We start from the raw sequence: 121,896 nt of genomic DNA, 5'->3' as shown, positions 1-121,896 counted from the left end.
ATTCTTATGGTGATTTCATGTTGCATGGGTGAGGCGGTCGGGTAGCCTAGTGGTTAAAGCGTTAGCTCATCACGCCGAATATTGCTACAAGCGGCGTAAAACCTCACTCACTCACTCACTCACTCACTCACTCACTCACTCACTCACTCACTCACTCACTCACTCACTCACTCACTCACTCACTCACTCACTCACTCACTCACTCACTCACTCACTCACTCACTCACTCACTCACTCACTCACTCACTCACTCACTCACTCACTCACTCACTCACTCACTCACTCACTCACTCACTCACTCACTCACTCACTCACTCACTCACTCACTCACTCACTCACTCACTCACTCACTCACTCACTCACTCACTCACTCACTCACTCACTCACTCACTCACTCACTCACTCACTCACTCACTCACTCACTCACTCACTCACTCACTCACTCACTCACTCACTCACTCACTCACTCACTCACTCACTCACTCACTCACTCACTCACTCACTCACTCACTCACTCACTCACTCACTCACTCACTCACTCACTCACTCACTCACTCACTCACTCACTCACAAAGGGATTTGATTATTATTGAACGATACCAGATCATTCATATACCGGAACCTTCAGTTAAACCTCTTAGCCAAATTAAGTGTTTTGACCTTGCTCGACCGAGCAGACATTTCCATTCACCACAATTGCAGCCCATGATGGGTGCTTTTTTCCTGTCCTACACTCAAAGCTTACGCAGATACTAGCAATGACGAAGTTGAGCATTACGCATATTTTTCTCTCAGTAAACTTCAGATGACATTTGCTTTTGATAAATTTACCTGAACCTCTGAAGATTGATATGTAACTGTATCTTTGGTTACCACGTTTTGTAACAAAAGCCTCAAGGAATGAAATTTTCCTCAAGTTCGTCTTGGTCTGCAAAGTTGAAAAATGTTTTGACAGAATTGATCTAGGCTCTTTTCTACGGTTTTATAATGTCAAGCAAATCCTTTGAGTTTTTAAGAATCCACATGATATTAATTCCACTTGTCTCAAATACTTTGAGTGAATATAAAGAAAGCCCTTCCTTGATTGTATTCAGGACCATTCATGATTTGCTGGACCATGCAATATATTTCTCTTTGTACGGATTTTATGGATTTCTTGGAATCCAGTACATAAGAAGAACGGACATTCTTCAGATGTGCATGTGTTTGTGACGGGTGCCACCGATTCATGCTCTTGACTTACAAAATAGTAATGAAACAAGAGATTTATCCATAATACCTTTTCAACACGATGCAGCAGGAAATAGATATGAGCAGCTGACATTTGATCTTCTTTGCTCTCGCTTTGAAGTATTTGGGCAATAACCACGGACAAAACGGTCATGAATGTCTGAGGGGTAGAACCTAAATAGAAGTCTGAACCAATAGTGAAGAAGCCTTTGGAGCTAGGGGAGTTGGGTGTTTGTCGAATGTTATTCCCATGTATTTGACAGCTACATGCACACCAGGAACAGCAGGTGGAACAGCAGATGGAACACTAGTATGTTTGGGACTTCGTGTAGTACGTATCGCACGTGGAGCCATACTGGGTGGAGGGGAGACAACACTGTTGCCTGAATCACAAGATCACCAATTTCTAGTTTTACAATGAATCACAGGATCACCAATTTCAAGTTTTATTATGAATTCAACATCACCGTTTTGGAGCCAAAGAATTAAGATATTGGACATAATTTATTTAGGGTCAACTGTCAAAATTAGCACCACAAATTTAATGGTCACATCAGAAATGATAGTTTCAGTGTGAGTTATGTCTTGATGTTTTCGGGGTCTTTTTATACCATGTTGATGTAACGTTCTGCAAAATATGCATCAGTGGACCTTTCTTCAAAGACAACTGCATTTGAATTATTGCCATTCTCGTCACTATCGCTATCCATATTGAAGCGATTTCCATTTAACAACGAGCTCGCCAAAACAGTCAGCCAAAACTAAAACCAACCACGTCGGGCGAGAGAAGCCCGTGCTACAACGAAAATTTAACACCGTAACAGGATAAGCCACCAGTAAGATCCTGACTGTAATATAAACCTATTATTGATATACTAATCCTATTTCAACAAGAAACGTGGAAATGTAACGATATCTGACCCCATACAACAAAAACGGAGAGAGATACTGACAACACGTGCTCGTCTGACCTCGCCGACAATCTGAAACGATCTTCCTTCTTCGGGAATGACGTTCTATGTGGAGTGATGTCCCTTGGATTAACATGTCTGGCTTGACAACATGATCTGCTGTCTGAGGTCAACTAAAGACTTGTAAAGTAGAAGGGCCTTAATGTAGTAGGACAGAATGAAAGGGTATGGGTAAAAATACAACTTCAGCGCAAAGTCAAGTCATCTGGTTGTGAATGCCACCGAATCCCACTGTGAATGTCTTTGAATCCCTCTGTAAATGTCATTGATTCTCCCAGTCTGTGAATGTCACTGAATCTCTCTGTATGTGAATGTCATTAAATGTCTCTGTCTGTGAGTGTCACTAAATCTATCTGCCTGTAAATGTCAGCGAATCCCTCTGTAAATGCCACTGAATCCCTCTGTCTGTTAATGTCACTGAATCCCTTTGTAAATATCAGGGAATCCCTCTGTCTGTGAATGTTCCTGAATCCCTATGTCTGTAAATGTCACTGAATATCCCCCTGTAAATGTCAGGGAATCCCTCTGTCTGTGAATGTTCCTGAATCAATATGTCTGTAAATGTCACTGAATCCCTCTGTAAATGTCATGGAATCCCTCTGTCTGTACCTGCCAATACATCCATGTACCCGTGAAATCATTGAATCTCTGTCTGTTAATGTCACTGAATCCCTCTGAATCCATCTCTGTGTACATGGCATTGACTCCTTATATCTGTAAATTCATTGAATCTCTGTCTGTAGACGTCACTGAATCCCACTGTCTGTGAATGTTACTGAATCAATATGTCTGTAAATGACGCTGAATCCCTCTGTAAATGTAATTGAATCCCTATACCTGTAAATTCATTGAATCTCTATCTGTGAATTTGACGGAATCCCTCTCTCTGTACATGCCAGTGAATCCCTCTATCAGACTATTCATTGAATCTGTTTGTGAGAGGGCAACCGATGTTGACAAATGTCTCTTGCGATTGGCATTAGGGGAATATCCATCGACTTTATACAACATACAAACAGTGTGACTGTTGACAGTTGAAATGCTATGATTATGGCAAGATCCGTCCACTTCAACTGTTGGCGTCGATTCGGCTTCATTGCATTAATGCTTCAGAATGGCAGCGATGGGATATCGTTGCATTTACGACATATTAATCAAGTTTCAAATTTCAAAGGTAAAGAGCAAAATATGAAAAACGCAATACCAACTTCTTACAACATTAAGGATTTATTTCAATATTGAAATTGAAAGTAGAACCAATAATATGAGCTTCCACGTGATAAAATACATTAATGGTATCATTCATCCAAAGCCATCCACTTGTCGTGATAGTTATCCAATTTCTACTTTCCAGTTTATAAACTGTCTGATAGGGCTGCATAAAAATGAATTGGTCATGTATCTGAGACATATATAAAGTATATTGTGTTGAACCTCAAGTATGGTTGAGCGGTAGATGGACACTGATTTATATCTCTACGTGACATGTGTTTCTCTAAATAGGACAAACCGATACAAACACCATGCTTGGTCAACTGGAAATCAGGAGAAACTAGATGATCTTATTTATATCCATCAATCTGTCTTGCTCCCTTCAAAACCGTTTCCCTGAAAAGAAATAACATACATTTATAACATGGCTCCTTTGTCTTTCACGATGCTCCAACTAACTGAAATGTTAGTTAAACACCACTTGGCAATGACGGAACTTCTTTTCTTTCCTATCATTACTCTATGCATGCATTTATGATTTGGTAGCTTTTCGTTCAACGAAAAGAACAGATGGACACGAAATTACTATTATCTTGATGACGGCTATGCTTGATCATAATAGACCCAGCAACATGGGTAAGTAATGTTTCGGTGATTGATAAATGTGCTCGAGTAGGTACAAAATGAATAGTATAAGTTCCTGGGTCATGCATTTCAGACCCCGAGTCGGCAAAGAGGGGTGCACGTGCGAAAGGGTTCCTGAATATCATTCAAAATAACTTTAACAAAAAAATGTTTTTTAAGCGTTTTAGGTGCTGAATTTGCGCACATGGTTTTAATAGGTTAGAGCACTTGGACCATGGACCATAATGACAAATCTGACTCTAACTAACCCTTTTAAGGATTAGACACCAGGGCCCACTTGCACAAAGCGATCTTAGCGCTAAGATGACCGTAACTCCCATACTTTAGCATAGGCTTACAGTAGTCTCAGCGCTAAGATCGCTTTGTGCAAGTGGGCCCTGGTTAAAACACGAGGACCTGGGCCCACTTGCACAAAGCGATCTTAGCGCTAAGATGGCCGTAACTCCCATACTTTAGCATAGGCTTACAACAGTCTTAGCGCTAAGATCGCTTTGTGCAAGTGGGCCCAGGTCCTCGTGCTTTAACTAATACATATTGCAAGACATCATAGGAGCATAAGCAGGTTGATGTGAGTTTAACTGCAAAGTTAAACTGAAGTGTTATTTGTCCTGTAAAGGGTCCAACCATCCTCTCCTTAGGAACTTAAGGTCAACCTTATCCGCACAATTTGGATGAAGACGACTGAATCTAGTAGACACAGCAAATACCTAGTTGGTAGCACGTGTATACCCAGATCTGTTTCTGCAGTAATACTGACAAAACTAATTAGAAGTTGATGTGCTAATGCTGAACACATGACAGTCCACCGGATCTCTCCAATGACGAATACTGTTCAACCACGTACAGATGAGTTACAACCGAGAAGAAATTCTTCGAACACATATTTAAGCGTCAGTACGGCTAAAGGTTAAACCATCCACAGATATCTTGTAACCGCGTTTAGCTAGAATCGTTGGAAGGCCCGCTACTAATATATTAATGTTTACCAACTGAAACCCAGTATCAGGCATCGGGGCTCATCTCCCATCTCGCTGTGCAGCACGTTTCCAGCGGCATCACAACAACCTGTCATAAAGCCTGACTCCTGGGCCCACTTGCACAAAGCGATCTTAGCGCTACAACTATTGTAAGCCCATGCAAGCATGGGAGTTACGATCATCTTAGCGCTAAGATCGCTTTGTGCAAGTGGGCCCTGATCTAGCAGCATCTGAAGACAAACAGTTGTGTGGACCTATTCTGAACAGGGTTCTCATGGGGTATAAGTTGGTACCATTCAGCTTACCAGATCTCTTCCTCGCACATATAATGACCCTCAGGTACAGCCATTCCATTGAATCGTGAGTGGAGACTGAGAGAGTAGGCGCCCATGTTCTCAAAGTAGAACCAGTCCCCGATCTGGAGCTCGGGGAGAGGCCCTTCCTTCAGGACACAGTCACTGCCGTCACATGTCGGACCCCACAGGCTGGAGGTGAAGGTCACGTCACTAGCGGGTACCTGACATAACCATATACATATTAGAGTCAAATTCACACTGAGCGAGTGATTGGTTTTAACGCAGTTTTGAGAACTTTAAACAGGATTTAAGTTATTACATAGCGTGTCGGAATTGACAGCTCGAATTGACCGTTTTTTGGAGGTTTATCAGTTTGGAGAAATCCATGATCACAGGTACATCTGGGATTCGAACCCACGATCACCGGATTCACTGGTTACGGGTTTCTGTCACAAAAGGTCCTATGGCATTTAATTCTGCCCATTGAAACTATGGTCATCCTCAAATTAGAAAAGCATTTTACAAAAATGACGGAAAAGAAAATTCGCTTCCACGGTAATAGCCCCTTCACATTGCACAGGTCAGTTAGTGTCGAAATAGATTCATTTTTCTCTGAGGCCAAAATGGTTATACCAATGATCAAATTATTTTCTGAGCAGATATTTGTTAAAGTCATTATAAAATAGAAAGCTTCTGAATAATCGCAATAATCGTTGCATGTAATATTTGGGTACACTGCCTCACATTAATTGTGAAATTATTTAAACAGACAAAACGTGCGATCTCGGGCATAGACTACAGAATGAATTCCTTAGAAAATACAATTGAATATATTTATCTTAGATAAAACTTTCTCATCGTTTACATTTATCCAAATGACATATTATTGGTATTACTTTATAATTTATAGTTATGCAGTGGGAATAATTATTAATCTGGTTTTATTGGTTTTGTACATAAAGTGTTCACCTTGACTAATGTAGGTATCATGCAAGTGTCTTCTGAGAGAACGAAGCTTAACGATCCATATACACCGTCATTTATATAATACATATATCTTGGGGTGACGTCACGGGGCTTCTCCGGGTCCAAAGTCTTCACTGAGAATACAATAAATATAAACCAGTCGTGTACACATGTCAATTCCATTGTTGTGTTTTTGCAATTACTTTTTGGCATCAATTAAGGGATATTTTTGAATAATCACCGAACAAATTATTAATTTCATTAAATTGAAATATACTGATGATCAAAAGAAAGTACACCGAGAATTTGTTTTTGAGATATAGATAGTTTACAGAACGTAACAAATAGAACTTCGTTGCTGTATTTGGGTGATGCTGTATGAGTAAAATGACGTTGAGAAGACAACTTGCAATGCACGTTAAGTCAGTAAGTGAGTTTGGTTTAACGCTGATTTTAACATTATTCCAGTTATATCATGGCGTGTCAGCTTTATGTGGGAGTAAAGCCCGAAGATATGCAGGCTTTAGACGTTTACCATTTTGGTGAAACCCATGAGCACGCGTATGGTGCTGACAAACCAAAAAACATAACCTCTGCAAACCGGGATTCGAAATCAGAGTCTGGTTTGTGTGTCGAAGGGACGCAACTCGCACAGCGAATTGAGGCGCCTTAGACGACCGTGCCATCCCTGCTCCCAATGCACGTGAAGCATGATATTCGTGTACACAAGGGTATAAAAACGGTGGCATGGCAACCGAACGTTATCAGTCAACAGTAAAATACCCGAGAACATAGCAAGGCCAACGGCTGAACAACGAGAGAAAGCCTAGTGGTTAAAGCGTTCGCTCGTCACGCCGAAGACCCGGGTTCGATTCTCGGCATGAATATTGCTGGAATATTCCTAAATGCGGCGTAAAACCACACTCTATCACTCGTTCACCACGTAATCTCACAACAACGAGAAAGCGTATTTGTGCATGCGCTGTGCTGCAGATCTCACTCGAGGGAAGTCTGGGCCAGCAAGGTCCCAAAACACCTGCTTGTCATAAGAGCTGAGGTTCGGGTCATAACAATGTGGAACCTTATTTCCAGGAGTCATGTTCATGGTGTGAGCCTCCGATTTGCTTGTAAGAATCGGTGTTTTACAGGCCACTGTGGTATAATTTTAACAGTCACTCACGCTCATTTAGATCTCTTTCCCCAACGACGGCCGTGCACTTCCTCTTTGCAATCACACTTGTCACTAAGGTGAAAGGCGATGCTGCAAAGAACCGCCCCGGTTCTGCCATGACCTTGACATTGGAGCTCACGGGAAAGAACTCGTCTAGAGATCTATTCAAGGCGGTGGCAACCTGGAAATAAAATAGCTATCAGTGAACTCATTTACCATGTGCGTTCGTTCGTTCGTGCGTGCGTGCGTGCGTGCGTGGGTGCGTGGGTGCGTGCGTGCGTGCGTGCGTGCGTGCGTGCATACCAGTTATTTTTTGTGATTGGGACGTGGCAACTGTGGCAGCCCCCTATCACATGTCCACCCAAGTTCTATTTCCTACTTGGGTAGGATGCGCACCCTCCTTTCCCAAACTCCTGAATCCACCTAATTTATTACGCCATCTGGACCAGGACAGACAAGATGTTGTACCTTTTCAAAAGATACTGGTGCTCCTCTGTGTCCGTAGATACCTCCGCCAACGTCAAGAGTATGTAGAGTGAATCCCATCTTCGCTGCAATCCCAAACACACTGCTGGCTCTCTGTAGTGACGTGGCGAACACTTCCGGGTCCTTTATTCCGCTGCCCACGTGGAAACTGGTGGCGAGGATGACACATAGGAAAGCAGAGACAATGTCATGTATTAACCAGCGCGGATACCGAATACTGGCAACGTATTCGTCACCACTCGCCTCTTTCCGTATCCTGCAAGAAGACTCGTCCCCCTATCGATGAATGTTATGTTCGAAAATACGACAAACCAATCAGAATGCGCGCATGATTTCAAGTTCTTCGTCAAAGAATCTCTCAGAAATAATTTTTGATTTTACATATGTCTTGCATCTAAAAATATACCCAAGGCACAGTTTAATGTGTTCAATCATACTGTACAATTCCGCACGTCCAGATGTGCTTTAAATTGCATCTGAAATATATATAATATATGGGGAAATATATGTGAACCATTACGCGACGAGTTGACAATTAGTTTTGGTATGCCCGTTTGCGCTAAGACGGAACCCGGTCGCAAAAATGGCCACGAGAGGGGAGAAGTCGCTATTCGGCTTGTCCGGAAAAACACGATTTTTTTTTGATTTTTTTTTTTTAAATCTTTTTTATTATTATTCCATTTCATGTATATTGTTACAAGTGTAGGTATTAACATGTATATATATGACAGTATTAACACAAGTTATAGTTTTCATAGGTGAGGACAGGCAGGTTGTGTAGGATATGTCGTCTTCTCAAACTGAGAGGGAGATTATAAATATTTGTTTACAAGAAATAGATGATTACTAATTAACAGGTAGTATGTTTCAACTGCTTTGTTAGATTATGAGATGTAAGTTTTGCCATTTCTGAGCATATTGGTTAAATTGATTATTTTTTTAGCGATAAAACTTTCCAAACAAATTATGTCTTTTAGTAGTGAAAGAAATTGCTCGAAAGATAAATCTTGTTGTTTAATGTTTGATATGTAGATGAATCTTTTTGCTAATATAATAATATGATTTTTTACATGGTTTTGAGTGGAAATACCAAAAAAGATATTAAGTTTCGAAAGGATAAAATTTGTTTGCAGGTTGTTATTTAGGAAGTTTTCAACTTTAAGCCAAAATTGTTGAACAGATTGGCAATCGAAAATACATGAGACATATCTTCAGAAGCAGTTTTACAGAAAGTACAAATATCTTCATCGACAAGTTTCATCTTGAATAATTCTTTCTTAGCGTAAATTATTCTGTTTATAAATCGATATTGAAAATCTAAAAGTTTACAATCGCGCGTGCATTTTCTATAACATAGAAGTATATCTTTCCAATCCAAACCTTGAGGAAAAAAACATATTCAAGTGTTCTAATGATTTCGGTACAGTATCCTTCCTAATTAGTTCATCATAAAAAGTCCTTGATTTTTTAACGTTATTAAAGAAGTGTTTACATATATTGTTCAGCTGAACTACATTAACATCAAGGGTTTTGTCTCTGATTTGAAATCTCCAACTCTTTGGAATATTGTTCAGTAATTTTTGAAAGTCTAGAAAAGTTGGAATAACACGAGTTGGTCACGAATACAGGCAACGATGTCTAGCAAGATGTGGATCAGTTTAATAATGATGTTATGTTTGGAGCAGAAACATCGAACAAGGTTCTTCATAAAGGTCGTAGATGACAACACGAGTGGCTGTCATATACTATGTTACAACGCGAGAGAACTCGTTTTAAAACGAGTTGTAAAATAGTTGGTGCATGTCAGGCACGAGTGCAGTAATCTTGGTGTTATACGCAAACTAAAATCTGGAAATTGATCTCAGGAATGTTTGATACAACTTCTCTCAAATGGGTTTCTCACCCACAGGTAAGAAAAAATTGTACGCTAAAGGAGGTTAATGACTCGTTTTTCACACGAGAGCCCATCAGAAGAAAGTAGTGGTGGAGTGATTTGGTAGGAAAAGTAAGTTTCCAATCATAGCCCAGAAATAACAATATTCGTTTATTAGAAAAAGCTCACTTCTCATGATGTTTATCTTTTTCTCCGATATGACACCTCACCACGCAAAAATGTTATAGCCTCACCAATCAGCGCTTAGGCTTCGAAATTCTCTGTACGAATGAGTGTCACAATCAGACCAGCATAAACGAAGTTAAGCGGCCAGTTCCGAATATAAATAATACAGGCCGCTCCATCATGTTCATGAGACTTTATACACCCGGTCGTTTCTAAAACGGCATGGCATGTACACACAGAGTACCATCGGAGGCATATTGATGTTATGTGTATGTTTTCTTTTGTTAAAATTGAAATTTCCGAATCGAAGTGGTAATAAAACGAAGCCCAATTGGTATAGAAAGCTGGCAAATAATTAACTCAATAACAGACTCATGCTTAGTTTGAGTGGTCCAAGATCGCTTAAGATACGCCTGACGCGACCTTCTATGGATGGATACCAAAAGACGTTAAAAGATGGTACTTGTTGTTCCCCTGTCTGGCGCCTGGATAAAACCCCGGACCTTCCGCTCTCCGGGCGGACACTCTACCACTAGATCACGGACGCGGTCCCGATTGTATAGCCCACTGAGATACCATGCCGCAGTTTAACATGAATACCCCACTCAAACACAGCATACCGACCAGTCCTTGTTTCAAGCCCTTAATGCCGAGCGCCAGACAGGGAAACAACAAGTACCATCTTTTAACGTCTTTTAAAACAAGGACTGGTCAGTGAGCTAGCACTATAAATCGGCATCAGTCCGGACTAGTACAAGCGCGAGCGCGCGCACACACACACACGTCGCAATATAAGTGCAATAATCTTGGACGCGACGTTAAACCCCATTTCACCTCACCTTTTATGGAGGGGTTGTCCTATCTTCACACAAGTAGGAGATAAAGATATGTGTTTAATGAGAGTGGACAGGGGGGAACCAAGCGACTGACCTTACTCCTACAACGTCAAGATCAAGGTTTTTAGCTGTCCGCAGTAGGTCGCTGACGTCACCAGGGTGGCAGCCAAACTTGGCTGAGAGGTCGTACATAACTTTATTGCCAGCTGGGGGGACAATCCGCATTAGGAGTCTGGAAACATATGGAGACATATAATATTTAGATCACAGGGGTTTGTAATTTTTCTGTCCTGTATCCAAAGTATAATAAACATGAAAAGGGATGACATTCTTGCCGATGTAAGAGATGTTGTGACATTGCACTAAAGCTGATGTATACATGTACGTATATCCTTGAATTGCAGGCAGTGATCGTCAGCAGGCAGTATATATATACCAATGCTTATATGGAGTAAATATAAATGGTCAATGCAAGAGAATAACCAGCCTAGATAATCTGCCGAAACAGATTCCGCTTGGCGTGGGTGAGTACGTACGGCTTCACGACGCTTTTAGCAATATTCCAGCAATATCACGACGGGGGACACCAGAAATGAGTTCACACATTGTACCCATGTCGGGAATCGAACCCGGGTCTTGAGCGTGACGAGAGAATGCTTTTACCACTAGGCTAACCACCGCCCCTCCACTTGGCGTAAAGGGCAAATAGCTTTGGAAGTTATATGAATGGACCACTGGTCAGTGATGACGAAAAGGGTATGCATGTCCTGCTCTACCGGTAGCACCCGCCATTCAAACAATTTGCATAATAAGAAAGTATTTATTGCCTAAAACAACACAGCAGTACTCCTGCCTTGCGACGTCAGCCTGTAAACAAACCAGACAATCAAGTGATCGATGAACCAGAATATCCAGTGACACGAGAGTAATATTACTGATTTGGTTGAAAATAATAAAAACGGTGTGCCAATTTTGAACTACGTCTGCTGTACAAGTGCAGAGATTTTGCTGCTTATAAGTAAAGAAAAATGTCAAGAAATATATTCCTTTTGCAACATAATGGGGCGCAGTTTTAAAGTCTCGGCCCAAACATTTCTTTTCTAGCTGACTCAGCACAGATAAACGCTACTGAGCTTATGGTGAAACCCGGGGACTTCAGTCCACCAGCAGAAACATTGACCCAGTTCAAGTGAATATAAAATGTCAATGCCAGAGAATAACCAGTCTAGATTTTCTAAGAAACGCTTAGAGCGAGACGAGAGGACCTCATGGCATAAGCATGACATCATCGTCATGTGACAGTTCTGCGACTGATGTCTGAGCACATGAATCAGACATTTTAAGGAACAGTCATAGCAAAGTTTTTTTGCTGTTTAACTAATTGCCAAGAAATACTTTCAACAATATCGTGACTCCAAACCTAAGAGATCAGCATGGCCGTCTTGTCAACTTAAAACAAATCAACTCACAACAGGAGACACAAATAGTACTCTTCAGTACCAATATCAGGTATCCCCGGTGGCTGTGAGCTTTCAATAGTATATATACATCTGTTATAATCTCATTAAGATCAGATCAAAGATCTGAGGACATTCCTTTACGGGTCACGTCAGAACGACCTTTCATCCAACTTATCAAAGCGTCGCTTACCAGATCATGAAAGTGACAGTCGGAATGTGGTTTCTAATCATGCATCCTCGAAATACTTAACACAGGGTATTCGAACGACAGTGGGCTTTATGTCTGTATTCATACAATCTAGACCATCTATTAGCCATTCCAGGCTGTTCTTTTTATTAGTTTAAAAAATTATAATCGAGGATACGTCAAAATATGTTTCGAAGCGTGGTCGCCAGTTTGAAACTAGTGTCGTAAAGCTCGAGAAAACTGCCTTCTGATTGTCTTATGTCGATTTCATTGGCCGGTCAAAGTTCGCGAAAGGTCGTTCTGACGTTACCCGTAATGGGATGTCCTCAGATCTTTGTTTAGCGGTAGCGAAATGTAAGATCTGTTTTAATGAGATTGACATCTGTTATAAATTTACAAATACCTTAGATCCAAGGGAAGACCGGGTAGCACAATGGCTAAGCGTTTGTTTTATTGTCACAGTGATTGTGATTTGTTATTCAGCACGGTCAAAAATACCTTATGGTATAGCACAAAATCACATACCACTTGGAGATAACTCCCCTTTCGGGAAATTTAAATAATGTAATCATCAACTTACGCCATTAGTCTCGGACGAACGTATCCAAGATTTACTTTAAACCCTTAAACCATAAAAAATATCATATAGAATTTACAATTACTATGACGAATCACCACTTTATACCCTGTCACTGGTTATAACGTAGCTCACTTTCACTCTTTCATATTTATCCGGACCGCCTCCGTGGTCTAATGGTAGAGCGTCCGCCCGGACGTTAAACCCCATTTCACCTCATATTTATCCACTAACACATGCAATGTTATCAACAGTTCCTGTACGGGAGTGCATCAGCATCGTTCAGAAGCAGTTAACGGTTACACAGAAGCTGTATGTTGGGGATGTAACGGTTATATAGAAGCTGCATGTTGGGGATGTAATATTTATATAGAAGCTGTATGTTGGGGATGTAATATTTATATAGAAGCTGCATGTTGGGGATGTAATATTTATATAGGAGCTGCATGTTGGGGATGTAATATTTATATAGAAGCGGTATGTTAGGGATGTAATATTTATATAGAAGCTGTATGTTGGGGATGTAATATTTATATAGAAGCTGTATGTTGGGGATGTAATATTTATATAGGAGCTGCATGTTGGGGATGTAATATTTATATAGAAGTTGTATGTTGGGGATGCAATATTTATATAGAAGGTGTATGTTGAGGATGTAATATTTATATAGAAGCTGCATGTTGGGGATGTAATATTTATATAGAAGCGGTATGTGAGGGATGTAATGGTTATATAGAAGCCGCATGTAATGGTTATATAAAAGCGGGATGTAATGGTAATATAGAAGCGCGATGTAATATTTATATAGAAGCGGTATGTTAGGCGTGTAATAGTTATATAGAAGCGGGATGTAATGTTTATATAGAAGCGTTATGTTAGGGATGTAAAGGTTATATAGAAGCAGTATGATGGGGATGTAATGGTTATATAGAAGCGGTATGTTAGGGATGTAATGGTTATATAGAAGTTGTATGTTAGGGATGTAACTGTCATATAGAAGCTCTATGTTGAGGATGTAATATTTATATAGAAGCTGCATGTTGGGGATGTAATGATTATATAGAAGGTGTATGTTGGGGATGTAATATTGATATAGAAGCTCTATGTTGAGGATGTAATATTTATATAGAAGCGGTATGTTAGGGATGTAATGGTTATATTAAAGCGGGATGTAATGGTTATATAGAAGCGGGATGTAATCGTTATATAGCAGCGGTATGTGAGGGATGTAATGGTTATATAGAAGCGGAATGTAATGGTTATATAGAAGCGGTATGTAAGGGATGTAATTGTTATATAGAAGCGGAATGTAATGGTTATATAGAAGCGGTATGTTAGGGATGTAATTGTTATATAGAAGCGGGATGTAATCGTTATATAGTAGCGGTATGTGAGGGATGTAATGGTTATATAGAAGCGGAATGAAATGGTTATATAGAAGCGGTACCTTAGGGATTTAATTGTTATATAGAAGCGAGATGTAATCGTTATATAGTAGCGGTATGTGAGGGATGTAATTGTTATATAGAAGCGGAATGTAATTGTTATATAGAAGCGGAATGTAATTGTTATATAGAAGCAGGATGTAATCGTTATATAGAAGCGCTATGTGAGGGATGTAATGGTTATATAGAAGCGGAATCTAATGGTTATATAGAAGCGGGATGTAATGGTTATATAGAAGCGGGATGTAATGGTTATATAGAAGCGGGATGTTAGGGGTGTATTTTTTTATATAGAATCGGGATGTAATCGTTATATAGTAGCGGTATGTTAGGGATGTAATGGTTATATAGAAGCGGGATGTAATGATTATATTGAAGCGGGATGTAATATTTATACAGAAGCGGTAAGTTAGGGATGTAATGGTTATACAGAGGCGGAATGTAGCGGTTATATAAAAGCGGGATGTAATGATTATATTGAAGCGGGATGTAATATATACAGAAGCGGTAAGTTAGGGATGTAATGGTTATATAGAAGCGGGATGTAATGGTTATATAGAAGCGGTATGTTAGGCCTGTAACGGTTGTATAGAGGCGGAATGTAATCGTTATATAAAAGCAGTATGTGAGGGATGTGACGGTTATATAAAAGGTGTATGTTAGGGATGTGACGGTTATATAGAAGCGGTATGTTAGGGATGTGACGGTTATATAGAAGCGGTATGTTAGGGATGTGACGGTTATATAGAAGCGGTATGTTAGGGATGTGATGGTTATATAGAAGCGTTATGTTAGGGATGTAATGGTTTTATTGAAGCTGTATGTTAGGGATGTAATGTTTATATAGAAGCTGTATGTTGGGGATGTGATTGTTATATAGTAGCGGTATGTTAGGGATGTGACGGTTATATAGAAGCGTTATGTTAGGGATGTAATGGTTTTATTGAAGCTGTATGTTAGGGATGTAATGTTTATATAGAAGCGGGATGTAATCGTTATATAGAAGCGGTATGTAATGGTTATATAGGAGCGGTATGTTGGAGATGTAATGGTTATATGGAAGTGGTATGTTAGGAATGTAAAGGTTACTCGCCATTTTTATATGCAAATTACATGAGCATGTATTCATGACATGGGGTAAGAACCCAAATGAAGCCACATCTAAGATCTGTGTTTCCCGGAAACTCTTTCATTCACCCAGTGAACCGCCAGTGTGTCATCCCTCTGGCAACCTGCCTAATCACGACAAGCGGCGTTAGGCAACAAACAAAACTTCTCTTTTATGAAAATCGTGTGAGGGGCGGTACAGCAGAACATGCTGATCCATTTCATGAACGCCTGAAGTCATCACTGGTCTTCCATATAGTTTTCCACTGATCCAAAAAGCTTTCATCACTAATTTACCTTTTATATGTTTCGAGACTGTTTATTCTGACGTTTGACCTTTTGAAGGCAAAGATTCATACCAAATCTATGCTGACTGCTTCTTGTGTAGCATAGTGATAAAAGCGTTCGCTCGTCACGCAAGGGTTCGATTCCGCACATCGGTACAATGTGTGAAGCTCATTTCTGGTGTCCCCCGACGTGATACTGCTGGTCAATTGATAAAAGTGGCTTAAAACAATACTCATTCACTTACAAGGCAAGGCTTTTTTCACCCACAGCAATTGGCCTCCTCACAAACTCAAGCGCCGTATTGTGTATGTGACTCTAGTTCGTCTCATCAATTGTCTCCCTTAGTGGCAATCAACCACTAATTCAAGCTGTTTACACCTAGCACCGAGTTATTGACATATATTTGACGACAGTGTTTTAGATGTGTTTATTTGTTTTCAGGGATAAGATTTTCACAGAAAATGGACGACATTTCAGTGGAAACCATTCCTAAGTTAATGTGAACAGCACCAAGATCTACCATTGTATTCCAGATGACAGTATTTCCTATGTAAGACACAGGTATAGTCTGGTTTATAAATGGGAAGGACATGTACTTTGGAGTTGACCAGTGTTATCCGTGCAGTTATGGGAAGCATGACCATGAGTTGCTTCCCTTGTGTCAGATTTCTTCAGAATGAAAAGGGACTTCTCTTACAGCTTACTTCAAGATACCGCGGGTTTGATAATCAGACTTTACACATTTAATGCTCTATCATGACGTGCTATATCCCTGTCGGGGCGGTCGGGTAGCCTAGTGGTTAAAGCGTTCGCTCGTCACGCTGAAGACCCGGGTTCGATTCCCGACATGGGTACAATGTGTGAAGCCCATTTCTGGTGTCCCCCGCCGTGATGTTGCTGGAATATTGCTAAAAGCGGCGTAAAACCATACTCACTCACTCACTCACTATATCCCTGTCAGTACTTAGCAAGTTTGTTGTCTAATGCCGCACCCAGCAATATTCCAGCCACATGACGGCGGTCTGTAAATAATCGAGTCTGGACCAGACAATCCAGTTATTGACATCATGAGCATCGATCCACGCAATTGGGATACGATGACATGTATCAACCAAGTCAGCGAGCCTGACCACCCGATCCCGTTAGTCGACTTTTACAACAAGCATAGTCGCCTTGTACGGCAAGCATTGGTTGCTGAAGACCTATTCTACCCCGGTTTCACAGGAACAACATTAGTGTCAGTTCACCTCCACCTAAAAAACATTAGTGGGTTCGAATCCCAGATCCGCCCCTTGATTATGTTTCCAGATTTGTCAGCACCATACGCGTACTTGTAGGTTTCACCAAAGAGGTACACGTCTATGACCTGCATCACTCGTACTTCAAGCTGAAATCCCTGAACCAAGCCGCGTTGTACATAGCCACTCACTCGGAAAACACATTTATCTTCTTGTGATATAAGGGATAGTTTCCGGACGGGTTTTTTCAGACTCGCTCAGAATACACATGTCAGACATATTTCAAGATCAAGAGTTTTTGTGCAAGTGATCTGCCCTGGAGATTTACCCCTGGGAGATCGATTTAAAAAATTCGATCTAATATTTACTTATAGGACTTTTAGCACTTTAAGAGACGTTCCTCAGCCAGGGTACATAGTCGCTGATTAATACCAATGCTTTTAAGAATATCTTTTCAAAGTCCTGCACGCCAGCAAGAGATATTTTAGGTCCGTTTCCTAAGCTTCATGGAAAGTACGTTTAAAACATAAAATTGTTAAAATTTCTTTTCTAGCTAAAATACGTGAAGCTCATTTCTGATGTTCACCGCGATGATAAAACCGGCGTTAAACAATGCCCCCAGCACCCAGTCCAGGACATAAGCGAGTACTGAACTGCTGCCGTGCCGCGTGTTTTAAGTATTTGCAATATGCTGCAGTCAATGTCACCTCGGGGGGCGGTCGGGTAGCCTTGTGGTTGAAGCGTTCGCTCGTCACGCCGAAGACCCGGGTTCGATTCCCGACATGGGTACAGTGTGTGAAGCCCATTTCTGGTGTCCCCCGCCGTGATATTGCTTGACTATTGCTAAAAGCGGCATAAAACTATACTCACTCGCTCGCTCATTCACTCACTCACCCACCCACCCACTCACTCACTCACTGTCACCTCTACCTTCATTGATGAATGTTAGCATCTTATCCTGATTAACATAAAACGTTATGACGCGTTTCGCGAACATCCGGTGCCATCGCCACTTGATGTGCTTGTGGCATGGTCGGGCAGAGATTTTTTATAATTATAAAAAGGGTTCTCAAAGGGTTTTAAAGACTACACAAGTTTTCAAACGGAATTTTTTAATAGCACTTTATTCAAAGAAGAATGAAAAGAAATATAGCAAGCTTAAACAAACTGGAATCCGGGATGGTCAGTAATCTAGGTAACCTTTCGTAACAACTAAACTTCGAAATATAGATATAAAGTATAAAGGGCACACATGTTTTGATTATAGGCTCATGATATCAGTATTAAAACAAATTCAGTTTTTAGCATAATGTACTTGCTTTAACAGGCCAATTAGGCAAAACAATCATGGTACGGATGAAAGGTCGTGAAGGAATAACTCATAATAACACATAATAGCAAATGATCACGATTAACCAAAATCAACACAACTAACATGATAGCATGGTTAATATACTAGCCACATAAAGAAACTGTGCACGGAGAAAATATATTCTGGATTGAAATACAACACAGCAAGAACAAAATGATGCAGACGCTGTAGCAGCTGAATGATCGGACCATAAGAAAATGTCAACGGGACCTGAACAACATCTGTTACGATGACGTCAGAAGATCAAAATGGAGTAGGGGGTCAAACGACAAAGTTACAAAGTCAATAACGGGTATGACCACCCTGTGCGTGAATCACAACAGTGCATCGGCGACGCATGGAGTCCACCAAATGGGCATGGAAAGCCTGGGGAATGGCCTGCCATATCCTCCTCAAATCCTGTGCAAGGTCACGGACATTATCTGGAGGATGTGGAAGACGACGCAGACGGCGCTCCATTTCATCCCACACATGCTCTATTGGGGAGAGATCTGGAGAAATTGCAGGCCATGGCAGTAACATGACATTGTTATGGTGAAGGAAATCCATTGCGACCCTAGCCGTGTGAGGACGAGCGTTGTCCTGTTGAAATGTCAATCCCGGGCCATGACGTTGCAGGAAAGGAATGACCACAGGCCGCAGAATCTGATCTCTGTAGCCAACACCGGTGAGATTGCCCTGAACAACCACCAAAGGGGTTCGGTGCCGTGCTGTTATCCCGACCCAAATCACCACGGAGCCACCTCCAAAACGATTCGTCTCCACAATACAGTTTCGTGCATAACGTTCTCCCAAACGCCGGTAGACACGTTGGCGCCCGTCACTGTGGGAAATGTTGAACCTCGATTCATCTGTCAAGACAACATTTCTCCACCATATTCGAGGTTGGCGAACATGGTTTCGGCACCATCTTAGACGGTTGACTCGATGACGGTGTGTCAGGATGGGACGTATGGCAGGGCGTCGTGGTCGAATCCCGTACTGACGTAAACGATTCCTGACAGTGTTGGGATGGATACGGCGCTGTCCAGGAATTGTCTGGGACGTCGTTACTGCCGTTTGGAACCTGTGTCGGAGATGTGTAACTCGAATCCATCTGTCCTGTCTTGGCGTCGTTACTCGGGGACGTCCTGAACGTGGGTGGTCGGCAACATCATTTGTGTTCTGATAACGCCTCACCAATGTCGATATCGTGTTACGATGGCATTGGAAATTTGTTGCCACCTGTTGTTGCCTCATTCCCGCTCGGATCATTCCAATGGCTTCATGACGCTGTGCAGCTGTCAATCTTGGCATGATTTGCTTGTGATATGCTTGTGTCTGCGCCTGAGAAGTTTTGAATTTTTGAATGACCACAGATCATGCTTTCCAAAGTGACAGCGAATTTTGAGTTGCACATGCTGTGTACAGCTGCACAGGATGCACGTGCAGTAACACATTGCACGTCCATAGGCCCCAATCAATGACGTCATATCGCATGGCACTTGCATGAGCGTTTGAATGTCTCCAATAATTGCTGTGTTCAAACCTTTCTTTCATATATTGACGGTGTGCCCTTATATCTATATTTTCTCCGTGCACAGTTTATTTATGTGGCTAGTATATAAAAAAAACGTAAACAACTTTCATAGGTATGAATAACCGCTGGACATGAAATTTGATTTTAGGTTATCGGACCGCCTCCGTGGTCTAGTGGTAGAGCGTCCGCCCGGAGAGCGGAAGGTCCGGGGTTCGATCCCCGGCCGCGTCATACCAAAAGACGTTAAAAATGGTACTTGTTGTTACCCTGTCTTGCGCTCGGCATTCAGGGGCTAAAACAAGGACTGGTCAGTATACTGTGTCTGAGTGGGGTATTCATGTTCAACTGCGGCATGGTATCTCAGTGAGCTAGCACTATAAATTGGCATCAGTCCGGACTAGTACAAGCAGCCACACACGTACATGCACGTCGCTATATAAGTGCAATAATCTTGGACGCGACGTTAAACCCCATTTCACCTCACCTCACCTGGAGTTATCGATGTAAGTTTCATTGTAAGCATTTATTAACATGGTATCGTTCATTGATAAGAACCATTTATGTACAAATTGTATTGAAAGTTAAAGCTTTATCCATCCTTCATGATCTGTACATTTAGGTTTTGTAGAGAACTGCTTATATCACCAAAATAATGAACATATTGTATTGAATGCAACTGGCAGCTCATGCACTCGATGGATACTGATCATATTAAGCGCGTTTGCTTACATGATGTCCGGATTTAGTCTGAGATTCCAATCTCCCACCCACTGTGAACTTTCATTCCGACGTGAAGTAATAATAAGTTTTCGTATATCAAATTCCTCCGCCGCTGTGAAAAAATAAGCCCCGGTGTGATAACAAAAAGTAGAGGATATTTGATGTGTCGAGTGAAATATCATATATCTCTCATCGAGTGACGGGGGAAAGGAGATATTTTCACGAGTGGCGTACGAGTCACTCGATAAGATTAACATGATATTTCACGAGACACAAGGAATATCCTATTTATTATATACTTTTTGAGCAGTTATCTAACGGAATATTAAATTATTTCATTACAAATGTAAAACCTTAAAACGTAAATTCTCCCTACCTTTCACATAGGGACGGTTTACCATCCCTTGTATTTGCGATTTAAAAAGTAGTTTCGTGTTGGCAAAATCTTAAAAAATATATACAAAAGTATCCAAAAATATTTAGGGTCACGAAATTTTTTTATCATACATTTAGATATGATTATATACAAAATCAACAAAACATATTCTTGAAAACTTGGAGACCGCTGTTGGAAGCGAAAGAATACACGCTGGTCAAGTAACAAAAATGGCGCTTTGCGAAACGAACAGTCTCGATTGACGAGTTAAATGAGAAATGTACAATTTATAACGAATCATTTTCGAGAGGATAACAAACGGCAAAGAAGTGATATTGACTCCATAAAAGACCATCTGTCATTATTTTGCTTTGTTGAATGTGGAACTAACGTAAAAAGGACGTCAACAGTTTGTGTACGGGCTTGACATTTACGCTAAAGGGAGACAATTTAAGGGGAGGTAACTCTTGTAAAACAATAGTTCCGTAAACGTGTCACTGCAGTGAAATATCAAGTGTTATGTTCACTGCAATGAAAATATCTTTTTTCTCAACTTCAGAAAAATCAGTCTTTCACACTGAAGTCTATAATACAACCAGATGAGATTGATCTTTCTTCAGCTATATTTATTAAATAGTCGTTACTGAAGCTAAGTAACTCGATCTATGTCACAAATAAATTATTAAAGACTGATAGCAAAAGTTTTAAAACTTTAAAATGTTATAGATTAAGTTACACAACATCAGTTTATTTTGTATTAAAAAAACCCAACTTTTTCTTATCATATTTCGTCTGCCCTCTCTCATGCTGGTTAAGGTTGTAGATGAGAAACACATACAAGATATGGATGACTTTAAACGAAATTTACCAATACGATGCACTACCCTACTTATCACCACACACGCACAGTATGAACAAAATATGTATTCAAGGAACTCTGGAATATGTGGCAGAACGAAACAGTGACTTGTCACTCGTAACCCGTCTCCTGTATCCTGTCACTTGTACCTAACAGAGGCGACACCCAACTCATCCTTCCTCCCTCGTCGTCCGTCTTCTCTTCCGGGCTCCTCTCCTCGCTTGAGGTGTTTGTTGCACTAGACAGCAAGGGCATTGTTTCACAGACCACGTCACAGACGTCGGGGAGAGAGGCCGCATCTCCACTTCTTTGTTGAAGCTGACGTGCCCAGTGATGGGGAACATTTTCATACAGAACATCTTCTTCATCACTGTCAATGGATGAAATGTCCATATTGACCCTAAAATCAAAATCAGATGTACAGTACAATATTTTGCATTTAATTCACTCACCCACTCTCACTCACTCACTCACCCACCCACCCACCAACCCACCCACTCACTCACTCACTCACTCACTCACTCACTCACTCACTCACTCACTCACTCACCCACTCACCCACCCACTCACTCACTCACTCACTCACTCACTCACTCACTCACTCACTCACTCACTCACCTGTGCTTATTATTAATCTGGTTCCAGCATGTCTCACACTGGATGTGTACTGGCTCGATGGGGCGAGTCAAGGTCTGTTCACATTGCAAGGCATCCAGGAGAATGCTGTGTATGAATATATACTGCTCCTGAAAATACATCACACAAACTCAAACTTTCGAAATTTAAACGTGTCTCTTGAATAAACATACAAAATGGAAGTTTTTGTACTTCAGGAATACAACATGCATATTGATCCTGAACTGATATTAATAGTGTCAGGACAACGTAAAACACATGGTCAACATTTGATAATGTCGTCAATGACAGCAATTTAACCAAAGTCCTTGTCAGCATTAACATTGGAACATTTTTATCCCGTTTGTTTTCTTTTAGAAGTAACGTAATAATATTATTCACTTATAACGATTGTGGAGACTAAACAGTTATGCTGAATTTCTGCACACTTGGGTCAACATATTTTGAGGAGGAAAAATAGGAAGAAAGACACCGTCTACCGTTGACCTGACCCTGTAGAGGGGCGTCACAGCAATGTTTGCTGCATGCATAACCATTGGTCACCTTCTACCTCTGGTTGTACCAACAGTGTCACAGACGAGAAATCTTGTGTAACGTATGTGGTCAAAGGATTCCCGTGATATTATTCTTAAGGTGTGATGTGGTTTTAAACGTGAACAAAAACGTGAAACACTCTTGATATCTCTTCCTTGTTTCACAAAACATTGCATGCAACTAACATGTCTCGAAGGATTTTTATTCCGAATTACCTTCTCTGATAAGGGATTAACACCTGCATATGCTGTTTGTTTGTTTATTTGTTGTTTAAGCCATGTGACGGCGGATCTGCAGATGCAACGCCAGATCGGCAGACTATTTCATAAGTTCGCAGAACTTTCAGTCAGACATTTGAGTAATCTTTTAGTAATAAACTAACTTTTGTTTGAACCATTTTCATCCTCTCCCTACGGAAGTGTTGCACACAGTTGTAGACACAGACTCGGCCCTCGCTCCTTGCCTGGTCCAGTAAGTAGTCCAACGCTAAGAAAGTGCCAGTCCGTCCAACACCTGCACTGTATAGGCCAAGAAACACAATGAATACTTTGATAGGCATTTAGAAGTCGGACAAGCAACACAATGAATTCTTTGATAGGCATTTAGAAGTCGGACAAGCAACACAATGAATTCTTTGATAGGCATTCAGAAGTTGGACAAGCAACACAATGAATTCTTTGATAGGCATTTAGAAGTTGGACAAGCAACACAATGAATTCTTTGATAGGCATTTAGAAGTTGGACAAGCAACACAATGAATTCTTTGATAGGCATTTAGAAGTTGGACAAGCAACACAATGAATTCTTTGATAGGCATTTAGTAGTTGGGAGAGCATGAATATATGACACTTTTTAATGGAAAGCAACTTATTTTATTCTTTGATCGACATTTCAGAGCTCATTCTTGCTTCACCATTCACCTGATGAAGGAACAAGATGTAGCTCTGAGACGTCTCACAAAGAATAAAATAAGTTGCTTTCAATTAAAACGTGTCATATATTCAACACAATCAATTGCTTCAGCAAAAACGAACCTGCATATTCGTCAAATCCATTACTGTGTGAAAAGTGTGGATCGTACATATTGATAACAAACGTCAATGCCATATTTCATTTGACCGAAGAACTATTCCAAATATATTAATTCAAGAACCTTGAATCATTGCAAGTTACCAATTCTGACGACAGGTGTGAGCATGTGCTGCCGCTACACAAGTTACGGGCAATGCCTTCGTTAACGATTAAGTTGTGTTTGTCTACTAATAAGATACATACGTTTTTCTTATTGTACGTGAAACAGATATTTGGAATAAATATCTGTTACCTGCAGTGAACCACTAATGGCCCTGACAGTGGTAGTGCCGTGTCCTTCACTACTTTGTTGAAGTGTAATAGTGCTGTAGTGTCACTGGGAACCCCGTGGTCGGGCCACTGTGTGAAGTGGAACTGCTTGATCATTCTTGTCTCTGTAGCTTCCTGTAATGACATAAAACAGCAACGTTTCAACCGGTGCGGAGAGCTCACTTGCATTACATTCCTAGGGGCGGGTCCATGGGTTGTAGGTATAATTTGTTCTATATGGCTAGTGAGTGGAGGGTGTCGCTATCCCGCCTACTATAGGACCAGGGTGTGGAGGGTGTAGCTATCCCGCCTACTATAGGACCACGGGGTGGAGGGTGTAGCGATCCCGCCTTCTATAGGGCCTGGGTGTGGAGGGTGTAGCTATCCCGCCTACTATAGGACCACGGGGTGGAGGGTGTAGCTATCCCACCTACTATAGGACCAGGGGGTTGAGGGTGTTGCTATCCCGCCTACTATAGGACCAGGGGGTGGAGGGTGTAGCTACCCCGCCTAATATAGGACCAGGGGGTGGAGGGTGTAGCTATCCCGCCTACTATAGGACCTGGGGATGGAGGGTGTTGCTATCCCGCCTAATATAGGACCAGGGGGTGGAGGGTGTAGCTATCCCGCCTACTATAGGACCAGGGGGTGGAGGGTGTAGCTATCCCGCCTACTATAGGACCAGGGGGTGGAGGGTGTAGTTATCCCGCCTACTATAGGACCAGGGGGTGGAGGGTGTAGCTATCCCGCCTACTATAGGACCAGGGGTGGAGGGTCTAGGTAACCTAACCACTATGTGGCCAGGGGGTGGAGGGTCTAGGTAACCTAACCACTATGTGGCCAGGGGATGGAGGGTCTAGGTAACCTAACCACTATGTGGCCAGGGGGTGGAGGGTCTAGGTAACCTAACCACTAGGTCACCTACCCTTCATATGGCCAGGAAACTTCCAAAAGGTCACCTACGTTCACAAAGACCACGGGGCGGAGGGTGTAGGTCACCTAACTTACAGATCGCCATTGAGCGGAGGGTGTAGGTCACCTACCTTCTAGGTGTTCAGGGAGCGGAGGGTGTAGGTCAGCTAACTTCTAGCTGTTCAGGGAGCGGAGGGTGTAGGTCACCTACATTGTCCTTCTAGGTGTTCAGGGAGCGGAAGGTGTAGGTCACCTACCTTCTAGGTGTTCAGGGAGCGGAGGGTGTAGGTCACCTACCTTCTAGGTGTTCAGGGAGCGGATGGTGTAGGTCACCTACCTTCTAGGTGTTCAGGGAGCGGAGGGTGTAGGTCGCCTAGCTTCTAGGTGTTCAGGGAGCGGAGGGTGTAGGTCACCTAACTTCTAGGTGTTCAAGGAGCGGAGGGTGTAGGTCAGCTAACTTCTAGGTGTTCAGGGAGCGGAGGGTGTAGGTCACCTACCTTCCAGATCGCCATTGAGCGGAGGGTGTAGGTCAGCTAACTTCTAGGTGTTCAGGGAGCGGAGGGTGTAGGTCACCTAACTTCTAGGTGTTCAGGGAGCGGAGGGTGTAGGTCACCTACCTTCTAGGTGTTCAGGGAGCGGAGGGTGTAGGTCAGCTAACTTCTAGGTGTTCAGGGAGCGGAGGGTGTAGGTCACCTAACTTCTAGGTGTTCAGGGAGCGGAGGGTGTAGGTCACCTAACTTCCAGATGGCCAGGAGGCGGACGGGTGTTTAAGGTCACCTACCTTCCATATGAACAGGAAGCGCTGGTGTAGGTCACCTACCTTCCAGATCGCCATTGAGCGGAGGGTGTAGGTCTCGTAGACCTCCTCTTTCGCGCACTGAACACTTATACTGCCGTACATCGTGGACTCAGAGCTGCAGAATGGCCAGTACATGTAGCACTTCAACTGAGAGAATGCATGATATATATATACATAGGGTTATGAATGTAGTAGTAATATTATTTGCTCATAATACTTAATGTGATGATATCATGGTGAGTAAAGATGTTTGTATCGGCAGTCCAAAATATATTTGTACATGAACGTCGTCGATATCATCACTTCATGGTTGGAGACGTCTTGATTATTATTTTTTTGCCAGAAGCTGACATAATGTATTCTGACCTTCCCCGACTCCATGAGGTTAGTAACCATGACAATCTTGGCGGTGTTCAGTTGCCATATCATCCTCCAGAAGTCGTTCTTTGTGTGTTCCAAGGGCCCTGTAGAAAGGTTTTCAAGGCTATCTATAGCAAATACGTTGCATGCCATTCCATGGCATTTGATTGATTAACCAAGAGATCTGTCCTGGTTTTTGTGTTAATGATGAAATAAGCAGTCTGTCAAGTTATTATTGTTGACGTATTTATTCATATGAATTGACTTTAATATGTTTTAGCGTTTAGAGTTTGGAGTTTAACACGTTTATACGAGGCCATAAACGCAAGAAATATTGAAATGAATTCGTAACTATATCCATATTAAAGCGAAAATAAAAATTCCCGTAATGATGAGTTCGTTGTTGTGTTCCGATTGACATGAGTATTGGCATAGTCATATTAAACTAAGAAGCAATTTGAATGTCGACATAGTAGGATAGACACGAGTATCTTTTGGTAGTATTATTTATTATATGCGTGGAGATGAGGAAGAAAGTAGTTTACCAAACCCATGAAAGTCTCCACGTACCTTGGGTTGCAACATAGCGGGTCTGGTCCATGTATCCCTGTGGGGGAGAGAGTCTCCATGAGTAACTGTGTAACTCCCAATACATTATTAAGCGACTTGGTTGAGCTGTGAGCATTATTCCAGAAATATCAGACCGCCTCCGTGGTCTAGTGGTAGAGCGTCCGCCCGGAGAGCGGAAGGTCCGGGGTTCGGTCCCCGACCGCGTCATACCAAAAGATGTTAAAAGATGGTACTTGTTGTTACCCTGTCTGGCGCTCGGCATTAAGGGGCTAAAACAAGGACTGGTCGGCTCGGACTCTTGTATTGAAAGTTAAAGATTTATAAAGTACAATGTGTCTGAGTGGGGTATTCATGTTAAAAATGATTTAATCCCTTAATGAGTTAAGGGTAACAACAAGTACCATCTTTTAACGTTTGTTTGGTATGACGAGTTCGGGGATCGAACCCCGTACCTTCCGCTCTCCGGTCGGACGCTCTACCACTAGACCACGGAGGCGGTCTCACCACTGTAACTGTGTAGTGTAGTGTAGTGATGCCGGTCACAGACGAGTACATCCTTGGAGAAACCCCCGAGCTCGCTGTGATGCTTCCCAACCAAGTAACATTATTAGGACGAGTCTGAGGTTCGAATCCAAATACTCAACTCCAAATACTAGAACTACACTAAATACGAGAACCACTGTGACACTTAATACAAGAAACGAGCTAAATACAAGAACCACAGTAAATACAAGAAACGTTCTAAATACAAGAACCACAGTAAAAAAAGAAGCATCACTAGAAATACAAGAACCACAGTAAATACAAGAACCAAACTAAATACGAGAACCACAGTAAATACAAGACCACAGTAAATACAAGAAAGACACTAAATACGAGAACCACACTAAATACAAGAACCACAGTAAATACAAGAAACACTAAATACGAGAACCACACTAAATACAAGAACCGCACTAAATACGAGAACCACACTAAATACAAGAACCACAGTAAATACAAGAAAACCACTAAATACGAGAACAACACTAAATACAAGAACCACAGTAAATACTCGAAACATACTAAATACTAGAACCACAGGATACAAGAACCCATGTAAATACAAGAACCACACTAAATACAAGAACCACAGTAAATACAAGAAACACTCTAAACACAAGAACCACAGTAAAAAAAGAAGCATCAATAGAAATACAAGAACCACAGTAAATACAAGAAAGACACTAAATACGAGAACCACACTAAATACAAGAACCACAGTAAATACAAGAAACACTAAATACGAGAACCACAGTAAATACAAGAACCGCACTAAATACGAGAACCACACTAAATAAAAGAACCAAAGTAAATACAAGAAAACCACTAAATACGAGAACAACACTAAATAAAAGAACCACAGTAAATACTAGAAACACACTAAAAACGAGAACCACTCTAAATACAAGAACCACAGTAAATACAAGAAACACTCAATACGAGAACCACACTAAATACAAGGACCGCACTAAATACGAGAACCACACTAAATACAAGAACCACAGTAAATACAAGAAACACACTAAATACGAGAACAACACTAAATACAAGAACCACAGTAAATACTAGAAACACACTAAATACGAGAACCACAGGATACAAGAACCCCAGTAAATACGAGAAACACACTAAATACAAGAAACACACTAAATACGAGAACTACACTAAATACTAGAACAACAGTAAATACAAGAACAACACTAAATACAAGAATCACACTTAATACAAGAACCACAGTAAATACAAGAACCACAGTAAATACAAGAACCACGGTAAATACAAGAACCACACCAAATACGAGAACCAAACTAAATACGAGAACCACACTAAATACGAGAACCACAGTAAATACAAGAACCACACTAAATACAAGAACCACAGTAAATACAAGAACCACACTAAATACGAGAACCACACTAAATACAAGGACCGCACTAAATACGAGAACCACACTAAATACAAGAACCACAGTAAATACAAGAAACACATTAAATACGAGAACAACACTAAATACATGAACCACAGTAAATACTAGAAACATACTAAATACAGGAACCACAGGATACAAAACCCCAGTAAATACAAGAACCACACTAAATACAAGAAACACACTAAATACGAGAACCACACTAAATATGAGAACCACAGTAAATACGAGAACCACACTAAATATGAGAACCACACTAAATACGAGAACCATAGTAAATACAAGAACCTCACTAAATACAAGAACCACAGTAAATACAAGAACCACAGTAAATGCAAGAACCACACTAAATACGAGAACCAAAGTAAATACGAGAACCACACTAAATACGAGAACCACACTAAATACGAGAACCACAATAAATACGAGAACCACAGTAAATACAAGAACCACACTAAATACAAGAACCACAGTAAATACAAGAACAACACTAAATACGAGAACCAAAGTAAATACGAGAACCACACTAAATACAAGAACCACAGTAAATACAAGAAACACCGTATATACGAGAACCACACTAAATACAAGAACCACACTAAATACAAGAACCACAGTAAATACAAGAACCACGGTAAATACAAGAACCACGGTAAATACAAGAACCACAGTAAGTACAAGAACCACAGTAAATACAAGAACCACACTTAATACAAGAATCACAGTAAATACAAGAACCACAATAAATACGAGAACCACAGTAAATACAAGAACCACACTAAATACGAGAACCACGATAAATACAAGAAACACAGTAAATACAAGAACCACAGTAAATACAAGAACCACGGTAAATACAAGAACCACGGTAAATACGAGAACCACAGTAAATACAAGAACCACACTAAATACGAGAACCACACTAAATACAAGAACCACGGTAAATACAAGAACCACAGTAAATACAAGAAACACACTAAATACGAGAACCACACTAAATTCAAGAACCACTGTGACACTAAATACGAGATCCACACTAAATACAAGAACCACAGTAAAAAAAGAAGCATCGCACGAAATACGAGAACCACATTAAATACAAGAACCATAATAAATACGAGAACCACACTTAATACAAGAACCACACAAAATCTAATAAGAACCAACCTAAATTGTTCATAACTTACATCTATGTAAGAGGCGTTGATGTAGTCGCTGTCATCTTCATTTTCAATCTCAAGGGGCACTCGTGTAGCATCAACTGTAAATACCAAAAATCACATCTTATGCTGTTTTTGTGGCAGGATTGAACTGTTTCTCTGCAATAACGGCGATAACAGTAGCAGTTGGTCGGACACGCGTGTGTTACAAGCAAATGGGACATGCATTTTATCAGATATCTATCCGCCATGTCTGTTTGATGCTAATGTTAAGGAGCACGTGACATGGAGAATATTTCGAAAATAGGGTGATAAGGCTGACCAACATCAGAGAAAAGTCCTCCGTGTGAATCTGTATGTTTTAGATATGATTAAACCTCGAAATTGAATGTGAAATTGAAAACGTCAACGCCAGAGACAACCAGTCTCGATTATCCACCAAAACAGACTCAATTTGGCGCAGAGGTGAGGTGAGGTGAAATTGGGTTTAACGTCGCGTCCAAGATTATTGCACTTATATAGTGACGTGCATGTACGTGTGTGTGTTTGTGTGGCTGCTTGTACTAGTCCGGACTGATGCCGATTTATAGTGCTAGCACACTGAGATACCATGCCGCAGTTTAACATGAATACCCCACTCAGACACAGTATACTGACTCCGAGCCGACCAGTCCTTGCTTTAGCCCCTTAATGACGAGCGCCAGACAGGGTAACAACAAGTACCATCTTTTAACGTCTTTTGGTATGACGCTGCCGGGGATCGAACCCCTGGCCTTCCGCTCTCCGGGCGGACGCTCTACCACTAGACCACGGAGGCGGTCCGATTTGGCGCAGAAGCCCAAACAGTGAACATTATAATTATGGATCGCTGAAAAAATGGTGATGACACCTTGGCCCACTTGCACAAAGCGATCTTAGCGCTAAGATGATTGTAACTCCCATACTTTAACATAGTCTTAAGATAATCTTAGCGCTAAGATGATTGTAACTCCCTTACTTTAACATAGTCTTAAGATAATCTTAGCGCTAAGATGGCTTTGTGCAAGTGGCCCCTGGTGTTCGCGAAAAGGATCAGCAATTCATAGATATCCATAAACTCCAATTTCGAACATTTACTCAAAGTAGAAGTTCCATAACGAACCGCAAAATTCTACCTATCTAAGATTGATTAAAGTAAGTATAATTTTCTTTTGTAAAATGACTCAAAATAAAGAGTACAGCAGGATATATAATTACATACATGGCAGGATATCTTTGTATCTGTTCTTCCCTTCGTTTTCGTCCAAGGAGGCACAATTTACTGGTTTTATATTTGAAGAAGGCAGTTTCTAAAACAGAAACATAATAGCTTTTATGCGAGTGGTGTTTAAAGCCGCAGACAGTGATATGTCATGGAGAAAAATGCTTGAATATTGACTTGGCAAAAGTTGGTCGGATTTGAGACACAGAATCAGCCAAGTCATACAACACTCCCCGATCTATATATCAGGGAGTCTATGTGCAGGGATGTACCTTAATGTCCTGGGTGCCGTTGTACAAACCAACCTTAACGCTACGACTGTCGTAAGTCTATGTTATGGTATGGGAGTTACGATCACCCTAGCGCTAAGATCGCTTCGCACAACGGCACCCGGGTGTGTGGTTCGAATCGCACATCCATCCTATGTTAAGACCCCTCGCTGATAAACATCATATTTGCACCAAGGACGTAAGCCTCCGAATTTTAGCAGCGTTAACCACAGACCACCCACTCGCCATATAGCATCACATTATTTTTTTATCGAACGGTTGAGTGTGTGAGTGAGTTGGATTTAACGCCGCTTTTAACAATATTCCAGTTATATCACGGCGTGTCAGCTTAACGTGGGAGGAAATCCCGAAGTGATGCAGGTCTCAGACGTTTACCACTTCGGTGAAACCCACGAGCTGGTATGGTGCTGACAAACCTAGAAACATAATGGGGGCGAATCGGGATTCGAACCCACAATCATAGATTTCTGGCGTGCCCAAGGGACGCAACTCTGCACAGCGAATCGCGGCGCCTAAAACAACTGGGCCACCCGGGTCCCCGCGGTGTGTATGTAGTGTCTTTGAAGGCTGGTCAAAAGTTCTAACAATTGGGATTCGAACCAACAATAATAGGTTTCTGGCGTGCCCAAGGGACGCAAATCTGTGGCAATTAGACGACTGGGCCACCCGTGCCCCCCGTACGGTTGATGATGTATTCAGAACCTTGAAGTAGACCTACTTTAAACTCCCCATCCATGACCTCCTTCGACGTGTCCCCGCTCAGCTCATCACACATGTCCCCGCCTAGTGTATAGACTGGAAGATGGACATATGATTATTATGTGCGGAATGCACACTTAGGTTGCATGTATACATTCGTTTGCAGAATGTTCGTCTTATCCTAATGTTAAGTCTCGTTATGTGTCTTACATTTCCGGTCACGAAGACACGCAGATTAACATGTATGTAACTTCGAAAACAGTAAAATCCCATAACATGCAGTAAATCCCAGTTACATGACACCTGTCATCTCCCCGGGGCAAGGGCGTTAACTGTCTATTAAAGTACAGTTTCTACCCTTGCCGAACTAGGCTGGAATTCAGGAGTTAGATTTTGGCTGCATTAACGAGTCTATGCATGGTCCAATCAAAATCGCGTAACGAACTAGTCACATGTTTCGTAAACAACATAGATTTCAACATGCAGATTTCGGTCGACTGCAGGATTTGCAAAGCATGTGTACTGTCGACTGGGCGTCGACAGATATTTTGCAAACCTTTTCATGTTTTTAATCAAGGTTCTCGAGTGATCTGATGCACTTCGCGGGGTAAGACCCGTTTTATTACAATATAGATATTGTTTATCGATCAGATCGTCTTGATTGGGCGCCGCCATTTTGTTTGAAGCCAATGCAAGTGATATGAGAGGGGAATCTGATTGGTCAAAAGGAGGGACGTAGAAGGGACATAACTCGTAATAGCCACTGGTGGCGCTACGATCGAGCCTGGAAATTCCAGCCTAGGCAAGGGTGGAAACTGGACTTGACTCAGGAGGATGGACACATGTAACACTGTCCTGTCCAGATATGAGGCCAAGGAAGTCGATGTAAGAAGTTTCATGAAACTTCACATGAAATAGGCATAGTTCTGAATTACCTTCCACATGCACATAAAGGAAACTACGTTTATAACGAACACGCTTATAACGAACTGACGGATATAACGAACTTACCTTTTGTCCCGACTTTTTGCTGTAGTTATGCTGTATATATGCTTGTGACGAACTACGGTTATTACGAACTAAATTTGTGGTCCCTTTGAGTTCGTTATAACCTTAAGTTACTGTATTGTGTTCAATTGGACCTCGAACATGGTGGGAAATTAAATTTTGTACAAATAGCTTTATTAAATACATTTTATCCCTTTGTTGACAAGATCCTTTGATTGGGTCAAAATAAGGTATAAGGAACTCTCAAAAGTCATACTAACACCACATCGATTAGTTTAGATCGATTTTCTATTGGCAATATTCTTACCCGAACACGATGTGTAAGTTGGATTAGGAGTTCCTCTCTGGTTCTGCTGTCTTCCTTTGCGTCGCCTTTGTTTGAAAATAAAAGGCACATGGTATTCTTATGCATGTCGTGAAATCCGCAAGATGGGCGTGGATGATAAATAAACAAGACAACGTAAAGCTCGATCCCTTCTTCGTTGCGGGGCGGGTACTGTTGAACGTGACACGCATCGGGCTGACGATAAAAGTTCCATAAATGGTTTCAGGGACCAACATGGAACGACATACCCTTAATAACTTGGTCCCTACTTTACGTCGCCTTGACGGTAAACGGTCATTCGTCACCACTCGCCCCTTTCCGTAACCTTCAAGAAGACTCATCCCCCTATCGATGAATATAATGCGCGAGAATACGACAAACCAATCAGAATGCGCGTATGATTTCAAGCTCTATGTCAAAGAATCCCTCGGAAATATTTTTTTATTTTACATATGTCTTGCATCTAAAAATATACCCATGACACAGTTAAATGTGTTCAATCATACTGTATAACTCCGCATGCCCAGATGTGCTTTAAATTGCATCTGAAATATATAAAATATATGGGGAAATATATGTGAACCATTACGCAACGAGTTGACAATTGTTTTAGGAATGCCCGTTTACGCTAAGACGGAACCCGGTCGCAAAAATGGCCATGAGAGGGAAACGAGTCGCTATTCGGCTTGTCCCGGAATAACACGAGTTGGTCACGAATGGGTAAACGGAAAAGCATCCAATGAGGCTTTTATTAATGTTATTCTGCTTATGGGCGTGGTATTCTCTAATTGGAGTATCGGTGTTTACACGAATACAATGAACTGCGCACCTTCTGTACACGATGACAACGAGGATGAGGATGGGGATGGCGACAAGTACAACATACGTGGCTTCAGCGTTGGCTCCTGTGTCTGAAACAAACGTGTTCATTATATACCAGTTGAAGGTCATCATCAAGTCACAGAATACATGCACAAATATATCTCGTATATATTGGCCTCTCGCTAACAGCTGTGGCTGTCTGCTGGTCATTTAAACAGTGATTCAGTATCTAAATATATTGACTCAAAAGCTTTGGAAGACAATGGCAAAATAAATGTGTGTGTATCTGCGTATGTGTGTGTCTGCGTTTGTGTATGTCTACCTGTGCATGTCTGCGTTTGTCTGTGTATGTGTGTATCTGAGCTTGTGTGTATGTGCGTGTATGTGTCTCTCTCTGTATGTATGTCTGCGTCCGTGTGTATGTGTATGTCTGCGTGTGTATGTGTGTGTCTGCGTCTAATTGTATGTGTGAGTCTGTGTGTGTGTGTCTGTGTATGTATTTCTGTGTGCGTATCTGTGTGTGTCTGCGTCTAATTGTATGTGTGAGTCTGTGTGTCTGCGTCTGTCTATGTATGTGTGTGTGTGTGTCTGCGTCTGTGTATATATGTATGTGTATGTCTTCATCTTTGTGTATGGGTGCGTATTTGTGTGTGTGTGTGTGTGTGTGTGTGCCTGCGTCATGTGTATGTGTGTGTCTGCGTCTGTCTCTGTAGGTGTATTTCTGCATTTGTGTGTATGTGTGAATATATGTGTGTATCTGCGTTTGTGTGTATGTGTGCGTATGTGTGTGCGCGTCTGTGTGTGTCTGCGTCTGCGTATGTGTGTACATGTGTCTGCGTTGCGTGTTTGTTACATTGTATATGCAAGTAATGCTATTAAATGTAAATCGTTTGGGCAATCGCATTTAGTTTGAACATATTCTTTTGCACATCTTCCGGAGGCCAGGGAGCTAACTGACTATAAAAGTCAAGTTCCTATCCTTGCCGAACTAGGCTGGATTTTCGTGAATTTCGTGACTCGATCGGCTATTACGAGTGCTGTCCCTTCTATGTCCCTCCTATTGACCAATCAGATTCCACATCTCATATCACTTCAAACAAAATGGCGACTCCCAGTCAAGACGCTCTAATCAATAGTCAAGATCTATATTGTAACTAAACGAGTCCTACCTCGCAAAAAAGCGTCAAATTACTTGAGCACCTTGATTATACACATAAAAAGATTTGGAAAATATCGATCGTAGCGTCACCAGTGGCTATTACGAGTTATGTCCATTCTATGTCTCTCCTAATGTCAATCAAATTCCACCTCTCGTATCACATGCATTTGCTTCAAACAAAATGGAGGCGCCCAGTCAAGGCGATCTGATCAAAACCTATATTGTGATCAAACGGGTTTTACTTCGCGAAGTGCATCAAATCTCGTGAGCACCTTGATTAAAACATGAAAATATTTGGAAAGTATCTGTTTACGACGAGTTGGCGTCACACAAGAATCACTGGGCAGTTGTGTATGTAGCGGCCATAAAATTTCCCGTCCCGTGATGGGATTCGAACCACGGACCTTCTGATCAGAGGTCGGACGCCTTGTCCACATGACCAAAGAGGTAAACCCAATCAGCAAGCTGACAAGGTAAGGATCTCATCTGTGGGACGACTCCACGCCCTGCTTCATGTACAACAATGTCATATGAATTAAATTATAAATTTGGGACGCTGGCAGTCTTTCTAATCATCGAACTGCCAGTCAATGTCTTGAGTCTATTTCCGGCATACCAAAGACATTATTACAGGCATGTCCACAAGAAGGACGAAGGCCAAATGAAACCCTCCAGACCCTCTAGGCCCTCCAGACCTTCTATACCCTCTTGACCCTCTAGACCCTCTTGACCCTCCAGACCCTCTAGACCCTCCAGACCCTCTAGGCCCTCCAGACCCTCTAGGCCCTCTTGACCCTCTAGGCCCTCAAGACCCTCTAGACCCTCCAGACCCTCTAGACCCTCTTGACCCTCTAGATCCTCCAGACCCTCAAGACCCTCTAGGCCCTCAAGACCCTCTAGACCATCCAGACCCTCTAGACCCTCTTGACCCTCTGGACCCTCTAGACCCTCTAGACCCTCTAGTCAGAAGAATGTTTGCCCCTCCTTCAATAGCATTTGGAACTGTACAAAGTGCAAAATAGTTTACACTCTGTTCTGTTGAAAACAGCAAATTATACACTTAGGGGAACATGAAATATAATGTAAATACAAAGTATTAAAGAACAAAGATAACATCCTGTGATGGAACGTTTGTGTCTGAACCCACTACCTTCAGTTTACACGTGCCCCACACCGTAGCGCCAAACACATCTGTAGATGTCATTCCTGATTTTGACACTTTAAAGGAAGGTCGATTAATCTCTGTGGACCATTATTTCTGTCAATTATTGATTAACTTTACACTTCCTTGATAGGCGTGGTCGTGTCTGGCGACGTCGAAATGAATCTCAAGCCAATGTCAACCTGAGATCTCAGGTGTCACTATGACCGACCGAACCCCACTCCATATTGTGCAAAGAAGGTACCATCTGTACCATCGGGTCAACATACTGACACCCTATGTTGTCTCCTTTGCAAGGCGTTTTCAGGACGAGAACGCCCTCGATCACCGTGCACCGATCGCCAATGCCCACCTCCAGCATCACCCTATACATAGAATGCCTGGAACATTATAGGGAGACGTGTACGTCAACGTCACAGGCCGCCACGATGGCTTACCTGGGCCAGGCGCTGCAAGAGGAGTGGGACAGACTCCCTCAAATCGCTATTGGGAGGCTCATAAGCAGTATGCTCGTCGAGTGAATGGATGTTAGACAAATCGTGGCGGTATTTCGCACTACTGATCCAGAAACGTCAACTTTGAAATTTCCCAACGTCTCCCTATCGCGGGCGTTCATAACATCTACTGTCATACATCACTACAGGTTGTAATGTGTTCCCAATTTGTTCATTATTATCATGGAACTATTACTAAGAAAACTATATTTCTGAGTATTCCCTACCCTTTTGAAGAGTATATTTAAGGAACGTGTGGTAATGGATGGGTATACAAACAGTAAAATGACTACACAAAACGATCATCCATGTTTCGTCATAAACAGTACTTAGTAAAACGAATTGGAGTTGTATGAAACCCGATCCAAACGTTTCTACCATAACTGTCATAACACGAACCCACCCTATTGTGACAACGTGAACAACTGTATTCATAAGTATCTGCTTTGCCATCAACAACTTTAATTATGCCTCACTGTAACCCGCCCATAAGAGAATGATACATCCCTGTATCCCGACCATAACTGCCACAATACATCCCTGTAACCCGACCAAAATTGTCACAATACATCACTGTAACGCGACTAAAACTATCACAATATATCCCTGTAACACGACTTTAACTGTCACAATGCATCTCTGTAACGCGACCATAACTGTCACAATACATCCCTGTAGCCCGACCAAAACTGTCACAATATATCACTGCAGCTCGACTAAAACTGTCACAATACATACCTGTAACACGACCATAACTGTCACAATACATCCTCGTAAACCGATCATAACTGTCACAATACATCCCTGTGAACCGACTATAACTGTCCCAATACATCCCTGTAACCCGACCATAACTGGCACTATACATCCCTGTAACGCGACCATAACTGTCACAATACATCCCTGTAACCAAACCATAACTGTCACAATACATCCCTGTAACCCGACCATAACTGTCACAATACATCCCTGTGAACCGATTATAACTGGCACAATACATCCCTGTAACCCGACCATAACTATCACAATACATCCCTGTTACCCGACCATAACTGTCACAATACATCCCTGTAACCCGCCCATAACTGTCACAATACATCCCTGTAACCCGACTTTACCTCTCACAATACATACCAGTTACCCGACTATAACTCTCACAATACATCCCTGTAACCCGACCATAACAGTCACAATACATCCCTGTAACCCGACCAAAACTGTCACAATATATCACTGCAACTTGACTAAAACTGTCACAATACATACCTGTAACCCGACCATAACTGTCACAATACATCCCTGTAACCCGACCATAACTGGCTCAATACATCCCTGTAACACGACTCTAACTCTCACAATACATCCCTGTAACCCGACCATAACAGTCACAATACATCCCTGTAACCCGACCAAAACTGTCACAATATATCACTGCAACTTGACTAAAACTGTCACAATACATACCTGTAACCCGACCATAACTGTCACAATACATCCTCGTAAACCGATCAGAACTGGCACAATACATCCCTGTGAATCGACCATAACTGTCACAATACATCCCTGTAACCCGAATTTACCTCTCACAATACATTCCTGTAACACGACCATAACTGTCAAAATACACCCATGTGAACCGACCATAACTGTCACAATACATCCCTGTAACCCGACCATAACTATCACAATACATCCCTGTAACGCGATCATAACTGTCACAATACATCCCTGTAACCCGACCATAACTGTCACAATACATCCCTGTAACCCGACCATAACTAGCACAATACATCCCTGTAATCCGACTATAAATGTCACAATACATCCCTGTAACCCGACCATAACTGTCACAATACATCCCTGTAACCCGACCGTAACTGTCACAATGCATCCCTGTAACGCGACCATAACTGTCAAAATACACCCATGTGAACCGACCATAACTGTCACAATACATGCCTGTAACCCGACTATAACTGTCACAATACATGCCTGTAACCCGACCGTAACTGTCACAATGCATCCCTGTAACGCGACCATAACTGTCAAAATACACCCATGTGAACCGACCATAACTGTCACAATACATCCCTGTAACCCGACCATAACTGTCACAATACATCCCTGTAACCCGACCATAACTATCACAATACATCCCTGTAACGCGATCATAACTGTCACAATACATCCCTTTAACCCGACCATAACTGTCACAATACATCCCTGTAACCCGACCGTAACTGTCACAATGCATCCCTGTAACGCGACCATAACTGTCAAAATACACCCATGTGAACCGACCATAACTGTCACAATACATGCCTGTAACCCGACTATAACTGTCAAAATACACCCATGTGAACCGACCATAACTGTCACAATACATCCCTGTAACCCGACCATAACTGTCACAATGCATCCCTTTAACCCGACTATAACTCTCACAATACATCCCTGTAACCCGACCATAACTGTCACAATACATCCCTGTAACCCGACCATAACTGTCACAATACATCTCTGTAACCCGACCATAACTGTCACAATACATACCTATAACCCGACCATAACTGTCACAATACATCTCTGTAACCCGACTATAATTGTCACAATAGATCCCTGTAACCCGACTTTACCTCTCACAATACATGTCTGTAACTCGACTATAACTCTCAAAATACACCCATGTGAACCGACCATAACTGTCACAATACATGCCTGTAACCCGACTATAAATGTCAAAATAAACCCATGTGAACCGACCATAACTGTCACAATACATCCCTGTAACCCGACCATAACTCTCACAATACATCCCTGTTACGGGATCATAACTCTCACAATACATCCCTGTAACCCAACCATAACTGTCACAATACATCCATGTAACCCGACCATAACTGTCACAATACATCCCTGTAACCCGACCATAACTGTCACAATACATCTCTGTAACCCGACGAAAACTGTCACAATACATCCCCTTAACCCGACCATAACTAGCACAATACATCCCTGTAATCCGACCATAGCTGTCACAATACATCCCTGTAACCCAACCATAACTGGCACAATACATCCATGTAACCCGACCATAACTGGCACAATACATCCCTGTAACCCGACCATAACTGTCAAAATACATCCCTGTAACCCGCCTATAACTGTCACAATAGATCCCTGTAACCCGACTTTACCTCTCACAATACATGTCTGTAACTCGACTATAACTCTCGATATACACCCATGTGAACCGATTATAACTGTCACAATACATGCCTGTAACCCGACTATAAATGTCAAAATACACCCATGTGAACCGACCATAACTATCACAATACATCCCTGTAACCCGACCATAACTCTCACAATACATCCCTGTAACGGGATCATAACTCTCACAATACATCCCTGTAACCCAACCATAATTGTCAGAATACATCTCTGTAACCCGACCGTTAATGTCACAATGCATCCCTCTAACCCGACTATAACTCTCACAATACATCCCTGTAACCCGCCTATAACTGTCACAATAGATCCCTGTAACCCGACTTTACCTCTCACAATACATGTCTGTAACTCGACTATAACGCTCAAAATACACCCATGTGAACCGACTATAACTGTCACAATACATGCCTGTAACCCGACTATAAATGTCAAAATACACCCATGTGAACCGACCATAACTGTCACAATACATCCCTGTAACCCGACCATAACTCTCACAATACATCCCTGTAACGGGATCATAACTCTCACAATACATCCCTGTAACCCAACCATAATTGTCAGAATACATCTCTGTAACCCGACCGTTAATGTCACAATGCATCCCTCTAACCCGACTATAACTCTCACAATACATCCCTGTAACCCGACCATAGCTGTCACAATACATCCCTGTTACCCGACCATAACTGTCACAATACATCCCTGTAACCCGACCATAACTGTCACAATACATCTCTGTAACCCGACTAAAACTGTCACAATACATCCCTGTAACCCGACCATAACTAGCACAATACATCCCTGTAATCCGACCATAGCTGTCACAATACATCCCTGTAACCCAACCATAACTGGCACAATACATCCCTGTAACCCGACTATAACTGGCACAATACATCCCTGTAACCCGACCATAACTGGCAGAATACATCCCTGTAACCCGACAATAACTGTCACAATACATCCCTGTAACTCGACCATAACTGTCACAATACATCCCCTTAACCCAACCATAACTGGCACTATACATCCCTGTAACCCGACCATAACTGGCACAATACATCCATGTAACCAAACCGTAACTGTCACAATACATGCCTGTAACCCGACCATAACTGGCACAATACATCCCTGTAACCCGACCATAACTAGCACAATACATCTTTGTAACCCAACCATTTCTGGCACAATACATCCCTGTAACCCGACCATAACTGTCACAATACGTCCCTGTGAAACGCCTATTACTGTCACAATACACCCATGTGAACCGACCATAAGTGTCACAATACATCCCTGTAACCAGACTATAATTGTCAAAATACATCCCTGTAACCGGCCAAAACTGTCACAACTCACCCGGCTCTCATCACATTCACACTATACACCTCTGTCACAATACGTCCCCGTAACGCCCTCCTCAACAACTCCTTGTAACTTGCCAGGTATTAGTCACAATAACACCCTGTACCCACCGACACCCGTCACAATGCGCCCCACCCGCCAACCACTCTCGCAGGTAACCCCCGTGTGGACCGCCTGATGCCGTCACACTTGTTCTGAATCTGTATCTCATTCATCGTTATAGAAACAGCAGTAAGTATACGTATGATGCACAGAAATGTACTACCAAGCACAATAAGCTAAAACGGATATCATTCATATTAGCGATTACTACGAAAGCCCATTAGGACCATATTGGTATTTTGTTTTTTTTCTCTTTTCAAAACTCGTAATTACGAGAATAAAGTCGTCATTGTGAAAACAAAAGTCGTAATAACGATTTTTCTTTCGTAATTACGTCTTTATTCTCGTAATTACGACTTTTAAAAGAGAAAAAAACCAAAATACTAATATGGTCGTAATGGGCTTTCGTAGATTACAACTTTACCACTTGACGTCCCCGTGTCTTTGTCACATCCAACGCTACAGTTGGGGGGACAGGTAACATTACACTTGACCCTTGTGTAACCTGGCTCACAGCTGCCACACTCCCCCGTGTCTTTATCACATCCATCTCTACAGTTGGGGGGACAGGTAACATCACACTTGTCCCCTGTGTAACCTGGCTCACAGCTGCCACACTCCCCCGTGTCTTTATCATATCTATCTCTACAGTTGGGGGGACAGGTAACATTACACTTGACCCCTGTGTAACCTGGCTAACAGCTGCCACACTCCCCCGTGTCTTTATCACATCCATCTCTACAGTTGGGGGCACAGGTAACATCGCACTTGACCCCTGTGTAACCTGGCTCACAGCTGCCACACTCCCCCGTGTCTTTATCACATCCATCTCTACAGTTCGGGGGACAGGTAACATTACACTTGACCCCTGTGTAACCTGGCTCACAGCTGCCACACTCCCCCGTGTCTTTGTCACATCCATCTCTACAGTTGGGGGGACAGGTAACATTACACTTGTCCCCTGTGTAACCTGGCTCACAGCTGCCACACTCCCCCGTGTCTTTATCACATCTATCTCTACAGTTGGGGGGACAGGTAACATTACACTTGTCCCCTGTGTAACCTGGCTCACAGCTGCCACACTCCCCCGTGTACTTGTCACATCCATCTCTACAGTTGGGGGGACAGGTAACATTACACTTGTCCCCTGTGTAACCTGGCTTACAGCTGCCACACTCCCCCGTGTCTTTATCACATCCATCTCTACAGTTGGGGGCACAGGTAACATCGCACTTGACCCCTGTGTAACCTGGCTCACAGCTGCCACACTCCCCCGTGTCTTTATCACATCCATCTCTACAGTTTGGGGGACAAGTAGCATCACACTTGTCCCCTGTGTAACCTGGTTCACAGCTGCCACTCTCCCCCATGACTTTATCACATCCATCTCTACAGTTGGGGGGACAGGTAACATCACACTTGTCCCCTGTGTAACCTGGCTCACAGCTGCCACACTCCCCCGTGTCTTTATCAATTCCATCTCTACAGTTAGGGGGACAGGTAACATTACACTTGTCCCCTGTGTAACCCAACACGCAGCTGTCACACTCCCCCGTTTCTTTATCACATCCATCTCTACAGTTGGGGGGACAGGTAATATCATACTTGTCCCCTGTGTAACCTGGCTCACAGCTGCCACCCTCCCCCGTGTCTTTATCACATCCATCTCTACAGTTGGGGGCACAGGTAACATCACACTTGTCCCCTCTGTAACCTGGCTTACAGCTGCCACACTCCCCCGTGTCTTTATCACATCCATCGCTACATTTGGGGGGACAGGTAACATTACACTTGTCCCCTGTGAAACCTGGCTCACAGCTGCCACACTCCCCCGTGTCTTTATCACATCTATCTCTACAGTTGGGGGGACAGGTAACATTACACTTGTCCCCTGTGTAACCTGGCTCACAGCTGCCACACTCCCCCGTGTACTTGTCACATCCATCTCTACAGTTGGGGGGACAGGTAACATTACACTTGTCCCCTGTGTAACCTGGCTCACAGCTGCCACACTCCCCCGTGTCTTTATCACATCCATCTCTACAGTTGGGGGCACAGGTAACATCGCACTTGACCCCTGTGTAACCTGGCTCACAGCTGCCACACTCCCCCGTGTCTTTATCACATCCATCTCTACAGTTCGGGGGACAAGTAGCATCACACTTGTCCCCTGTGTAACCTGGTTCACAGCTGCCACACTCCCCCATGACTTTATCACATCCATCTCTACAGTTGGGGGGACAGGTAACATCACACTTGTCCCCTGTGTAACCTGGCTCACAGCTGCCACACTCCCCCGTGTCTTTATCAATTCCATCTCTACAGTTAGGGGGACAGGTAACATTACACTTGTCCCCTGTGTAACCCAACACGCAGCTGTCACACTCCCCCGTTTCTTTATCACATCCATCTCTACAGTTGGGGGGACAGGTAATATCATACTTGTCCCCTGTGTAACCTGGCTCACAGCTGCCACACTCCCCCCGTGTCTTTATCACATCCATCTCTACAGTTGGGGGCACAGGTAACATTACACTTGTCCCCTGTGTAACCTGGCTCACAGCTGCCACACTCCCCCGTGTCTTTATCACATCCATCTCTACAGTTGGGGGGACAGGTAACATTACACTTGTCCCCTGTGTAACCTGGCTCACAGCTGCCACACTCCCCCGTGTCTTTATCACATCCATCTCTACTGTTGGGGGGACAGGTAACATTGCACTTGTCCCCTGTGTAACCTGGCTCACAGCTGCCACACTCCCCCGTGTCTTTATCACATCCATCTCTACAGTTGGGGGGACAAGTAGCATCACACTTGTCCCCTGTGTAACCTGGCTCACAGCTGTCACACTCCCCCGTGTCTTTATCACATCCATCTCTACAGTTGGGGGGACAGGTAACATTACACTTGTCCCCTGTGTAACCTGGCTCACAGCTGCCACACTCCCCCGTGTCTTTGTCACATCCATCTCTACAGTTGGGGGGACAGGTAACATTACACTTGTCCCCTGTGTAACCTGGCTCACAGCTGCCACACTCCCCCGTGTCTTTATCACATCCATCTCTACAGTTGGGGGGACAGGTAACATTACACTTGTCCCCTGTGTAACCTGGCTCACAGCTGCCACACTCCCCCGTGTACTTGTCACATCCATCTCTACAGTTGGGGGGACAGGTAACATTACACTTGTCCCCTGTGTAACCTGGCTCACAGCTGCCACACTCCCCCGTGTCTTTATCACATCCATCTCTACAGTTGGGGGGACAGGTAACATTACACTTGTCCCCTGTGTAACCTGGCTAACAGCTGCCACACTCCCCCGTGTACTTGTCACATCCATCTCTACAGTTGGGGGGACAGGTAACATTACACTTGTCCCCTGTGTAACCTGGCTCACAGCTGCCACACTCCCCCGTGTCTTTATCACATCCATCTCTACAGTTGGGGGGACAGGTAACATTACACTTGTCCCCTGTGTAACCTGGCTCACAGCTGCCACACTCCCCCGTGTCTTTATCACATCCATCTCTACAGTTGGGGGGACAGGTAACATTACACTTGTCCCCTGTGTAACCTGGCTCACAGCTGTCACACACCCCCGTGTCTTTGTCACATCCATCTCTACAGTTGGGGGGACAGGTAACATCACACTTGTCCCCTGTGTAACCTGGCTCACAGCTGCCACACTCCCCCGTGTCTTTATCACATCCATCTCTACAGTTGGGGGGACAGGTAACATCACACTTGTCCCCTGTGTAACCTGGCTCACAGCTGCCACACTCCCCCGTGTCTTTATCACATCCATCTCTACAGTTGGGGGAACAGGTAACATCACACTTGTCCCCTGTGTAACCTGGCTCACAGCTGTCACACTCCCCCGTGTCTTTATCACATCCATCTTTACAGTTGGGGGGACAGGTAACATCACACTTGTCCCCTGTGTAACCTGTCTCACAGCTGCCACACTCCCCCGTGATCCTATTACATCCATCTGTACAGCTGGAGGAACAAGGTGTTCTACAGTGTGAACCGTAATACCGGGGATTCTGACACGGCCCTGTACAACCATCACCATAACGTTCTAACCCGGAATCCCAACGGATTATCCCATAGACATTATGTTGATATGGCCCTCTTCAATCAGTTTCCGTATTCCAAAGTAAAGAGAGAGAAACACAAAATAATCCCTATCGTATTTCTAGTATCACAACTGTCACAACCCCCTCTCTTTGTGACACCAGCAAGTGCACAACATAACTACTTTCGATGCGTTTATTCCAATGTGGGATTGAAATGAATAAAATAATATGTGTACAACTTACCTGGCCGCGAGCACCGCCCGCCTTGATTACATCCTTCCCCACAGGTGATAGGACAGGAGATATTACAGTACTTCCCACTGTTCCCTGGATTACAACCCTCACACTTTCCGATCTCCTTATCACATCCATCGCTACAGCTTGAGGGACAGGTGTCATTACAGTTCTTCCCTCTGTAACCCGACACGCAGCTGCCACACTCCCCCGTGATCCTGTTACATCCATCTCTACAGTTGGGGGGACAGGTGTCATTACAGTTCTTTCCTCTGTAACCCGGCACGCAGCTGCCACACTCCCCCGTGTCTTGATCACATCCACCTCTACAGTTGGGGGGACAGGTGTCATTACAGTTCTTTCCTCTGTAACCCGGCACGCAGCTGCCACACTCCCCCGTGATCCTATTACATCCCTCTGTACAGCTGGAGGAACAAGGTGTTCTACAGTGTGGATCGTAATACCGGGGATTCTGACACGGTCCTGTACAACCATCACCATAACGTTCACACTGTGTACAGGCTGTAGAACAGCTCACGTTACAGTTACCTCCCTTCTTGCCGGCCACACATCCCTCTGTACACACAACACGGGTGTTGTCCATCTGACAGCGAGAGTTGAGACAGGTGTCTGGACAGTCATGTTCACACAGTTTACCATAGAACCTGGAGTCCCGACACTGGAGACACTCTCCAGATGACGACACATTGACACAGCGAGGTAGACACACACCGTCAACACAGGTAACGTTGTTACCGTCACAGTTGCTGCATGGTGTGCTTGTTGGGGATGCTGTGATATAAATTGGTAGAACAATCATAGAAACACACATACATTGTTAAAAATGATATAACACATTTCTTAATACAGCAAAATACATGCAAAGTAACTGTTATCGCCCTTTGGACAATGCACACTTTCTACACTCATTAAATCTGTTGTTCCTGATATCTTACTAAATGTTAAAGATAAACAGAGCGGTTACTCTTGTCGAGATACACTGCCGGGGAAAAGAAAATAAACACTTGAAAATTTGATTAAATCTAAAACTGACAAACGTTACTTGGCTAAACACAGCCACTTGCTGTGACATAATCATTGATGCGATGCAAGCAGTATGGCCTCTGATACCCGTATCAAATACATCACCATCGAATAACCATTTCTTGTTTGTATAATTATTGCCACCCTAAAACCCACATTAGTGTACACTTGCTTTTGCTGGCCAGCTAATTTCAAGTACAGTAAGGGCGGTCGAGTGGTTAAAGCGTTCGCTCGTCACGCCGAAGACCCGGGTTCGAATCCCGACATTGGTACAATGCGTGAAGCCCATTTCTGGTGTCCCCCGCCGTGATATTGCTGGAATATTGCTAAAAGCGGCGTAAAACCATATTCACTCACTCACTCAAGTACAGTATATTACGTCATTAAATCTTACTGCATGGGATCCTTGGACCAATCAGGATGATTACAGCGGACAAGGTAGAGAGCCACGTGACCTGCATTCTATCCCCATGGATTATAAACAATACAGGGATGTTCCACGTACAGCCTTGTCTCCACAGCAGCTCATACCCTGTATGCTGGAGAGGAGAGGGGTACAGGCGCAAGGTTACCTGCAACAGAGTCACACAGTCAAGTGTATCGGTGCTTTCTTGTGGGAAACCTAATACCGATGTGGGCGGTGTTTATAGATTGTCGATGGGTCCATAGCTAAGAAAACGTACCATCGTGTATGCTTGTGCCAAGTATGTAACGCAATAAATAGACAAGTAGTTCTCTCAAATCCGCTTAATGTGGGAGGAAAGCCCAAAGTGATGCAGCCCCCGCTGTGTGTATGTAGTGTCTTTGAAGGCTGGTCAAAAGTTCAAACAAAACCAACAAATGTGAAAGTGTTTTTGTCAGCATCTCTCGTAGATTTTCTTTAATATAATCTCTCAGGCGATGAGGCAAATCAGCATAGTAGGCACCGGTAATCGTCTTTTGACTTTCTAAGTAATCAACAAGGATCACACCATTTGCATCCCAGAATACAGTGGCCATAACCTCCTTCACTGATCTTGAAGACTTTAGTTTCTTTGGTGCCGGAGAAGTAGGATGGTGCTCTTCCATAGATTGACGTTTTGACTCGGGATCAAATTGGTAAACCCATGTTTCATCACCCGTTACTAATCTTTTTTTGAATTTGACAAAATCCTCCTCAATAAGCTCTAAATTGTCTCTCGTAATGTCAGTTCTTTTTGCCTCAAGATCAGAATTTTGAAACTTTGTCACCCAACGAGTTGATATCTTATTCACATGTAAATGTTCATGAATATTAGTTTTTCGTGGATCCATGGTTTAGACCTGTGTCTTCCTCAAGTTCAGCAATGGTAATACGTCTATCTGACAGCATATGTTTTTCTATCTCCTTGATTGAATCTTTATGGATGGAGTGAGTGAGTGAGTTGGGTTAAACGCCGCTTTTAACAGTATTCCAGTTATATTACGGCGTGTCAGCTTAATGTGGGAGGAAAGCCCGAAGTGATGCAGGTCTCAGACGTTTAACACTGCGGTGAAACCCACGAGCACGGGTCTTTATGGATGGAAGTTAAGGGACGTCCAGACCTTGGGTCATCATCAAGGCTTGTTCTCCCAGCATTAAACATAACGTTCAACAGTTGGATAGCTAGGGCACTTATCCTCATACATTTGTGACATGCGGTCATGAATTTCTTAGGTAGTACTATTCTCTAAAGTCAAAAACGTGACTGCTCGGTACTCGTTCTTTTCCATTTCTGCGTCCAACTGGAGCCCTATCACGTTCAACTGGCTGTCACTCATATACAAACGGCCACAAGAGACCAAATACACTTGCAATGAACTACTCAAACAATGTACTACATTGACTAGCGCACCTTGGTTATGGCCCATAATAAAGTTTGTTTAACTTTTTGACGAGCCCTCGTATGGGGATCGAACCCTGGCCGGCTTGACGAGTGAACACTCTACCGCTGGGCTACTCAAACAAGGAAGTACCTTTACCGTACGTACACGTACACGTCATTGCAATGATACAAGTATTAACCACAGCAAAGCATTCAAACATCCCCATGTCAAGCAGGGAACACGAATGGGTTAGTCATACAAGGAAAATTCAAATATCCTTCCGCCTCATACAAACGCGTGTAGGACATATCATCACAATAGAGCTATCCCGGCTAGGATTTCCGAGCATAATGTAATTAGTTATAAAATGCATATTCTCGTTAAATGCGAGCAACAAGGCAACATTTGAAATATTTTTAGCGTGAGCTATAAGATTTAGATACAACCGTTTATTCATAAAACTGGTGAGACTTTATGATATTTGATATGACTGATATTTCATTTTTTTTATTCAATTCTTTTATTCAAACACTTCAAGTGAATTTTGTGTTAAGTGCGCATGTTGTTGATTTACGTAAATTTCTTAAACTTGTATACATCGTTCGGCCTAATGTAACCGATGTTGCTTACTATAAGTATATATGAAGAGATGGGTATTCAGCCGTCCCCGTGGTTGTCACTGGTCCTGTCGGGGTATTTTACGGAAACTAGATAACCCCTGAAAACATCCCAAATGCTATAATTTGTACGTCGTTTATCTGAGTTTTGTCCATCTGCTTTATGGAACGACGTTATGATATGGATACACTTTCTGAAATGGGTTGAATTTCTATTGTACTCCGCAGTAGTTTTATTCTCATAAAACCAACAACAACCCATTACCCGCAGTTTTCCTTCAATAAGACTCGCGTCTCTGTTTATGAAGTGACCGCCTCCGTGGTCTAGTGGTAGAGCGTCCACCAGGAGAGCAGAAGGTACGGGGCTCGATCCTCGGCCATGTCATACCAAAAGACGTTTTAAGATGGTACTTGTTGTTACCATTCCTGGCGTTCGGCATTAAGGGGCTAAAACAAGGACTGTCGGATCGGAGTCAGTATACTGATTTGGTTGATGCATGTCATCGTATCCCAACTGCGTGGATCGATCCTCATGATGTCAATCACTGGATTGTCTGCTACAAACTCGATTATTTACAGACCGCCGTCATATAGCTGGAATATTGGCGTGTGGCGTTAAACAACGAAGAAACACAACATGAGTCCCATAGAAGGACATGTCAAAAGATATAGCCGAGGCAGAAGGCGACCCCTTAAACACTTAAAGCAACACCCGGCCGCGTTATATCAAAAGGTGTTAAAAGATGTACTTGGCTAAAACAAGGACTGTCGACTCGGGAGTCAGTATACTGTGTCTGAGTGGGATATTCATGTTAAACTGTGGCATGATATCTCAGAGGGCTAGCACTATAAATCGGCATCAGTCCAGACTAGTACAAGCAGCCACACAAACACACACACGTGCATGCACGCTATATAAGTGCAATAATCTTGGACATTATGAAGTATGTCGGCATTGACACTGACTGTCACCACCTTGACAGCATATGTTCATACGGTGGCATATCTCAAATCGAGAAAAATCATTTGGCTTCTGTTGTTTCATGCTGAAAGCAGAGGCTATTGACACCGACTTGTCACAAGCACGTGTTTATGTTTGTTTGTTTGTGTTTGCCACACTCATCAATATTCCAGCTATATGACGTCGGTCTGTAATTAATTGAATCTGGACCAGACAATCCAGTGATTGACATCATGAGCATCGATCCGCGTAATTGGGATACGATGACATGCATCAACCAAGTCAGCGAGCCTGACCACCCGATCCCGTTAGTCGACAAGCATAGTCGCCTTTTACGGTAAGCATTGGTTGCTGAAGACCTTTCACGGGTTTACGAGTATATGAATTGCTAACGTGACAATATCATAAAGCCATAAGCAAATGTCCATGTATGAAACAAAGATGGAGCACTACCTTCATCAGCTTCAGCACTAGAGACGTGAACTACGAGTACCTTGTGTCTGCTTCATCTGTAACAGAGCCAGCGTTTCAACTTCCGTGCATACATCCCCGAGGACTAGTCATCTTTGTCCAAAATACAACATTAAGCGGTAATAATAGTTTCCCCTTCTGCATTTGACAGCATTATGATGCGGAAATAGTGACCATGCATTAGTTTAACGAACAGAAGTTTGTGTTGTAAAGGTTTTCACATTTTTTATGTTGCTGAGGGTGCATCCTTTATTGGGCATGAAATGAGCTACTTCCCTGTAACGAAGGTGTCAAAGACTTTAGAAACCGATTACCATTGCAAAGGGATTCAGTGGCAGAAAAGGTTCCCTGTATCTCATGTTTGTAGTGAGAGCCGAAAGCTGAGGATCGGGTTGTCAGAATGTGTGTCCTGGTTGATGGTGGCCCTCGTAGCCCGCGCCTTATGTAGCTACACGCAATGTGTGTCCTGGTTGACGGTGTCTCATCGTAACCCGCGCCTTATGTAGCTACACACAATGTGTGTCCTGGTTGACGGTGTCTCATCGTAACCCGCACCTAGTGTAGCTACAAACAATGAAACAATGTGTGCTCTGGTTGACGGTGCCCATCGTAACCGAAATCTTATGTAGCTACACACAATGTGTGCTCTGGTTGACGGTGTCTGATCGTAACCCGCGCCTTATGTAGCTACACACAATGTGTGTCCTAGCTGACGGTGCCCATCGTAACCCGCGCCTTATGTAGCTACACACAATGTGTGCTCTGGTTGACGGTGCCCATCGTAACCCGAAACCTTGTGTAGCTACTCACAATGTGTTTCCTAGCTGACGGTGTCTCATCGTAACCCGCGCCTTATGTAGCTACTCACAATGTGTGCTCTGGTTGACGGTGTCTCGTCGTAACCCGCGCCTTATGTAGCTACTCACAATGTGTGTCCTAGCTGACGGTGTCTCATCGTAACCCACGCCTTATGTAGCTACACACAATGTGTGTCCTGGTTGACGGTGCCCATCGTAACCCGAAACCTTATGTAGCTACTCACAATGTGTGCTCTGGTTGACGGTGTCTCATCGTAACCCGCACCTAGTGTAGCTACAAACAATGAAACAATGTGTGCTCTAGTTGACGGTGCCCATCGTAACCGAAATCTTATGTAGCTACACACAATGTGTGCTCTGGTTGACGGTGTCTCATCGTAACCCGCGCCTTATGTAGCTACTCACAATGTGTGTCCTAGCTGACGGTGTCTCATCGTAACCCACGCCTTATGTAGCTACACACAATGTGTGCTCTGGTTGACGGTGCCCATCGTAACCGAAATCTTATGTAGCTACACACAATATGTGCTCTGGTTGACGGTGTCTCATCGTAACCCGCGCCTTATGTAGCTACACACAATGTGTGTCCTAGCTGACGGTGCCCATCGTAACCCGCGCCTTATGTAGCTACACACAATGTGTGCTCTGGTTGACGGTGCCCATCGTAACCCGAAACCTTATGTAGCTACACACAATGTGTGCTCTGGTTGACGGTGTTTCATCGTAGCCCGCACCTGATGTAGCTACACACAATGTGTGTCCTGGTTGAAGGTGCCTCATCGTCACTCGCACCCTATGTAGCTACACACAATGTGTTTCCTGGTTGACGGTGTCTCATCGTCACTCGCACCCTCTATAGCTACACACAATGTGTGTCCTAGTTGACGGTGTCTTATCGTCACTCGCACCCTCTGTAGCTACACACAATGTGTGTCTGCTTACGGTCTTGTCAGCTTTCAATGTCGCTGAAGGTTCACTCATTTATTAAGAAGTCACAACAGTTGCTTCTCTTTGTGAAAATCAGTCACAATACCGGAAGGTTTCAAAAGTAACCTAAAGGGACCTAAATTTACAATCAAGTTACAGAAAAGGGTATCATCAGTCGGATCTTCTTAATCTTCTTAATAGGACATTATATTATAATAACATTAAAACATAGTCGTTTTTATCATTCCATACACTTTTACTGCCTCATAACTGGTTATTCGTCGTAATTAACATAGTATTACTTCCCTAGATTTGTCAAATAATTATGTGAATATAGATAATAATTAATTATGTGCCGGGTTGTTGAATATGATGGTTCCCTGTTCACATTTGAATACAGTAGTTTAATCTCTCTCTTTGTTGTTCGCTCATTTGGGCCATATTTCCTTCCCTATCTATTTTCAGATTTTTTATTCGATTTTGACTTTGTAAGCATCCTTCCTTTTTCCGCTTTGCAACAAAACACGAATTATGTTCCTTTCATAAAATACCCACAAAAAACAACAACAAAAAACAAAAAAAAGACGAAAAAAAAGAACTTTGATGCGAGGCATCAACACATCAGCAACAAATTATCATGTCTTTATAAAACTGACAAACAAATTAAATCTACAATAAAATATTTAAAAGTACTTAAAAGTATATGAACAATACTGATTAGAATTAATTCCCTGTTTTACATATAACACCAGGTGTTTGAGAACGATACCTTACATGCCTCACACGCTGAATTTGATACAGCGAGGGAGGGAACGTGTATCCCTGTCGTCGACCCCGTTCGATTCGCTGTGTGGAGGTGAGTCAATTTGGCGTGTCTGAAGTTTAAGATTGTGGATTCGCCCTGATTATGATTCTTGGTTCCTAAAGAGTTTCGCAAAAGTGGTATATACCTGAGGCCTGCATCCCTTCGGAACCCGGGTTCGATTCCCCACATGGGTACAGTGTGTGAAGCCCATTTATGGTGTCCCCCGCCTTGATATTGCTGGAATATTGCTAAAAGCGGCGCTTTGAAGTATTGGGCATTAACCACGGACAAAAAATTCATGAATGTCTGAGGGGTAGAGCCGAAAATAAAAGTCTGAACCAATGGTGAAGAAGCCTTTGGAGCTAGGGGAGTTGGCTGTTTGTCAAATGTTATTCCCATGTATTTGACAAGTACATGAACACCAGGAACAGCAGATAGACACTTGTATGTTTGGGACTTCGTGTAGTACGTATCGCCAATGGAGCCATACTGGGTAGAGGAGAGACAACACTATTCACAAGATCACCAATTTCAAGTTTAACAATGAATCACAAGATTACAAATTTCAAGTTTTATTATGAATTCAACATCACAGTTTTGGAGCCACAGAATTAAGATATTGGACATAATTTATTTTAGGGTCAACTGTCAAAATTAGTACCACAAATTTAATGGTCACATCAGAAATGATAGTTTCAGTGTGAGTTATGTCTTGATGTTTTCGGGGTCCTTTTTATACCATGTTGATGTAATGTTCTGCAAATTCTGCATCAGTGGAGCTTTCTTCAAAGACAACTGCATTTGAATTCTTGCCATTCTCGTCACTATCGCTATCCATATTGAAGCGATTTTCAATAAACAACGAGCTCGCCAAAACAGTCAGCTAAAACTAAAACCAACCACGTCGGGCGAGAGAAGCCCGTGCTACAACGAAAATTTAACACAATAACAGGATAAGCCACCAGTAAGATCCTGACTGTAATATAAACCTATTATTGATATACTAATCCTATTTCAACCAGAAACGTGGAAAAGTAACGATATCTGACCCCATACAACAAAAACGGACAGAGCTACTGACAAAACGTGCTCGTCTGACCTCGCCGACAATCTGAAACGGTCTTCCTTCTTCGGGAATGACGTTCTATGTGGAGTGACGTCCCTTGGATTAACATGTCTGGCTTGACAACATGATCTGCTGTCTGAGGACAACTAAAGACTTGTAAAGTAGAAGGGCCTTAATGTAGTAGGACAGAATGAAAGGGTATGGGTAAAAATACAACTTCAGCGCAAGGTCAAGTCATCTGGTTGTGAATGCCACCGAATCCCACTGTGAATGTCTTTGAATCCCTCTGGAAATGTCATTGATTTTCCCAGTCTGTGAATGTCACTGAATCTCTCTGTATGTGAATGTCATTAAATGTCTCTGTCTGTGAGTGTCACTAAATCTATCTGCCTGTAAATGTCAGCGAATCCCTCTGTAAATGCCACTGAATCCCTCTGTCTGTTAATGTCACTGAATCCCTTTGTAAATATCAGGGAATCCCTCTGTCTGTGAATGTTCCTGAATCCCTATGTCTGTAAATGTCACTGATTATCCCCCTGTAAATGTCAGGGAATCCCTCTGTCTGTGAATGTTCCTGAATCAATATGTCTGTAAATGTCACTGAATCCCTCTGTAAATGTCATGGAATCCCTCTGTCTGTACCTGCCAATACATCCATGTACCCGTGAAATCATTGAATCTCTGTCTGTTAATGTCACTGAATCTCTCTGAATCCATCTCTGTGTACATGGCATTGACTCCTTATATCTGTAAATTCATTGAATCTCTGTCTGTAGACGTCACTGAATCCCACTGTCTGTGAATGTTACTGAATCAATATGTCTGTAAATGACGCTGAATCCCTCTGTAAATGTAATTGAATCCCTATACCTGTAAATTCAATGAATCTCTATCTGTGAATTTGACGGAATCCCTCTCTCTGTACATGCCAGTGAATCCCTCTATCAGACTATTCATTGAATCTGTTTGTGAGAGGGCAACCGATGTTGACAAATGTCTCTTGCGATTGGCATTAGGGGAATATCCATCGACTTTATACAACATGCAAACAGTGTGACTGTTGACAGTTGAAATGCTATGATTATGGCAAGATCCGTCCACTTCAACTGTTGGCGTCGATTCGGCTTCATTGCATTAATGCTTCAAAATGGCAGCGATGGGATATCGTTGCATTTACGACATATTAATCAAATTTCAAATTTCAAAGGTAAAGAGCAAAATATGAAAAACGCAATACCAACTTCTTACAACATTAAGGATTTATTTCAATATTGAAATTGAAAGTAGAACCAATAATATGAGCTTCCACGTGATAAAATACATTAATGGTATCATTCATCCAAAGCCATCCACTTGTCGTGATAGTTATCCAATTTCTACTTTCCAGTTTATAAACTGTCTGATAGGGCTGCATAAAAATGAATTGGTCATGTATCTGAGACATATATAAAGTATATTGTGTTGAACCTCAAGTATGGTTGAGCGGTAGATGGACACTGATTTATATCTCTACGTGACATGTGTTTCTCTAAATAGGACAAACCGATACAAACACCATGCTTGGTCAACTGGAAATCAGGAGAAACTAGATGATCTTATTTATATCCATCAATCTGTCTTGCTCCCTTCAAAACCGTTTCCCTGAAAAGAAATAACATACATTTATAACATGGCTCCTTTGTCTTTCACGATGCTCCAACTAACTGAAATGTTAGTTAAACACCACTTGGCAATGACGGAACTTCTTTTCTTTCCTATCATTACTCTATGCATGCATTTATGATTTGGTAGCTTTTCGTTCAACGAAAAGAACAGATGGAAACGAAATTACTATTATCTTGATGACGGCTATGCTTGATCATAATAGACCCAGCAACATGGGTAAGTAATGTTTCGGTGATTGATAAATGTGCTCGAGTAGGTACAAAATGAATAGTATAAGTTCCTGGGTCATGCATTTCAGACCCCGAGTCGGCAAAGAGGGGTGCACGTGCGAAAGGGTTCCTGAATATCATTCAAAATAACTTTAACAAAAAAATGTTTTTTAAGCGTTTTAGGTGCTGAATTTGCGCACATGGTTTTAATAGGTTAGAGCACTTGGACCATGGACCATAATGACAAATCTGACTCTAACTAACCCTTTTAAGGATTAGACACCAGGGCCCACTTGCACAAAGCGATCTTAGCGCTAAGATGATCGTAACTCCCATACTTTAGCATAGGCTTACAATAGTCTTAGCGCTAAGATCGCTTTGTGCAAGTGGGCCCAGGTCCTCGTGCTTTAACCAATACATAGTGCAAGACATCATAGGAGCATAAGCAGGTTGATGTGAGTTTAACTGCAAAGTTAAACTGAAGTGTTATTTGTCCTGTAAAGGGTCCAACCATCCTCTCCTTAGGAACTTAAGGTCAACCTTATCCGCACAATTTGGATGAAGACGACTGAATCTTGTAGACACAGCAAATACCTAGTTGGTAGCACGTGTATACCCAGATCTGTTTCTGCAGTAACACTGACAAAACTGATGAGAAGTTGATGTTCTAATGCTGAACACATGACAGTCCACCGGATCTCTCCAATGACGAATACTGTTCAACCACGTACAGATAAGTTACAACCGAGAAGAAATTCTTCGAACAAATATTTAAGCGTCAGTACGGCTAAAGGTTAAACCATCCACAGATATCTTGTAGCCGCGTTTAGCGAGAATCGGTGGAAGGCCCGCTACTAATATCTTAATGTCTACCAACTGAAACCCAGTATCAGGCATCGGGGCTCATCTCCCATCTCGCTGTGCAGCACGTTTCCAGCGGCATCACAACAACCTGTCATAAAGCCTGACTCCTGGGCCCACTTGCACAAAGCGACCTTAGCGCTACAACTATTGTAAGCCCATGCAAGCATGGGAGTTACGATCATCTTAGCGCTAAGATCGCTTTGTGCAAGTGGGCCCTGATCTAGCAGCATCTGAAGACAAACAGTTGTGTGGACCTATTCTGAACAGGGTTCTCATGGGGTATAAGTTGGTACCATTCAGCTTACCAGATCTCTTCCTCGCACATATAATGACCCTCAGGTACAGCCATTCCATTGAATCGTGAGTGGAGACTGAGAGAGTAGGCGCCCATGTTCTCAAAGTAGAACCAGTCCCCGATCTGGAGCTCGGGGAGAGGCCCTTCCTTCAGGACACAGTCACTGCCGTCACATGTCGGACCCCACAGGCTGGAGGTGAAGGTCACGTCACTAGCGGGTACCTGACATAACCATATACATATTAGAGTCAAATTCACACTGAGCGAGTGATTGGTTTTAACGCAGTTTTGAGAACTTTAAACAGGATTTAAGTTATTGCATAGCGTGTCGGAATGGACAGCTCGAATTGACCGTTTTTTGGAGGTTTATCAGTTTGGAGAAATCCATGATCACAGGTAGATCTGGGATTCGAACCCACGATCACCGGATTCACTGGTTACGGGTTTCTGTCACAAAAGGTCCTATGGCATTTAATTCTGCCCATTGAAACTATGGTCATCCTCAAATTAGAAAAGCATTTTACAAAAATGACGGAAAAGAAAATTCGCTTCCACGGTAATAGCCCCTTCACATTGCACAGGTCAGTTAGTGTCGAAATAGATTCATTTTTCTCTGAGGCCAAAATGGTTATACCAATGATCAAATTATTTTCTGAGCAGATATTTGTTAAAGTCATTATAAAATAGAAAGCTTCTGAATAATCGCAATTATCGTTGCATGTAATATTTGGGTACACTGCCTCACATTAATTGTGAAATTATTTAAACAGACAAAACGTGCGATCTCGGGCATAGACTACAGAATGAATTCCTTAGAAAATACAATTGAATATATTTATCTTAGATAAAACTTTCTCATCGTTTACATTTATCCAAATGACATATTATTGGTATTACTTTATAATTTATAGTTATGCAGTGGGAATAATTATTAATCTGGTTTTATTGGTTTTGTACATAAAGTGTTCACCTTGACTAATGTAGGTATCATGCAAGTGTCTTCTGAGAGAACGAAGCTTAACGATCCATATACACCGTCATTTATATAATACATATATGTTGGGGTGACGTCACGGGGCTTCTCCGGGTCCAAAGTCTTCACTGAGAATACAATAAATATAAACCAGTCGTGTACACATGTCAATTCCATTGTTGTGTTTTTGCAATTACTTTTTGGCATCAATTAAGGGATATTTTTGAATAATCACCGAACAAATTATTAATTTCATTAAATTGAAATATACTGATGATCAAAAGAAAGTACACCGAGAATTTGTTTTTGAGATATAGATAGTTTACAGAACGTAACAAATAGAACTTCGTTGCTGTATTTGGGTGATGCTGTATGAGTAAAATGACGTTGAGAAGACAACTTGCAATGCACGTTAAGTCAGTAAGTGAGTTTGGTTTAACGCTGATTTTAACATTATTCCAGTTATATCATGGCGTGTCAGCTTTATGTGGGAGTAAAGCCCGAAGATATGCAGGCTTTAGACGTTTACAATTTTGGTGAAACCCATGAGCACGCGTATGGTGCTGACAAACCAAAAAACATAACCTCTGCAAACCGGGATTCGAAATCAGAGTCTGGTTTGTGTGTCGAAGGGACGCAACTCGCACAGCGAATTGAGGCGCCTTAGACGACCGTGCCATCCCTGCTCCCAATGCACGTGAAGCATGATATTCGTGTACACAAGGGTATAAAAACGGTGGCATGGCAACCGAACGTTATCAGTCAACAGTAAAATACCCGAGAACATAGCAAGGCCAACGGCTGAACAACGAGAGAAAGCCTAGTGGTTAAAGCGTTCGCTCGTCACGCCGAAGACCCGGGTTCGATTCTCGGCATGAATATTGCTGGAATATTCCTAAATGCGGCGTAAAACCACACTCTATCACTCGTTCACCACGTAATCTCACAACAACGAGAAAGCGTATTTGTGCATGCGCTGTGCTGCAGATCTCACTCGAGGGAAGTCTGGGCCAGCAAGGTCCCAAAACACCTGCTTGTCATAAGAGCTGAGGTTCGGGTCATAACAATGTGGAACCTTATTTCCAGGAGTCATGTTCATGGTGTGAGCCTCCGATTTGCTTGTAAGAATCGGTGTTTTACAGGCCACTGTGGTATAATTTTAACAGTCACTCACGCTCATTTAGATCTCTTTCCCCAACGACGGCCGTGCACTTCCTCTTTGCAATCACACTTGTCACTAAGGTGAAAGGCGATGCTGCAAAGAACCGCCCCGGTTCTGCCATGACCTTGACATTGGAGCTCACGGGAAAGAACGCGTCTAGAGATCTATTCAAGGCGGTGGCAACCTGGAAATAAAATAGCTATCAGTGAACTCATTTACCATGTGCGTTCGTTCGTTCGTTCGTGCGTGCGTGCGTGCGTGCGTGCGTGCGTGCGTGCGTGCGTGCGTGCGTGCATACCAGTTATTTTTTGTGATTGGGACGTGGCAACTGTGGCAGCCCCCTATCACATGTCCACCCAAGTTCTATTTCCTACTTGGGTAGGATGCGCACCCTCCTTTCCCAAACTCCTGAATCCACCTAATTTATTACGCCATCTGGACCAGGACAGACAAGATGTTGTACCTTTTCAAAAGATACTGGTGCTCCTCTGTGTCCGTAGATACCTCCGCCAACGTCAAGAGTATGTAGAGTGAATCCCATCTTCGCTGCAATCCCAAACACACTGCTGGCTCTCTGTAGTGACGTGGCGAACACTTCCGGGTCCTTTATTCCGCTGCCCACGTGGAAACTGGTGGCGAGGATGACACATAGGAAAGCAGAGACAATGTCATGTATTAACCAGCGCGGATACCGAATACTGGCAACGTATTCGTCACCACTCGCCTCTTTCCGTATCCTGCAAGAAGACTCGTCTCCCTATCGATGAATGTTATGTTCGAAAATACGACAAACCAATCAGAATGCGCGCATGATTTCAAGTTCTTCGTCAAAGAATCTCTCAGAAATAATTTTTGATTTTACATATGTCTTGCATCTAAAAATATACCCAAGGCACAGTTTAATGTGTTCAATCATACTGTACAATTCCGCACGTCCAGATGTGCTTTAAATTGCATCTGAAATATATATAATATATGGGGAAATATATGTGAACCATTACGCGACGAGTTGACAATTAGTTTTGGTATGCCCGTTTGCGCTAAGACGGAACCCGGTCGCAAAAATGGCCACGAGAGGGGAGAAGTCGCTATTCGGCTTGTCCCGGAATAACACGAGTTGGTCACGAATGGGTAAACGATTTTTTTTTGATTTTTTTTTTTTAAAATCTTTTTTATTATTATTCCATTTCATGTATATTGTTACAAGTGTAGGTATTAACATGTATATATATGACAGTATTAACACAAGTTATAGTTTTCATAGGTGAGGACAGGCAGGTTGTGTAGGATATGTCGTCTTCTCAAACTGAGAGGGAGATTATAAATATTTGTTTACAAGAAATAGATGATTACTAATTAACAGGTAGTATGTTTCAACTGCTTTGTTAGATTATGAGATGTAAGTTTTGCCATTTCTGAGCATATTGGTTAAATTGATTATTTTTTTAGCGATAAAACTTTCCAAACAAATTATGTCTTTTAGTAGTGAAAGAAATTGCTCGAAAGATAAATCTTGTTGTTTAATGTTTGATATGTAGATGAATCTTTTTGCTAATATAATAATATGATTTTTTACATGGTTTTGAGTGGAAATACCAAAAAAGATATTAAGTTTCGAAAGGATAAAATTTGTTTGCAGGTTGTTATTTAGGAAGTTTTCAACTTTAAGCCAAAATTGTTGAACAGATTGGCAATCCTAAATACATGAGACATATCTTCAGAAGCAGTTTTACAGAAAGTACAAATATCTTCATCGACAAGTTTCATCTTGAATAATTCTTTCTTAGCGTAAATTATTCTGTTTATAAATCGATATTGAAAATCTAAAAGTTTACAATCGCGCGTGCATTTTCTATAACATAGAAGTATATCTTTCCAATCCAAACCTTGAGGAAAAAAACATATTCAAGTGTTCTAATGATTTCGGTACAGTATCCTTCCTAATTAGTTCATCATAAAAAGTCCTTGATTTTTTAACGTTATTAAAGAAGTGTTTACATATATTGTTCAGCTGAACTACATTAACATCAAGGGTTTTGTCTCTGATTTGAAATCTCCAACTCTTTGGAATATTGTTCAGTAATTTTTGAAAGTCTAGAAAAGTTGGAATAACACGAGTTGGTCACGAATACTGGCAACGATGTCTAGCAAGATGTGGATCAGTTTAATAATGATGTTATGTTTGGAGCAGAAACATCGAACAAGGTTCTTCATAAAGGTCGTAGATGACAACACGAGTGGCTGTCATATACTATGTTACAACGCGAGAGAACTCGTTTTAAAACGAGTTGTAAAATAGTTGGTGCATGTCAGGCACGAGTGCAGTAATCTTGGTGTTATACGCAAACTAAAATCTGGAAATTGATCTCAGGAATGTTTGATACAACTTCTCTCAAATGGGTTTCTCACCCACAGGTAAGAAAAAATTGTACGCTAAAGGAGGTTAATGACTCGTTTTTCACACGAGAGCCCATCAGAAGAAAGTAGTGGTGGAGTGATTTGGTAGGAAAAGTAAGTTTCCAATCATAGCCCAGAAATAACAATATTCGTTTATTAGAAAAAGCTCACTTCTCATGATGTTTATCTTTTTCTCCGATATGACACCTCACCACGCAAAAATGTTATAGCCTCACCAATCAGCGCTTAGGCTTCGAAATTCTCTGTACGAATGAGTGTCACAATCAGACCAGCATAAACGAAGTTAAGCGGCCAGTTCCGAATATAAATAATACAGGCCGCTCCATCATGTTCATGAGACTTTATACACCCGGTCGTTTCTAAAACGGCATGGCATGTACACACAGAGTACCATCGGAGGCATATTGATGTTATGTGTATGTTTTCTTTTGTTAAAATTGAAATTTCCGAATCGAAGTGGTAATAAAACGAAGCCCAATTGGCATAGAAAGCTGGCAAATAATTAACTCAATAACAGACTCATGCTTAGTTTGAGTGGTCCAAGATCGCTTAAGATACGCCTGACGCGACCTTCTATGGATGGATACCAAAAGACGTTAAAAGATGGTACTTGTTGTTCCCCTGTCTGGCGCCTGGATAAAACCCCGGACCTTCCGCTCTCCGGGCGGACACTCTACCACTAGATCACGGACGCGGTCCCGATTGTATAGCCCACTGAGATACCATGCCGCAGTTTAACATGAATACCCCACTCAAACACAGTATACCGACCAGTCCTTGTTTCAAGCCCTTAATGCCGAGCGCCAGACAGGGAAACAACAAGTACCATCTTTTAACGTCTTTTAAAACAAGGACTGGTCAGTGAGCTAGCACTATAAATCGGCATCAGTCCGGACTAGTACAAGCGCGAGCGCGCGCACACACACACACGTCGCAATATAAGTGCAATAATCTTGGACGCGACGTTAAACCCCATTTCACCTCACCTTTTATGGAGGGGTTGTCCTATCTTCACACAATGAGGAGATAAAGATATGTGTTTAATGAGAGTGGACAGGGAGGAACCAAGCGACTGACCTTACTCCTACAACGTCAAGATCAAGGTTTTTAGCTGTCCGCAGTAGGTCGCTGACGTCACCAGGGTGGCAGCCAAACTTGGCTGAGAGGTCGTACATAACTTTATTGCCAGCTGGGGGGACAATCCGCATTAGGAGTCTGGAAACATATGGAGACATATAATATTTAGATCACAGGGGTTTGTAATTTTTCTGTCCTGTATCCAAAGTATATAAACATGAAAAGGGATGACATTCTTGCCGATGTAAGAGACGTTGTGACATTGCACTAAAGCTGATGTATACATGTACGTATATCCTTGAATTGCAGGCAGTGATCGTCAGCAGGCAGTATATATATACCAATGCTTATATGGAGTAAATATAAATGGTCCATGCAAGAGAATAACCAGCCCAGATAATCTGCCGAAACAGATTCCACTTGGCGTAGTGAGTGAGTAAGTATGGTGTTACGCCGCTTTTAGCAATATTCCAGCAATATCACGACGGGGGACACCACAAATGAGTTCACACATTGTACCCATGTCGGGAATCGAACCCGGGTCTTGAGCGTGACGAGCGAATGCTTTAACCACTAGGCTAACCACCGCCCCTCCACTTTGCGTAAAGGGCAAATAGCTGTTGAAATTATATGAATGGACCACTGGTCAGTGATGACGAAAAGGGTAAGCATGTCCTGCTCTACCGGTAGCACCCGCCATTCAAACAATTTGCATAATTAGAAAGTATCTATTGCCTGACACAACACAGCAGTACTCCTGCCTTGCGACGTCAGCCTGTAAACAAACCAGACAATCAAGTGATCGATGAACCAGAATATCCAGTGACACGAGAGTAATATTACTGATTTGGTTGAAAATAATAAAAACGGTGTGCCAATTTTGAACTACGTCTGCTGTACAAGTGCAGAGATTTTGCTGCTTATAAGTAAAGAAAAATGTCAAGAAATATATTCCTTTTGCAACATAATGGGGCGCAGTTTTAAAGTCTCGGCCCAAACATTTCTTTTCTAGCTGACTCAGCACAGATAAACGCTACTGAGCTTATGGTGAAACCCGGGGACTTCAGTCCACCAGCAGAAACATTGACCCAGTTCAAGTGAATATAAAATGTCAATGCCAGAGAATAACCAGTCTAGATTTTCTAAGAAACGCTTAGAGCGAGACGAGAGGACCTCATGGCATAAGCATGACATCATCGTCATGTGACAGTTCTGCGACTGATGTCTGAGCACATGAATCAGACATTTTAAGGAACAGTCATAGCAAAGTTTTTTTGCTGTTTAACTAATTGCCAAGAAATACTTTCAACAATATCGTGACTCCAAACCTAAGAGATCAGCATGGCCGTCTTGTCAACTTAAAACAAATCAACTCACAACAGGAGACACAAATAGTACTCTTCAGTACCAACATCAGGTATCCCCGGTGGCTGTGAGCTTTCAATAGTATATATACATCTGTTATAATCTCATTAAGATCAGATCAAAGATCTGAGGACATTCCTTTACGGGTCACGTCAGAACGACCTTTCATCCAACTTATCAGAGCGTCGCTTACCAGATCATGAAAGTGACAGTCGGAATGTGGTTTCTAATCATGCATCCTCGAAATACTTAACACAGGGTATTCCGAACGACAGTGGGCTTTATGTCCGTATTCATACAATCTAGACCATCTATTAGCCATTCCAGGCTGTTCTTTTTATTAGTTTAAAAAATTATAATCGAGGATACGTCAAAATATGTTTCGAAGCGTGGTCGCCAGTTTGAAACTAGTGTCGTAAAGCTCGAGAAAACTGCCTTCTGATTGGCTTATGTCGATTTCATTGGCCGGTCAAAGTTCGCGAAAGGTCGTTCTGACGTTACCCGTAATGGGATGTCCTCAGATCTTTGTTTAGCGGTAGCGAAATGTAAGATCTGTTTTAATGAGATTGACATCTGTTATAAATTTACAAATACCTTAGATCCAAGGGAAGACCGGGTAGCACAATGGCTAAGCGTTTGTTTTATTGTCACAGTGATTGTGATTTGTTATTCGGCACGGTCAAAAATACCTTATGGTATAGCACAAAATCACATACCACTTGGAGATAACTCCCCTTTCGGGAAATTTAAATAATGTAATCATCAACTTACGCCATTAGTCTCGGACGAACGTATCCAAGATTTACTTTAAACCCTTAAACCATAAAAAATATCATATAGAATTTACAATTACTATGACGAATCACCACTTTATACCCTGTCACTGGTTATAACGTAGCTCACTTTCACTCTTTCATGTTTATCCGGACCGCCTCCGTGGTCTAATGGTAGAGCGTCCGCCCGGACGTTAAACCCCATTTCACCTCATATTTATCCACTAACACATGCAATGTTATCAACAGTTCCTGTACGGGAGTGCATCAGCATCGTTCAGAAGCAGTTAACGGTTACACAGAAGCTGTATGTTGGGGATGTAACGGTTATATAGAAGCTGCATGTTGGGGATGTAATATTTATATAGAAGCTGTATGTTGGGGATGTAATATTTATATAGAAGCTGTATGTTGGGGATGTAATATTTATATAGGAGCTGCATGTTGGGGATGTAATATTTATATAGAAGCGGTATGTGAGGGATGTAATGATTATATAGAAGCCGCATGTAATGGTTATATAAAAGCGGGATGTAATGGTAATATAGAAGCGCGATGTAATATTTATATAGAAGCGGTATGTTAGGCGTGTAATAGTTATATAGAAGCGGGATGTAATGTTTATATAGAAGCGTTATGTTAGGGATGTAAAGGTTATATAGAAGCAGTATGATGGGGATGTAATGGTTATATAGAAGCGGTATGTTAGGGATGTAATGGTTATATAGAAGTTGTATGTTAGGGATGTAACTGTCATATAGAAGCTCTATGTTGAGGATGTAATATTTATATAGAAGCTGCATGTTGGGGATGTAATGATTATATAGAAGGTGTATGTTGGGGATGTAATATTGATATAGAAGCTCTATGTTGAGGATGTAATATTTATATAGAAGCGGTATGTTAGGGATGTAATGGTTATATTAAAGCGGGATGTAATGGTTATATAGAAGCGGGATGTAATCGTTATATAGCAGCGGTATGTGAGGGATGTAATGGTTATATAGAAGCGGAATGTAAGGGATGTAATATTTATATAAAAGGTGCATGTTGGGGATGTAATATTGATATAGAAGCTCTATGTTGGGGATGTAATATTTATATAGAAGCTGCATGTTGGGGATGTAATGGTTATATAGAAGGTGTATGTTGGGGATGTAATATTGATATAGAAGCTCTATAATGAGGATGTAATATTTATATAGAAGCGGTATGTTAGGGATGTAATATTTATATAGAAGCTGTATGTTAGGGATGTAATGGTTATATTAAAGCGGGATGTAATGGTTATATAGAAGCGGGATGTAATCGTTATATAGCAGCGGTATGTGAGGGATGTAATGGTTATATAGAAGCGGAATGTAATGGTTATATAGAAGCGGTATGTAAGGGATGTAATTGTTATATAGAAGCGGAATGTAATGGTTATATAGAAGCGGTATGTTAGGGATGTAATTGTTATATAGAAGCGGGATGTAATCGTTATATAGTAGCGGTATGTGAGGGATGTAATGGTTATATAGAAGCGGAATGAAATGGTTATATAGAAGCGGTACCTTAGGGATTTAATTGTTATATAGAAGCGAGATGTAATCGTTATATAGTAGCGGTATGTGAGGGATGTAATTGTTATATAGAAGCGGAATGTAATTGTTATATAGAAGCGGAATGTAATTGTTATATAGAAGCAGGATGTAATCGTTATATAGAAGCGCTATGTGAGGGATGTAATGGTTATATAGAAGCGGAATCTAATGGTTATATAGAAGCGGGATGTAATGGTTATATAGAAGCGGGATGTAATGGTTATATAGAAGCGGGATGTTAGGGGTGTATTTTTTTATATAGAATCGGGATGTAATCGTTATATAGTAGCGGTATGTTAGGGATGTAATGGTTATATAGAAGCGGGATGTAATGATTATATTGAAGCGGGATGTAATATTTATACAGAAGCGGTAAGTTAGGGATGTAATGGTTATACAGAGGCGGAATGTAGCGGTTATATAAAAGCGGGATGTAATGATTATATTGAAGCGGGATGTAATATATACAGAAGCGGTAAGTTAGGGATGTAATGGTTATATAGAAGCGGGATGTAATGGTTATATAGAAGCGGTATGTTAGGCCTGTAACGGTTGTATAGAGGCGGAATGTAATCGTTATATAAAAGCAGTATGTGAGGGATGTGACGGTTATATAAAAGGTGTATGTTAGGGATGTGACGGTTATATAGAAGCGGTATGTTAGGGATGTGACGGTTATATAGAAGCGGTATGTTAGGGATGTGACGGTTATATAGAAGCGGTATGTTAGGGATGTGACGGTTATATAGAAGCGTTATGTTAGGGATGTAATGGTTTTATTGAAGCTGTATGTTAGGGATGTAATGTTTATATAGAAGCTGTATGTTGGGGATGTGATTGTTATATAGTAGCGGTATGTTAGGGATGTGACGGTTATATAGAAGCGTTATGTTAGGGATGTAATGGTTTTATTGAAGCTGTATGTTAGGGATGTAATGTTTATATAGAAGCGGGATGTAATCGTTATATAGAAGCGGTATGTAATGGTTATATAGGAGCGGTATGTTGGAGATGTAATGGTTATATGGAAGTGGTATGTTAGGAATGTAAAGGTTACTCGCCATTTTTATATGCAAATTACATGAGCATGTATTCATGACATGGGGTAAGAACCCAAATGAAGCCACATCTAAGATCTGTGTTTCCCGGAAACTCTTTCATTCACCCAGTGAACCGCCAGTGTGTCATCCCTCTGGCAACCTGCCTAATCACGACAAGCGGCGTTAGGCAACAAACAAAACTTCTCTTTTATGAAAATCGTGTGAGGGGCGGTACAGCAGAACATGCCGATCCATTTCATGAACGCCTGAAGTCATCACTGGTCTTCCATATAGTTTTCCACTGATCCAAAAAGCTTTCATCACTAATTTACCTTTTATATGTTTCGAGACTGTTTATTCTGACGTTTGACCTTTTGAAGGCAAAGATTCATACCAAATCTATGCTGACTGCTTCTTGTGTAGCATAGTGATAAAAGCGTTCGCTCGTCACGCAAGGGTTCGATTCCGCACATCGGTACAATGTGTGAAGCTCATTTCTGGTGTCCCCCGACGTGATACTGCTGGTCAATTGATAAAAGTGGCTTAAAACAATACTCATTCACTTACAAGGCAAGGCTTTTTTCACCCACAGCAATTGGCCTCCTCACAAACTCAAGCGCCGTATTGTGTATGTGACTCTAGTTCGTCTCATCAATTGTCTCCCTTAGTGGCAATCAACCACTAATTCAAGCTGTTTACACCTAGCACCGAGTTATTGACATATATTTGACGACAGTGTTTTAGATGTGTTTATTTGTTTTCAGGGATAAGATTTTCACAGAAAATGGACGACATTTCAGTGGAAACCATTCCTAAGTTAATGTGAACAGCACCAAGATCTACCATTGTATTCCAGATGACAGTATTTCCTATGTAAGACACAGGTATAGTCTGGTTTATAAATGGGAAGGACATGTACTTTGGAGTTGACCAGTGTTATCCGTGCAGTTATGGGAAGCATGACCATGAGTTGCTTCCCTTGTGTCAGATTTCTTCAGAATGAAAAGGGACTTCTCTTACAGCTTACTTCAAAGATACCGCGGGTTTGATAATCAGACTTTACACATTTAATGCTCTATCATGACGTGCTATATCCCTGTCAGTACTTAGCAAGTTTGTTGTCTAATGCCGCACCCAGCAATATTCCAGCCACATGACGGCGGTCTGTAAATAATCGAGTCTGGACCAGACAATCCAGTTATTGACATCATGAGCATCGATCCACGCAATTGGGATACGATGACATGTATCAACCAAGTCAGCGAGCCTGACCACCCGATCCCGTTAGTCGACTTTTACAACAAGCATAGTCGCCTTGTACGGCAAGCATTGGTTGCTGAAGACCTATTCTACCCCGGTTTCACAGGAACAACATTAGTGTCAGTTCACCTCCACCTAAAAAACATTAGTGGGTTCGAATCCCAGATCCGCCCCTTGATTATGTTTCCAGATTTGTCAGCACCATACGCGTACTTGTAGGTTTCACCAAAGAGGTACACGTCTATGACCTGCATCACTCGTACTTCAAGCTGAAATCCCTGAACCAAGCCGCGTTGTACATAGCCACTCACTCGGAAAACACATTTATCTTCTTGTGATATAAGGGATAGTTTCCGGACGGGTTTTTTCAGACTCGCTCAGAATACACATGTCAGACATATTTCAAGATCAAGAGTTTTTGTGCAAGTGATCTGCCCTGGAGATTTACCCCTGGGAGATCGATTTAAAAAATTCGATCTAATATTTACTTATAGGACTTTTAGCACTTTAAGAGACGTTCCTCAGCCAGGGTACATAGTCGCTGATTAATACCAATGCTTTTAAGAATATCTTTTCAAAGTCCTGCACGCCAGCAAGAGATATTTTAGGTCCGTTTCCTAAGCTTCATGGAAAGTACGTTTAAAACATAAAATTGTTAAAATTTCTTTTCTAGCTAAAATACGTGAAGCTCATTTCTGATGTTTACCGCGATGATAAAACCGGCGTTAAACAATGCCCCCAGCACCCAGTCCAGGACATAAGCGAGTACTGAACTGCTGCCGTGCCGCGTGTTTTAAGTATTTGCAATATGCTGCAGTCAATGTCACCTCGGGGGGCGGTCGGGTAGCCTTGTGGTTAAAGCGTTCGCTCGTCACGCCGAAGACCCGGGTTCGATTCCCGACATGGGTACAGTGTGTGAAGCCCATTTCTGGTGTCCCCCGCCGTGATATTGCTTGACTATTGCTAAAAGCGGCATAAAACTATACTCACTCGCTCGCTCATTCACTCACCCACCCACCCACTCACTCACTCACTGTCACCTCTACCTTCATTGATGAATGTTAGCATCTTATCCTGATTAACATAAAACGTTATGACGCGTTTCGCGAACATCCGGTGCCATCGCCACTTGATGTGCTTATGGCATGGTCGGGCAGAGATTTTTTATAATTATAAAAAGGGTTCTCAAAGGGTTTTAAAGACTACACAAGTTTTCAAACGGAATTTTTTAATAGCACTTTATTCAAAGAAGAATGAAAAGAAATATAGCAAGCTTAAACAAACTGGAATCCGGGATGGTCAGTAATCTAGGTAACCTTTCGTAACAACTAAACTTCGAAATATAGATATAAAGTATAAAGGGCACACATGTTTTGATTATAGGCTCATGATATCAGTATTAAAACAAATTCAGTTTTTAGCATAATGTACTTGCTTTAACAGGCCAATTAGGCAAAACAATCATGGTACGGATGAAAGGTCGTGAAGGAATAACTCATAATAACACATAATAGCAAATGATCACGATTAACCAAAATCAACACAACTAACATGATAGCATGGTTAATATACTAGCCACATAAAGAAACTGTGCACGGAGAAAATATATTCTGGATTGAAATACAACACAGCAAGAACAAAATGATGCAGACGCTGTAGCAGCTGAATGATCGGACCATAAGAAAATGTCAACGGGACCTGAACAACATCTGTTACGATGACGTCAGAAGATCAAAATGGAGTAGGGGGTCAAACGACAAAGTTACAAAGTCAATAACGGGTATGACCACCCTGTGCGTGAATCACAACAGTGCATCGGCGACGCATGGAGTCCACCAAATGGGCATGGAAAGCCTGGGGAATGGCCTGCCATATCCTCCTCAAATCCTGTGCAAGGTCACGGACATTATCTGGAGGATGTGGAAGACGACGCAGACGGCGCTCCATTTCATCCCACACATGCTCTATTGGGGAGAGATCTGGAGAAATTGCAGGCCATGGCAGTAACATGACATTGTTATGGTGAAGGAAATCCATTGCGACCCTAGCCGTGTGAGGACGAGCGTTGTCCTGTTGAAATGTCAATCCCGGGCCATGACGTTGCAGGAAAGATAAGACCACAGGCCGCAGAATCTGATCTCTGTAGCCAACACCGGTGAGATTGCCCTGAACAACCACCAAAGGGGTTCGGTGCCGTGCTGTTATCCCGACCCAAATCACCACGGAGCCACCTCCAAAACGATTCGTCTCCACAATACAGTTTCGTGCATAACGTTCTCCCAAACGCCGGTAGACACGTTGGCGCCCGTCACTGTGGGAAATGTTGAACCTCGATTCATCTGTCAAGACAACATTTCTCCACCATATTCGAGGTTGGCGAACATGGTTTCGGCACCATCTTAGACGGTTGACTCGATGACGGTGTGTCAGGATGGGACGTATGGCAGGGCGTCGTGGTCGAATCCCGTACTGACGTAAACGATTCCTGACAGTGTTGGGATGGATACGGCGCAGTCCAGGAATTGTCTGGGACGTCGTTACTGCCGTTTGGAACCTGTGTCGGAGATGTGTAACTCGAATCCATCTGTCCTGTCTTGGCGTCGTTACTCGGGGACGTCCTGAACGTGGGTGGTCGGCAACATCATTTGTGTTCTGATAACGCCTCACCAATGTCGATATCGTGTTACGATGGCATTGGAAATTTGTTGCCACCTGTTGTTGCCTCATTCCCGCTCGGATCATTCCAATGGCTTCATGACGCTGTGCAGCTGTCAATCTTGGCATGATTTGCTTGTGATATGCTTGTGTCTGCGCCTGAGAAGTTTTGAATTTTTGAATGACCACAGATCATGCTTTCCAAAGTGACAGCGAATTTTGAGTTGCACATGCTGTGTACAGCTGCACAGGATGCACGTGCAGTAACACATTGCACGTCCATAGGCCCCCATCAATGACGTCATATCGCATGGCACTTGCATGAGCGTTTGAATGTCTCCAATAATTGCTGTGTTCAAACCTTTCTTTCATATATTGACGGTGTGATCTTATATCTATATTTTCTCCGTGCACAGTTTATTTATGTGGCTAGTATATAAAAAAACCGTAAACAACTTTCATAGGTATGAATAACCGCTGGACATGAAATTTGATTTTAGGTTATCGGACCGCCTCCGTGGTCTAGTGGTAGAGCGTCCACCCGGAGAGCGGAAGGTCCGGGGTTCGATCCCCGGCCGCGTCATACCAAAAGACGTTAAAAATGGTACTTGTTGTTACCCTGTCTTGCGCTCGGCATTCAGGGGCTAAAACAAGGACTGGTCAGTATACTGTGTCTGAGTGGGGTATTCATGTTCAACTGCGGCATGGTATCTCAGTGAGCTAGCACTATAAATTGGCATCAGTCCGGACTAGTACAAGCAGCCACACACGTACATGCACGTCGCTATATAAGTGCAATAATCTTGGACGCGACGTTAAACCCCATTTCACCTCACCTCACCTGGAGTTATCGATGTAAGTTTCATTGTAAGCATTTATTAACATGGTATCGTTCATTGATAAGAACCATTTATGTACAAATTGTATTGAAAGTTAAAGCTTTATCCATCCTTCATGATCTGTACATTTAGGTTTTGTAGAGAACTGCTTATATCACCAAAATAATGAACATATTGTATTGAATGCAACTGGCAGCTCATGCACTCGATGGATACTGATCATATTAAGCGCGTTTGCTTACATGATGTCCGGATTTAGTCTGAGATTCCAATCTCCCACCCACTGTCATTCCGACGTGAAGTAATAATAAGTTTTCGTATATCAAATTCCTCCGCCGCTGTGAAAAAATAAGCCCCGGTGTGATAACAAAAAGTAGAGGATATTTGATGTGTCGAGTGAAATATCATATATCTCTCATCGAGTGACGGGGGAAAGGAGATATTTTCACGAGTGGCGTACGAGTCACTCGATAAGATTAACATGATATTTCACGAGACACAAGGAATATCCTATTTATAATATACTTTTTGAGCAGTTATCTAACGGAATATTAAATTATTTCATTACAAATGTAAAACCTTAAAACGTAAATTCTCCCTACCTTTCACATAGGGACGGTTTACCATCCCTTGTATTTGCGATTTAAAAAGTAGTTTCGTGTTGGCAAAATCTTAAAAAATATATACAAAAGTATCCAAAAATATTTAGGGTCACGAAAATTTTTTATCATACATTTAGATATGATTATATACAAAATCAACAAAACATATTCTTGAAAACTTGGAGACCGCTGTTGGAAGCGAAAGAATACACGCTGGTCAAGTAACAAAAATGGCGCTTTGCGAAACGAACAGTCTCGATTGACGAGTTAAATGAGAAATGTACAATTTATAACGAATCATTTTCGAGAGGATAACAAACGGCAAAGAAGTGATATTGACTCCATAAAAGACCATCTGTCATTATTTTGCTTTGTTGAATGTGGAACTAACGTAAAAAGGACGTCAACAGTTTGTGTACGGGCTTGACATTTACGCTAAAGGGAGACAATTTAAGGGGAGGTAACTCTTGTAAAACAATAGTTCCGTAAACGTGTCACTGCAGTGAAATATCAAGTGTTATGTTCACTGCAATGGAAATATCTTTTTTCTCAACTTCAGAAAAATCAGTCTTTCACACTGAAGTCTATAATACAACCAGATGAGATTGATCTTTCTTCAGCTATATTTATTAAATAGTCGTTACTGAAGCTAAGTAACTCGATCTATGTCACAAATAAATTATTAAAGACTGATAGCAAAAGTTTTAAAACTTTAAAATGTTATAGATTAAGTTACACAACATCAGTTTATTTTGTATTAAAAAAACCCAACTTTTTCTTATCATATTTCGTCTGCCCTCTCTCATGCTGGTTAAGGTTGTAGATGAGAAACACATACAAGATATGGATGACTTTAAACGAAATTTACCAATACGATGCACTACCCTACTTATCACCACACACGCACAGTATGAACAAAATATGTATTCAAGGAACTCTGGAATATGTGGCAGAACGAAACAGTGACTTGTCACTCGTAACCCGTCTCCTGTATCCTGTCACTTGTACCTAACAGAGGCGACACCCAACTCATCCTTCCTCCCTCGTCGTCCGTCTTCTCTTCCGGGCTCCTCTCCTCGCTTGAGGTGTTTGTTGCACTAGACAGCAAGGGCATCGTTTCACAGGCCACGTCACAGACGTCGGGGAGAGAGGCCGCATCTCCACTTCTTTGTTGAAGCTGACGTGCCCAGTGATGGGGAACATTTTCATACAGAACATCTTCTTCATCACTGTCAATGGATGAAATGTCCATGTTGACCCTAAAATCAAAATCAGATGTACAGTACAATATTTTGCATTTAATTCACTCACCCACTCTCACTCACTCACTCACCCACCCACCCACCAACCCACCCACTCACTCACTCACTCACTCACTCACTCACTCATACACTCACTCACTCACTCACTCACTCACTCACTCACCCACCCACCCACCCACCCACTCACTCACTCACTCACTCACTCACTCACTCACTCACTCACTCACTCACTCACTCACTCACTCACTCACTCACTCACTCACTCACTCACTCACCTGTGCTTATAATTAATCTGGTTCCAGCATGTCTCACACTGGATGTGTACTGGCTCGATGGGGCGAGTCAAGGTCTGTTCACATTGCAAGGCATCCAGGAGAATGCTGTGTATGAATATATACTGCTCCTGAAAATACATCACACAAACTCAAACTTTCGAAATTTAAACGTGTCTCTTGAATAAACATACAAAATGGAAGTTTTTGTACTACAGGAATACAACATGCATATTGATCCTGAACTGATATTAATAGTGTCAGGACAACGTAAAACACATGGTCAACATTTGATAATGTCGTCAATGACAGCAATTTAACCAAAGTCCTTGTCAGCATTAACATTGGAACATTTTTATCCCGTTTGTTTTCTTTTAGAAGTAACGTAATAATATTATTCACTTATAACGATTGTGGAGACTAAACAGTTATGCTGAATTTCTGCACACTTGGGTCAACATATTTTGAGGAGGAAAAATAGGAAGAAAGACACCGTCTACCGTTGACCTGACCCTGTAGAGGGGCGTCACAGCAATGTTTGCTGCATGCATAACCATTGGTCACCTTCTACCTCTGGTTGTACCAACAGTGTCACAGACGAGAAATCTTGTGTAACGTATGTGGTCAAAGGATTCCCGTGATATTATTCTTAAGGTGTGATGTGGTTTTAAACGTGAACAAAAACGTGAAACACTCTTGATATCTCTTCCTTGTTTCACAAAACATTGCATGCAACTAACATGTCTCGAAGGATTTTTATTCCGAATTACCTTCTCTGATAAGGGATTAACACCTGCATATGCTGTTTGTTTGTTTATTTGTTGTTTAAGCCATGTGACGGCGGAACTGCAGATGCAACGCCAGATCGGCAGACTATTTCATAAGTTCGCAGAACTTTCAGTCAGACAATTGAGTAATCTTTTAGTAATAAACTAACTTTTGTTTGAACCATTTTCATCCTCTCCCTACGGAAGTGTTGCACACAGTTGTAGACACAGACTCGGCCCTCGCTCCTTGCCTGGTCCAGTAAGTAGTCCAACGCTAAGAAAGTGCCAGTCCGTCCAACACCTGCACTGTATAGGCCAAGAAACACAATGAATACTTTGATAGGCATTTAGAAGTCGGACAAGCAACACAATGAATTCTTTGATAGGCATTTAGAAGTCGGACAAGCAACACAATGAATTCTTTGATAGGCATTCAGAAGTTGGACAAGCAACACAATGAATTCTTTGATAGGCATTTAGAAGTTGGACAAGCAACACAATGAATTCTTTGATAGGCATTTAGAAGTTGGACAAGCAACACAATGAATTCTTTGATAGGCATTTAGAAGTTGGGAGAGCATGAATATATGACACTTTTTAATGGAAAGCAACTTATTTTATTCTTTGATCGACATTTCAGAGCTCATTCTTGCTTCACCATTCACCTGATGAAGGAACAAGATGTAGCTCTGAGACGTCTTACAAAGAATAAAATAAGTTGCTTTCAATTAAAACGTGTCATATATTCAACACAATCAATTGCTTCAGCAAAAACGAACCTGCATATTCGTCAAATCCATTACTGTGTGAAAAGTGTGGATCGTACATATTGATAACAAACGTCAATGCCATATTTCATTTGACCGAAGAACTATTCCAAATATATTAATTCAAGAACCTTGAATCATTGCAAGTTACCAATTCTGACGACAGGTGTGAGCATGTGCTGCCGCTACACAAGTTACGGGCAATGCCTTCGTTAACGATTAAGTTGTGTTTGTCTACTAATAAGATACATACGTTTTTCTTATTGTACGTGAAACAGATATTTGGAATAAATATCTGTTACCTGCAGTGAACCACTAATGGCCCTGACAGTGGTAGTGCCGTGTCCTTCACTACTTTGTTGAAGTGTAATAGTGCTGTAGTGTCACTGGGAACCCCGTGGTCGGGCCACTGTGTGAAGTGGAACTGCTTGATCATTCTTGTCTCTGTAGCTTCCTGTAATGACATAAAACAGCAACGTTTCAACCGGTGCGGAGAGCTCACTTGCATTACATTGCTAGGGGCGGGTCCATGGGTTGTAGGTATAATTTGTTCTATATGGCTAGTGAGTGGAGGGTGTAGCTATCCCGCCTACTATAGGACCAGGGTGTGGAGGGTGTAGCTATCCCGCCTACTATAGGACCAGGGGGTGGAGGGTGTAGCGATCCCGCCTTCTATAGGGCCTGGGTGTGGAGGGTGTAGCTATCCCGCCTACTATAGGACCAGGGGGTTGAGGGTGTTTACTATAGGACCAGGGTGTGGAGGGTGTAGCTATCCCGCCTACTATAGGACCAGGGGGTGGAGGGTGTAGCGATCCCGCCTTCTATAGGGCCTGGGTGTGGAGGGTGTAGCTATCCCACCTACTATAGGACCAGGGGGTTGAGGGTGTTTACTATAGGACCAGGGGGTGGAGGGTAGAGCTACCCCGCCTAATATAGGACCAGGGGGTGGAGGGTGTAGCTATCCCGCCTACTATAGGACCTGGGGATGGAGGGTGTTGCTATCCCGCCTAATATAGGACCAGGGGGTGGAGGGTGTAGCTATCCCGCCTACTATAGGACCAGGGGGTGGAGGGTGTAGCTATCCCGCCTACTATAGGACCAGGGGGTGGAGGGTCTAGGTAACCTAACCACTATGTGGCCAGGGGGTGGAGGGTCTAGGTAACCTAACCACTATGTGGCCAGGGGATGGAGGGTCTAGGTAACCTAACCACTATGTGGCCAGGGGGTGGAGGGTCTAGGTAACCTAACCACTAGGTCACCTACCCTCCATATGGCCAGGAAACTTCCAAAAGGTCACCTACGTTCACAAAGACCACGGGGCGGAGGGTGTAGGTCACCTAACTTACAGATCGCCATTGAGCGGAGGGTGTAGGTCACCTACCTTCTAGGTGTTCAGGGAGCGGAGGGTGTAGGTCACCTAACTTCTAGCTGTTCAGGGAGCGGAGGGTGTAGGTCACCTACATTGTCCTTCTAGGTGTTCAGGGAGCGGAAGGTGAAGGTCACCTACCTTCTAGGTGTTCAGGGAGCGGAGGGTGTAGGTCACCTAACTTCTAGGTGTTCAGGGAGCGGAGGGTGTAGGTCACCTAACTTCTAGGTGTTCAGGGAGCGGAGAGTGTAGGTCACCTAACTTCTAGGTGTTCAGGGAGCGGAGGGTGTAGGTCAGCTAACTTCTAGGTGTTCAGGGAGCGGAGGGTGTAGGTCACCTAACTTCAAGGTGTTCAGGGAGCGGAGGGTGTAGGTCACCTAACTTCCAGATGGCCAGGAGGCGGACGGGTGTTTAAGGTCACCTACCTTCCATATGAACAGGAAGCGCTGGGTGTAGGTCACCTACCTTCCAGATCGCCATTGAGCGGAGGGTGTAGGTCTCGTAGACCTCCTCTTTCGCGCACTGAACACTTATACTGCCGTACATCGTGGACTCAGAGCTGCAGAATGGCCAGTACATGTAGCACTTCAACTGAGAGAATGCATGATATATATATACATAGGGTTATGAATGTAGTAGTAATATTATTTGCTCATAATACTTAATGTGATGATATCATGGTGAGTAAAGATGTTTGTATCGGCAGTCCAAAATATATTTGTACATGAACGTCGTCGATATCATCACTTCATGGTTGGAGACGTCTTGATTATTATTTTTTTGCCAGAAGCTGACATAATGTATTCTGACCTTCCCCGACTCCATGAGGTTAGTAACCATGACAATCTTGGCGGTGTTGAGTTGCCATATCATCCTCCAGAAGTCGTTCTTTGTGTGTTCCAAGGGCCCTGTAGAAAGGTTTTCAAGGCTATCTATAGCAAATACGTTGCATGCCATTCCATGGCATTTGATTGATTAACCAAGAGATCTGTCCTGGTTTTTGTGTTAATGATGAAATAAGCAGTCTGTCAAGTTATTATTGTTGACGTATTTATTCATATGAATTGACTGTAATATGTTTTAGCGTTTAGAGTTTGGAGTTTAACACGTTTATACGAGGCCATAAACGCAAGAAATATTGAAATGAATTCGTAACTATATCCATATTAAAGCGAAAATAAAAATTCCCGTAATGATGAGTTCGTTGTTGTGTTCCGATTGACATGAGTATTGGCATAGTCATATTAAACTAAGAAGCAATTTGAATGTCGACATAGTAGGATAGACACGAGTATCTTTTGGTAGTATTATTTATTATATGCGTGGAGATGAGGAAGAAAGTAGTTTACCAAACCCATGAAAGTCTCCACGTACCTTGGGTTGCAACATAGCGGGTCTGGTCCATGTATCCCTGTGGGGGAGAGAGTCTCCATGAGTAACTGTATAACTCCCAATACATTATTAAGCGACTTGGTTGAGCTGTGAGCATTATTCCAGAAATATCAGACCGCCTCCGTGGTCTAGTGGTAGAGCGTCCGCCCGGAGAGCGGAAGGTCCGGGGTTCGGTCCCCGACCGCGTCATACCAAAAGATGTTAAAAGATGGTACTTGTTGTTACCCTGTCTGGCGCTCGGCATTAAGGGGCTAAAACAAGGACTGGTCGGCTCGGACTCTTGTATTGAAAGTTAAAGATTTATAAAGTACAATGTGTCTGAGTGGGGTATTCATGTTAAAAATGATTTAATCCCTTAATGAGTTAAGGGTAACAACAAGTACCATCTTTTAACGTTTGTTTGGTATGACGAGTTCGGGGATCGAACCCCGTACCTTCCGCTCTCCGGTCGGACGCTCTACCACTAGACCACGGAGGCGGTCTCACCACTGTAACTGTGTAGTGTAGTGTAGTGATGCCGGTCACAGACGAGTACATCCTTGGAGAAACCCCCGAGCTCGCTGTGATGCTTCCCAACCAAGTAACATTATTAGGACGAGTCTGAGGTTCGAATCCAAATACTCAACTCCAAATACTAGAACTACACTAAATACGAGAACCACTGTGACACTTAATACAAGAAACCAGCTAAATACAAGAACCACAGTAAATACAAGAAACGTTCTAAATACAAGAACCACAGTAAAAAAAGAAGCATCACTAGAAATACAAGAACCACAGTAAATACAAGAACCAAACTAAATACGAGAACCACAGTAAATACAAGACCACAGTAAATACAAGAAAGACACTAAATACGAGAACCACACTAAATACAAGAACCACAGTAAATACAAGAAACACTAAATACGAGAACCACACTAAATACAAGAACCGCACTAAATACGAGAACCACACTAAATACAAGAACCACAGTAAATACAAGAAAACCACTAAATACGAGAACAACACTAAATACAAGAACCACAGTAAATACTCGAAACATACTAAATACTAGAACCACAGGATACAAGAACCCATGTAAATACAAGAACCACACTAAATACAAGAACCACAGTAAATACAAGAAACACTCTAAACACAAGAACCACAGTAAAAAAAGAAGCATCAATAGAAATACAAGAACCACAGTAAATACAAGAAAGACACTAAATACGAGAACCACACTAAATACAAGAACCACAGTAAATACAAGAAACACTAAATACGAGAACCACAGTAAATACAAGAACCGCACTAAATACGAGAACCACACTAAATAAAAGAACCAAAGTAAATACAAGAAAACCACTAAATACGAGAACCACACTAAATACGAGAACCACAGTAAATACAAGAACCACACTAAATACAAGAACCACAGAAAATACAAGAACCACGGTAATACAAGAACCACACTAAATACGAGAACCACACTAAATACAAGAACCACAGTAAATACAAGAAACACATTAAATACGAGAACAACACTAAATACAAGAACCACAGTAAATACTAGAAACATACTAAATACAGGAACCACAGGATACAAAACCCCAGTAAATACAAGAACCACACTAAATACAAGAAACACACTAAATACGAGAACCACACTAAATATGAGAACCACAGTAAATACGAGAACCACACTAAATACGAGAACCACACTAAATACGAGAACCATAGTAAATACAAGAACCTCACTAAATACAAGAACCACAGTAAATACAAGAACCACAGTAAATACAAGAACCACACTAAATACGAGAACCAAAGTAAATACGAGAACCACACTAAATACGAGAACCACACTAAATACGAGAACCACAATAAATACGAGAACCACAGTAAATACAAGAACCACACTAAATACAAGAACCACAGTAAATACAAGAACCACACTAAATACGAGAACCAAAGTAAATACGAGAACCACACTAAATACAAGAACCACAGTAAATACAAGAAGCACCCTATATACGAGAACCACACTAAATACAAGAACCACACTAAATACAAGAACCACAGTAAATACAAGAACCACGGTAAATACAAGAACCACAGTAAATACAAGAACCACACTAAACACGAGAACCACACTTAATACAAGAATCACAGTAAATACGAGAACCACAGTAAATACAAGAACCACGATAAATACAAGAAACACAGTAAATACAAGAACCACAGTAAATACAAGAACCACGGTAAATACAAGAACCACGGTAAATACGAGAACCACAGTAAATACAAGAACCACACTAAATACGAGAACCACACTAAATACGAGAACCACGGTAAATACAAGAAACACCTTAAATACAAGAAACACACTAAATACGAGAACCACACTAAATTCAAGAACCACTGTGACACTAAATACGAGATCCACACTAAATACAAGAACCACAGTAAAAAAAGAAGCATCGCACGAAATACGAGAACCACATTAAATACAAGAACCATAATAAATACGAGAACCACACTTAATACAAGAACCACACAAAATCTAATAAGAACCAACCTAAATTGTTCATAACTTACATCTATGTAAGAGGCGTTGATGTAGTCGCTGTCATCTTCATTTTCAATCTCAAGGGGCACTCGTGTAGCATCAACTGTAAATACCAAAAATCACATCTTATGCTGTTTTTGTGGCAGGATTGAACTGTTTCTCTGCAATAACGGCGATAACAGTAGCAGTTGGTCGGACACGCGTGTGTTACAAGCAAATGGGACATGCATTTTATCAGATATCTATCCGCCATGTCTGTTTGATGCTACTGTTAAGGAGCACGTGACATGGAGAATATTTCGAAAATAGGGTGATAAGGCTGACCAACATCAGAGAAAAGTCCTCCGTGTGAATCTGTATGTTTTAGATATGATTAAACCTCGAAATTGAATGTGAAATTGAAAACGTCAACGCCAGAGACAACCAGTCTCGATTATCCACCAAAACAGACTCAATTTGGCGCAGAGGTGAGGTGAGGTGAAATTGGGTTTAACGTCGCGTCCAAGATTATTGCACTTATATAGTGACGTGCATGTACGTGTGTGTGTTTGTGTGGCTGCTTGTACTAGTCCGGACTGATGCCGATTTATAGTGCTAGCACACTGAGATACCATGCCGCAGTTTAACATGAATACCCCACTCAGACACAGTATACTGACTCCGAGCCGACCAGTCCTTGCTTTAGCCCCTTAATGACGAGCGCCAGACAGGGTAACAACAAGTACCATCTTTTAACGTCTTTTGGTATGACGCGGCCGGGGATCGAACCCCTGGCCTTCCGCTCTCCGGGTGGACGCTCTACCACTAGACCACGGAGGCGGTCCGATTTGGCGCAGAAGCCCAAACAGTGAACATTATAATTATGGATCGCTGACAAAATGGTGATGACACCTTGGCCCACTTGCACAAAGCGATCTTAGCGCTAAGATGATTGTAACTCCCATACTTTAACATAGTCTTAAGATAATCTTAGCGCTAAGATGGCTTTGTGCAAGTGGCCCCTGGTGTTCGCGAAAAGGATCAGCAATTCATAGATATCCATAAACTCCAATTTCGAACATTTACTCAAAGTAGAAGTTCCATAACGAACCGCAAAATTCTACCTATCTAAGATTAATTAAAGTAAGTATAAATTTCTTTTGTAAAATTACGCCAAATAAAGAGTACAGCAGGATATATAATTACATACATGGCAGGATATCTTTGTATCTGTTCTTCCCTTCGTTTTCGTCCAAAGTGGCACAATTTACTGGTTTTATATAAGAAGGCAGTTTCTAAAACAGAAACATAATAGCTTGTATGCGAGTGGTGTTTAAAGCCACAGAGAGCAATATGTCATGGAGTAACTAACGTGGATATTGACTAGGCAAATATGGTCGGGGTTTGAGACACAGAATCTGCCAAGTCACACAACACTCCCCTATCTATATATCAGGGAGTCCATGTGCAGGGATGTACCTTAAGGTCCTGGGTGCCGTTGTACAAACCAACCTTAACGCTACGACTGTCGTAAGTCTATGTTATGGTATGGAAGTTACGATCACCTTAGCGCTAAGATCGCTTCGCACAACGGCACCCAGGTGTGTGGTTCGAATCTCACATCCATCCTATGCTAAGATCCCTCGCTGATAAACATATTTGCACCAAGGACGTAAGCCTCCAAATTTTAGCAGCGTTAACCACAGACCACCCACTCGCCATATAGCATCACATTATTTTTTATCGTACGGTTGAGTGTGTGAGTGAGTTGGATTTAACGCCGCTTTTAACAATATTCCAGTTATATCACGGCGTGTCAGCTTAACGTGGGAGGAAATCCCGAAGTGATGCAGGTCTCAGACGTTTACCACTTCGGTGAAACCCACGAGCTGGTATGGTGCTGGCAAACCTAGAAACATAATCAGGGCGAACCGGGATTCGAACCAACAATCATAGGTTTCTGGCGTGCCCAAGGGACGCAAAACTGCGGCAATTAGACGACTGGGCCCCCCGTGCCCCCCGTACGTTTGATGATGTATTCAGGACCTTGAAGTAGACCTACTTTAAACTCCCCCTCCATGACCTCCTTCGACGTGTCCCCGTTCAGCTCATCACACATGTCCCCGCCTAGTGTATAGACTGGAAGATGGACATATGATTATTATGTGCGGAATGCACACATAGGTTGCATGTATACATTCGTTTGCAGAATTTTCGTCTTATCCTAATGTTAAGTCTCGTTATGTGTCTTACATTTCCGGTCACGAAGACACGCAGATTAACATGTATGTAACTTCGAAAACAGTAAAATCTCCTAACATGCACTAAAATCCCAGTTACATGACACCTGTCATCTCCCCAGGGCAAGGGCGTTAACTGACTATTAAAGTACAGCTTCTACCCTTGCCGAACTAGGCTGGAATTCCGGAGTTACATTTTGGCTGCATTCACGAGTCTATGCATGGTCCAATCAAAATCGCGTAACGAACTAGTCACATGTTTCGTAAACAACATAGATTTCAACATGCAGATTTCGGTCGACTGCAGGATGTTTTTAATCAAGGTGCTCGAGTGATCTTGATGCACTTCGCGAGGTAAGACCCGTTTTATTACAATATAGATATTGTTTATCGATCAGATCGTCTTGATTGGGCGCCGCCATTTTGTTTGAGGCCAATGCAAGTGATACGAGAGGGGAATCTGATTGGTCAAAAGGAGGGACGTAGAAGGGACATAACTCGTAATAACCACTGGTGGCATTACGATCGAGCCTGGAAATTCCAGCCTAGTTCGGCAAGGGTGGAAACTGGACTTGCCTCAGGGGGATGGACACGTGTGACACTGTCCTGTCCAGATATGAAGCCAAGGAAGTCGATGTAAGTGGTATTCCATGATGAAACTTCACATGAAATAGGCATAGACTTGAATTACCTTCCACATGCACATAAAGGAAACTACGTTTACAACGAACACGCTTAGAACGAACTGACGGATATAACGAACTTACCTTTTGTCCCGACTTTTTGCTGTAGTTATGCTGTATATGTGCTTGTAACGAACTACGGTTATTACCAACTAAAATTTGTGGTCCCTTTGAGTTCGTTATAACCTTAGTTTACTGTATTGTGCTCAATTGGACCTCGAACATGGTGGGAAATTAAATTTTGTACAAATAGCTTTATTAAATACATTTTACCCCTTTGTTGACAAGATCCTTTGATTGGGTCAAAATAAGGTATAAGGAACTCTCAAAAGTCATACTAACACCACATCGATTAGTTTAGATCGATTTTCTATTGGCTATATTCTTACCCGAACACGATGTGTAAGTTGGATTAGGAGTTCCTTTTTGGTTCTGCTGTCTTCCTTTGCGTCGCCTTTGTTTGAAAATAAAAGGCACATGGTATTCTTATGCATGTCGTGAAATCCGCAAGATGGGCGTGGATGATAAATAAACAAGACAACGTAAAGCTCGATCCCTTCTTCGTTGCGGGGCGGGTACTGTTGAACGTGACACGCATAGGGCTGACGATAAAAGTTCCATAAATGGTTTCAGGGACCAACATGGAAAGACATACCCTTAATAACATGTTCCCTACTTTACGTCGCCTTGACGGTAAACGGTCTTTCGTCACCACTCGCCCCTTTCCGTAACCTGCAAGAAGACTCATCCCCCTATCGATGAATGTAATGCGCGAGAATACGACAAACCAATCAGAATGCGCGTATGATTTCAAGTTCTATGTCAAAGAATCCCTCAGATATAATTTTTGATTTTACATATGTCTTGCATCTAAAAATATTCCCATGACACAGTTAAATGTGTTCAATCATACTGTATAACTCCGCATGTCCAGATGTGCTTTAAATTGCATCTGAAATATATAAAATATATGGGGAAATATATGTGAACCATAACGCAACGAGTTGACAATTGTTTTAGGTATGCCCGTTTACGCTAAGACGGAACCCGGTCGCAAAAATGGCCATGAGAGGGAAACGAGTCGCTATTCGGCTTGTTCCGGAATAACACGAGTTGGTCACGAATGGGTAAACGGTAAAGCATCCAATGAGGCTTTTATTAATGTTATTCTGCTTATGGGCGTGGTATTCTCTAATTGGAGTCTCGGTGTATACACGAATACAATGAACCGCGCACCTTCTGTACACGATGACAACGAGGATGAGGATGGGGATGGCGACAAGTACAACATACGTGGCTTCAGCGTTGGCTCCTGTGTCTGAAACAAACGTGTTCATTATATACCAGTTGAAGGTCATGATCAAGTCACAGAATACATGCACAAATATATCCCGTAAATATTGGCCTCTCGCTAACAGCTGTGGCTGTCTGCCGGTCATTTAAACAGTGATTCAGTATCTAAATATATTGCCTCAAACGCTTTGGAAGACAATGGCAAAATAAATGTGTGTGTGTCTGCGTATGTGTGTGTGTGTGTGTCTGCGTTTGTCTATGTCTACCTGTCCATGTCTGCGTTTGTCTGTATGTGCGCGTATGTGTCTCTCTGTATGTGTGTCTGTGTCCGTGTGTATGTGTGTGTCTGCGTATGTATGTGTATGTCTGCGTCTAATTGTATGTGTGAATCTGTGTGTCTGCGTCTGTGTATGCATTTGTGTGTGCGTATGTATGTGTGTGTCTGCGTCTAATTGTATGTGTGAGTCTGTGTGTCTGCGTCTGTCTGTGTATGTGTGTGTGTGTCTGCGTCTGTGTATATATGTATGTGTGTGTCTGCGTCTGCGAGTCTGTGTGCGAATCTATGTGTATTTACGTCTGTGTATTTGTGTGTCTTCGTCTTTGTGTATGTGTGCGTATTTGTGTGTGTGCCTGGGTCATGTGTATGTGTGTGTGTCTGCGTCTGTCTGTGTATGTGTAGTTCTGCATCTGTGTGTTTGTGTGAATATATGTGTGTATCTGCGTTTGTGTGTGTGTGTGTGCGTCTGTGTGTATGTGTGAGTATATGTGTGTCTGTGTCTGTGTATGTGTGTACATGTGTCTGCGTCTGTGTGTTTGTTACATTGTATATGCAAGTAATGCTATTAAATGTAAATCGTTTGGGCAATCGCATTGAACATATTCCTTTGCACATCTTCCAGAGGCCAGGGAGCTAACTGACTAAAAAAGTCATGTTCCTATCCTTGCCGAACTACGCTGGATTTTCGTAAATTTCGTGACTAGATCGGCGAGTACGAGTTCTGTCCCTTCTATGTCCCTCCTAATGACCAATCCGATTCCACATCTCATATCACTTCAAACAAAATGGCGGCTCCCAGTCAAGACGATCTGATCGATAGTCAAGATCTATATTGTAGTTTAACGAGTCCTACCTCGCAAAAAAGCGTCAAATTACTTGAGCACCTTGATTATAAACATGAAAAGATTTGGAAAATATCGATCGTAGCGTCACCAGTGGCTATTACGAGTTATGTCCATTCTATGTCCCTCCTAATGACAATCACATTCCACCTCTCGTATCACATGCATTTGCTTCAAACAAAATGGCGGCGCCCAGTCAAGGCGATCTGATCAAAACCAATATTGTGATCAAACGGGTTTTACTTCGCGAAGTGCATCAAATCTCGTGAGGACCTTGATTAAAAACATGAAAATATGACGAGTTGGCGGTACACATGCTTTGACACGCGATTTTGACAGGACAATGCATAGACTCGTTAGTCTAGCCAAAAGATAACTCCGAAATTCTAGCCAGTTTCGGGTGGAAACTCGACTTTTATAATCAGTTAATTCCCTTGTCTCGGGAAGATTTCCTTTGCATCTATATGACAGCCTTAAATGCCGTCGACTTTACGGAGACAATCATTGAATTCGACTGTTGTGTATGTAGCGAATCCCGTGATGGGATTCGAACCAGGGACCTTCTGATCCGAGGTCGGACGCCTTGTCTACATGACCAAAGAGGTTAACCCAATCAGCAAGCTGACAAGGTAAGGATGTCATCTGTGGGACGACTCCACGCCCTGCTACATGTACAACAATGTCATATGAATTAAATTATAAATTTGGGACGCTGGCAGTCTTTCTAATCATCGAACTGCCAGTCAATGTCTTGAGTCTGTTTCCGGCATACCAAAGACAGCATTACAGGTATGTCCACAAGAAGGACGAAGGCCAAATGAAACCCTTCAGACCCTCTAGGCCCTCCAGACCATCTAGACCCTCTTGACCCTCTAGACCATCTTGACCCCCAGACCCTCTAGACCCTCCAGACCCTCCTGACCCTCTAGACCCTCTGGACCCTCTAGTCAGAAGAATGTTTGCCCCTCCTTCAACAGCATTTGGAACTGTACACAGTGCAAACTAGTTTACACTCAGTTCTGTTGAAAAAAGCAAATTATACACTTATGGGAACATGAAATATAAATGTAAATATTAAAGTATTAAAGAACCAAGATTACATCCTGTGACGGAACGTTTATGTCTGAAACCACTACCTTCAGTTTACACGTGCCTCACACCGTAGCGCCAAACACATCTGTAGATGTCATTCCTGATTTAGGCACTTTAAAGGAAGGTCGATTAATCTCTGTGGACCATTATTTCTGTCAATTATTGATTAACTTTGCACTTCCCTGATAGGCGTGGTCGTGTCTGGCGACGTCGAAATGAACCTCAAGCCAATGTCAAGCTGAGATCTCTGACAGTTGACAGATGTCACTGTGACCGACCGAACCCCACTCCATATTGTGATAGGAAGGTACCATCTGTACCACCGGGTCAACATACTGACACCCTATGTTGTCCCCTTTGCAAGGCGTTTTCAGGACGAGAACGCCCTCGATCACCGTGCACTGATCGCAAATTCCCACCTCCAGCAGCACACCATCCATAGAATGCCTGGAACATTATAGGGAGACGTGTACGTCAACGTCATAGGCCGCCGACCACGATGGCTTACCTGGGCCAGGCGCTGCAAGAGGAGTGGGACAGACTCCCACAAATCGCTATTGGGAGACTCATACGCAGTATGCTCGTCGAGTGAATGGATGTTAGACAAATCGTGGCGGTATTTCGCACTACTGATCCAGAAACGTCAACTTTGAAATTTCCCAACTTCTCCCTATCGCGGGCGTTCATAACATCTACTGTTATACATCACTACAGGTTGTAATGTGTTCCCAATTGTTCATTATTATCATGGAACTGTTACTAAGAAAACTTTATATGGTAGCATTTAGGAAATTCTAAGTTATTTCTGAGTATTCCCTACTCTTTTGAAGAGTATATTTAAGGAATGTAAGCTAATGGATGGGTATACAAACAGTAAGATGACTACACCAAGCGATCCTCCATGTTTCGTTATAAACAGTACTTAGTAAAACGAATTTGAGTTTTATGAAACGCGATCCAAACGTTTCTACCATAACTGTCATAATACGAACCCACACATTTCTATCAACGTGAACAACTGTATTCATAAGTACCTGCTATGCCACCAACAACTTAAATTATGTCTCACTGACACCCCCCCCCCCCCCCCCCCCCCCCCCCCCGTTTATAACTGTCACAATACATCCCCGTGAACCGACCATAACTGTCACAATACATCCCTGTAACCCGACTTAAACTGTCACAATACATCCCTGTAACGCGACCTTAACTCAGTGTTCGAAATACCTGCCTGCCACGGGTTGATTTCAACTCGGGCTGCCAGATTTTCAAATCCCCCTGCCCAACGGTCAGCTTATATTTCATATGTGAAAATATTCTAAATATTTCCCGATGATAAGCATTAATTCACATGTAAAGATGAATGATAAAATGTAACCAAAAAGAAACCTCGTTAGCTTATCCTGAGAAACATATGATTATAGTGGGCAAGCAGGTTTTGGTCAGGGCTGGCAAGTTTTTCAGCTAGCCAGTCCTGTGGTCTGGCTGAAATCTTTGGGAGTTTCATACCCTGCTTAACTGTCACAATAAATCCCTGTAACCCGACCATAACTGTCACAATACATCACTGCAACTCGACTAAAACTGTCACAATACATTCTTGTAACCCGACTATAACTGTCAAAATACATCCCTGTAACCCGACTAAAACTGTCACATCACATCCCTCTAATGCGATCATAACTGTCACAATACATCCCTTTAAACCGACCAAAACTGTCACAATACATCCCTGTAGCCCGAACATACATGTCACAATACATCCCTGTAACCCGACCATAACTGTCACAATACATCCCTGTAACCCGGCCATAATTGTCACAATACATCCCTGTAAACCGACCAAAACTGTCACAATACATCCCTGTAACCCGACTTAAACTGTCACATAACATCCCTCTAACGCGATCATAACTGTCACAATACATCCCTTTAAACCGACCATAACTGTAACAATACATCCCTGTAACCCGACCATAACTGTAACAATACATCCTCGTAAACCGACCATAACTGTCACAATACATCCCTGTGAACCGACCAAAACTCTCACAATACATCCCTGTAACCCGACTAAAACTGTCACATAACATCCCTCTAACGCGATCATAACTGTCACAATAAATCCCTTTAAACCGACCATAACTGTAACAATACATCCTCGTAAACCGACCAAAACTGTAACAATACATCCCTGTAACCCGACCATAACTGTAACAATACATCCTCGTAAACCGACCATAACTGTCACAATACATCCCTGTAACCCGGCCATAATGATCACAATACATCCCTGTAAACCGACCAAAACTGTCACAATACATCCCTGTAACCCGACTAAAACTGTCACATAACATCCCTCTAACGCGATCATAACTGTCACAATAAATCCCTTTAAACCGACCAAAACTGTCACAATACATCCCTGTAACCCGACTAAAACTGTCACATAACATCCCTCTAACGCGATCATAACTGTCACAATACATCCCTTCAAACCGACCATAACTGTAACAATACATCCCTGTAACCCGACCATAACTGTAACAATACATCCTCGTAAACCGACCATAACTGTCACAATACATCCCTGTAACCCGACATAAACTGTCACAATACATCCCTGAAACGCGACCTTAACTCAGTGTTCGAAATACCTGCCTGCCACGGGTTGATTTCAACTCGGGCTGCCAGATTTTCAAATCCCCCTGCCCAACGGTCAGCTTATATTTCATATGTGAAAATATTCTAAATATTTCCCGATGATAAGCATTAATTCACATGTAAAGATGAATGATAAAATGTAACCAAAAAGAAACCTCGTTAGCTTATCCTGAGAAACATATGATTATAGTGGGCAGGCAGGTTTTGGTCAGGGCTGGCAAGTATTTCAGCTAGCCAGTCCTGTGGTCTGGCTGAAATCTTTGGGAGTTTCATACCCTGCTTAACTGTCACAATAAATCCCTGTAACCCGACCAAAACTGTCACAATACATCACTGCAACTCGACTAAAACTGTCACAATACATTCTTGTAAGCCGACTATAACTGTCAAAATACATCCCTGTAACCCGACTAAAACTGTCACATAACATCCCTCTAACGCGATCATAACTGTCTCAATAAATCCCTTTAAACCGACCATAACTGTAACAATACATCCCTGTAACCCGACCATAACTGTCACAATACATCCCTGTAGCCCGAACATACATGTCACAATACATCCCTGTAACCCGACCATAACTGTCACAATACATCCCTGTAACCCGGCCATAATTGTCACAATACATCCCTGTAAACCGACCAAAACTGTCACAATACATCCCTGTAACCCGACTTAAACTGTCACATAACATCCCTCTAACGCGATCATAACTGTCACAATACATCCCTTTAAACCGACCATAACTGTAACAATACATCCCTGTAACCCGACCATAACTGTAACAATACATCCTCGTAAACCGACCATAACTGTAACAATACATCCCTGTAACCCGACCATAACTGTAACAATACATCCTTGTAAACCGACCATAACTGTCACAATACATCCCTGTGAACCGACCATAACTGTAACAATACATCCCTGTAACCCGACCATAACTGTAACAATACATCCTCGTAAACCGACCATAACTGTCACAAAACATCCCTGTAACCCGACCATAACTGTCACAAAACGTCCCTGTAACCCGACCATAACTGTAACAATACATCCTCGTAAACCGACCATAACTGTCACAATACAGCCCTGTAACCCGGCCATAATTATCACAATACATCCCTGTAAACCGACCAAAACTATCACAATACATCCCTGTAACCCGACTAAAACTGTCACATAACATCCCTCTAACGCGATCATAACTGTCACAATAAATCCCTTTAAACCGACCATAACTGTAACAATACATCCCTGTAACCCGACCATAACTGTAACAATACATCCTCGTAAACCGACCATAACTGTCACAATACATCCCTGTGAACCGACCAAAACTCTCACAATACATCCCTGTAACCCGACCATAACTGTAACAATACATCCTCGTAAACCGACCATAACTGTCACAAAACATCCCTGTAACCCGACCATAACTGTCACAAAACATCCCTGTAACCCGACCATAACTGTAACAATACATCCTCGTAAACCGACCATAACTGTCACAATACATCCCTGTAACCCGGCCATAACTGTAACAATACATCCTCGTAAACCGACCATAACTGTCACAAAACATCCCTGTAACCCGACCATAACTGTCACAAAACATCCCTGTAACCCGACCATAACTGTAACAATACATCCTCGTAAACCGACCATAACTGTCACAATACATCCCTGTAACCCGGCCATAATTATCACAATACATCCCTGTAAACCGACCAAAACTGTCACAATACATCCCTGTAACCCGACTAAAACTGTCACATAACATCCCTCTAACGCAATCATAACTGTCACAATAAATTCCTTTAAACCGACCATAACTGTAACAATACATCCCTGTAACCCGACCATAACTGTAACAATACATCCTCGTAAACCGACCATAACTGTAACAATACATCCCTGTAACCCGACCATAACTGTAACAATACATCCTCGTAAACCGACCATAACTGTCACAATACATCCCTGTAACCCGACTTAAACTGTCACAAAACATCCCTGTAACCCGACAATAACTGTCACAATACATCAACTGTAACCCGACCATAACTGTCACAATACATTCCTGTAACCCGACTAAAACTGTCACAATACATCCCTGTAACTCGACCATAACTGTCACTATACATCCCTGTAACCCGACCATAACTGTCACAATACATTCACTGTAACCCGACCATAATTGTCACAATACATCCCTGTAACCCGACTAAAACTGTCACATTACATCCCTCTAAAGCGATCATAACTGTCACAATACATCCCTTTAAACCGACCATAACTGTAACAATACATCCCTGTAACCCGACCATAACTGTCACAATACATCCTCGTAAACCGACCATAACTGTCACAATACATCCCTGTAACCCGACTAAAACTGTCACAATACATACCTGTGAGCCGACTATAACTGTCAAAATACATCCCTGTAACCCGACTAAAACTGTCACAATAGCTCCCTGTAACCCGACTAAAACTGTCACAATACAAACCTGTGAACCGACCATAACTGTCACAATACATCCCTGTAACCAAACCAAAACTCTCACAATACATCCCTGTTACCAAACCATAACTGTCACCAAACATCCCTGTAACCAAACCATAACTGTCACAATATATCCCTGTAACCCGACCATAACTGTCACAATACATCCCCTGTAATGCGACCATAACTGTCACAATACATCCCTGTAAACCGACTATAACTGTCAAAATACATCCCTGTGAACCGACCATAACTGTCAAAATACATCCCTGTAACCCGACTTTACCTGTCACAATATATCCCTGTAACCCGACCATAACTGTCAAAATACATCCCTGTGAACCGACCATAACTGTCACAATACATCCCTGTAACCCGACTTTACCTCTCACAATATATCCCTGTAACCCGACCATAACTGTCGAAATACATCCCTGTAACCGGCCATAACTGTCACAACTCACCCGGCTCTCATCACATTCACACTATACACCTCTGTCACAATACGTCCCCGTAACGCCCTCCTCAACAACTCCTTGTAACTCGCCAGGTATTAGTCACAATAACACCCGGTACCCACCGACACCCGTCACAATGCGCCCCACCCGCCAACCACTCTCGCAGGTAACCCCCGTGTGAACCGCCTGATGCAGTCACACTTGTGAATCTGTAGCTCATTCATCGTTATAGAAACATCAGTAAGTATACGTATGATGCACAGAAGTGTACTACCAACCACAATAAGCTAAAACGGATATCATTCATATTAGCGATTACTACGAAAGCCCATTAGGACCATATTGGTATTTTGTTATTTTTCTCTTTTCAAAACTCGTAATTATGAGAATAAAGTCGTCATTATGAAAACAAAAGTCGTAATAACGATTTTTCTCTCGTAATTACGACTTTATTACCGTAATTACGACTTTTAAAAGAGAAAAAAAACAAAATACTAATATGGTCCTAATGGGCTTTCGTAGATTACAACTTTACCACTTGACGCCCCCGTGTCTTTGTCACATCCAACGCTACAGTTGGGGGGACAGGTAACATCACACTTGTCCCCTGTGTAACCTGGCTCACAGCTGTCACAGTCCCCCGTGTCTTTATCACATCCATCTCTATAGTTGGGGGGACAGGTAACATTACACTTGTCCCCTGTGTAACCCGACACGCAGCTGTCACACTCCCCCGTGTCTTTATCACATCCATCTCTACAGTTGGGGGGACAGGTAACATCACACTTGTCCCCTGTGTAACCTGGCTCACAGCTGCCACACTCCCCCGTGATTCTATTACATCCATCTGTACAGCTGGAGGAACAAGGTGTTCTACAGTGTGGACCGTAATACCGGGGATTCTGACACGGTCCTGTACAACCATCACCATAACGTTCTAACCAAGAATCCCAACGGATGATTCCATGTAGACTTTATGTTGATATGGGCCTCTTCAATCAGTTTCCGTATTCCATAGTAAAGACAGAGAAACACAAAAAAATCCCTGTCGTATTTCTAGTATCACAACTGTCACAAACCCCCTCTCTTTGTTACACCAGCAAATGCACAACATAACTACTTTCGAAGTGTTTATTCCAATGTGGGATTGAAATGAATAAAATAATATGTGTACAACTTACCTGTCAAGATGCACCCACCGTCATGATAACATCCTTCCCTACAGGTGGTAGGACAGGAGATAATACAGTTCTTCCCATTGTTCCCTGGTTTACAACCCTCACACTTTCCGATCCCCTTATCACATCCATCGCTACAGTTGGGGGGACAGGTGTCATTACAGTTCTTCCCTCTGTAACCCGACACGCAGCTGCCGCACTCCCTCGTGTCTTTATTACATCCATCTTTACAGTTGGGGGGACAGGTAACATTACACTTGTCCCCCATGTTACCTGTCTCACAGCTGCCACACTCCCCCGTGATCCTATTACATCCATCGCTACAGTTTGAGGAACAAGGTGTTCTACAGTGTGGACCGTAATACCGGGGATTCTGACACGGTCCTGTACAAACATCACCATAACGTTCACATTGTGTACAGGCTGTAGGACAGTTCACGCCACAGTTATCTCCCTTCTTGCCGGCCACACATCCCTCTGTACACACAACACGGGTGTTGTCCATCTGACAGCTAATGTTGAGACAGGTGTCTGAACAGTCATGTTCACACTGTTTACCATAGAACCTGGAGTCCCGACACTGGAAACACTCTCCAGATGACGACACATTGACACAGCGAGGTAGACACTCACCGTCAACACAGGTCACGTTTTTACCGTCACAGTTGCTGCATGGTGTGCTTGCTGAGAATGCTGTGATATAAATTGATAGAACAATCATAGAAACACACATACATTGTTAAAAATGATATAACACATTTCTTAATACAGCAAAATACATGCAAAGTAACTGTTATCGCCCTTTGGACAATGCACACTTTCTACACTTAAATCTTAAATCTGTTGTTCCTGACATCTTACTAAATGTTAAAGATAAACAGAGTGATTACTCTTGTTGAGATACACTGCCGGAGAAAAGAAAATATACACTTGAAAATTTGATTAAATCTAAAACTGACAAACGTTACTTGGCTAAACACAGCCACTTTCTGTGACATAATCATTGATACGATGCAAGCAGTATGGCCTCTGATACCCGTATCAAATACATCACCATCGAATAACCATTTCTTGTTTGTATAATTATTTCCACCCTAAAACCCACATGAGCGTACACTTGCTTTTGCTGGCCAGCTAATTTCAAGTACAGGAAGGCGGTCGGGTAGCCGAGTGGTTAAAGCGTTCGCTCGTCACGCCGAAGACCCGGGTTCGAATCCCGACATTGGTACAATGTGTGAAGCCCATTTCTGGTGTCCCCCGCCGTGATATTGCTGGAATATTGCTAAAAGCGGCGTAAAACCATATTCACTCACTCACTCAAGTACAGTATATTACGTCATTAAATCTTACTGCATGGGATCCTTGGACCAATCAGGATGATTACAGAGGACAAGGTAGAGAGCCACGTGACCTGCATTCTATCCCCATGGATTATAAACAATACAGGGATGTTCCATGTACAGCCTTGTCTCCACAGCAGCTCATACCCTGTATGCTGGAGAGGGGAGGGGTACAGGCGCCAGGTTACCTGCAACAGAGTCACACAGTCAAGTGTATCGGTGCTTTCTTATGGGAAACCTAATACCGATTTGGGCGGTGTTTATAGATTGTCGATGGGTCCATAGCTAAGAAAACGTACCATCTTGTCTGCTTGTGTCAAGTCTGTACCATAATAAATAGACTAATAGTTCTCTCAAATCCGCTTAATGTGGGAGGAAAGCCCGAAGTGATGCAGATCTCAGACGTTTACCACTTCGGTGAAACCCACGAGCACGGGTGTGGTGCTGACAAACCTGGAAACATAATCGGGGAGAATCGTGATTCGAACCCACAATCATAGATTTCTGGCGTGTTCAAGGGACGCAACTCTGCACAGCGAATCGCGGCGCCTAAGACAACTGGGCCACCCGTGCCCCCGCGGTGTGTTTGTAGTGTCTTTGAAGGCTGGTCAAAAGTTCAAACAAAACCAACAAATGTGAAAGTGTTTTCGAACCCACATTGTCGCACAGAAGCCTTTGCAAGTCAAGAGGTGTGGGAAGAGGCATTGTCATGAAGTAGTAGAACTCCAGCAGTCAGCATCTCTCGTAGATTTTCTTTATTATAATTTCTCAGGCGATGAGGCAAATCAGCATAGTAGGCACCGGTAATCGTCTTTTAACTTTCTAGGTAATCAACAAGGATCACACACTTTGCATCCCAGAATACAGTGGCCATAACCTCCTTCACTGATCTTGAAGACTTTAGTTTCTTTGGGGCCGGAGAAGTAGGATGGTGCTCTTTCATAGATTGACGTTTTGACTCGGGATCAAATTGGTAAACCCATGATTCATCGCCCGTTACTAATTCTTTGACAAAATCCTCCTCAATAAGCTCTAAATTGTCTCTCGTAATGTCAGTTCCTTTTGCCTCAAGATCAGAATTTTGAAACTGTGTCACCCAACGAGTAGATATCTTATTCACATGTAAATGTTCATGAATATTAGTTTTCAGTGGATCCATGGTTTAGACCTGTGTCTTCCTCAAGTTCAGCAATGGTAATACGTCTATCTGACAGCATATGTTTACTATCTCCTTGATTGAATCTTTATGGATGGAGTGAGTGAGTGAGTTGGGTTTAACGCCGCTTTTAACAGTATTCCAGTTATATCACGGCGTGTCAGCTTAATGTGGGAGGAAAGCCCGAAGTGATGCAGGTCTCAGACGTTTACCACTTCGGTGAAACCCACGAGCACGGGTCTTTATGGATGGAAGTTGAGGGACGTCCAGACCTGGGGTCATCATCAAGGCTTGTTCTCCCAGCCTTAAACATAACGTTCAACAGTTGGATAGCTAGGACCCTTGTCCTCATACACTTGTGACATGCGGTCATGAATTTCTTAGGTAGTACTATTCTCTAAAGTCAAAAACGTGACTGCTGGGTACTCGTTTTTTTCCATTTCTGCGTCCAACTGGAGCCCTACCACGTTCAACTGTCTGTCACTAATATACAAACGGCCACAAGAAACCAAATACACTTGCAATGAACTACTCAAACAATGTACTACCTTAACTAGCGCACCTTGGTTATGGCCCATAATAAAGTTTGTTTAACTTTTTGACGAGCCCTCGTATGGGGATCGAACCCTGGCTGGCTTGACGAGCGAACACTCTACCGTTGGGCTACTCAAACAAGGAAGTACCTTTACCGTACGTACACGTACACGTCATTGCAATGATACAAGTATTAACCACAGCAAAGCATTCAAACATCCCCATGTTAAGCAGGGAACACGAATGGGTTAGTCATACAAGGAAAATTCAAATATCCTTCCGCCTCATACAAACGCGTGTAGCACATATCATCACAATAGAGCTATCCCGGCTAGGATTTCCGAGCATAATGTAATTAGTTATAAAATGCATATTCTCGTTCAATGCGAGCAACAAGGCAACATTTGAAATATTTGAGCGTGAACTATAAGATTTAGATACAACCGTTTATTCATAAAACTGGTGAGACTTTATAATATTTGATATGACTGATATTTCATTTTTTTTATTCAATTTTTTTATTCAAACACTTCAAGTGAATTTTGTGTTAAGTGCGCTTGTTGTTGATTTACGTAAATTTATGAAACTTGTATACATCGTTCGGCCTAATGTAACCGATGTTGCTTACTATAAGTATATATGAAGAGATGGGTATTCAGCCGTCCCCGTGGTTGTCACTGGTCCTGTCGGGGTATTTTACGGAAACTAGATAACCCCTGAAAACATCCCAAATGCTATAATTTGTACGTTGTTTATCTGAGTTTTGTCCGTCTGCTTTGTGGAACGACGTTATGATATGGAAACACTTTCTGAAATGGGTTGAATTTCTATTGTACTCCGCAGTAGTTATATTCTCATAAAACCAACGACAACCCATTACCCGCAGTTTTCCTTCAATAAGACTCAAGTCTATGTTTATGAAGTGACCGCCTAAGTGGTCTAGTGGTAGAGCGTCCGCCAGGAGTGCGAAAGGTACGGGGTTCGATCCTCGGCCGTGTCATACCAAAAGACGTTTAAAGATGGTACTTGTTGTTACCCTGCCTGGCGCTCGGCATTAAGGGGTTAAAACAAGGACTGTCGGCTCGGAGTCAGTATACTGACTTGGTTGATGTATGTCATCGTATCCAAATTGCGTGGATCGATCCTCATGGTGTCAATCACTGGATTGTCTGCTACAAACTCGATTATTTACAGACCGCCGTCATATAGCTGGAATATTGCTGAGTTTGGCGTTAAACAACAAAGAAACACAACATGAGTCCCATAGAAGGACATGTCAAAAGATATAGCCGAGGCAGAAGGCAAGCTCTTAAACACTTAAAGCAACACCCGGCCGCGTTATATCATAAGACGTTAAAAGATGTATTTGGCTAAAACAAGGACTGTTCACTCGGGAGTCAGTATATTGTGTCTGATTGGGATATTCATGTTAAAACTGTGGCATGGTATCTCAGTGGGCTAGCACTATAAATCGGCATCAGTCCGGACTAGTACAAGCAGCCACACACACACACACACACACACGTGCATGCACGTCGCTATATAAGTGCAATAATCTTGGACATTATGAAGTATGTCGGCATTTACACTGACTGTCACCACCTTGACAGCATATGTTCATACGGTGGCATATCTCAAATCGAGAAAAATCATTTGGCTTCTGTTGTTTCATGCTGAAAGCAGAGGCTATTGACACCGACTTGTCACAAGCACGTGTTTATGTTTGATTGTTTGTTGTTTAACGCCACACTCAACAATATTCCAGCTATATGACGTCGGTCTGTAATTAATCGAATCTGGACCAGACAATCCAATGATTGACATCATGAGCATCGATCCGCGTAATTGGGATACGATGACATGCATCAACCAAGTCAGCGAGCCTGACCACCCGATCCCGTTAGTCGACAAGCATAGTCGCCTTGTACGGCAAGCATTGGTTGCTGAAGACCTATCACGGGTTTACGTGTGTATGAATTGCTAACGTGACGATATCATAAAGCCATGAGCGAATGTCCATGTATGAAACAAAGATGGAGCACTACCTTCATCAGCTTCAGCACTAGAGACGTGAACTACGAGTACCTTGTGGCTGCTTCATCTTCAACAGAGCCAGCGTTTCACCTTCCGTGCATACATCCCCGAGGACTAGTCATCATCGTCCAAAATACAACATTTAGTGGTAATAATAGTTTCCCCTTCTGCATTTGACAGCATTATGATGCGGAAATAGTGACCATGCATTAGTTTAACGAACAGAAGTTTGTGTTGTAAAGGTTTTCACATCTTTTATGTTGCTGAGGGTGCATCCTTTATTGGGCATGAAATGAACTACTTCCCTGTAACAAAGGAAGGTGTCAAAGACTTTAGAAACCGATTACCATTGCAAAGGGTTTCAGTGGCAGAAAAGGTTCCCTGTATCTCATGTTTGTAGTGAGAGCCGAAAGCTGAGGATCGGGTTGTCAGAATGTGTGTCCTGGTTGATGGTGGCCCTCGTAGCCCGCGCCTTATGTAGCTACACACAATGTGTGTCCTGGTTGACGGTGTCTCATCGTAACCCGCGCCTTATGTAGCTACACACAATGTGTGTCCTGGTTGACGGTGTCTCAACGTAACCCGCGCCTTGTGTAGCTACACACAATGTGTGTCCTGGTTGATGATGCCCATCGTAGCCCGCGCCTTATGTAGCTACACACAATGTGTGTCCTGGTTGATGGTGCCCATCGTAACCCGCGCCTTATGTAGCTACACACAATGTGTGTCCTGGTTGATGGTGCCCATCGTAACCCGCGCCTTATGTAGCTACACACCATGTGTGTCCTGGTTGATGGTGTCTCATCGTAGCCCGCGCCTTATGTAGCTACACACCATGTGTGTCCTGTTGACGGTGTCTCATCGTAACCCGCGCCTTATGTAGCTACACACAATGTGTGTCCTAGTTGACGGTGCCTCGTCTGAACCCGCACCTTATGTAGCTACACACAATGTGTGTCTCATTGTAACCCGCACCCTATGTAGCTACACACAATGTGTGTCCTAATGTAACCCACACCCTATGTAGCTACACACAATGTGTGTCTGCTTACGGTCTTGTCAGCTTTCAATGTCGCTGAAGGTTCACTCATTTATTAAGACGTCACAACAGTTGCTTCTCTTTGTGAAAATCAGTCACAATACCGGAAGGTTTCACAAGTAACCTAAAGGGACCTAATTTTACAATCAAGTTAGAGTTAAGGGTATCATCAGTCGGATCTTCTTAATCTTCTTAATAGGAAATTATATAATAATAACATTAAAACATAGTCGTTTTTTATTATTCCATTCATTTTTACTGCCTCATAACTAGTTATTCGTCGTAATTAACATAGCTTTACTTCCCTAGAATTGTCATAAAATTCTGTGAATATAGATAACAATTCATTGTGTGCCGGGTTGTTGAATATGATGGCTCCCTGTTCATATTTGAATACAGTAGTTTAATCTCTCTCTTTGTTGTTCGCTCATTTGGGCCATATTTCCTTCCCTATCTATTTTCAGATTTTTAATTCGATTTTGACTTTGGAAGCATCCTTCCCTTTTCCGCTTTTCAACAAAACACGAATTATGCCCCCCCCCCCCCCCCACACACACACACAGATCCGAAAACTACCCATAAAAAAAGAAAAGAAAAAAGAACTTTGGCATCAACACATTAGCAACAAATTACCATGTCTTTATATAAATGGCAAACAAATTAAATCTACAATAAAATATTTCAAAGTACTTAAAAGTATATGAACAATACTGATTACAATTCATTCCCTGTTTTACACAGTACACCAGGTGTTTGATAACGATGCCTTACATGCCTCACACGCTGAATTTGAAACAGCGAGGGAGGGAACGTGTATCCCTGTCGTTCTCAGGACACTAATGTTTGAGTGTGGGGGTTACTTTGTTTGTTTGTTTGTTGTTTATTGCTCCACTCAACAATATTTCAGCCATATGACGGTGCTCTGTAAATAATCGAGTCTGTACCAGACAATCCAGTAATTGATATGAGCATCGATCTACGCAATTGGGATACGATGACATATATCAACCAAGTCAGCGAGCCTGACCATCCGATCCCGTTGGTCGCCTGGTACCACAAGCTTGGTCGCCTCTTTGGACAAGCATAGGTTGCTGAAGACCCAATGATGTTCGTTAGCGTATCCTGCTCTACCGATGACATCCATATCACATCATTTTTGTCACTTATGCGTCAAATTTGGAAATGACCTCCACATGTGTACCATAAAATGGTTTGAAAGGTTTAATGAGGCCTTAAATGTTGTAGGGCGGAGGGGTAGCCTGGAGGTTAAAACGTTGGCGCGTCACGCCGAAGACCCTGGTTCTATTCTCCACATATGTACTATCTGTTAAGTCAATTTATCCGTGCCAACCGACCTGACATTGCTGGAATATTGTTACAAGCGGCTTTAAACCTCACTCACTCACTCCTTTCTTTGAAGTTCAGGTGGGTAAATCATGTGATTGTTATTGAACGATACCAGATCATTCATATACCGGAACATTAGCCAAATTAAATGTTTTGACCTTGCTCACCCGAGCAGACATTTCGATTCACCACAATTGGTGCCCATGACGGGTGCCTTTTTCCAGTCCTACACTCAAAGCTTACGAAGATACTAGCAATGAGGAAATTGAGCATTTCGCATATTTTGTTCACAGCAAAATTCAGATGGCATTTGCTTTTGATAATATGACCTGAACCTCTGAAGATTGATATGTAACGGATATTCGCCATTTTCATATGCAAATTACATGACATGGGGTAAGAACCCAAATGAAGCCACATCTGAGATCTGTGTTTCCGGAAACTCTTTCATTCAACCGCCAGTGTGTCATCCCTCTGGCCACCTGCCTGATCACGACAAGCGGCGTTAGGCAACAAACAAAACTTCTCTTTTATGAAAATCATCACTGGTTTTCCATATAGTTTTCCACTGATCCAAAAAGCTTTCATCACTTATTTACCTTTTATATGTTTCTAGACTGATTATTCTGACGTTTGACATTTTGAAGGGAAACATTCATACCAAATCTATGCTGACCGCTTCGTGTGTAGCATAGTGATAAAAGCGTTCGCTCGTCACGCAAGGGTTCGATTCCCCACATCGGTACAATGTGTGAAGCTCATTTCTGGTGTCCCCCGACGTGATACTGCTGGTACATTGATAAAAGTGGCTGAAAACCATACTCATTCACTTACAAGGCAAGGCTTCTTTCACCCACAGCAATTGGCCTCCTCACAAACTCAAGCGCCGTATTGTGTATGTACCCATTAGTTCGTCTCATCAATTGTCTCCCTTAGTGGCAATCAACCAATACTTCAAGCTGTTTACACCTAGCATCGAGTAATGGACATATATTTAACGAAAGTGTTGTTTTTAGATGTGTTTATTTGTTTTCAGGGATAAAATTTTCACAGAAAATGGACGACATTTCAGTGGAAACCATTCCTAACTTAATGTGAACAGCACCAAGATCTACCATTGTATTCCAGATGACAGTATTTCCTATGTAAGACACAGGTATAGTCTGGTTTATAATCGGGAAGGACATGTATTTTGGAGTTGACCAGTGTTATCCGTGCAGTTATGGGAAGCATGACCATGAGTTGCTTCCCTTGTGTCAGATTTCTTCAGAATAAAAAAGGGACTTCTCTTACCGCTTACTTCAAAGATACCGCGGGTTTGATAATCAGACTTTACACATTTAATGCTCTATCATGACGTGCTATATCCCTGTCAGTACTTAGCAAGTTTGTTTGTTGTCTAACGCCGCACCCAGCAATATTCCAGCCACATGACGGCGGTCTGTAAATAATGGAGTCTGGACCAGACAATCCATCGATTGACATCATGAACATCGATCCACGCAATTGGGATACGATGACAGGCATCAACCGAGTCAGCGAGCCTGACCACCCGATCTCATTAGTCGTCTCTAACGTAGCAAGTAATTTATACCCCGGAGTAACGTTACCTGCCATTATTGTTTCAAAAACAGAATTTATATATGGCATCCATGATACACGAATGTCTATCAAACCACATTGTTGTCTTCGTATCCTGGTTGTTATGCAAGAGATTGTTTTCCGCTATTGTTTATGCTGTTGCTACTGCTATTTATATCTACATGTTGCCTTTTGTAGAAAGACTTACAATAAATTGAATATACGTGTATAGACCAACAATGTGTTATTATATTTGTTATAACATATTGAGGGGATTAGGAACATCACTGCCTTTAGGGTATTCATCCCACAATTTTCTTCTGGAAGATCCGGACGTCTTGCTCGCTAACGAAGTGTCTCAGTGAGATTCTGACGTAAGCACTCCAGAACAGCACGTGATCTGTGACGTCTTGAAATATCTTTGTTTGTTTGTTGTTTAACGACGCACTCAGCAATATTCCAGCTATATGACGGCGGTCTGTAAAATAATCGAGTCAGGACCAGACAGTCCAGTTATTGACATCATGAGCATCGATCCACGCAATTGGGATACGATGACATGTATCAACCAAGTCAGCGAGCCTGATCACCCGATCCCGTTAGTCGACTTTTACAACAAGCATAGTCGCCTTGTACGGCAAGCATGGGTTGCTGAAGACCTATTCTACCCCGGTTTCACAGGAACAACATTAGTGTCGGTTCACCTCCACCTAAAAAACACAATTGTGGGTTCGAATCCCAGATCCGCCCCTGATTTTGTTTCCAGGTTTGTCAGCACCACACGCGTACCTGTAGGTTTCACCAAAGAGGTACACGTCTATGACCTGCATCACTCGTACTTCAAGCTGAAATCCCTGAACAAAGCCGCGTTGTACATAGCCACTCACTCGGAAAACACATTTATCTTCTTGTGATATAAGGGATAGTTTCCGGACGGGTTTTCAGACTCGCTCAGAATACACATGTCAGACATATTTCAAGATCAAGAGTTTTTGTGCAAAAGATCTGCCCTGGAGATTTACCCCTGGGAGATCGATTTAAAAAATTCGATCTAATATTTACTTATAGGACTTTTAGCACTTTAAGAGACGTTCCTCCGCCAGGCTACATAGTCGCTGATTAATACCAATGCTTTTAAGAATATCTTTTCAAAGTCCTGCACGCCAGCAAGAGATATTTTAGGTCCGTTTCCTAAGCTTCATGGAAAGTACGTTTAAAACATAAAATTGTTGATAAATATTGTTTAAAATTTCTTTTCTAGCTAAAATACGTGAAGCTCATTTCTGATGTTCCCCGCCATGATAGATCTTAAACCGGCGTAAAACAATGCCCCCAGCACCCAGTCCAGGACATAAGCGAGTACTGAACTGCTGCCGTGCCGCGTGTTTTAAGTGTTTGGAATATGCTGCAGTCAATGTCACCTCCGGGGGGGGGGGGCGGTCGGGTAGCCTAGTGGTTAAAGCGTTCGCTCGTCACGCCGAAGAACCGGGTTCGATTCCCGACACTCACTCACTCACTCACTCACTCACTCACTCACTCACTGATAGTGCTTCTGGCATGGTCGGGCAGAGATTTTTTTTATAATTATAAAAAGGGTTCGCTTACATTTATTTAAAGACTACACAAGCTGTCAAACGGATTTTTTAATAGCACTTTATTCAAAGAAGAATGAAAAGAAATATAGCAAGCTTAAACAAACTGGAATCCGGGATGGTCAGTAATCTAGGTAACCCTTCGTAACAGCTGAAGTTCGAAATATAGATATAAAGTATAAAGCGCACCCAAGCTTGGAATAGAGGTTCGAGATATCAGTATTAAAACAAAATCTGTTTTGAGCATACATGTACTTGCTTTAACAGGCCAATTATGCAAAACAATCATAGTACGTATGAAAGGTCGTGAAGGAATAACTCATAATAACACATAATAGCAAATGATCACGATTAACCAAAATCAACACAACTAACATGATAGCATGGTTAATATAAAAAAACGTAAAAAACTTTCATAGGTATGAATAACCGCTGGACATGAAACGTGATTTGGAGTTATCGGACCGCCTCCGTGGTCTAGTGGTAGAGCGTCCGCCCGGAGAGCGGAAGGTCCGGGTTCGATCCCCGGCCGCGTCATACCAACAGACGTTAAAAAATGGTACTTGTTGCTACCCTGTCTTTTGCTCGGCATTAAGGGGCTAAAACAAGGACTGGTCGACTCGGAGTCAGTATACTGTGTCTGAGTGGGCTATTCATGTTAAACTGCGGCATGGTATCTCAGTGAGCTAGCACTATTAATCGGAATCAGTCCGGACTGGTACAAGCAGCCACACACGTACATGCACGTCGCTATATAAGTGCAATAATCTTGGACGCGACGTTAAACCCCATTTCACCTCACCTCACCTGGAGTTATCGATGTAAGTTTCATTTATTAACATGGTATCATTCATTGATAAGCACCATTTATGTACAAATTGTATTGACAGTCAAAGATGTATCCACCCTTCATGATCTGTACAATTAGGTTTAATAGAGAACTGCTTATATCACCAAAATAATGAACATATTGCATTGAACGCAACTGGCAGCTTATGCACTCGATGGATACTGATCATATTAAGGGCGTTTCCTTACACTATGTCCGGATTTAGTCTGAGATCCCACCCGCTTTGAACTTTCATTCCGACGTGAAGTAATAACAACTTTTCGTATATCAAATTCCCCCGCCGCTGTGAAAAAATAAGCCCCGGTGTGATATCAAAAAGTTACAACTTTCTTTGCACTCTCATGCAATAAATAGAGGATATTTGATGTGTCGAGTGAAATACCATATATCTCTCATCGAGTGACGGGGGAAAGGAGATGTTTTCACGAGTGGCGTACGAGTCACTCGATAAGAGAAACATGATATTTCACGAGACACAAGGAATATCCTATTTATTATATACTTTTTGTGCAGTTATCTACCGGAATATTAAATTATTTCATTACAAATGTAAAACCTTGAAACGTAAATTCTCCCTACCTTTCACATAGGGACGGTTTACCATCCCTTGTATTTGCGATTTAAAAAGTAGTTTCGTGTTGGCAAAATCTTAAAACATATATACAAAAGTATCCAAAAATATTTAGGGTCACGAAATTTTTTTATCATACATTTAGATATGATTATATACAAAATCAACAAAACATATTCTTGAAAACCTGGAGACCGCTGTTGGAAGCGAAAGAATACACGCTGGTCAAGTAACAAAAATGGCGCTTTGCGAAACGAACAGTCTCGATTGACGAGTTAAATGAGAAATGTACAACTTATAACGAATCATTTTCGAGAGAATAACAAACGGCAAAGAAGTTATATTGACTCCATAAAAGACCATCTGTCATTATTTTGCTTTGTTGAATGTGGAACTAACGTAAAAAGGACGTCAACAGTTTGTGTACGGGCTTGACATTTACGCTAAAGGGAGACAATTTAAGGGGAGGTAACTCTTGTATAACAATAGTTCCGTCAACGTGTCACTGCAGTGAAATATCAAGTGTTATGTTCACTGCAATGAAAATATCACTTTTCTCAACTTCAGAAAAATCAGTCTTTCACACTGAAGTCTATAATACAACCAGATGAGATTGATCTTTCTTCAGCTATGTTTATTTAATATTCGTTACTGAAGCAAAGTAACTCAATCTACGTCATAAATAAATTATTAAAGACTGATAGCAAAGGGTTTAAAACTTTTTAAAAATGTTATAGAATAAGTTACACAACATCAGTTTATTTTGTTTTAAAAAAACCCAACTTTTTTTTATCATATTTCGTCCGCCCTCTCTCATGCTGGTTAAGGTTGTCGATGAGAAACACATACAAGATATGGATGACTTTAAACGAAATTTACCAATACGATCCACTGCCCTGCTTATCACTACACACGCACAGTATGAACAAAATATGTATTGAAGGAACTCTGGAATATGTGGCAGAACGAAACAGTGACTTGTCACTCGTAACCTGTCTCCTGTACCCTGTCACTTGTACCTAACAGAGGCGACACCCAACTCATCCTTCCTCCCTCGTCGTCCGTCTTCTCTTCCGGGCTCCTCTCCTCGCTTGTATTGTCTGTTTCACTAGGCAGCAAGGGCATCGTTTCACAGACCACGTCACAGACGTCGGGGAGAGAGGCCGCATCTCCACTTCTTTGTTGAAGCTGACGTGCCCAGTGATGGGGAACATTTTCATACAGAACATCTTCTTCATCACTGTCAATGGATGAAATGTCCATATTGACCCTAAAATCAAAATCAGCTGTACAGTACAATATTTTGCATTTAATTCACTCACGCACTCACTCACTCACTCACTCACTCGCCCACTCGCCCGCTCGCTCACCAACCCACCCACCCACCCACCCACCCACTCACTCACTCACTCACTCACTCACTCACTCACTCACTCACTCACTCACTCACTCACCTGTGCGTATTATTAAGCCGGTTCCAGCATGTCTCACACTGGATGTGTACTGGCTCCATGGGACGAGTCAAGGTCTGTTCACATTGCAAGGCATCCAGGAGAATGCTGTGTATGAATATATACTGCTCCTGAAAATACATCACACAAACTCAAACTTTCGAAATTTAAACGTGTCTCTTGAATAAACATACAAAGTGTTAAGGTTGTACTTCAGGAATACAACATGTATATTGATCCTGCACCGATATTAATAGTGTCAGGACAAAGTAAAACACATGGTCAACATTTGATAATGTCGTCAATGACAGCAATTTAAAGTCCATGTCAGCATTAACATTGGAACATTTTTATCCCGTTTGTTTTCTGTTAGAAGTAACGTAATAATATTATTGACTTTATAACGATTGTGGAGACTAAACAGTTATGCTGAATTTCTGCACTCTAGGAAGTAAAATGGGAAGAAAAACATAGTCTACCGTTGACCTTGCCCTGTAGAGGGGCGTCACAGCAATGTTTGCTGCATGCATAACCATTGGTCACCTTCTACCTCTGGTTGTACCAACAGTGTCACAGGCGAGAAATCTTGTGTAACGTATGTGGTCAAAGGATTCCCGTGATATTATTCTTAAGGCGTGATGTGGTTTTAAACGTGAACAAAAACGTGAAACACTCTTGGTACCTCTTCCTTGTTTCACAAAGAACAATGCATGCAACTAACATATCTCGAAGGATTTTTATTCGAATAACCTCCCTTGATTTGGGATTAATGCTGTTTGTTTGTTGTTTAACGCCACACTCAGCAATATTCCAGCTATACGACGGCGGATCTGCAGATGCAACGCCAGAAAGGCAGACTATGTCATAAGTTAGCTGGACTTTCAGTCAGACATTCTAGTAATCTTTTAGTAATAAACTAACTTTTGTCTGAACCATTTTCATCCTCTCCCTACGGAAGTGTTGCACACAGTTGAAGACACAGACTCGACCCTCGCTCCTCGCCTCGTCCAGTAAGTAGTCCAACGCTAAGAAAGTGCCAGTCCGTCCAACACCTGCACTGTATAGGCCAAGAAACACAATGAATACTTTGATAGGCATTTAGAAGTCGGACAAGCAACACAATGAATTCTTTGATGTGCGTCATTTCAGAGCTCATTCTTGCTTCACCATTCACCTGATGAAGGAACAAGAAGTGGCTCTAAAACGTCTTACAAAGAATAAAATAAGTTGCTTTCAATTAAAACGTGTCATATATTCAACACAATCAATTGCTTCAGCAAAAACGAACCTGCATATTCGTCAAATCCATTACTGTGTAAAATGTGTGGATCGTACATATTGATAACAAACGTCAAAGCCATATTTCATTTGACCGAAGAACTATTTCAAATATATTAATTCAAGAACCTTGAATCATTGCAAGTTACCAATTCTGACGACAGGTGTGAGCATATGCTGCCGCCACACAAGTTAAGGGCAATGACATCGTTAACGATTAAGTTGTGTTTGTCTACTAATAAGACACATACGTTTTTCTTATTGTACGTGAAATAGATATTTGGAATAAATATCTGTTACCTGCAGTGAACCACTAATGGCCCTGACAGTGGTAGTGCCGTGTCCTTCACTACATTGTGGAAGTGTAATAGTGCTGTAGTGTCACTGGGAACCCCGTGGTCGGGCCACTGGGTGAAGTGGAACTGCTTGATCATTCTTGTCTCTGTACCTTCCTGTAATGACATAAAACAGCAACGTTTCAACCGGTGCGGAGAGCTCACTTGCATTACACTGCTAGGGGCGGATCCATAGGTTGTAGGTATAATTTGTACTATATGGCTAGTGAGTGGAGGGTGTAGCTATCCCGCCTACTATATGCCCAGGGTGTGGAGGGTGTAGCTATCCCGCCTACTATAGGACCAGGGGGTTGAGGGTCTAGGTAACCTAACCACTATGTGGCCAAGGGGTGGAGAGCGTAGATAACCAAACGACTACATCGCCAGGGTGTAGAGTTTGTAGGTAACCCAATTTCTATATGGCCAGTGGGTGGAAGGTGTAGGTAACCCAACGAGTATATGGCCAGGGATTGGAGGTTGAAGCTACCCGACCTACTATATGGCAGATGGTCAGAATCGGAGGGTGTAGGTCACCTATCTTCCAGAAGGTCAGGTGTCGAGGGAGCTCAGAAAATAGGTCAGCTATCCTCCATATGGCCAGGAACCTTCCAAAAGGTCACCTACGTTCACACAGGCCACGGGGCGGAGGGTGTGGGTCGCCTACCTTCTAGGGGTTCAGGGAGCGGAGGGTGTAGGTCACCTACCTTCCAGATGGCCAGCGGGTGTTTCAGGTCACCTACCTTCCATATGAACAGGAAGCGCTGGGTGTAGGTCGCCTAACTTCAAGGTGTTCAGGGAGCGGAGGCTGTAGGTCACCTAACTTCCAGATGGCCAGCGGGTGTTTCAGGTCACCTACCTTCCATATGAACAGGAAGCGCTGGGTGTAGGTCACCTACCTTCCAGATCGCCATTGAGCGGAGGGTGTAGGTCACCTAACTTCCAGATGGCCAGGAGGCGGACGGGTGTTTCAGGTCACCTACCTTCCATATGAACAGGAAGCGCTGTGTGTAGGTCACCTACCTTCCAGATCGCCATTGAGCGGAGGGTGTAGGTCTCGTAGACCTCCTCTTTCGCGCACTGAACACTTATACTGCCGTACATCGTGGACTCAGAGCTGCAGAATGGCCAGTACTTGTAGCACTTCAACTGAGAGAATGCATGATATATATATACATAGGGTTATTAATGTAGTAGTACTATTATTTGCTCATAATACTTAATGTGATGATATCATGGTGAGTAAAGATGTTTGTATCGGCAGTCCAAAATATATTTGTACATGAACGTCGTCGATATCATCACTTCATGGTAGGGGACTTCTTGATTATTATTTTTTTGCCAGAAGCTGACATAATGTAATCTGACCTTCCCCGACTCCATGAGGTTAGTAACCATGACAATCTTGGCGGTGTTGAGTTGCCATATCATCCTCCAGAAGTCGTTCTTTGTGTGTTCCAAGGGCCCTGTAGAAAGGTTTTCAAGGCTATCTATAGCAAATACGTTGCATGCCATTCCATGGCATTTGATTGATTAACCAAGAGATCTGTCCTGTCCTTATGTTTTAATTCACCAAAAAATAATTAAATCACGCCCACTGGCGGACTTTTGATTCTTGATTGGCTGATAATAGAATGGGCGGGGCTTGTGTTGTATTATTGCGCTAAATGATGTCACCGATTTCGTACTTTTGTTTTTTTGTGTTAATGGTGAAATAAGCAGTCTGTCAAGTTATTATTGTTGACGTATTTATTCAAATGAATTGACTTTAATATGTTTTAGCGTTTAGAGTTTGGAGTTAGAAACGTAACTTCAATATTTCTTGCCGTAAACGCGAGAAATATTGAAGTGAATTCTTAACTATATCTATATAAAGCGAAAAAAATTCGTTGTTCTGTTCCAATTGACATGTGTATTGGCATAGTCATATTGAACTATGAAGCCATTTGAATGTCCACTTAGTAGGATAGACACGAGTATGTCTTTTGGCAGTGTTATTATATGCGTGGAGATGAGGAAGAAAGTAGTTTACCAAACCCATGAAAGTCTCCACGTACCTTGGGTTGCAACATAGCGGGTCTGGTCCATGTATCCCTGTGGGGGAGAGAGTCTCCATGAGTAACTGTATAACTCCCAATACATTATTAAGCGACTTGGTTGAGCTGTGAGCATTATTCCAGAAATATCAGACCGCCTCCGTGGTCTAGTGGTAGAGCGTCCGCCCGGAGAGCGGAAGGTCTGGGGTTCGGTCCCCGACCGCGTCATACCAAAAGATGTTAAAAGATGGTACTTGTTGTTACCCTGTCTGGTGCTCGGCATTAAGGGGCTAAAGCAAGGACTGGTCGGATCAGAGTCAGTAAACTGTGTCTGAGTGGGGTATTCATGTTAAAAATGATTTAATCCCTTAATGAGAACTACTAGAACCACACTAAATACGAGAACCACTGTGACACTAAATACAAGAAACACGCTAAATACAAGAAACAAACTCAATACGAGAACCACACTAAATACAAGAAACACACTGAATACAAGGACCACGCTCATAAAGAAGCATCACACTAAATACGAGAACCACACTAAATACAAAACACACACTAAATACGAGAACCACACTAAATACAAGAAACACACTAAATACAAGACCCACACTAATAAAGAAGCATCACACTATATACGAGAACCACAGTAAATACGGGAACCACACTAAATACAAGAGCCACGCCAAATACGAGAACCACACTAAATACAAGAAACACACTAAATACAAGAAACACACTAAATACGAGAACCACACTTAATACAAGAAACACGCTTAATACAAGAACCGCACTAAAAAAGAAGCATCACACTAAATACGAGAACCACAGTAAATACAAGAACCTCACAAAATCTAATAAGAACCAAACTCAACTGTTTCATAACTTACATCTATGTAAGAGGCGTTGATGTAGTCGCTGTCATCTTCATTTTCAATCTCAAGAGGCACTCTTGTAGCATCAACTGTAAATACCAAAAATAACATCTTATGCTGTTTTTGTGGCAGGATTGAACTGTTGCTCTGCAATAACGGCGATAACAGTAGCAGTTTGTCGGACAAGCAAATGGGACATGCATTTTATCAGATATCTATCCGCCATGTCTGTTTGATGCTACTTTTAAGGAGCACGTGACATAGAGACTATTTCGAAAATAGGATGATGAAGCTGACCAACATCAGAGAAAAGTCCTCCGTGTGAATCTGTATGTTTTAGATACGATTAAACCTCGAAATTGAATGTGAAATTGAAAACGTCAACGCCAGAGACAACCAGTCGCGATTATCCACCAAAACAGACTCAATTTGGCGCAGAGGTGAGGTGGGGTGAAATGGGGTTTAACGTCGCGTCAAGGATTATTGCACTTATATAGTGACGTGCATGTACGTGTGTGTGCTTGTGTGGCTGCTTGTACTAGTCCGGACTTATGCCGATTTATAGTGCTAGCACACTGAGATACCATGCCGCAGTTTAACATGAATACCCCACTCAGACACAGTATACTGACTCCGAGCCGACCAGTCCTTGCTTTAGCCCCTTAATGCCGAGCGCCAGACAGGGTAACAACAAGTACCATCTTTTAACGTCTTTTGGTATGACGCGGCCGGAGATCGAACCCCTGGTCTTCCGCTCTCCGGGCGGACGCTCTACCACTAGACCACGGAGGCGGTCCGATTTGGCGCAGAAGCCCAAACAGTGAATATATAATTATGGATCGCTGACAAAATAGTGATGACACCTGGAGTTCGCGAAAAGGATCAGCAATTTATAGATATCCATAAACTCCAATTACGAACATTTACTCAAAGTAGAAGTTCCATAACGAACCGCAAGATTCTACCTATCTAAGATTGATTAAAGTAAGTATAATTTTCTTTTGTAAAATGACTCAAAATAAAGAGTACAGCAGGATATATAATTACATACATGGCAGGATATCTTTGTATCTGTTCTTCCCTTCGTTTTCGTCCAAGGAGGCACAATTTACTGGTTTTATATTTGAAGAAGGCAGTTTCTAAAACAGAAACATAATAGCTTTTATGCGAGTGGTGTTTAAAGCCGCAGACAGTGATATGTCATGGAGAAAAATGCTTGAATATTGACTTGGCAAAAGTTGGTCGGATTTGAGACACAGAATCAGCCAAGTCATACAACACTCCCCGATCTATATATCAGGGAGTCTATGTGCAGGGATGTACCTTAAGGTCCTGGGTGCCGTTGTACAAACCAACCTTAACGCTACGACTGTCGTAAGTCTATGTTATGGTATGGAAGTTACGATCACCTTAGCGCTAAGATCGCTTCGCACAACGGCACCCAGGTGTGTGGTTCGAATCGCACATCCATCCTATGTTAAGACCCCTCGCTGATAAACATCATATTTGCACCAAGGACGTAAGCCTCCGAATTTTAGCAGCGTTAACCACAGACCACCCACTCGCCATATAGCATCACATTATTTTTTATCGTACGGTTGAGTGAGTGTGTGAGTTGGATTTAACGCCGCATTTAACAATATTCCAGTTATATCACGGCGTGTCAGCTTAACGTGGGAGGAAAGCCCGAAGTGATGCAGGTCTCAGACGTTTACCACTTCGGTGAAACCGACGAGCTGGTATGGTGCTGACAAACCTAGAAACATAATCAGGGCGAACCGGGATTCGAACCAACAATAATAGGTTTCTGGCGTGCCCAAGGGGCGCAAAACTGCGGCAATTAGACGACTGGGCCACCCGTGCCCCCCGTACGGTTGAAGATGTATTCAGAACCTTGAAGTATACCTACTTTAAACTCTCCCTCCATGACCTCCTTCGACGTGTCCCCGCTCAGCTCATCACACATGTCCCCGCCTAGTGTATAGACTGGAAGATGGACATATGATTATTATGTGCGGAATGCACACTTAGGTTGCATGTATACATTCGTTTGCAGAATTTTCGTCTTATCCTAATGTTAATTCTCGTTATGTGTCTTACATTTCCGGTCACGAAGACACGCAGATTAACATGTATGTAACTTCGAAATCCCATAACATGCAGTAAAATCCCAGTAACATGACACCTGTCATCTCCCCGGGGCAAGGGCGTTAACTGACTATTAAAGTACAGCTTCTACCCTTGCCGAACTAGGCTGGAATTCAGGAGTTACATTTTGGCTGCATTAACGAGTCTATGCATGGTCCAATCAAAATCGCGTAACGAACTAGTCACATGTTTCGTAAACAACATAGATTTCAACATGCAGATTTCGGTCGACTGCAGGATTTGCAAAGCATGAGTACTGTCGACTGGGTGTCGACAGATATTTTGCAAACCTTTTCATGTTTTTAATCAAGGTGCTCGAGTGATCTGATGCACTTCGCGGGGTTAGACCCGTTTTATTACAATATAGATATTGTTTATCGATCAGATCGTCTTAATTGGGCGCCGCCATTTTGTTTGAGGCCAATGCACGTGATATGAGATGAGAATCTGATTGGTCAAAAGGAGGGACGTAGAAGGGACATAACTCGTAATAGACACTGGTGGCGCTACGATCGAGCCTGGAAATTCCAGCCTAGTTCGGCAAGGGTGGAAACTGGACTTGCCTCAGGAGGATGGACACTTGTAACACTGTCCTGTCCAGATATGAGGCCAAGGAAGTCGATGTAGTGGTATTCCATGATGAAACTTCACATGAAATAGGCATAGTTCTGAATTACCTTCCACGTGCACATACAGGAAACTACGTTTATAACGAACACGCTTATAACGAACTGACGGATATAACGAACTTACCTTTTGTCCCGACTTTTTGCTGTAGTTATGCTGTATATATGCTTGTGACGAACTACGGTTATTACGAACTAAAATTTGTGGTCACTTTGAGTTCGTTATAACCGTAGTTTACTGTATTGTGTTCAATTGGACCTCAAACATGGTGGGAAATTAAATTTTGTACAAATAACTTTATTAAATACATTTTATTCCTTTGTTGACAAGATCCTTTGATTGGGTCAAAATTAGGTATAAGGAACTCTCAAAAGTCATACTAACACCACATCGATTAGTTTAGATCGATTTTCTATTGGCTATATTCTTACCCGAACACGATGTGTAAGTTGGATTAGGAGTTCCTTTTTGGTTCTGCTGTCTTCCTTTGCGTCGCCTTTGTTTGAAAATAAAAGGTACATGGTATTCTTATGCATGTCGTGAAATCCGCAAGATGGGCGTGGATGATAAATAAACAAGACAACTTAAAGCTTGATCCCTTCTTCGTTGCGGGGCGGGTACTGTTGAACGTGACACGCATAGGGCTGACGATAAAAGTTCCATAAATGGTTTCAGGGACCAACATGGAACGACATACCCTCAATAACATGGTCCCTACTTAACGTCGCCTTGACGGTAAACGGTCATTCGTCACCACTCGCCCCTTTCCGTAACCTGCAAGAAGACTCATCCCCCCTATCGATGAATGTAATGCGCGAGAATACGACAAACCAATCAGAATGCGCGTATGATTTCAAGTTCTATGTCAAAGAATCCCTCGGAAATAATTTTTGATTTTACATATGTCTTGCATCTAAAAATATACCAATGACCCAGTTAAATGTGTTCAATCATACTGTATAACTCCGCATGTCCAGATGTGCTTTAAATTGCATCTGAAATATATAAAATATATGGGGAAATATATGTGAACCATAACGCAACGTGTTGACAATTGTTTTAGGTAGGCCCGTTTACGCTAAGACGGAACCCGGTCGCAAAAATGGCCATGAGAGGGAAACGAGTCGCTATTCGGCTTGTCCCGGAATAACACGAGTTGGTCACGAATGGGTAAACGGAAAAGCATCCAATGAGGCTTTTATTAATGTTATTCTGCTTATGGGCGTGGTATTCTCTAATTGGAGTCTCGGTGTATACACGAATACAATGAACCACGCACCTTCTGTACACGATGACAACGAGGATGAGGATGGGGATGGCGACAAGTACAACATACGTGGCTTCAGCGTTGGCTCCTGTGTCTGAAACAAACGTGTTCATTATATACCAGTTGAAGGTCATGATCAAGTCACATAATACATGCACAAATATATCCCGTATATATTGGCCTCTCGCTAACAGCTGTGGCTGTCTGCTGGTCATTTAAACAGTGATTCAGTATCTAAATATATTGACTCAAAAGCTTTGGAAGACAATGGCAAAATAAATGTGTGTGTATCTGCGTATGTGTGTGTCTGCGTTTGTGTATGTCTACCTGTGCATGTCTGCGTTTGTCTGTGTATGTGTGTATCTGAGCTTATGTGTGTATCTGAGCTTGTGTGTATGTGCGCTTATGTGTCCCTCTCTGTATGTATGTCTGCGTCCGTGTGTATGTGTATGTCTGCGTGTGTATGTGTGTGTGTCTGCGTCTAATTGTATGTGTGAGTCTGTGTGTCTGCGTCTGTGTATGTATTTCTGTGTGCGTATCTGTGTGTGTGTCTGCGTCTAATTGTATGTGTGAGTCTGTGTGTCTGCGTCTGTCTATGTATGTGTGTGTGTGTGTGTGTGTGTCTGCGTCTGTGTATATATGTATGTGTATGTCTTCATCTTTGTGTATGGGTGCGTATCTGTGTGTGTGTGTGTGTGCCTGCGTCATGTGTATGTGTGTGTCTGCGTCTGTCTCTGTAGGTGTATTTCTGCATCTGTGTGTATGTGTGAATATATGTGTGTATCTGCGTTTGTGTGTATGTGTGAGTATGTGTGTGTCTGCGTCTGCGTGTGTGTGTACATGTGTCTGCGTGTTTGTTACATTGTATATGCAAGTAATGCTATTAAATGTAAATCGTTTGGGCAATCGCATTTAGTTTGAACATATTCTTTTGCACATCTTCCGGAGGCCAGGGAGCTAACTGACTATAAAAGTCAAGTTCCTATCCTTGCCGAACTAGGCTGGATTTTCGTGAATTTCGTGACTCGATCGGCTATTACGAGTGCTGTCCCTTCTATGTCCCTCCTATTGACCAATCAGATTCCACATCTCATATCACTTCAAACAAAATGGCGGCTCCAAGTCAAGACGCTCTAATCGATAGTCAAGATCTATATTGTTACTAAACGAGTCCTACCTCGCAAAAAAGCGTCAAATTACTTGAGCACCTTGATTATACATATAAAAAGATTTGGAAAATATCGATCGTAGCGTCACCAGTGGCTATTACGAGTTATGTCCATTCTATGTCTCTCCTAATGTCAATCAAATTCCACCTCTCGTTCACATGCATTTGCTTCAAACAAAATGGCGGCGCCCAGTCAAGGCGATCTGATCAGTAATCAAAACCTATATTGTGATCAAACGGGTTTTACTTCGCGAAGTGCATCAAATCTCGTGAGCACCTTGATTAAAAACATGAAAATATTTGGAAAGTATCTGTTTACGACGAGTTGGCGTCACACAAGGATCACTGGGCTGTTGTGTATGTAGCGGCCATAAAATTTCCGAGTCCCGTGATGGGATTCGAACCACGGACCTTCTGATCAGAGGTCGGACGCCTTGTCCACATGACCAAAGAGGTTAACCCAATCAGCAAGCTGACAAGGTAAGGATGTCATCTGTGGGATGACTCCACGCCCTGCTACATGTACAACAATGTCATATGAATTAAAATATAAATTTGGGACGCTGGCAGTCTTTCTAATCATCGAACTGCCAGTCAATGTCTTGAGTCTGTTTCCGGCATGCCAAAGACATCATTACAGGCATGTCCACAAGAAGGACGAAGGCCAAATGAAACCCTCCAGACCCTCTAAGCCCTCCAGACCCTCTAGACCCTCTTGACCCTCTTGACCCTCTAGACCCTCTTGACCCTCCAGACCCTCTAGACCCTCTAGTCAGAAGAATGTTTGCCCCTCCTTCAATAGCATTTGGAACTGTACAAAGTGCAAACTAGTTTACACTCTGTTCTGTTGAAAAAAAGCAAATTATACATTTAGGGGAACATGAAATATAAATGTAAATACAAAGTATTAAAGAACGAAGATAACATCCTGTGACGGAACGTTTGTGTCTGAAACCACTACCTTCAGTTTACACGTGCCTCACACCGTAGCGCCAAACACATCTGTAGATGTCATTCCTGATTTTGACACTTTAAAGGAAGGTCGATTAATCTCTGTGGACCATTATTCCTGTCAATTAGTGATTAACTTTGCACTTCCTTGATAGGCGTGGTCGTGTCTTGCGACGTCGAAATGAACCTCAAGCCAATGTCAACCTGAGATCTCAGGTGTCACTATGACCGACCGAACCCCACTCCATATTGTGCAAAGAAGGTACCATCTGTACCATCGGGTCAACATACTGACACCTTTTGTTGTCCCCTTTGCAAGGAATTTTCAGGACGAGAACGCCCTCGATCACCGTTCACTGATTTCAAATTCCCACCTCCAGCAACGCCATCCATGGACTGCCTGGAACATTATAGGGAGACGTGTACGTCAACGTCATAGGCCGCCGACCACGATGGCTGAACATGGCAAGGCGCTGCAAGAGGAGTGGGACAGGCTCACTGACACCCGCCCATAATAGAATGATAAATCCCTGTAACGCGACCATAACTGTCACAATACATCCCTTTTGAACCGACCATAACTGTCACAATACATCCCTGTAGCCCGAACATAACTGTCACAATACATCCCTGTAACCCGACTATAACTGTCACAATACATCCCTGTAACCCGACTAAAACTGTCACAATACATCCCTGTAACGCGACCTTAACTGTCACAATACATCCCTGTAAACCCGGCCATAACTGTCACAATACATCCCTGTAACCCGACCATAACTGTCACAATACATCCCTGTAACCTGACCAAAACTGTCACAATACATCCCTGTAACCCGACCATAACTGTCACAATACATCCCTGTAACCCGAATATAACTGTCAAAATACATCCCTGTAACCCGACTAAAACTGTCACAATACATCCCTGTAACCCGACCATAACTGTCACAATACATCCCTGTAGCCCGAACATGCATGTCACAATACATCCCTGTAACCCGACCATAACTGTCACAATACATCCCTGTAACCCGGCCATAATTGTCACAATACATCCCTGTAAACCGACAGAAACTGTCACTATACATCCTTGTAACCCGACCATAACTGTCACAATACATCCCTGTAACCCGGCCATAATTGTCACAATACATCCCTGTAAACCGACAGAAACTGTCACTATACATCCCTGTAACCCGACCATAACTGTCACAATACATCCCTGTAACCCGGCCATAATTGTCACAATACATCCCTGTAAACCGAGCAAAACTGTCACAATACATGCCTGTAACCCGACTAAAACTGTCACATGACATCCCTCTAACGCGATCATAACTGTCACAATAAATCCCTTTAAATCGACCATAACTGTAACAATACATCCTCGTAAACCGACCAAAACTGTCACAATACATCCCTGTAACCCGACTAAAACTGTCACATTACATCCCTCTAACGCGATCATAACTGTAACAATACATCCCTGTAACCCGACCATAACTGTAACAATACATCCTCGTAAACCGACCATAACTGTCACAATACATCCCTGTAACCCGGCCATAATTGTCATAATACATCCCTATAAACCGACCAAAACTGTCACAACACATCCCTGTAACCCGACTAAAACTGTCACATTACATCCCTCTAACGCGATCATAACTGTCACAATAAATCCCTTTAAACCGACCAATTCTGTAACAATACATCCCAGTTACCCGACCATAACTATCACAAGACATCCTCGTAAACCGACCATAACTGTCACAATACATCCCTGTAACCCGACTATAACTCTCACAATACGTACCTATGAACCGACCATAACTGTCACAATACATTCCCCTGTAACCAAACCAAAACTCTCACAATACATCCCTGTAACCAAACTATAACTGTCACAAAACATCCCGGTAACCCGACCATAACTGTCACAATACATCCCTGTAACCCGACCATAACTGTCACAAAACATCCCTGTAACCCGGCCATAATTGTCACAATACATCCCTGTAAACCGACAGAAACTGTCACTATACATCCCTGTAACCCGACCATAACTGTCACAATACATCCCTGTAACCCGGCCATAATTGTCACAATACATCCCTGTAAACCGACAGAAACTGTCACAATACATGCCTGTAACCCGACTAAAACTGTCACATGACATCCCTCTAACGCGATCATAACTGTCACAATAAATCCCTTTAAATCGACCATAACTGTAACAATACATCCTCGTAAACCGACCAAAACTGTCACAATACATCCCTGTAACCCGACTAAAACTGTCACATT

At 42.3% G+C, this 121,896-nt stretch overlaps 6 protein-coding genes and 1 pseudogene across 6 annotated transcripts in view; all 7 read right to left on the bottom strand.

Annotated features, from left to right (window-relative positions):
- Positions 1–3,464: 3,464 nt before the first annotated feature.
- Positions 3,465–11,076, bottom strand: LOC124118377 (ornithine decarboxylase 1-like). The gene is made up of 6 exons (XM_048400097.1): positions 10,944–11,076; positions 7,937–8,102; positions 7,478–7,649; positions 6,301–6,431; positions 5,341–5,552; positions 3,465–3,809 (listed from the first exon to the last, which is right to left on the bottom strand). Exons 1-6 carry the CDS (start codon positions 11,072–11,074, stop codon positions 3,764–3,766), a joined length of 858 nt encoding a protein of 285 aa, XP_048256054.1. The 5' UTR covers positions 11,075–11,076; the 3' UTR covers positions 3,465–3,763.
- Positions 11,077–21,314: 10,238 nt separating this feature from the next.
- Positions 21,315–38,246, bottom strand: LOC124118379 (receptor-type tyrosine-protein phosphatase H-like). Its single transcript, XM_048399352.1, has 14 exons — positions 38,216–38,246; positions 36,499–36,780; positions 34,670–34,751; positions 33,823–33,887; positions 32,527–32,603; positions 31,519–31,606; positions 30,306–30,379; positions 27,150–27,186; positions 26,586–26,683; positions 26,241–26,366; positions 24,492–24,643; positions 23,550–23,685; positions 22,616–22,743; positions 21,315–22,397 (listed from the first exon to the last, which is right to left on the bottom strand). Exons 1-14 carry the CDS (start codon positions 38,244–38,246, stop codon positions 22,109–22,111), a joined length of 1,665 nt encoding a protein of 554 aa, XP_048255309.1. The 3' UTR covers positions 21,315–22,108.
- Positions 38,247–42,876: 4,630 nt separating this feature from the next.
- LOC125381960 (multiple epidermal growth factor-like domains protein 6) lies at positions 42,877–44,646 on the bottom strand (the record flags this gene model as incomplete). Its single annotated transcript, XM_048399351.1, has 1 exon — positions 42,877–44,646. A coding segment is annotated over one exon (1,770 nt), but the record flags the coding sequence as incomplete, so codon positions are not given.
- On the bottom strand, positions 44,645–54,800 carry LOC124118368 (annotated as a pseudogene).
- A 1,524-nt stretch (positions 54,801–56,324) lies between these two features.
- On the bottom strand, positions 56,325–60,332 carry LOC124146223 (ornithine decarboxylase 1-like). Its single transcript, XM_048399250.1, has 4 exons — positions 60,209–60,332; positions 59,032–59,162; positions 58,072–58,283; positions 56,325–56,669 (listed from the first exon to the last, which is right to left on the bottom strand). The coding sequence occupies exons 1-4, from the start codon at positions 60,315–60,317 to the stop codon at positions 56,624–56,626; spliced, it is 498 nt and encodes a 165-aa protein (XP_048255207.1). The 5' UTR covers positions 60,318–60,332; the 3' UTR covers positions 56,325–56,623.
- Positions 60,333–74,781: 14,449 nt separating this feature from the next.
- Positions 74,782–100,538, bottom strand: LOC124146232 (multiple epidermal growth factor-like domains protein 11). The gene is made up of 17 exons (XM_048399350.1): positions 100,482–100,538; positions 96,757–96,934; positions 95,410–96,099; positions 94,764–95,075; positions 88,339–88,491; positions 86,330–86,411; positions 85,483–85,547; positions 84,233–84,309; positions 83,381–83,465; positions 82,221–82,294; positions 79,620–79,656; positions 79,056–79,153; positions 78,711–78,836; positions 77,182–77,333; positions 76,283–76,418; positions 75,349–75,476; positions 74,782–75,070 (listed from the first exon to the last, which is right to left on the bottom strand). The coding sequence occupies exons 1-17, from the start codon at positions 100,485–100,487 to the stop codon at positions 74,782–74,784; spliced, it is 2,688 nt and encodes an 895-aa protein (XP_048255307.1). The 5' UTR covers positions 100,488–100,538.
- Positions 100,539–107,920: 7,382 nt separating this feature from the next.
- LOC124146219 (tyrosine-protein phosphatase 10D-like) overlaps positions 107,921–121,896 on the bottom strand; it is a 21,715-nt gene continuing 7,739 nt past the window's right edge. Inside the window, exons 3-14 of the mRNA XM_048399349.1 lie at positions 117,480–117,561; positions 116,632–116,696; positions 115,335–115,411; positions 114,477–114,564; positions 113,441–113,514; positions 112,569–112,605; positions 111,880–111,977; positions 111,535–111,660; positions 110,480–110,631; positions 109,823–109,958; positions 108,905–109,032; positions 107,921–108,720 (exon numbers count right to left, since the gene is read on the bottom strand). Coding sequence (XP_048255306.1) covers positions 108,432–108,720; positions 108,905–109,032; positions 109,823–109,958; positions 110,480–110,631; positions 111,535–111,660; positions 111,880–111,977; positions 112,569–112,605; positions 113,441–113,514; positions 114,477–114,564; positions 115,335–115,411; positions 116,632–116,696; positions 117,480–117,561 — 1,352 coding nt within the window. The 3' untranslated portion in view covers positions 107,921–108,431. The remainder of the gene's footprint in view (positions 108,721–108,904; positions 109,033–109,822; positions 109,959–110,479; positions 110,632–111,534; positions 111,661–111,879; positions 111,978–112,568; positions 112,606–113,440; positions 113,515–114,476; positions 114,565–115,334; positions 115,412–116,631; positions 116,697–117,479; positions 117,562–121,896) is intronic.

Source organism: Haliotis rufescens, unplaced genomic scaffold, assembly GCF_023055435.1.
Source record: "Haliotis rufescens isolate VD_foot unplaced genomic scaffold, xgHalRufe1.0.p SCAF_2, whole genome shotgun sequence".
Classification (NCBI taxonomy): Eukaryota; Metazoa; Mollusca; class Gastropoda; order Lepetellida; family Haliotidae; genus Haliotis; species Haliotis rufescens.
This window is presented reverse-complemented; position numbering and strand designations above follow the sequence as displayed.

What these genes read in the sequence shown, in the direction of transcription:
- LOC124118377 (XM_048400097.1), bottom strand. Translation starts at nt 11,074, where the DNA reads ATGCGGATTGTCCCCCCAGCTGGCAATAAAGTTATGTACGACCTCTCA. An exon ending in CACCAGTATCTTTTGAAAAG is followed by an intron (nt 7,650 to 7,936) that starts GTACAACATCTT and finishes TTTTATTTCCAG; the next exon opens with GTTGCCACCGCCTTGAATAG. An exon ending in ATGTGCGAGGAAGAGATCTG is followed by an intron (nt 3,810 to 5,340) that starts GTAAGCTGAATG and finishes ATTTCTTTTCAG; the next exon opens with GGAAACGGTTTTGAAGGGAG.
- LOC124118379 (XM_048399352.1), bottom strand. Translation starts at nt 38,246, where the DNA reads ATGTATTGTGACAGTTATGGTCGTGTTACAG. An exon ending in GTTGTCATCGTGTACAGAAG is followed by an intron (nt 33,888 to 34,669) that starts GTGCGCAGTTCA and finishes TTTCAAACAAAG; the next exon opens with GCGACGCAAAGGAAGACAGC. An exon ending in TGAAAATGGTTCAAACAAAA is followed by an intron (nt 22,744 to 23,549) that starts GTTAGTTTATTA and finishes ATGTATTTTCAG; the next exon opens with GAGCAGTATATATTCATACA.
- LOC124146223 (XM_048399250.1), bottom strand. Translation starts at nt 60,317, where the DNA reads ATGGCAGAACCGGGGCGGTTCTTTGCAGCATCGCCTTTCACCTTAGTG. An exon ending in GGAAAGAGATCTAAATGAGC is followed by an intron (nt 59,163 to 60,208) that starts GTGAGTGACTGT and finishes TTGTATTCTCAG; the next exon opens with TGAAGACTTTGGACCCGGAG. An exon ending in TGATACCTACATTAGTCAAG is followed by an intron (nt 58,284 to 59,031) that starts GTGAACACTTTA and finishes TGGTTATGTCAG; the next exon opens with GTACCCGCTAGTGACGTGAC.
- LOC124146232 (XM_048399350.1), bottom strand. An exon ending in TGGTCCAAGGATCCCATGCA is followed by an intron (nt 96,100 to 96,756) that starts GTAAGATTTAAT and finishes TTTATATCACAG; the next exon opens with CATTCTCAGCAAGCACACCA. An exon ending in CGGTGGGTGCATCTTGACAG is followed by an intron (nt 95,076 to 95,409) that starts GTAAGTTGTACA and finishes CCAGCTGTACAG; the next exon opens with ATGGATGTAATAGAATCACG.